This window comes from Chanodichthys erythropterus, chromosome 21, assembly GCF_024489055.1.
Source record: "Chanodichthys erythropterus isolate Z2021 chromosome 21, ASM2448905v1, whole genome shotgun sequence".
NCBI classification, from domain to species: domain Eukaryota; kingdom Metazoa; phylum Chordata; class Actinopteri; order Cypriniformes; family Xenocyprididae; genus Chanodichthys; species Chanodichthys erythropterus.
The window spans coordinates 27,728,584-27,835,231 of record NC_090241.1 but is presented as its reverse complement, the minus strand read 5'-3'; the positions used below and the strand labels follow the sequence as shown (position 1 = coordinate 27,835,231).

At 36.6% G+C, this 106,648-nt stretch overlaps 3 protein-coding genes across 7 annotated transcripts; 1 reads left to right on the top strand and 2 right to left on the bottom strand.

Annotated features, from left to right (window-relative positions):
- The first annotated feature begins 2,265 nt into the window (after positions 1 to 2,265).
- Positions 2,266 to 14,745, top strand: edem1 (ER degradation enhancer, mannosidase alpha-like 1). Its single transcript, XM_067373878.1, has 12 exons — positions 2,266 to 2,856; positions 3,659 to 3,731; positions 4,450 to 4,553; positions 4,876 to 5,047; positions 5,136 to 5,319; positions 5,468 to 5,642; positions 6,042 to 6,162; positions 9,129 to 9,299; positions 9,396 to 9,469; positions 9,555 to 9,651; positions 9,823 to 9,984; positions 11,450 to 14,745. The coding sequence occupies exons 1-12, from the start codon at positions 2,393 to 2,395 to the stop codon at positions 11,537 to 11,539; spliced, it is 1,887 nt and encodes a 628-aa protein (XP_067229979.1). The 5' UTR covers positions 2,266 to 2,392; the 3' UTR covers positions 11,540 to 14,745.
- A 233-nt stretch (positions 14,746 to 14,978) lies between these two features.
- On the bottom strand, positions 14,979 to 20,718 carry gnat1 (guanine nucleotide binding protein (G protein), alpha transducing activity polypeptide 1). 2 transcript variants are annotated; one of them, XM_067374638.1, is made up of 9 exons: positions 20,613 to 20,718; positions 18,829 to 18,871; positions 18,541 to 18,682; positions 16,390 to 16,547; positions 16,133 to 16,261; positions 15,798 to 15,927; positions 15,547 to 15,700; positions 15,133 to 15,344; positions 14,979 to 15,019 (listed from the first exon to the last, which is right to left on the bottom strand). In XM_067374638.1, exons 1-8 carry the CDS (start codon positions 20,716 to 20,718, stop codon positions 15,154 to 15,156), a joined length of 1,053 nt encoding a protein of 350 aa, XP_067230739.1. In that variant the 3' UTR covers positions 14,979 to 15,019; positions 15,133 to 15,153. The 2 variants fall into 2 exon arrangements, with proteins under 2 accessions (XP_067230739.1, XP_067230738.1); XM_067374637.1 differs by lacking the exon at positions 14,979 to 15,019 and having other exon boundaries at positions 15,117 to 15,344.
- A 1,953-nt stretch (positions 20,719 to 22,671) lies between these two features.
- On the bottom strand, positions 22,672 to 76,380 carry sema3fa (sema domain, immunoglobulin domain (Ig), short basic domain, secreted, (semaphorin) 3Fa). 4 transcript variants are annotated; one of them, XM_067374633.1, is made up of 19 exons: positions 76,288 to 76,380; positions 75,338 to 75,507; positions 37,292 to 37,452; positions 37,107 to 37,169; positions 36,849 to 36,968; positions 35,952 to 36,041; positions 34,698 to 34,791; positions 34,423 to 34,542; positions 33,424 to 33,563; positions 32,073 to 32,187; positions 28,210 to 28,279; positions 27,254 to 27,398; positions 26,945 to 27,167; positions 26,534 to 26,622; positions 26,355 to 26,396; positions 25,982 to 26,139; positions 25,399 to 25,466; positions 25,159 to 25,292; positions 22,672 to 24,470 (listed from the first exon to the last, which is right to left on the bottom strand). In XM_067374633.1, the coding sequence occupies exons 2-19, from the start codon at positions 75,465 to 75,467 to the stop codon at positions 24,036 to 24,038; spliced, it is 2,397 nt and encodes a 798-aa protein (XP_067230734.1). In that variant the 5' UTR covers positions 75,468 to 75,507; positions 76,288 to 76,380; the 3' UTR covers positions 22,672 to 24,035. The 4 variants fall into 4 exon arrangements, with proteins under 4 accessions (XP_067230734.1, XP_067230736.1, XP_067230735.1 ...); XM_067374635.1 differs by lacking the exons at positions 75,338 to 75,507; positions 76,288 to 76,380 and adding exons at positions 42,110 to 42,262; positions 44,574 to 44,612; XM_067374634.1 differs by lacking the exon at positions 35,952 to 36,041.
- Between the last annotated feature and the right edge of the window lie 30,268 nt (positions 76,381 to 106,648).

Below are 106,648 nucleotides of genomic sequence, written 5' to 3'. Positions count from 1 at the left end.
AACATTCTTATACTGCTACTATTAATAAAAACTAATTTAAATAAAAAATTCAAAATATAAGTATTTTTTAAAAAACGTTTTTTTTTTTTTTCATTTAGTATTATTATTAGGTCATAGTAGAGGTGGTAATGGTTATATCCTCCTGGGACCCAGGAATAGACTTCTGTCCTCTGTAGTGGACATTATATTTGAGTGATTTTCTCTGACATGTCACAGTTTTAAGTCTGGATGTCCTGTAAAGAGCACATTCAGGGCTTTGCAGAGATACCAGATTTTTAGAGGTTTCCCCATGACAACAACAACTTCTTGGTCTTTAATTATGACTGAAAATGAAAATTAGCACTCTTATGGAAATATGATAATATTTTGTGATTAAATTTAAAATTTATTTAAATCGGATTAATTTTCAAATTGTTTATTATAAATCAACATCTCAGGAAAATGTTATGGGGTTTCAAATCAAAATATGACTTTCTGTTATGAAACAGAACATTGATTTCATACATGTCCACTGTAGAGGACACCAGGACTTAAATCATGTTTATCAGGCATTTTAGGAGACACAACAAGTGAATAGGGAAAGAAATTATATGTCAGTATTCCTATTAATTATTAGATATTATTATGAAAATGTTACCAATTATTGCTCCCATTATTACACTTCTTTTTTCATTGCATGTTGCTCCAAGAATACATTAATATGCAAATTAGATACAGTGTATAGATACATTGTATTGAATGGGAAAACCGATGTATGGCCATTTTACCCTCATATTGCATAAAGTAAAATGGTATATCAATTAATTCCATTATATGTTTCATAACATAGTATGTCATATCTTTATACATAGTTTGGTTAAAAACAATATTGAAGCCTAAAAATTGATTGGTGATTAAAAAAAATTCCATTGTTTTTGCCTATAAATGTAATTTCATGTCATTTTATTTTTTAAACAACTTAGTCCAGGGGCCTGTACCATGATGGTAGATGAACAAACTCAGGGTTATAGGATTAGTTTCGAGTTGACAAAACCAAACCACTCCAATTCGGCTTTGTTGGTACCATGATGCTGATCATCAACTTTCTCTGTCAACTCAGGCTTTGATCCTGAGTCTGTGAAGTGTGTGCACATGAATCTGTGACATCAGTGGTGAACAGCCAATCACATGCCTTGCAACAGAAATAAACTGTGATTCACTTCTCACGAGAGAGCCAGCGAGATTCAATTAACTGAAAATTAAGAATTTAAACGCATTTACACTAATGGAAAATACTTATCTTTGAAAGAGGACAAATAAAAGAAATGATCTTTCTCTATCAGTCCAAGTGAAGTTAGTTTATATGGTTAATAATATATAGCGATAGAGACTCAAACATACAAGCTCACATGTAGTCATATTTAAATAGTATATTTACACCTTATTTATATTAGCCTACATATGATCAATATTCATTGAAACTAAGTGCTTAATAACAACTGTTAAACTAAACTTGCATGTGTGTAATGGATTAATAAAAATATAGATCATATACAAATCATATATAAATTATATTATCATTAAAACCAGACAATTTCATCATTAAATATTTGTTTTTACTATATAATGACCTTTAATTTGGAGGAAGAGAAACTGGGGGAGTGACTTTATTGCGTTGGGTGTGTCAGTGTCACTTAGCTTACACCTGATTGGTCCAATTTCAGTTTGAGATCTCTAACCCTGAACATAACCTGCCCCGGAGCAGGTTAGCCGTGGAGCGTAAGTTACCATGGCGATGAACACCGCTAAAAGTCAAGTCACTTTCATGGTACCTAAAACCCAGGATTGGTGCAAACTAATCTGAAACTTACCTGGCTAGCCAGCTAATCCAGCTTCATGGTACAGGCCCCTGGTGTCCACTACAGAGGACATATCATAACATATGAATAAAATATAATTTTTAAAAACATTTATTTTTTCATTTGTTTCTTATGCTCTAAACAATATAATGACGTGAAAAAAATGCTAAATTAAAAAAAAAAAAAAAATGTTGGGTCCCAGGAGGATATAACAGTTGTTAAAACTAAACATTCAAGATAAGACTGTTTGTACTCCGTCACATCACACATGTGATTTTCTCATTGGCTTAGAAATGCAGGGATGCTTTTATTTTAGCTGCCACGACATCTCCGCTGCTTACTGCTTGTGTGAGAAACGCCTATATCAACTATTCGCCCTCTCCCTAATGACGTTGACGGTGGCTGACCAATCATCGTTGAAGATCAGGGAGGGGCTGGTTTGTTGACAGGAAGTGTGTGAGAACTGAAAGCAGGAGGAAAACTGTTACTTTTGCGCTTCGGTAAGTCGAAACGTCGAAGTAAATTATGACTTTTAAGGCCGACAGCAGGCAAAGATGCAATGGAGGTCAATAGTCGTGGGTCTTCTTGTTTTGAGAGTGCTGCTGAATTGCGCGGTGTGGCTAGTGTTTGGACTGGGACCCAGCTGGGGCTTTGACTTCCCCATTAAATTCACGTTCAACTTGCATAAAATTGAACTTCTCAACGATGGCGAGAGAGCCACCGTCAAAACTAACGCCTGGCCACAGCATATGTACGACCACAGAAACCCTCAAGCAAAGACCTGCTCCAAGATTAATGGGAATTCACCAAAGAAATCCTACCTCAGCTTCTTTCAGGAGGGCAGAGATGAATATGACAGAAAGTACAGCTCCTTCCCTGACGCGCTGAAAGTCAAGATGAGGGGAATGGCGCGAGACATGTTTTATTTCGGATATGATAACTACATGAAGTTTGCCTTTCCAGAGGATGAACTGAACCCTATAGCTTGTGAAGGTCGCGGGCCTGACGTGCTCAACCCGTAAGTTACTGACTAATCCATAGCAACCTTTAAAACGTCTATGTAATGTTTCCTGAAACAACACACACCTTAAAATGTGCTGTAAAATATCATTATCCTTGCTCTTGGATCTTTTGATATCTGTATGACCTATGTATATGAATATATTCATCTACACTTTTCAGAGTTTCTTTATTATCTTTGCTTCCACACATTGTTCTGGTAAAGAATTTCCCTGTGAATCAAATGCACTTCTTCCAAAATATGTTGCTAATCAAGCTTTTTCCTTTAGTCAGTTGATAACAGATGAGTAACAAATAGAAACTTTTTAATCAGCCCCAAGGTCTGTGGGTAGTAGACATTTAAAGGGATAGTTCACCCAAAAATGAAAAGTTTTTTTTTTTTTTGGAAAGTTGTTCCAAACCTGTATGAGTTTCTTTCTTCTGTTGAACACAAAAGATATTTTGAAGAATGTTGGTAAACAGGCAGTTGATGGTTGCCATTGACTTCCATAGTAGGAAAAAAAAATACTATGGATATCAATGGCTACCGTCAACCGTCTGGTTACCAACATTCTTCAAAATATCTTCTTATATAGAAGTAGAAAGAAACTCATACAGGTTTGGAACAACTTGAGGGTGTGTAAATGATGACAATTTTCATTTTTGGGTGAACTATCCCTTTAAGGCATGGAAAAGGAGAAATATCTTTCATATCCGGCACTACAGACTTTTTGGTTTCATGTACACAGTGTATTTGAATAATAACCGCATATCAAAAACTAATGGACCTAAGGATCTATTTGTTTGTGTGTTTCACCTAGGTCAAATATAAACATCAATGATGTCCTTGGAAACTACTCTTTGACCCTCATCGATGCTCTTGATACGCTGTTGGTAAGTCGGCCTCTTAAACAGATGACTTACGGTTAAATCAGTTCTATTTAATCCTCAAGAGTTAGAAATAATTAGTTAACACTGATAATTGCACAAGCCTGCTAATTTTAATTAGTAATTTGTTTGGTTTTCATACTATTAGTAAAGTGTGTTTTGTGATTTAATCTAATTTTGCAACAAAAATCAGCTGAACTGCTCAATAGTATAATCTTCTAAAAATAAAATGATGTGAAACCTTCTGTTTATAGTCCTAAAATCCAGCACAGGGTTCCCTCCCAAAGATGCTGGTTTATGATTTATGAGTAAAATAAGGTCTGTGGTTTGTGTTACTTAAAAAGACATTCACATTTTGTTCTACAACATAAATTACAGTCGTTTTTTTTAAACTGTTGCTAAAGTTTGTTTTGGTCATGTTTCATGAATAAGGCCCATTCTTAATCCTTCACTAAAAGAGGGAGTAGCAGCTTTCTGTGTGTCCCAACAATCAATCTTTTAATTTATCTGCACCTATGATTAACTTTGAGTTATCTATTTAAATAAAAATCCATATCAACAGATGTATGGCCTCATCTTAACAAACTGTCTTGTTCGAGGACTATTAATTACAGATAATCTCAGGAATTCCTCACTTCTGTGTCACCTCAGCTTAATTCAGAAGTCATAAACATTTACTGTACATTGCATAATGTACTCCCATGTTTGTTTTCCATTTCTGCAGGTGCTTGGAAATGTGACCGAGTTCCATCGAGCTGTTAAGCTGGTGATTGAGACGGTCTCTTTTGATAAGGACTCCACTGTTCAAGTCTTTGAGGCCAACATTAGGTGCAGTATTTCCCTCTTTTATTCAGTCTGTAAAATGTCAACACCCTCATGGGACGATTAGTTAATAAAGGAAATCTATTCATTCTCATTCAATCATTGTATGGAAATAAGAAGTGTGAACATTCTCCTTTTTTGTTCTATGGATGAAATAATGTTATAGAGGTTTGTCAGGTTTGTGTAGCGGTTGATCTGTTACTGTTTCCATTCACACTTAAAAAAAAAAAAAAAAAAAAAGTGAAAAATGTGTTCAAAATGGCATCTTTGTTGTTTACCACCTATTTCTGCACAGAGGAAGTAACTGATATATTTGTTCCCTTTTCAGAATCCTTGGCAGTTTGATCTCAGCCCATATTCTTCTGACTGACCCACGGCATCCATTTGGAGACATAGGGCTGAAGGACTATGACAATGAGCTGCTGCACCTTGCACATGACCTAGCTGTTCGACTGCTACCTGCCTTTGAGAACACTAGCACAGGCATCCCCTATCCCAGGGTCAGGCCCACTTACATAGAGCTATTTTAGAAATATGGCCTAATTATTGCTCCATTTGACATTTGTATCTTACCATGTTTTTGTGCAGGTGAATTTAAAGAAAGGTGTCCCTCCTGACAGCATTAATGAGACATGTACGGCAGGGGCGGGCTCTCTGCTCGTGGAGTTTGGCATTCTTAGCCGTCTGATTGGCGACTCTACATTTGAGTGGGTCGCCCGGCGGGCTGTTAAAGCTCTGTGGAACTTGAGAAGCAATGAAACCGGTCTGTTGGGTAAGTGGTTTTAAGTCTGTAGTCCTTCCTTGAACAATAACTACAGACTACAGACCTTTTCTTTTTCTTTTGTTTTGGATCCAGTATCTTTTATTTGTGATCAGGTGTCTCTGTCTGACCAGTGATGATTCTTTTGTCCCTTTTCTAGGGAATGTGGTGAACATTCAGACTGGTCAGTGGGTAGGGAAGCAGAGCGGTCTTGGTGCCGGCATGGATTCCTTCTATGAGTACCTCCTCAAGTCTTACATCTTATTTGGAGAGAAAGAAGATTACAGGATGTTCTCTGCAGCTTACGAGAGCATTCAGAGCCACCTGAGAAGAGGGTGATTATATACATGTGCATGTGTGACCACAGCTGCTTGTGGCTTCAGTTTGAGCTTCAAAAGACCAAAGGAGTTTGCATGTGGGTCTCTAACCACCTGCAGATAAAGTGTGTCACCTGGAATCTGTGGTTGTTTGGCTTGATTTGCAGCCAATGAGTGTATTGCTTGCAAATTAATTCATTATAAACATTCTTGGATGTGAATGCGTCATTCAGATTGGTTAAGGTCTAGACTGACATTTTAAGGTTTTAATTAATTTTATATAGCTACACAGATATGCAGAAGTTCTAGCGTGACACCTCAGGGTGTGCATTAATGATTCCTTATTAAACTATTTTTATGCATTTGTTGACAAATCCTGGTTCTAATTGTGCACTTTTTCTTTTTTACCTTTTACAGAAGAGAGGCGTGTAATGAAGGAGAGGGCGACCCACCTCTTTATGTGAATGTGAACATGTTTAATGGACAGATCATGAACACATGGATTGACTCTCTGCAGGCATTCTTCCCTGGGCTACAGGTCTGAACTGTGTCTTAATTGTCTCCTGCTTCTCTCGTTCAGTCTCTCTGTTGTCTTTATATCATCTAATTACAGTACATTCTAAATACAGTCTAGCCTTAGTTCTTAAGTAATCAAGTAAAAAGTTCTAAAACCTGGCGTTATTACATTATAAAAAGCAATATACATTAACATTCAAAAGTTTGGGGTCATTAAGTTTTTATTCATCTATTTTTAATAATTTTAATCACCAAGGATGCATTATTTGATCCAAAGTGACAGAAATCTTTTGTATTAATGTAAAAGTGTTTACTATTGCAAATATATGCTGTTCTTTTAAACTTTGTATTCATTAAAGAATCCTGAAAAAAAAAAAAAAAAATTAAGTTTCCATAAATATTAAGCAGCTCAGTTTTTAACATTGATAGTTATTTTAAATCATAATAAAATTTCACATTATTATTGTTTTTTACTGTATTTTGATCAAATACATGCAGCCTTGGTGAGACTTCTTTTATAAACATTAAAAAAATTGTACTGAACTTTTTTTCCTGCCGGGACTAAATGTTGTTGCCCAACTGACAAGAGCTGCCATTTCTGTTGCATATTAAAAACATAAAAGAAACAATGGTATATTTTACAAGAGTAGAATATTTACATTTTCCTATAAAAATGAAGTTTTTGCATATTACTGTTGTTAATAAAAGTTAATTTTATTTGCATCTCAATTCAAGCTTAGTGTTTTACTGTCATATTTTCAATAAACAAACATGTAATATTATTAGTAACTGCACTTATTAATGCAAAACAATAATAATTTTATGATTAAATTTAAATTAACTTTTTGATTAAAAATCCCCCCAACTCCACAAAATCAGGTGCTGGTGCCACCATCTGTCGAATGTCTTAGTGGCATGAAGGAAGGCTTTTTAGGAAATTAGTCTGTCTATATACTAGAAGTCAAAGAAAATAGTCTAACCGTAATTTGAAGCGTTGCCTAAAATATGAAGATTAAGGCATTACATTTACAGTAGATTTGTAGAGTACATATGTTACGTCATATTTATAGTCATTTTCTTTTATGGGTAGTTTGCAGTGTTGAGCATTATAACCAATTACACCACACACGTTTCTGTTAAGCTTAGGAATGCATTGTCCAACCAGAGGTGTTGTGATTCGTCAACAAGCAAATGCAATGAGGGTTGCACACGCTCACTGCCTGAATTCTAAATCTGATCTCATGCGAATTCTCTCTTATCATCATAAACAACAAAATGCAGAAAAGATGCAAGTAAGAGATTCATCTTGCAGTATAGACAGTTTCAGAGATTATATGGGGAGTTTTTGGGAAAGTGCATATCTCACAATTAGTCATGGAGGTCATTGACTGCTCCAGAATACTTTGATCACTTTCTTAATGTAATAGCTATATTCCCAATTTGAATAACCATTTTGTTTTTCATGCTATTATAATGACCAATGTTAAATCTTTTTTCTAATCCGTAAAAAGCAATAAACAAATTAATTAATGGTTTTTAGCTTGTTTTGTCTTTAGCCAGAATATGATGTGCTTTTTTCCCCACCAAAAAAAATTTGTCGACTTAATAATTATCAGTACAATTGATCAGAGCAATAATCAGCCATCATGATATTGCAGCTTCACCCCTATAATGATTTTATGTTTTTTTGATGCAGATTCTGTTCCACCTTTGCAGTGTAAAAATGGCTTTAGTTGTTAGTTGAGAAAATTTCATTCATTATGTAATTGAATTTCATTCATAATGTAATTTAATCAATCAAATAGAATAGAGTGCCCCAGGGATGACTCGTTTTTGTAGGCCAACCCGGAAGTTAGCATCGCACGGGTTCCCTCGGTTGAAAGCCTATGCATTTTTCCCATAGACTTTTGGAAAATCGCAGAAAATAAGCTCTGTGTTTAACAAAGGGTTATGACACTTAAACGTTTTGTCTATCAAGATAATCTTTACAAGTTAACACAACATTTATAGATTTTGAAGCCTAAATAAAGTCGTCAGATATAAAAGGCTAACAGTAGGCTATAAACGGACTACAGCACACCATGGTCGTGGATCAGCGTCGTCACCACCAAGCGTCCTCAAACTTTATTTAAAAAACAATTTTATTTACAAACATGCTCGCTGATTATGATCTGTGCTGTTATGAATACTTATCCACTTTTTCATGAGAAATGCTGTCCAAATGTCCCGTTTTTAATGATGACGTCTAAAGTCCCCGCCAAAGGAAGTAGTCCCTTTTAGCAATTTGTAAGCAACCGCCGATTTTAAGACACAGTAAAAGTTTAAAAAATCACAAGTGGGTTATAACTGGTGTGTTTTATGTCATAGATCAAAACGTGAAAGTATTTAGAGGCTTTGTTAACCACCGAACGTATTTCAGGCGATTTAGCAAAGACCCATTCAAAAAACCCATAGACTTTACGGCGTTGGAACCGGAAGTCCTAAAATGCTAACTCGCTTCCGGGTTTTGCCTACAAAAATGCGTCATCCCTGAGGCACTCTATTGTGATTGATTTAAGTAACTGGTTAAATGTAGGTATTTGAACAACACAGTTGCACAGATTAAAGTAGATTTTAATAAGGTAATTATAAAAAATTCCCCCTCAAAAGTAAAAAAAAAAAAAAAAGTACTTATTGTGTCGTTAGCTTAGTATGCATATGCTCCCTATTTATTTATGCCCCTTATGAAGTTTTGTTTCTATTTCCTCTAAAGCAGCTGCCTATGTATAAAAAAAGCAATTGTCTTAGTGATAAACTTTCTGATCTAGTATAGGATCCAGTTGTTCAGAGTTGAACAGTGTTTCAGTTATATCTGTGGATACTTTTTTACTCTAGCGCATACAGAACTGAACTTTGGACTGTTGAACTAAAACTAGACCTGCTGTTAGCCTTTTTTCATTCAGTTCATTAACTAGGGTTTCTAACCAGGGACACATTTCTGTTGCTCAGGTTTTGAATGGAGATGTTGAAAACGCCATTTGCCTTCATGCCTTCTACTATGCAATCTGGAAGCGTTTCGGGGCTCTTCCAGAGAGATACAACTGGCAGCTTCAAGCCCCAGATGTCCTCTTCTACCCTTTAAGACCTGAACTAGTGGAATCAACATACCTGCTCTATCAGGTACAAACTTTTCTAACTGCTGTTTTTAGATTATAACCAGATTTTTAGACTCCGCAGCATTACAGTACAATTAACGATGAACTTGTCTTTCTACAGGCAACCAAGAATCCTTTTTATCTTCATGTTGGGATGGACATTCTTGAAAGCCTCGAAAAAAATACTAAAGTCAGGTATGTGGATTCAAATGTCAGGAAGTATTTTGATTGGGAGACTGGCATGTTCTCAGGACAGATGTTTTGTTTGACTGTTTCTCAGGTGTGGTTATGCCACTCTCCATCACGTGGTGGATAAGTCCAAAGAAGATCGCATGGAGAGTTTCTTCCTCAGCGAAACCTGCAAATACCTTTATTTGGTTAGTTGTCTGCTTCTATATGTTCTCCCTTTTTACATTTTTCTATTCTCACTTATATCTAGTAACTTTATAAACTATAAACATGGTCATTCAACTTTATCAGTCAAACATTGGCAAGTTTCTTGCAGCTGCCATGTCAATCACTAAATTATATTTTACAATAATTTACAGCTCTTTGATGAAGACAACCCACTGCACAAGTCTGAGAATAAGTACATCTTCACTACAGAAGGCCATGTAGTGCCGATAGATCAACGCTTCAGAGAGAAAAGTTGGGAAGAGCAATTCCCATGTGAAGAGCCCAACAAAGAGCCCCCAGCAAACATAAGCAACGTAAGAAATTGGTTTTATACACACTAACAGTCGTCCCATTTATGAATATAAATATGAATATGAGCTTGTCCAGTCAATTGCATGCTCCTTCACACCCTGCCCTTTATGGATATTCACTTAAATGCTGTTTTTTCTCATGCTACAGACAAAAAAACACACACACACACACACACAAAAAAAAAGCAAAGCAGTCACCTCGTTTATAAAGAAAGGGTTCAGTGCTTAGAAGTGAATGATGATTCATTCACTGAAAATAGTTTAACACTGCACTAATAGTGAAAATATGTGAATTAAAGGGGTCATGACATGGATTTTTTAACGTACTTTGAGGTTACTTATGATGTTTTTTGACTAACATATATGCTGAAAATGATTATTTTCCCCCTCATTCTGTCTGAAATGCTCTTTTTTAAGGGGCAGCCCCTTTAGGGCTTGTCAGTAAACGGCCACTGTTATGATTGGCTAACGTCATTGCAAAGAAAACTGTATCAACGCCTATTCACTATTGCATCTGAGTAAGTGTTTTGAAAACATCCATTTAAAGCTAATTTACAGACAAAGCATTATGAAATCATACTTACTCTTTGTGATGCAGCTGCTGTCAGATCCAATTCAGTGTGCTTCTTCATCTTTCAACAAAACTTTCTTTGCAAACTCTCCATTACACCGTGCCTCATTTCCAAAACAAAATGCTCCGAACAAACCTATAATCCTCTGAGATCCGGGACACAATTAAAATAAACTATCCAATTGTTTCCAATGCTGGGATCCTTCTGAAGTCTGTAGAGAGATGCAAATGATCTGTTTATACTGGATGTGTCAAAGTGAATTTTCTTTCACTCTTCCATTTGTCCTGTTGACAACAGACTCAAGATACACATCTGTATAATGTATTCAGTCAGTGTAGACCATGTCAGTGATTATAATGAGTTCTATTTGCTTTTTTACTCGACTCAATGCAACTCTCATCTGGAATAGGCAAATGTCAGTCATTAAGCAGCTGAATGCCAGTGGGTGGGGCCTGTGCTGTGATGATGTGTATATATGTTGATGCCTTGCTCTGGAGGCAGTCATGTGCAAATGTATTTGCCTGTGTGACATCACAGATCCTGTAATATCAAAACAAGCCATTTTTGGAGCTTAATAAATGCATTGTTTGTTATAAAGAGGACATTTTAAGAATTTTGCAGAATGTTTTAATGATTTGATTTGCCATGTCATGACCCCTTTAATTTAGTCTTTTTTTTTTTTATGAATTACAATCCGCCATTACCAGCTTTGTTATCTTTGTTCAGCTTCTTAGGGCACATTTTCAAATCTGAAAATATAAACTTTAAGTTTTTAAGTTTGAAAAACATTAAAATGTTGTTTTTATAGAGTTTAATCTGGTATTTTGTCAGGGACATTATGAAATCTTGAAAGTGGTCATAGAAATAAGAATGACATATTTTCATTTGTCCAATAGTGTGAAAGGATTCCTGAAGAGAGACGTTACGGCCTTCCTCTAAAGAGCATATACATGAGGCAAATAGACCACATGGTGGGGCTGTCCTGACATCAGTACTACCCCCTGGAGGTCTCAACACTTACAAACCCCCTGGAGGGGTTCAATAACTCTCCAATCAGAGAACTTTACAGTCTCTTTTTGCACATGGAGTGGCAAGGTATTTGGTCAACAAATCAACCAGTATGTTTTGTTGTGGTGTTGTATTTTTATTGTATTTTTTTTTGTACACGGAAGTGTCATTCTTAAGCTGGACTGGGTTTGGTTACATTCAGATCCAACCAGCAAAGTCCACAGCATAAAAAAGTACATTCAGGGAAGTTTGACTCTTCAGAATCGTAAAATCCATCACATAACTGTTTTTATTCATAGGGAAAGATCGGCTTCTGCATTGTGCATCAAGTGTTTACACTCAGTGTGTTACACGTTTTCTTCAGTGCCATGTTTAATGAAACTTGACCTAGTATTATAAAGGGCTCTAATGGTTTGAGAGATGGTATGAATGTTTCAGATTTTCTTCTCAAGGAACAAGCTCTCAAATAAGCTTTATACTAGAAAAACAGTTGTTTATCCAGTATACGCCTTTCAGGAACATGCACAACAGATGGGCTTCATTTATTACAAATCAAACTGCATTCTAATGACTTTTTTCACTTTGCAATATTTGTTTCTTCATTGTTCATTTTGCACCTTGGTTTGCAAGGTGTAGAACACTGTGGCCTATTTTTTTTAGTGCATTGCATGATTTCACAATTCCAGCTGTACCCATTCTGTTGTTGCTGTCAGTGTATTGTGTTAAAATTAGAAAGGTCATGTAGCATACACGTTTGGTAGGTTTAAAATCTCCACTCATTTATGTATTTTGACAGAGCAAATCTCATATAATTTGGTACATTTCACACAGCGGGTCGAGGAAGTGCCGTAGATTCTCTCTCGATTAGGTCTGGACATGTAGTAATTAGTCTCCACTCCTCTATTTTGTGTGTAAACAAACAAGCAAACATTTACGTGCATTAAAAATGTAACAAATCTTGGACCAAATATTACATTATTTAACAAAAAAAAAAAAAAGATGTGCCTTTAACAGTTTTCATTTTCATTTTTCTTCAGTCCTCAGGATCAGTAATTTGCCATAATGCAGTCACTCAGAGGTGATATGCATATAATGTGTCGGTAACATTAACCTTTTCTCTTTTAATGCTTAAATGTTGGTGTATATGTTTTCTGAACAAAAGTCAAAAATAAGGGATTCTTAGTATGATCAGCATTCTTAAGAGAGAAGAATTAATTTTGTTTGTATTACAGATTATAATTTCCTTGGGGAACGTATGGAGGATACACTCAGTAATTAGGGGTTGATATTTATTCAGATTTGTTTTTATCAAATACAAGTATTCTAATTAAAGTTGATTAGATTAATGTTGATCTGCTTGTTGATTTTATTGTAATTTAACCTTTAGTCAAAAGAGACGAAGGTGGATGTCTACACTGTGCATTTTATCAAATCAAAATTAAAACCACGACTTGGCGAAACTGTTTGACAGTCTAACATGATTGAGTTGAAACTGCAAAAGGCACAAAATAGCATCTTTTTCACATCAGCGAGTGGTACTGTACAGTCATTCTATTAAGCACAGTTTAAACTATATATTATTAAGTTGTATTGAACCCCCCAATATTTGAATATAAATTTATTTAGAATATTTATAACACTGTAATACGAAACCACTGGAACAGATCCATTAATAAACCTGCAGATACTGCTGTTAAGGGGCACCACATTTTTACAAATAAGTAATATATTTTTTATATAATTAAACAAAAATAAAATGTTTTTATTATATAATTTATATTTATTATTAAAATTATATTTTATTATATTATTATGTCTGTAAATGTGCACATAATTTTCATAATATATGAAATAATAAAAAAAAATCTATATTCATAAAACAAATAATTCTAAATGAAATTAATGTTATGGAAGTTGTATATGCTAGGAAATAACTTAAATTATAAATTAATATTATAATTAAATATAAGTATAAATCAGTAAATTGATGATAAAATGTATATACAGTACTGTGCAAAATTCTTAGGCCACTGTTTTAGCAATGATATAATAACCATATAATTATTTCTCAGTGTCTTTATTAGAATATAACCAGAAGATACAGTAAATTTGTATGCAGTATTAAAAAACAGAAAGAAAAAAACAGCTTTTATATACTAAAGTGGCAAGTATTTAGTGACCTCCCCTGACACTTAAGCAATAGCAGGAACCGGCTCTCTTAAACCTAAATGGGATGGAAAACTTCTAGGCCAAGAAAACTTTAAAAATCAGAAGTTTCTCCGAGTTTCATTTTCGTGAAAATGGAAGAAGTCTTCGAGGTCACACTAAATACTGATTTTTGCTTAAAGAAACAATTTTGTTCATTTTTTTTTTATATTTATTTATTTATTTATTTTTTACATTGTGTACATATTTTCTGTATTTTCTGTTTGTATTGTAATAAAGAGACTAGATAATAAATATGGATGGTCATTAAAACATTGCTAAAACAACAAAGCTGGTGGTGGCTTTTGCACAGTACTGTAAATATAATCAATATGTATTAATAACATACTAATATATTATGTAAGCACACCCGATCATCCTATCATCAACCAGGACACTTAAAGGACAAACACATCAAATTCAATCTTTTCTACAGAAGCTTTATTCAGTCAATTTACATTTACATGGATGTTTATGATTTTGCAGTCAGTTGTGCCCTTTTAATCAATATTTGCTGTTGTAATTTAATCAATTCACTCAAACATTGTTCTTCGTCTCAGAGCTAGCTAACCGCGCTCCTGAGCTAAGCATCTTACTGTAATATTATTACAAGCTATTTTTTCATCCAAGTCATCCATCTTACAATAGAGATTCTGATCATGGGACATAACATGATATAACCCCTCTGTTAATAACAGAACTTTGCATCCCAGTAAAGTTTTCTCAGTCAGCTTAAGTATGAACTTTATACAGTTAGTACCTGCTATAACATATAACTGAAATACTCTGGACTTCATAATGTGCTCTTGCAAAACATTATGCTGAAGTGCATATGCAGGTGTTTCAGAAGTTTCGTTATTTGGTTTGCAGCTGCATGTAGTTGCAAATCTACAGGATAGATCACTGCGGAAAACTAATAGGGCCAAACCCCAAACACCCCTCATAAGAGCCAGGTCTTCAAACAGGGTGATGCTGCATGTGTTGTTATATATGACTTGCTGCTATGAATATGTATTAGGCTCTGATATTTAATTAAATGCAGAGTGTTTAATCAAATGTAGATCCCGACTGCAACAATATCATTTCTTCTAGATGCAATCAATTCAATTCCCTTGTGTGTGTGTGTGTGTGTGAGTGTGGGTGTGGGTGTGGGTGTGGATGTGGATGTGTGCGTTGGAGAATTCCTCATTACCCAGGGAGGAAAACGAGAAGGGGAAATGGGTCAGTATTGGGTTTTGTTGATTTAAGCCACTCTGTAAAAGAAGAATGACATTTTAATTATGCACATATAGAAATTGTATTGATGTTTGATATGCTAGCACAACATAATGCAATACTTATTATATTACTATTGCAACATGTTCACCTCTTTCCACAAATGGCTTGTTTAGAAGAGACCGCAGTCTTTGAGATTTTCTTTGATGATAATGTCTGTTACGGCATCAAACACAAACTTGACGTTCTCTGTGTCTGTGGCACAGGTCATGTGGGAGTAGATTTCTTTGACGTCTCGTCGCAAGTTCAGATCTAAGAACTGCACCTTGATGTAGTTACCAGCATCCTCAAAGGTGTTGGGACCTGAGAGAGGTATGCATTATATTTTTAGCATAGTTTCGCATATCATTTCATAGAAATAGTATCTTAATTTTCACAATTGGTTCTTAATAATTAGAAGTGTTGTTCCATGATTTATCCCCACTGAAAAAGTTCAGTTAATGTCATTTTTAAGAACATGTATGTTAAAGAATCTGGTTATATTGATGCTGTTTCGAGGTCTCACCATCATAATCAGGGAAGCACATGCTCAGATGAGCTTTCTTGATCTTCTCCAAGAAGACATCCTTCTTGTTGAGGAAGAGCACAATGGATGTGGTGGCAAAGTAACGGTGGTTACAGATGCTGTTGAACAGGTGGAGACTCTCATGCATTCGGTTCTTTGGTTGAAAGTACAGGAAAAACAGGGTTTCTGTTACTAAAATGCACCAAAGTAATACTGTTAGCTTCATTCTTGGACCACAAATGGAAATTTACCACTTCATCATCCTCCACCAGCACCATGTCGTATGCGCTCAATGCAGCGATGAAGATGATACAGGTCACACCTTCAAAGCAATGGATCCACTTCTTCCTCTCTGAGCGCTGACCGCCCACATCAAACATCCTGCAGACCAAGAACATCACTTAATATGACATTGCTGTCCATTCTTGTTTAATTGTTCTTAAAACTTTTACATTGTTAAAAATGTTTTTTTCTCTCTTTGATTCTTGAGATGATGATGATGGTCGTTGGGCAGTTTAACTTCATGCCATTGTCATCATTGGGGAGGCTCTTTCTGATGTATTTTAGGTGACTTTGTTTAGTGTACCTGAAGTTGAGGTCCTTTAAGCCGAACTGGGTCTCGATGATACCGGTGGTCTTCACTCTTGATCGCAGGACGTCCTGTTCAGTAGGGACATAGCCAGGTTGGATCAGTCTCTCCAGGTCACTCAGATAGCTTGGAGATAAAGAGAATCAATGCAATATTTTCCTTTACTTAATGTTTCAAAGATAATTTTGATCATGGACATTAAAGCCTTGGTAACTGGTATTTAATGCTTTAAAAGACTAATTAGGGGTCCGTACTATCCGGCAGAGTCGTTGAGCTGGTATTCGGAGGCCCTTTCAAAGCACGCTTGGATACCCGAGTCCTTCCACAACCTCAGGATGATGTCTGACAGCTCCTTGGGCATGGAGCCTTCCTCGATGGTGTCCGCTAAGTGCATCAGCCTCCTTCCATCATCCTGCAGAAAACAGGTAAAAAGTATTGTATCTAAAGGTGTTTAAGCATTAGCTGCTACACAAATGCCTTGAAAGTGAGAGCTCTGTGTTTTTTAAAGGGATAGTTCACCCCTCAAAAAATGAGAATTCTTTCATCATTTCCTCACCCTCATGTTGTTCCAAACCTGTGTGAGTTTCTCTCTTCTGCTGATCACAAAACAAGATATTTTAAAGAATGTTGGTAACCAGAAAGTTGACGGTAGCCTTTGAAGTCTATGGAAGTCAATGGCTGCCGTCAGATACTTGATTACCAACATTCTTTAAAATATCTTCTTTTGTGTTCAGCAAAAGAGAGAAACTCATACAGGTTTGGAACAACATGAGGGTGAGGAAATTTCATTTTTTGGGTGGTGAACTATCCCTTTAAATCCTGTATAATCATTCATGATTTGATAGAAATGAAAGAGACTGTCATGACCTCTCATAATAATTTAATTTCATAAATCCTTCAGTTATTACAAACAATTATGTTTTTTTTTTTTTGTATAATCTGACAACTATACTATCAAATTGCTTTCATTATGGTTTTGATGAAAGAACAATTGGCGGGAGATTTAAAAAAAAACACCTTTAGAGTTATAGTACATTGTGTACTATATAGAGTGAATTCGATTAATGTGGGGCACCTACGCATTTTTACATTTTTATGCAAGTCTGTTACATTTACCATATTCTATATGGTAGATTATATGTTTCTTAATTTATATTAATCATTTGATACAATGCCCTTACAAAAATGTTTTTACATTGCACTTACATTACCTACATGTTATTACATCTGTATTGCATTCATAATTACAATGTTGACCCCTCAAAGCCTTAACCCATTAAACCTAACCAAACCTGTCCCTGACTTTACCCATATCCCGCTACAGTAGAGTTGGTAACACTTTATTTTACAGTCCTGTTTCACATGTACATACTATGTACTTATTGTAGTAATGACACTAACTGGGTAATAACTAGGTACTAACTAACCCTGAAGCTAACCTTAAACCTATAACCTATAGTTACCTTACATTACTCAGTACTTTCGTGGTTAAGTACACTGTGAGTACAGTGCAAGTGCACATACTGTAACAAAGCGTGCAACCGAAGTGTTTTGCAACACAACATGACCTCAATAGAATAGGTGCGGATGCACTATATTTTACAGTATGTGTACGTGTCACTCGTATAGTTTTGAATGGGAGAAAGTGTAACGCGGAATAAGTCCCGCTTTCTAAATAAGAGCCAATCGCCGACTGGTAAAGTCATCGCGTCACTTCAGCGGCCGTTAGAATCACCGGTTTCTATAGAAACAGTCAGACGCGCGCCTCCGAAGAGACGCGCATTTAGGTCTGAGCATGCGCATTAGCTTGATCCAGCCTGAAAAATATATATATATTTTTTTGTCATGATTCGAGCGTTTATAATCTAAATTTATGAGCCGGTTGTTGTTAGATTTCATTGGTGATTTCAGATATAAAATTTAATCGTAAGGTTGGCGAACAGTTTTGGAGAATTTGGTGTTTCCCCATTCAAAGAGATAGGGCATGATGCCCAGGATGCCCGAGAGGCGTTTCAAAGATGGCCGCCGAACGAAATGACTTATCTTAAAGGGACTTTGAACTTACCCAAGAAAGTACTTGGTAGTATAAGGTAACTACACGGGTTAAGGTTAGGTTTAAGGGTAGCTTCAGGGTTAGTACCTAGTTATAACTCAGTTATTGTAATTACCATAATACATTTGTTTTGATGTTAGTACATAGTTAGTACACACTTCTGATATATTTTGCACAAGGTGGATGGGCAATACCACGGTACATTGGAAATACAATGGTATTATTGAAATAACTTAGGTGTAACATAGGATAATCATTCAATACTCTGGTATTACACTCTGATATCACCAACTGTATATTCCATACTGTAACCTTTTATTTCTGTAAATGGCTAATGAATGCTGTAGAGCACCTGTGCAGAAGCATCTCCATAGGAAATGTTGAGTGTGGTCATGGCCCTCACAATGGCCAAGATAGACTGCAGAGTGTTGCTGTAGATGATGATAATGAACTCCATACACTCTTCAACGGAGTAACCATCTTTGTGGATAATTCTGTGATGGAAAATAATCGTCAATTAATTGATGTAGTTATTAATTGATTATGATAGAAAAGAGCACTTAATATGAATCATGATTGAGGATAGTCTCATGTAAACCAATTCATTGTATTTTCATACATTTGTTTTCTCAGCACTTACTTCATCTGTTTGACAATTGTGCTTTTCCCCGACTCACCAGCACCTGAAAGGAAAATGGTAATGGATAATTAATTAAGGTTATTTCATTAATTCATTCATATTATATTATATTATATTATATTATATTATATTATATTATATTATATTATATTATATTATATTATATTAAATTATATTATATTATATACACATATACACATATACACATACACACATACACACTGTGCAGACGTTTGGAGTTAAGATTTTAAAATAAAACATTTAAAATTTAAACAAAATATAAAATAACTTAATATATTTTCAAATGTAATTCATTCCTGTGATGGCAGAGCTGAATTTTCAGCATCATTACTCCAGTCTTCAGTGTCGCATGATCCTTCAGAAATCATTCTGATATGATGATTTTCTGCTCAAGAAACATTTCTTCTCATGTTGTTTAATATTTAATATCTTTGTGGGAATGATGATATATGTTTTCAGGATTCTTGATGAATCGAAAGAAGAGAACAGCGTTTATTTGAAATATAGAAATAGAAATTTTAAACAACATTATACTTTTATATGTCTCATCTGTTCATTTTGATTAATTTAATGTGTCCTTGCTTTCTTTATAAAAATTTGAAAAAAATTATAATAACCTGACCCAAACAAGTTAAAATTCCAGATTGCAATCGTAGACTGTTAAAGTTATGCTATAAGGAGGAGAAATAAACATCATGAGACCAAAGTTATGAGACAAACTCTATTAGTGTTTTGAAAGGATTTCATGGTGAGTATTAATAACATTTCTGAAATGATGTGCTCGATTATGAGCAGACTGATTTGACAGAAGAAATCTCAGCGCTGTATTCTGCCAAAGTGAGTGTGATGAGAATTGGTTTCTGTTTGTTTTAATTTGTCAACATGAAATCAGATTCTCAACCAATCCAGGGACCCCCAATATTAAAAAAGGTAGTTTTTTTTATCAGAATTTTCACTAAAACATTAACATATACAACATTTAAAAATATATATATAAATAAAATAATATAATATTTTCACCAAAACATTAACATATACCACATAATAAATAAATAAATATATTGTACAGTATACTGAACTCTAGGTCTGCAAATACCCGGTTGAAAACCATAGAACATTGAGCCAGTGTTTGAGGGGTAAAACATCAGTGGACCTCAGACTGTAGATGTTTGTTTAGAACAGTCGCACAGTAATATTTGATTTATTTTGGCATGCATAAGTGAATTAATGCTGGAATACATCCTTCTCTCCTCTGTCTTTGTTTATCTTTTGGTGGATTACATTAAGAGGCTTGAGGCTTATTATTCTTGTCCTAAGCCGCTTCAAGCTTGATATGCCATAACCCTGACCCACATCGCTTCACGGACAAAGACACAGGCATTTATGAATGTACACGCATGCCTGAAAAATGTTTTGAGATCATTTAATTTGGATATTGAGATATAGAGACTTTTATAAACTATGCTGTCATTTTTGTGTCTCCAGTTTATTTAGCACTACTTTGGTTTGACTTTCAGTAAGACATCAATTGTATTATCTTATTTCTTCTGTGTAAGCTTTAGATATTTAATATTCCTTTCATATCACAGCAAAGAAATTAATAAAACAAAAAACGTAGTTCAGTCATCGCCTGTTTATTATGACGATTTAAATGGGAAGGCTACACAACGAATCTGCTATGTACCATTTTCCAAATCTAGCAAATTAGCTGTTCTTCATGTTTGGACTTGAACAATCATTTGAGTCCCCTCATGCGTTGTTACCTAGCAGCAGAAGTTTGACGGTCCTGGCATCTTTGTCGGCGTCCTCTTTCAGCTTCTTCTCTAGCTCCTTGGAGTGCTTCTCCTCTGCGCTCGCCCCGGCCCCCATACTGACTCTTGATTAGGGAAAAAAGAAGTCCTTCTGGATAACCACTCGCTTGCACAGAGGCCTCCAGGTGCTGTCAACGATACAGCTCACACCTCGACTGGATCTTGGTGACCTGATGAATTGTTTCGAGTCTTAGAGGGATTTTGGGGATGTCTCTGACCACCTGGGTTGGTGGGGCCAATGAAGAACAAGGACAGAAGGCATTCAAAGCACGGAGAGGTCATCTAACCTCAGATTTAGGGAGAAGGTGCTGCACTCAGCAAAAGGTGCTAAGCTGACCGGTGTCTTCGCGAGCACATTAAAAAGGACTGTGTGACTGGTGTAATGTGAATGTTACATTGTCATCAACCGATGCATGGTATTCAAGAAAAGGCAGAAGAAGACTGAGAACGAAGTAAAAATGGGCCTGCCATTGTGGTTTTCTCTCTCTATATTCCGGTGAAAATATGCTTGACATCATGAAAGCAAATTGCCTCTGTATGGCCTAAATTTTTGGCTTTTCAAAATAGCCAGAAAGATTTATTTATTTTTTTTAAATAAAATGACTGAATGTGAGGAAGTTCTGCAATCTCCGTGAGTAATTCTAATCTCACCTTCCCACTGTAGTCATCAGAATCAGTTTCCATGTAGTGTACACAGAGTGCAGCACAGCGTTTAAAGAGCTTTAGTCTTTTACCTGACAGCTCATTGACCCCAATCTGAAGATTGATACATTTTAATCCACAGGCATCACAGGTGACAGGAACACTTTCTTTGATGTACTTCATTAGTAGCGAATATTCATTTCAATGTGTACCTGGGAAAAAAAAAAAAAAACATTAATGCAAGTAATGTTTAATTATATGATCACGTTTATCATGCTAAACTTTTAGTTTAGCTTATAAACAGTTTAGTTTATCTAAAAAACAAGTGCTAAGAAAGCCTTTCATTGGCTACACTAATATTAGTATTAATGAGTATTAACAATTTATGCAACATTTTTGCCCTTGTGACTTACTTTAATTAACAGGACAATCAACTGTCACATTATTTGATAGATTTATCTTGGTTTAGTTCAAAGAATTTCGACATTTCTGGGTGTTTTTTTTTTCTTTTTTCAACTTTGAGAATTGTCATGTCACAGTGCTACATAAAGATACAGTAACATGTTATTTGTATCATTGTTACATAGTAAGAACTATAAATTATGCATAATTACATGCACCTAACCATACAGTAAGTACATGTAGGTAATTATTACTCAGTACTTAAATGTATAATTGCACTGTAACACAGAAACCTTAAAATAAAGTGTAATCAAAAATGTTCAATTCAGTGATCAGAATTGTTGGTTACATTTTATGTTAAGGTGTCCTTGTTACAATGTAATTATACATTTAATTAACAGCATTTACTTGCTATATAATTAGGTTTATAGTTAGTTGTTTGTAACTATGCATAATTTACTGTTATTACTACGGTAAGTACATGCAACATGTAACAAGAACATTAAAATAAAGTTACTGATTTTTTTTTTTAATTTTTTTTTTTTAAAAACTTGGCACAAGGTTTTCAAATATTTATTTAAAATTGTACTGTATGGTGTGACGACATTTGTGAATTACGTTTGGAAAGAGAGCTTTAGTATTAGTACTAAAGAAAATGCCATTTTCGGGCACAAATCACACTTCATTATCAATTGACATTCATCTTGTGAATGACCCTAAAGTAAAGTTCTCAAATCATAAAATATGCAAATCAGCAGCTTCCTTAATCCACTTTTGGTGAAAAGTGAAGAAGCAATTGCTTTTTTATACACTGTAAACTCATGTCTTTTTCAATCTAACATTAAGCTTGTGAATCAAAGGTTCAGACATAAGTACAGTATATACCCAATAACATTTCTGAAGAAAGACCAACCTATATTTGTTATAAAATATATAACTTTAATTAGTCAACGACAATGATGGAAAAGAAAACAAATAAAAATACATTACTATAACATTAACTGTTTATAACATCTAATTCTGGATCTTTTTCACATTAGATTTAAAAAAAAAAAAAAAAAGACAAAACAATGGAACAAACCACAGTGATGAATGTCTTACAAATGAAAGAAAAAAAAAACATTTACAACAACCATTTCACACAGCCTGTTTGCTGTGTGTTTTGAGAAAACACAACGGAGGTGATACACACACACACACACACACACACACATAAGGTAATTGTGCTTGATTCCATCACTAGTTCAACAAAGTCCTCTGTCTTCAGAAAACAGTCTCTCTCTTACTCTCGATTCATATCAAAGACCATACAGCAACACGGCAACATATCCAGAATTTGACTACATATCTGTACAGTACAAATACAGTTCATGCAAACGCAAACAAGTTTAGTTCCAAATGATGTAACACTTCCAAATGATCACCTATTAATTGTTTCTTTTCTTTTTTTTTTTTTCTTTTTTTTTTTTACATAAAATGTCTGGAGAGTTTTATATTTAAGATTCGCTTTAAAAAAACAGAAACAAAAAAAAAAAAAAATTTTTAAACAATTCTGCTCTACAAAGAGATGGACAGGTTTTGAACCCCCAGCTTTTTGAGATTCTTTGCGTGCAATAGTACATATTTATATAAATGAAAAGAACAAAACAAAAAGTGATGTACATACTGTACAGGAGGCTGTAATTAATAATAAACCAAATATATAACACACAGAAACGACTTTATATTTAACACACATTAGCATAGCAACATATGGAAGATCAAGAAGATTAAAAGATGAGTGTTTTTCAAAGTCTTTTGGGAGGTCACAGAATACCAAATATACGTCGAAATTCCTTTATCCGTACATCTGCAGAATGAGAACACGTGCCCAGCTAAAAGAGTCAACGGACGCAGTTCCAGCATAGCTCTGGTATCAAAACATCAAACGCAGTCAAACTGTCCATCGGGAGTTTCAAATGTCCAACTATGCGGTTAGTGGTATATACACAAAGTTTTATGATAACAGTCGTACTATGTTTTATGGTGTGACTACCATTGTAATAAATATATTGGAAGGGAAGTACAATGATAACAAAATATTTGCACAGATCTATACACAAAACTTTTTTTTGCTCTATTTCCATACAAAGATATCCACAGAATCTAACTATGTACAGCCTACAATAAATACTATGCATTTTCAAAAACGTACTGCTTATTTTCTCCTCGGCCATAATGGTTGCGGGTATACGTTGAATATTTTGTGTGTAATGGCAGTCGGAGACCTTGAGGTCCACCTCGAGTCTGGCAGGGAAATCTCCGTTTGGATGGAGTGGGATGTTTTCCCTCTCATGTCTCAGCCATGCTTCTCTGCTCCTGGTGGTGTCTCCTGTTCCGCGGCTTCCGTAGGTCCTTCTGTATTTCCTTGAGGTCCTTCTTCTTGTGTGTGTTGGCTAGGGGGTCGTCCCCCATCTGCCAGTAGTCCTGGCAGTACTGGTTAATGAGGCCCATCTCTGGTTGGCTGAGGATGGTCAGCAGGTCTTTGTACTGCTCTGCGCTGGGCGTCCAGGCGCTGGATTGGAGAGGCGGCGCAGGGGGAGCGCTGGATTCGGTCTGGATGGTGTTGACGGTGCGGGCAGAAAGAACCACTAGCTGAAGTTTGACCAGCGTGTGCTTGAAGTTCTTCTCGGTGGAGGTGCACTGGTACACCCCTCCGTCAGACAGCTGGAGAGAGCGCAGGAGGAGACCTTGCTCCGTGCGAACAACGCGCCCGTCGGAACGGATCTGAAATACGTGGGTTGAACAAAGATTTTAGGTTCAAATCTATATTCATGAGAATTCTCTCAATTCATCACGTCAATTGTGAATTTGACTACATATCTGTGCAGTACAAATACAGTTCATGCAAATGCAAACAAACCCCCTAAAGTTAGTTCGGAATGATTTTACGCTTCCAAATGATCATCTATTGAATGTTTGGAGGTGCTTGCTTAGACACTTACAAAATGTGAAAACATTTTTTTAATTTTGTGATTGGTCAAATTCTATCAATTAGTATGAGGTCATAAAATATATATTTAAAAAAATGTGTTAATTACGATTAATTTTGTTTACATTTTTTATATATTTGTTTTGTAAGGAGTATATATTTTTTAATTAATTTTAGAAATAATTTTTTCTTTAATTTTGTTGTAATTAGTGTAGGCTGTAATTAGTATTATGAGGTCATAATTCCATTTTTTTTTTATTAGTTTTAGAAATAATTTTGTTTTAATGTTGATTGTTTACACTGCACATAGCAACATAACTGCTTATATACGCACAGAAACTAAATGATTTTTGACAAAATTATATAAATTGATTATATTAATTTAGCAAATAAGATCTCAATAAATAAAAGCATAATTAAAATGCAATAAAGGCATGACTAAAATTCACAAACAGTTATAACAAGGCATTATGTCACACATACCTCTCTCCTTCTATCACTGTTCTCTTTCTGGAAATGCCACTTGATTGACACATGAGGAGATCTGGCCTGGCACTCCAGGAAGGCTGTGCTTCCCTCTACTCCATACTGTACTGACTCCAACGTGTTCTTATTAGCTGGCGGGAATTAAAACAAAATAACCAAAATCAAAAGAATTCTTTTACTTCTTCTAAAGTAGTTTTACTCATCAATATCTAATTGTGTATTTTTTCAGTTCCTCACCATTGGAATTGTAGCCCCTGCATTGTCTTATAGGGTTGCCATACTTCACATCTTGCCTCCGACTCCGCCTACAAGAATTAAATGAGGATATGAATTCAAAGAAATCCTGTAACTTATGATGAGTTCAAGACCTTCTGGGAAGTTTGTATTTATGTCACTTTCATCAGAGCAGGATGACGGTGTGTATCTTCTCCTAATTAAGGTTTTTGAACTCTACTACTAGAAAATGTAAAACAAATATTGTGCATCAGGTGTGTTTTGCTTCTTTATGTTTTCAATTCATTTATGAAGCCACTGTAACATTTATCATTACATACAATATTGTTATTTTACAATCCTTTCAATGTGCTGCTAAATACTTATAAGCACCACCACTACATTTCTCACTGACACGCCCCCAACTTGTAAAGTTAAAGAAAATCCTGAGCTTCCCCCTCATATTTATGACTTTGTGGTGGCGTTCATGTGCGTTCAACTCATAAATACGATCTTTCTATTCTACATGACTTAAATGCATCATTATATTGACTCGTATTTTACATACAGTGATGTGATGATAGACATTTACACATGCAGCTCTTACCTTTTTTGGTTTGCAGAATAGCGAGAGCAGGACTTTCCATCCCAGGCACAGTACGGGTCTCTGGCCAAGCAGCAGTCGGCACACGCCTCTCCGTACACATCACACCTGTGCAGAGCCAGATGAGTGACACCCACCACTGAACTCACATACAGCTGTTGCTACACACACAGAAAGACAGGAAAATGGTGTTACTCTCATTCAAAATACATGATGTAGTGATTCCTAGAATCCCAGAATGACGGATATTCCTCATTTGTAACTCACTTTGAATAAAGGATCTGCTACTTTTACTATTAATATTTCAGAATTAGTTTTCTTTAAGTTTTGAATTCTTTAAGTTTTGAATTCTAAATGAATTTGTTGTGCAACTTACCCGTTTTGGGGAAATCTTCATAGTAGTGATTGGAGTTGGAACCTGCAATATGAAAATAATTATCATTTTTTATTGAATATATTAGCGTACACACACACACCATTATACTGTATAAAGTATAATAACAAAAACAAACATAAATACAAAACACAAAGTGAAATGGAAAAATGGGATCTTACTCTAAAGACTTCCACCTCCTCCAGAACAAGCTCTTCAGTCTGTAAATCATCTCTAGGCAGGACAATCACTTTCTGAATTGTTCCTCTATCTGTAAATGACCAAAAGAGAGGAGTCAGAAATACTTAAAAACATAATACTCTTTAGAGTCTGACTAAAGAATACAAATCTTTTTGATTTTCTGAAGAACTATCGAAAACAGAAGGTGGCAATGACTGTTCACTGCTGCATTTCTAGATCTAGAGCTTCCGTGTACAAAAGTGTTAATATTAACAGTGTCACAGATTTGGTTGTCAAAGATTTAATTTTCAGTGTGCTCTCCAACTTTTAGACTCCACTGAATGAACACTGTTTATGTACAAAATAAATATAACTCAATAAGCCATCTATGTATAGATGGGTAATAAGTTCACCTGTTCCTAAGAAAAGAACTTCATAGTTGCCATCAGCTGCAGCCACTTGGTCCACTGTGATGGTGGTGAACTCATAATCCACATTGGTACGAACCACTAGGGGGCGCTTATGGACTGGATAAACAGCATTGAACATGGTCGGATGGTTGCGCATGAAGTTGATAACCTCATCTGGGTAATCTTTAGTAGACTTCATGTTGGGGGTAAACGTCCCTCCTGGACACTATGATTAGAGGGATGACATAAAATGTATTTCAGCTTCTTAGATCTTCAAACATGAATGATTATTATGCTAAATGTTACACTTACTGTTCCTGGTCGGGGGTAAGGGATTTTACCCTGGTAGGCAACCCATTGGTAGTTTGGCCCTTCCTTGTGAGCAAAAGGGCCATTAAAGACCATGCGGACATCAGCCATTGAATACACACACACTGCTGAACCTTTAAATACAGACCTAGAGATGCAGAAAGAAAAAGAGATTGATGCGTTGAGACAAAGACAGAAGGACCAAATCACACAGGTCTTGAAAGTGCAAAATTAGAAGTATTTTCCATAGTCAAAATAGTTTTTAACCCCACTGTATGTCAGGTGTAAAAATGAGTTGGGAATGCACAAATTAGCACAAATACAGACAGACAGAAAGAGAGAGAACAAGAGACAGAGGGACAGACAGAGCTGTGAAATCACTAGCAGTTGATGGAGAGAGTTTACACTATTATCACCAAGAATGGTGCTTTTGGGTTTAAAGAGCTCAGACAGAGCCTGAGGGCTTCGCTGATTTAATCTACAGCTAGACTGTGAATTGTTATAATACACACACAGCCTTGTGTATTTACACTGGATGATTAGCATGTGAACCTCATCTAAAATGTTGAGAGCTCCCTCTGAGGCCAGTTGTATAATATTTTAGCGTGTACGAATATCCTCTCCTGACCGCATCTGATAGTGGTGGCATTATGTAGATAAGTCCTTATGAGAATATCACATCTCAGATTCACAGAAAAGCTCCTTCCTTTGTGCTGTTAGAAGACTTGTACTACCGTCTGTCAAGCCTGCCAAACACTTGTTATTCAGTATGTTAGAAACAGTCTTCAGCAGTGGAGAAATGGGGGTGTTGCCCCGTGGGCAACTGGAGTGTGAATATGAAAGCAAATCTATTCAAGCTCCCTTGCCAATCTGATAAGCGGCCTGATTAGTAAGAGGCATTGAGGAGAAGTGAGGATTGGATCTCATATTTTGGGAGAGACTGTTGTGAACTTACGCACCCAGACACAGAGAAGACGCCGTAGATGACGGGATTCTTGGTGTCTTGAGTTTTCTGGATGTACACGTCCCCTGAAAGGAAGATTGAATTTCTTTAGTTCCTGGTTTGAAATACAAATGAGCTAATTCACATATTTCTACTTTGGTGGTTAGTGAGACAGTGAGCGGGTAATGGGACACGATTGCGTCTTGATAGCACAGATTCCTTTGTTGCATAGGAACCTTGAAACATTTAGCATCTGGCCTATTTTATTATTATTTAAAAGTGCTGTCGGCATTGTTTCTGGAATATCTGTCAGGTAGTAAGGACATTATGTTATAATCACTGAAATAGATGCAGCTATAGGCTATAGGAAAACAGCAAAAAAAGAGATAAGGAAGTGGCTCGCCCTTTTCACAGTCACTCATAAAATTTAGCCAGTCAGAGAATACTTTGATATTGCTGATATTTGATTAGCTGACAAGTATTTGAGGGTAGAGTTTTGGGTGTGTGGTACAGAGATGGTGGATGCAGTAGATGAGGTCTAATGTAGTGGCTATCGGATTACAGAAATGAGCAAAATGGCTAAAAATTGCTTTCAGCACCTTTTTAAATTTAAAAACTGCTTTGGCAGCTTTGGTATTTGCCTTCCTCACTTTTTTTCTTTTTCTTTTTCCATACAAAAGGAGAGAAAAACTGTCACAAACTCCTATCTGGTTGCACAAGGGCTTGTGGGATATATTAGCGCACACTGAAAATTCACTGGAAATTGCATTTCATTGAATTTTGCCTTCTTACGCAAAACTGAGAAACTTCGCACTTACTCGCAAAACTAATAATATGAGGTGAGAGGAAAAACTATATAACTATTATTAAGAGTTATTAAGAATTATTATGCAGAGTTTTTGCAAACAAATGCAAATTTTCATGGTCAAATGCAATAAGAACGCATATGTATTGTATTGTACTTTTTCCACATATCTATTTTTTTTCATCTCCCCTTAGGGGTTTCCCTTAGTTTTCAATGTACTATTATTTGGGACACTAATTGCTATTTTTAAAGGGATAGTTCACCCAATTCGATTAGTGAGGTCTGATCGCGCTCTGACAACGACAGTGATGTCTCGCGCATATACTTCAACGAGTGCTAGACATTACTGTCATTGTCAGAGCGTGTTCAGACCTCACCAAGCGAATGCTGAACGCAGTTGGACATAGTGGTGTATTAGAGGTAAAAAATGATATAAATACTGTTCGGTTTCTCGCACAAACTGATCATTTCGCGTCTTAGGACATCAATGTGTCGTCATGAGCCGCAGGGTTTAATTTGGATTTGTCTATGCAAGTTTTATTTACTCTTATAGTAGAAGTTCCCATCCACTAGCATTATTTGACTGACAGATGGCAACGGTTGGAGTTAAAAATCATCATTTGTGTTCTACTGAATAAAGTCACCTACATCTTGAATGCGCTTGGGGTAAGCAGATAAACACCCAAAAATGAAAAGTTGATGAACTATCCCTTTAAGCTTTATTTGTTTAAGCATATATGGTAAAGTAACAATGGCTAAACCAATGTCACAAGTTTGAGGGCGGAACTTCTTGTTTTTCCTAAACAATGAAAGATTGGCAAATTGTTTGGGAAACCTGTTTGAAAACAGTCATTTTTTGTAGCTCAATCAAGCACCACCAGTAACACTGAAATTATTTCGAAATCTTAATGTTCGACAAGTGCACAAAAAGCCAGATGTCTGAGTGTATGTGCCAAGTCAATCAAATCCATCTCAGTCCAATTACATCACACAAAACCCTTCGTATTGTGAGGACAATCCTTCTCTCTCACTGTTCCCCTCTGTCTTTGTGGTTAATTTGTATCAGAACAAGCTGGAGAATTTCGGAGATTGAGACAAAGGACCAGTGATAATATACTAGCCAAAACGAGAAAGATGGAAAAAGGCCATTGGGAGAAACAGTGTAATGGGCAGAGTGGGGTAGTTTTTTAGGGGTTCACCGTAAGATCGGTTTCTTGAGGGACATTGTAACAGGGATGGGAGACAGAGGTGCACAGAAGAAGAGTGCAAAAAAGGGCACAAGGAAAGAAAACCAAAGGAGACCCAGATAGTTTAAGACATAAGGAGGGCGAGTGGTAAAAGAATAGACAGATGTCCCATCTAAAACAGAAAGAAGATGACCTCAGATGGATAGTCACGCTAAACGGACTAAGTAATCAAGCGCTGAGGGAAAACCCTACACTACAGCGAACAAATCTCGCTCTAGCCAAGCCACAAAAAACAACCCATAAAACCTCACTGCCTCTCTGAGGATAAGGGAAAACATCCAGTCAAAAACTCCACTGGCAAGTTCATTCCTCAAACACAGTGACAGAGGGAGGGTGAATGACCAACCAGAATGAGAAAGAGAGGGCAGAGACGGGGAAAGGAGTCCTGAGGGTACCTTGTGCGCTATGTTACGGGAGCTGTGAAATGAAGCGCATAGAACGTCCGCTTACTCAATTTATGCACGTTGCAAAAGCAATAAAATTCCAGCATTCATTTGCCTCTGAAGAGTGGCTGAGGCTGTTACAGCTGGTTTATCAGCCAATCCTCTTCAGTCCTGTCAATCAAACTCTCCCACAACGGGAAAGACTCCATTTTGTGTAAGCCTGTTAAGATGCAGCTTACACGTATGCGTTACCTAACACATGTGCACATAAATGCGCAATCATGTACGTAGCATGATGTCAAACCACAAAAATAAGACATTTTTATAATATATAGTCAGTTATAGGGCAAATTTTTAAAAGCTCAATTTGTCATTTAAAGCTCTACAGAAACTACTCAGAACCGCTTGTGACTTTATATTTCTCACAGGCCCTTGTGGCACTTCACGCTAAAGCACAAGTGCTACATGCTGCACATACAGGAAAGAGAGGAAATTACTTTTTCCAAGTTATACCCTCTGGAGAGACATATCCATTGAACCATCAGACACGAACGGTTTCCACAAATGAGCTATATCATGCCCTATCCTGAAATAAGAGGCCTCTTATTTCAACAAGTATACCGTGAAAATGAACAGAACAGAACTGAATATAATGTGCCTTAGGTGAACACCTCATTTTATATATGGAGTCAATCAAATGTAAAAGCTGTTAGAAACAAAACAGCATCAAATGTCCTCTAGGTAACAAAAAGTATCATGGTTTTTTTTTTGGACACATACCATGACAATATGTTTTATTGGATATTGTACCATGGTGTTCTTGGAAGTGCCATGTGGTAGCTTTTAAAAATCACGGTACAAATATTTCAAAGTCCCACAGTATTACCATCTGGTCCATGTACCATGGTACCACCACAGTACAGTACTTTTTGTAAGGGTCGGTATCGTGGAATACATTAAAGTACCATGGTATTACACTTACAAAAAAGTACCACAGTATTACCATGGTATTTTAGATATGAACCTAAATGTACATAAATTATTTTGCCATGTTATATTTATAATATTTAAGAGTACCATGGTTTAATCGGATTATACAAATGTTTTTCCATGGTACCACCACAGTAAGCTGTTTTTTTGTTGTTGTTTTTTTACAAGGAAAGGAAATTTAAAGACAATGCAACTATTTTTAATTGTCCTTTTGGACTGCTAGTGTTTAATTAAAATGTTCCTGTTAGAAATATCAGTCAAATTCAAGCAGTCCAAGGGGACAATTCAAAAGTGCGCTTTGAAAAAAAAACCTTTTTTATTGATGTTACAACATTAAACCAGATTTGCTTTTGTCAGCATCATGATCTGAAGTCATCTAAAAAAGATCAACTATCAATATTCAACATCAGTCTCAGGAAATGATCCAGAAACTCGGCTAAAAAAAAAGACTTACGGAGCTCATCAAAATGTGTCTCAATGCCATCAGAGCCGGTCACAGAGCAGATGAGCCGAGCCTTCAGGAAAGTACTCCACTTATTCACCAGACAGCAGTGTCCTCCATCATCATTCTGTAGAGGAATTGAGGTCATGTTAGCCATGAAGAATCACTGTTAGACACCACACAGATTCTAGCTGTAAAGTTTGATTTGATGGACACCTTGACAGTCTGTATCTGTGAAATGGAGACATTTCTTTACATCAGTATCTGTCCCTCTCTCAGGGCTATTTCTGTGGTTTTGCATTAACTGGCTGTGACTGGGTTGTAAACATTGGCTTTGAGCACTGCTCAGCCCCATCTGCTGTGGACAGCAGCCAACTTCAATAATGAGACGCGGCGATGCCCAGTGACCAGCCGCCAGCAGCTACCCACTCATTACAAACATGCTTCTTTGATTCACATTAAAACAGCAAAAAATAACCAAGAAACAAGCGGTTGCTCATGTAGGAGGCATTGGACAATGATGGATCCAAGGACACTGAGGATCTGCCAATCAACAGTTCAGTCCTGTAGGACATGAATTCTTTAGCATCATGTTCAGCATAGGAACACCCAATTATTGAAAAATCTATTATAAAATGTATAAGAATACTGAATGGGACAACGTCAATTTATTCACCTTCATGTTGTTCCAAACTCACGTGACTTATTTTTTTCTGTGGAACATAAACATACCATTTTTAAAAAAAAATTACTTTTGCAGTTACAATAAATGTGGAGTCTTCTGAAGCTTTGTGTGAGAAAGACCGAAACTTAAAAATGAAAAAATATGATCTTGACAGCCACCCTAGTTCTTTTTTGGTGTGTTGAGAGATGTAGCAATTTCCAAAGTAAATGAATCATACTTGAGTCAGTTATTTACAATGAATCAGTTCACAAAAACCATTCTAACAGATTTGTTCTTGAAAAAGACTAATCCTGTTCTTGAGTTAAACTCACGACCCAATGATTCGGATGCAGAGGTTAGCAACTCACTGGAAGTGTGATTATCAAAGAAAAATTATTTAAATTTTAGTCTGTTATTCACACAAAGCTATTACGTATTATGGCAATGTGACATGTTGTACGGCCACTTTTATGATGCTTTTATAGTTCTTTTTTAAAAGTTGAAAGCTCCAGTTCTCATTCTTTGTAACTGCATGGAAAAGTGCAAGTACACTCTTTAAAATTCTCTTCAGTGTATAATGGAAGAAAGGAAGTTATGCAGGTTTGGAACAACTTGAAGTTGACTAAGTGAATTATTCCTTTAAGGATTTGTAGATATTTTGCACTGGAATATAAGGCAAATGTTACGAAAATGTCGCACCAAACAAATTCTGCCAATCCTGGACTGAGCCATGGGAGTCTGACCCATCTCAGAGGCCTTCTCACGGAAGAAGAAATACAGCTTGTCGTCATTCTTTTCTGCACTATCAGGGATGAGCTGAGCATGGACGAATGTTGGATCTGAAGGAAAAGAAAAAGAGGGTTAGGAAGGGAAAAAAAAATAAAAAAAAATCAGCAAGAGATATAAATCATAGTTGGAGCAAAAAGCAAAGAGGAAAAAAAGGAGAGCAAAGGGATAATATTAAATAACATTCACTAGAAAAGTGCAACTAATGCAGTGTTTGATGACCTCTCTCACGGTTATTCTACCCTCTCATTCACTATACTGAACAGTCTGAAAGAACCTCTGTGAAGCCTGTGATGATTATTACACTAGACACTAGTCACCAAAAAAGGCAAAACTACAGAATCTGAGCCAAGGAGTCACATGTAATACAATGGAAACCCAGTGTAATTCAAGATTAGTGTACTATTAGTCAACTATTAATGAAAAATATTAGATGAAAGGTAGCTGTAATAAAAACAAACAAACATTTAGTTAACTGCAATAAAAAGAAGAACATTGTCAGTTGTTGTGAATAAAACTCAGAATTAATTATTTTGAGTATGGAGCTGTATAGTGTAGTGTGCTTAATCACAGGCAGATGGAACAATCTGTGTTTTTATGTATGAAAAATAAACTATATAGAGCATAAATAAATACATCATTTTCTAAACATAAAAAAATAACTAGCACATTTTTACAGCAATAATACAGTCAGGAATTATAATGAAGGTCAAGGATTGAGTTTAACTAAGCAGTAATTGCTTGAGGGAAATTGTTTTTTTTTTTTTTTTACAGATTTTTATTTAATATGAGGTTAGTGTGCAGGAGGTAGGATGAAGGGTCAGTGTTGAATATTCATATCTGGCACTTGCTCCACTAAACAAAATAACTTTTTCTTGGTGGAACGCCATGGTTCAAAAATTTTGTGCGTACCGTGGAGCCAGCGGGAGTTATACTGGTCGGTCCTCATGGCTGTGTGTTTGCCCAATGTGCGAAAGATGGCCGAGTCTGTTCCCATAAAATCGATGTAGACGCCGGCGTACAGCTGGCCATCTGCCAAAACAGAGTGAGCATAAGGGAGATAAAGAGAGGTAGACAGATGAACTTGAGAAAAATGAGCTCATTCAAGTCTGAAACAAAAGAAATGATGCTTTGTATATTATCTAAAAGTATGGAAAAGAAGTATGACGACAATGAGAGGCACGTACTTATCAAAGCTGAGACGCTGTTTAATTTGGGGTCGTAGGGGCATTTCCCTTTCCCAGAATCTACTTTACCAGGCTCCAGTCGGAAAATGTATTCCTGGAATGGGAGAGCAAGAAGGTTTCATTAATGAGAGCACAATAGATCACATTAGATGAGCAGTATTGATTCTCTTTCAAATGTTTAAGAGTGTGTGAAGGTATAGCCAGGAAGTGAAATGCACACAGGGTTAAATGGAAAATTAACTAGTTGGGGCTGTAATAAAACTGAAATATGTTTAGGTAACCTATTGTGTGTGTGTTTTTTAAATGTTGGCGTCTTACATATTGTCTAATGCCAACACCAATATCTTGCCATTTGACAAAAGGGAGCTGGTGTGAAACTGCCCAGAAGAAAGAAATTAATGCCATAATTCAAAGTTTCCAAGGTTCTTGGTAGTTGCCAAAGAAAATGAACCATTTCTCACAATCAGCTTCTCAACATATGAATATAAAAAGGTCTATATGGCTTTTTCAGGTTAGTGACAATTATTAAATTCTGGTATTTAGGAAAACAAGATCTGGCTTCATGCTAAAAGTCCACTCCACTCCATGCAGTTTGCATGCTAGCTACGGTCAAACAGATGCAAAATACAGAACAGTATTTTTAAAAAAGTATGGTAAACTGCTGTGTTTGCACCAAATATGTACAGCAAAATCTGGAAACATCTAACATGAATTAACACAGTAATTAAAATCTAAGCAGAGAAGGACATCTAAAGAGTGTACAACATGCTGCTAAAAATATATCAGCAATTCAGCAAATTCAAGTCTCAACGAAAGACTTGTTTTGGATAATATACAAATATTTTTTTGGATCCTTTATACTTTCCAAGATTTACACGCAAACCACAAATGTAATATAAGCCACCGATAAATTCTGTGCTGACTAACCACTTTCGAGCATGATGGAGTGTGGGTGTGGGAGTAATCTCTGCACGTTCTGCTAGATTTCTACGCCAAAGGCAGGCTTTGGACAAGTGTAGGCAAACTTGAGAAAGACAAGCTTTAAAGACAACAGTTCCTCTGCTGTTTCTCTCAACGCCTATGAAAGCCAGCTGCTGAAAATGCAAATACAGTGAGAACAGAACCTTTCCTTAAACTTCTAAGTAAAAGACACCCAATTATCTTTTAACCTAAGAGCATCTTAAGAAAAAAAAAAGTCCAAAATAAAGTTCAAAAAAGGACCTCAATCCCATTCAGGAAGAGTTCATTTCCCACCTTGGGTGCATATGGTTCTGGTGAGGCACTAGGGTCTGCAGCACGACTGGTTCGGCCTCCCGCACGAGGCATCTGATCTTGGAGCAAACCCTATAAAACAAGGGGTGTGCCTCAATAAAGTCCTGTTTCTATGAATTCAATTAGGGCCCAAGAGATCATCCCAGACTGTGTCCAAATGAGGAAGATGCTGAGATGCTAGAAAGATGGCTGCAGTTTGGTGTATCCATAGAGGACAAAGAAGATGAGCAGATGTTAAGTTGTGTTTAAGACATGCACATGCTGGGAAATCTTGTGAGCACATAAACTGCCCTTTGCATGCATATGAAAGAAACAGACATGCATATTTGAGAACCCCATTAAATGTGAACAAATGCAGCAGGATACTGAAACCACAAGTGAAAATGCTATTTTTTGTAATTTTTCATGAAAAAGGGGTTCACATGATCACATGATCATGGTCACAAATTTGCTTATAAGAGCATGTGGCTTGTCCATTTAAATTGTCTTTAAAATCTTTATTTCCAGTTTAAATTGAAAAAAAAAGAAAAGAAAAGAAAAGATTGTCATCGTGATTTCAGACTTTTTTACACCACAGTATGTATAAACAAATTTCTGGATAATTTTCCTGTGGACAGTGGTTAATGATGGGACGTGGTCATGGGAAAGAAGGGAGGTGAAATTAGGACTATATTTAAATGCTATTACCCTCCTAAACACTAGGAAGAGTTTTTAAGTAGCAGTGTCAAAAGACATGCAGGTGGTAAAGATTATTAAGACTTTGTTCCAGGGTGGGGAAACATTCCTCTCTAATGACATAATACCTTTTGACTAAGGTAGCCAATAGTTTGAACCCTTGACCTTCAAATGGTAGCAGGTGACCTGTGAATGATAGTTTACCTGTGCCCTTTGACCTCTGTCCACATAGGTACAGATGGGGTTATACGCTCCCGTTCCACACACATACAGGTGAGTCCTGTTCCATGGCTCGATTAGACGGATGAAATTACCACACTCGCCCTGTTGACACAGAACAGAATGATAACAGTCATGCTGTCATCGTGAAACGATACTTCCAGATGCATTCTGACTACTTGCACGCTCATGTTGGAATAGCTAGAAGTTTAGGATTTACAAAGATTGTGGTACATTTCTTACATTGATGTCTTTCCCTGAGAGGACACACTCAGTCCTCCTCTGAGGAGCCACAGGCCAGTGAATCTGAGGAGAAAGACATGTGATAAATAAACAGTCATCCTAATCCAGGTTCAAGTTTACTACTGCCAAGCTTCGTTTATAGTTTTGTTTGTTGCAATTTGTCAGGGGTAACTGAGCAATCTTACAATGAGGGGCTCTTTGTTGATGTCGTTCAGGTCTAGAGATAAGATGTAGTCCTTGCTGCCCACGTACATGCGATCATGGTCCTCGTCCATACGAAGGATTCTGTAGTCCGTCGAGTTGAGCAGGAAGGCAAAGTGATGGGCAGTTCCAGTAGACTTCAGCTCTAAAAAAGAAAAAAGGAAAAAAAGTCATTTATTTATTCAGCCAAAGCTTTTTTTCAAAGTGACACACACATGAGGAAAAACAAAAGTAACTTTTTCAACTTGGAAACAGAAAGATGTATTTAGTAATAAAAACATTTTATATAGTTATGGAAATCCTGAAGTGTTATTTCTGCCACTAGCAGCACAAAATGTAATGGCAAAAATAATGACTGTTTCAAACAAGTTTCCACATCTGCATTTGGCTCAACCAGTTGCATAAGTTTGGGGTGGGACTACCTATTAATTTGACCAATGTTGCTATGTTGCAATCTCTTGGTTATGGGCACTTAAACTGCACAACTATACAGAAACTCATCCAAGATGAGACTTAAAACCACAATTCTAAGTTTAGGAGGCCAGAGCTTTTTCATTAGCCCACCGGAACTGTTGATCATAGTGTTTTATTGCCCATTTGTTATTTAAAGTAATTCATATGGAACAGCTGGACTTGTCAGTGCAATAAGTGAAATGCAACTCTGTAGGATTATGAACACTGAATATAATAAGGAAAACAAAATAACAAAAACATCCTGAAAACTTATCAACACCTCAGAAGATTGATTAAATATAAGCAACTTTCTACTAGATGCATGTCTATGTTCCAAATCTACAAACTCTAAAAGGGCTCACATATAATCAATCCAAACACAGTAAGTGTTGCCAAGTCACAGTAGTTCCTCAATAAAACAGCATCTGTACAGCTGTATGGATATGACCAGGTCTCTCTGCAGTCTCTGCTGAGCTGGCTGGAGGGTTTCCCTGAGGTTCAATGCCCTGGATACATTCCTAGGTCCTTTGTTATTATTATTGTTTCAGCCCTGTTTTTACAGGGTGGATTTCTTGGGAATTTCTCGTGGGGCCTCCCTGAGTCTTATATTTAAATACTACTACTAATACTGGGGTGTCATGCTTTATTTTCCTCTACCTCCAACAAGCTTCATTCCCTTTTTGGAAACTGAGTACAGTATGTGGTCTGAGACCTCCATGCATTGCAGCAATACTGGATATTTAACTATGAATGCTCATTTTTGTATTCAGATTAACTTTGCTGTAATATAACACACACTTATAGTTGACAGTCACAAAAAACTAATAATGTAATAACACTGTTAAATGCAATCTTTAGCAAATCTCAAAATGAATATCCATTTTCCATAATACTGTGATGCCTAAATTCATTTGTAGCATTTAAAATGTTTTATCTGCATCAACCAGAATTTTTAATATCAATGCATCCCACCCCATCATGAACCAATATAGGTTATAGTTCATTGAGTCCACCAGGCAGTCCCTTTGGATGCCCATAGAGGACTGTGTTTTATGTTCTACTATTGCAGAGGTGGAAGGAAACCTTTGGAAACCTTCACTATTGAAGGAAACCTTTGGAGAATGGAATGCCACGACTTAACACAACATATTGGCTTCTGTCTCGGATAAGGTCTACCTGAGAATCGACTGCAAAATGTTGGATGGTGGAATAATGCATTGCAGATAGTTGGCAAAGCATACACAACAAAGATTGTCCAAGCAAAATTTTAATTTCAAATCTTACTGTAACAATTCCCCATTGTATTGTGAAACAGATCTGTGCTGAAAGTCTTGACAAAAAAAACATGCTTACACTTAGCAGCCCAAGGTCAAATTTGCAACTTCATAATAAAAAGAGACACCAGACCATGTAACACCATCACCACAGTTTAAAAAGACATCATTTCTGATTGCTCAAGGCCTAATGGATGGAAAAGTGCCATCAAAATCTTTCAAAATGCACAAAAGAGTCTGCAATATAACCGCAAGAACATGATGTCTTACACTTTTAAAATAGGATAAATACAGCCTCGGTTTACTTTCTTGTCTCGGTAATTGTTTGTGGTTTGTTAAGCAATGATTATTCATGAAATTTTGCTTTAGAAAGAATCATAAGGTCAAACAATACATATAAATAAAACAGAATATAATTTTGTCAGCAAACGCCCTTAATTTTAGACTTTAGTCAAAAATTACATAAAAATATCTCAGATTTTACTTTCCCTAAAACATATGTTTTGGATTATAAAAAGGAATTGGACTTAATCATCACAGGATTTTTTTTTTTTTTTTTTTTTAATTTTTATTTATATTTTAACAAAAAAAAAAAAAAGTTATTCTACAACAAGATTCAAACATCAAGCTCTGCAGAATGTTTCACTGGGAAGTTTGGGAATCAAGTGGAATGTGCAAGCCACAGAGAAGCACTCGTCTCTGCAAAGTACCAGTATATGAGCGTTCTATCAGAAGACACAATCTACTCTGCTCTTATACAAAGAGGTTTAGCACGAGGACACAGACAACATAAAATCTCATTTACTTGTGTGGGCATTCCTGGCACATAGCTAGAATTCCTCATCTCTTTCATTGCAGGGTTCTAATTAAGCACAAGGGCAGGTCCACCAAGTTCCGACAAGTTCTCAGCCATGTCTCTGTCTTTGTCACTAATAATGCAGTTTAGTAACAATCTTTATAAATTATAGCAATGATAAGTGAACATTTTTCCATGACATAAGTGTTTATATTTTTATTGAGAGCAAGTTATGTACTGCCACACTATAACACAATGTCTTTAACATTTTACACCTGAAGCTGTGTCGTAAGCCAGATTCGAACTGGCTTGCGTTAGAGCCGAGTTCTTACTGCTAGGCCATAGCTCCAAACGTTTATTTCTATATTTTATTTTTTTCTTTTAGCAAAGTTTTAGTTTTTGTAACTGTTTTATAACCTGCTTTAATTGTAAAAATGAATTATTTTAACGTTGGTATGAAACAGAAGTTTCGATAGCCTTTTCTTCCCTTTTTGTGACTTTTGTATATATCCAGCTGAAACAGCTTCTCAAACAAGAAAAAGAGATGTCACTGCATGAGGGAGGGGAAGTTATTTTGATTAAAGATTACATGAATTAAATGGATAAATAATTTTGTAACCAATACTAAAATATTCCATAAAAAAAAAACAAGAACTGTCCATTTTGATTTCATGGTGACTTTAAGAGAGGGTATAAGAGCAAAGACACTTAAAGGACATCTGGACACTGGAGCAACTAGTTTTATTACTATGAGGACTGCAGTGAGATGTCTAAACTTAATCTTACACACACACATTTAACTTTATCTTTGAAGACTGATCTTTATTCTTTACCTTCAGCTGTCTAGCCTAAATGATCACTTGAAGATTAGGTCTTATCTCTTGGATTCAAAGGGCTGTCACTTGACAGCTCACATGGATTTGAGTGACCATTTAAAGGACGGTGGACCAAATATGATGGAGAGAGAGACCTTACCTGCACTGCCTGCTATCATTGAGTTATGTGTGATTCAGTCTAACCGAATGAAAACTTTCCTCTCACGTTCGGCATGGGTATGAGGCATTGATTTTAACAGCCCTCATCCCTGACAGAGGATTACTGCATCATCCTTATCTTCTGAGAAGACAGGACAGGGTGATTAAAGGATTTCATCAAACCACACAAGATAAAAATGTCTTTTTTTCTCTCTCATCTGTCCATCAAAATCTCATGACAAATAAGGGCAAAATAAACAGACAAACTTTTAACTTGCCGAGTGCCACCTATGGTAGAAGTACCCAACTACTCGGCTTAAGAGGCCATGAGGGACACATTCAAACACATGTACACAGTGGCCTTGAATAGTATTTAGACACTTAATCTACACTTCAAATACATGTATTTCATTACAAATATCAAACCAAGTGGCAACTAACTTCACTTTTCACTGTAAATAACGGTTAAATAAAGCCTGACCACCAAACCCATTTTACCTTTCTTTCTCACTATCAACCTACTATGCAATACTTTTATAAGCTCTCATTGTAAATTAATAGTTTCAATTCACTGAATGTTTTGCACACAAAACTAAAAATGCATTGCCTAATTTTCACACATCTTTGGGGGATCATTTTAATAAATATACAGTGTCCTCAAAAGGTATTTGGTTACTTTTGGACATTTAAATTACATATCAAACCCAGTGCATCTGCTAAGAAATAATTATATATATATATATATATATATATATATATATATATATATATATATATATATATTTTTTTTTTATTGGAACTTACTTCACTTATCTGAGCCACTTTTTAAATAGTAGAAAAAAAAAAGTTTTTACAACTGAAAAAGTGTCCAAGATTTTTGTCTTCATTATGAACAATACATTTATAGTTTATTTTTGAATTGCCTTCAATTCGTGAAATGTTTTGATTGAAGTCTATTTGTCCTATATTCCTTTAAAATAAAATTAAACATACTGATATATAATTCAAATACATGTAATAAAAAATAAATAAATAGATAAAAATTTCATTGTGGCTTAAGTGTCCAAATTCTTTTAGAGCCACTGTACATTCATAAGTCACTGGCAGTCTGTTGAGTACCATAGGCCTATGGGGAAATGCTTCACAAATGAGGAGGAGAACATATAAAGCACAAAGAAAGAGTGAATACAGGAGAACAGTGATGAATTAAAAGAACACAGCAGGAATAAGAGGACCAAAATAGCACAGATGAAGAAAGAGAGGAGATGGGGGGGGGGGGGGCATCTCTTTGGTTGGGAGTCTCACCTCAGGGAGTGATGGGAGCCACTGTTTACTTTGGCCCACAGTTTCAGCGAGAGTGAAGGTCATAGATCACGCTCACAGACACAGGCACACACTCAACGACAAATCGAGCACCGCGTGTTACCCTGACCCATGTGATCCTACAGTGAATTGTTTCTGAAAACGATATGAAAAACTTTTCATTTCTCCATTCTCACTAACAGCAGCCTAACAGCAGAAACATGGTAATAATTAACAGGCCACGGCTCCATTTGGTGCGATGACCCAAAGTCCTTGCTATAGTTTAAAGAGCTTATTAAAGATGTCAGAATGTGTTTTCACAAGATCCCAGCCCATAATACACTATAGTTAGGCCTATTTATTTTACATCACAATTTGATGTGACAGCCTATTATGTATGGTATGTCTGTCTGGTAAGCGCTGACCTTTTTCATTTCGCCTTGTGTATAGAACACAGCCAAAAACAACACCTCATATCTTCTTGATTCATATCGATTAATGTGCTTGAAGAATCATGTTTAACCTTGGCGAACAGTTAAACAAACTTTAGCAATCCTTCTCAGGTGTTAAGCATAAAGAAATGTGGGAAATGATGAGCAAAACAATCCTAGCTTGTCAGTGTTATGGAGAAACTTAAAAGTAGCTACAGAAGGTTGCAAGTGATGTTTGCGATCAACCTAATTAACATGCTACACAGCATGCCAAATATATGTGAGGCAAGTCCATTCATAGCAAATTTTTCTAAGTTCTCGTGACCAAAAAAACTTTTTCTTAAGCATGCATCCAACATTGCCCTGCCTGATGAACCTGATTAGCTTTCACTCTACAGTCAAACACGCAAACGCGTTAGAAGACCTTGAGGTGTTTATCTCACCATCTTCTGATATCACCGGGATGGTTCGTCTTAAATGAGGTTGTCAACAAACAGACACAGATAAGCGCAGCTCCTCTTCCTGTTTAACGTTATCATATTGGTCAATCAGATGGTTGCGGCAAATCTTTTCAAATAAGCATTCCAACGAGAAACGCCATCAGAGATCTGTTGTTTCCTTCTCTCCTTTAATCTTTTTCCTTTTTAATGTGTTTCAACACCAGATCCGTTCTCCCTCCTGCATTTCACACCATCATGGTAGCAACAATGCGAAAGCCATAAAAATATCAAAACTATCTTTGAAACAAGAATAATTTATTTGAAACAAATAGATAATATACATTATTAAGACCTTTTTTTTTCAGAGAATATATTTGGAATTTAAAATTTATTGGAGTTTATTTGTTAGTGCATTAGAGCATTTTTTTGAGCATAACCCTTACTAAATTTAGTGAGGTTTGTGAAAAAAGCTAGGAACATTTCAAATTATTATAGAATTAATTGAATTTGTTTTGAATTTAATCATGACGTATTATCATACAAATTTTGCTTTTTTAAAGGTGTTTTAATATTTTTACTGGGGGGAAAAAAAAAATCAAGCATACTGATTGAAAAAAAAGTAGAGCATTAAACAGATTTCATCAGCCTGGTCTTGCCTTTTGCCACTTTGGTTCCTCTCTCTTTCTTCGTGAGTCTGTCTACACACGATTATTATGATTCTTCTCACACAATCTCTCATTTCACACTCTCACTTACATTTTTTTTTATCTTTTGCTTATTTTCCTGGGTCAGGTGAGAGTGTTAAATAAAGGACAAGAATAGAAATAAAGCATTATGTAAATTTGCTTTTGTTGTGAACAGATCTGGTCATAAGACATTTTTGTAGAAACCGTGATACATTTTTTTTCAGAATTCTTTGATCAATATAAAGTTAAAAAGAACAGCATTTATTTGAAACTGATTTTTTTTTTAACAATGGAAACATCTTTACTGTCACTTTTGAGCAATTTAATGCATCCTAGCTCAACTCTTTCCCTGCCATTGATGAAATTTTCCATCATTTATGACACAACGCTTCCCCGCTAGTGACAGAATTTTCTGGGAATCCATGTTTTCACTGTTATACAGTAAAAGTGCTACAACACATCTTCTGAAAGAGTACTCCATATGCAAAAATGTGTAAAGAAGCAGAAACAAGTGATCAAAGCATTGATTATGCACATGTAAGCTATCGTCAAACAATCAACAGCATATAAATCAAAACTGCCTAACATTACCAAATGAAAAGTGCAAACTTTGGAGGTGTTGATGGACTTGATCTACTCAATCTGTTTTGATCATCGTTCTGAAGGTGATCCGGAAGAAGTCTTTGACAAAAATGCGATTTTCTCAGCTTTTTGTTCAAAATTTTGCTTTTTAAATAAAACTTACCCACATTCAAGAGTTGATAAAAAAAAAAAAAGAATGCTTGAAGCTAGAATTAAATTTAAAATTTGAAATGAGTCTCATATATGCCCACTGCTAACAACATCCCTCTTTGAAAAGAATGACCAATTCAGAAAGTATCTTTTACACAGCTGTACACAAGGACCTTACTTTTGTCTTGGTCTTCTCCTGACCTGTTCTGGAATTAGTAACACTCGAGTTGAAGTAACATGTAAAAGGCTGTGACATTCAATCTTCTATCCTGATTTCAACACACTCACGCAATATTGCGTATGTCTGTCACAAGAGATGCATGAGACCTCACGGAACAAGAGAATGTCATCTGGATAAGTGAAATACTGGTTACCAAATCAAAAATTCTCAGAAGCTTTGTTCCTTATAGCAGGGTCTGGTCCTAATCTCAGGAATCTTGAGAAACATGTTCAACAATACTACAAGAATGAAAGCACTTTCTGTTTGTTCAATATCCTCTCATTTTAAATGAACCTGCTGGGGTGTGAAAATCAGTCTTTTCACAACTCCATTGTGCTTTAGTTTGGTGCCCATCTCTTGGACACCACAAAACCATTCAACAAACAATGGCTACGCTGGTTAGCTAGATCTGGGTCAAGGGGTCACAAAGGTTATCATACACACTGGCATTAACTAAAACTCCAGCCAAAGGCCTCTGGGTCATTAAAGGTGGGGTCAGTGGGTTGCCTACTGGAAACTCAACACACATCCACTTGACCTCTGTTGCTTGGAAACAAGGGAGAGGTCATCCCGGGAGTGAATAGTCACAGCGGCCCGTAACCAAGCAGAAGACCTTAACGGCATGTGACAGGCGAGAAACAAGCATCTGAAAGCGGCAGCCGCTGTTCGCCTGCTGATTAAGAGTGTGTGAGAGAGCCTGTAAGCTTTGATTTGGCCGTTGCGGTCCACTCATTCATTGAGTGCCTTTCGTCCCTGTCTTTGCCTTGTTTGTGAAAGCTGTAAAAACCAGTGACAGGCAACAGTCTTAAAGAGATGGTTCATGCACAAATGAAAAAGTCGGTCTGCATATCTTAATGTTGCTTTAAACTCATTTACCCTTTTGCACATTCAAACCAAGTATGTGTTCATGAGAAGCTGGAGTGCAATTTCTTGTTCTCTTTATATGGTGTCAAGTGTGCTTTGCTTCTTTATCATGATTTAAATGGGTACAAGGCAAAATTTACAAAGAATAACTATCACTTTCATTCTATAGAATAAAAGAAGCCTGGCTATATTTATATCTAAATATCTCCTCTAGAAATCAAACCGGTTTGGAATGACAATGAATATAAGTTAATAATTCATTTTCATTTTTGTGTAAACTATTCCTTTAAAAATATTCATTATTCACTTTGTGTGAAAAAGGGATCTTAGTTTTACAAGAAAAACGTTTACAAAGCTTTAAGGGTACTGCCTCAGTGACAAGCTGTTGTATCTTTAAAGGTACAATTTATCAAATTTTTACAGTGTGATGAAATATTATCTTTAGCTTAGAAGTTTCAAAATATGCATTTCAAGAAATACTCTATATGGGATGCACAGATACCATTTTTTAAGGACAGAGTACGAGTACCAATATTTTTTTTCTGGTACTCTCCGATACCGATAGCCTGGCAAGTCCAGGCAAGTCTTCTACAAGATATATCAGTCTGGTCAGTCCACCCTCCGTTGCGCCTCGAGTCAACTCCAAACCGTACCGTGCAAACAGATTTGTTTATTTCAGTGACGCAAACAGCGTCACTCTAGTGCGGCGAAAGTCCCTTCAATATCAACAAAGATTGTGCACACGAGACCCGAGAGTTTGTTCTATTCAGCCGTGAATTCAGTTTTAAATGACCAAAAACACATTAATTATTTACTTTTCACTGTTGACACTCTTGTCGCTTTGCTAACATCATATCCGCCCTTCTCTGATTGGTTTACACCGCTTCCTGTTTGCTCGGATTTGCTCCGCCCTAGAAATCGAATTGATTCAATGGCGACCAAACTCATCCGCTGGTACAGCGGTGAGGCTGGATTTTCCAGGCAACGATATCGATGCCTATGCATTTATTAATTTCTTTTTTTCAACACAGTGAATGAATGTTGTACAGCTTCTTTATTATTACTCCAATGAAAAAAGTAATAAGTAGGGGTGTCACGATTCTCCAAATCCTCGATTCGATTACATTTTCGATTCTAAGGTCACGGTTCGATTCGATTCTCGATTTTTACATTTATTTTTTTTAAAGCACAGGTTGCTATGCCATTTTTCAGACTAGACTTTTATGCAATATAATCACCGTAGCTATGAGATGCGTTCTACTTGGGATTGGAGTTTTCCACCACCGAATAAGGTCACATGTCTGCGGCTATGAATACTCCTAACGCCTGTTTCACACTGCAAGCGTGAGCGTCGCGTGCGCAGTGCATGAGCGTAACTACACCGTCACTGCAGCTGCCGAGACGCGCGAGTATTCACAATGGAAGCGTTTGTACAGCGTCACAGCAGTGGCTCGAATCTGCATAGTGAGAATTTCTTTACAAAGACAGCTATAAATTTGTTTTTATAAGTTGGTCATTTATAAACTTGATAGTCTTGAAAGTTTGTTAACATGGGGAAGTGTACAACATTTTCATATAAACGTAAATAAATAAAAATAAATAAAAGCCTCATGTTATCCATTGCTGCACATGAATGAGGTGAGCTTTGTGTTTGACATCATCCTCCGCGTGCACATGTTTACAAGACGGCAAACTCGTATGGTACACGCACATAAGTGCAAACTGTTTTTTTTTTTTTTTTTGTCGACAACGCGAACGTTGTCAACATAACTCACTGGAAATCCAAAATACTTCCACACCAGCGACTTCAGTGACTTCATCACATCAGCATCACAATGCCAGCATACAGATCCAATTTATGTGCTTGTCACAAACTTAAAGAACAAAAATTTCACAGTGTCCAATAACCCTCAAAGGGTATAATTACCAATTTATATAATTGTTGTTATATAAAAAGAAATTTACAAACAATACATCAAATAATATAGAGATACAAATTAAATAGAATGTTTGTAACCAAACAGATCTTGCCCCCATTGACTACCATAGTAGGAAAAAGAATACTATGGTAGTCAATGGGGGGCGAGGTCTGTTTGGTTACAAACATTCTTCCAAATAACTTCATTTGTGTACAGCAGAACAAAGAAATTTAAACAGTTTTGGAACCGCTTGAAGGGAAGTAAATGATGACAGAGTTTTCATTTTTGGGTGAACTATCCCTTTAATGTTGAGAACAGATTTGCAGCTTACTATTTTTGTGGAAATATTCTTTCAGGATGAACAGAAAGTTTAAAATGAATGATAATTAATTTGAAATAAAAGCATTTATAACATTATAAATATAAATATAACATTATATTTACTGTCACTTTTGATCAATTTAATGCATCCTTGCTAAATAAAAGTATTAATTTATTTCAAGAGAAAAAAAATAAATAAAATTTCTGAACCCAAACTTTGAACAAGAGTGTAGGTGTGTGTTAAGATGTGGGTTGTGTAAATTTACACCCTTACTAATTGTCAGTGTAGTGCGACATAATTTAAAGGACATAACATTCTCAAAACTAATTTCTAGTATAAAGGCACTGATGCTCCAGTGCACCCTGCCATGCTTTTTCAAAAGCAGAGACTTTCAAAGACACAGCATGAGATGCATCACAATGCCACCATACAGTGTAATAAAATAACCAATATGCATCAATGTCTCTCATCGTTTCTCAAGCACACACACACACACACACACACACACACACACACACACACACACACACACACACACGTGTGTGCAAATTGAAACACATTAACATATGTAGCTCAGTCTCATGGGAGAGAGACCATAAGAATTGGAAAAGCGTACCCACCCCCCATATAGGAGGTGTCAATCAAAATGCATATTAACCACTTAAGGCACTCAGAAGCCTGTGAGAAAAAAAAAAAAAAAAAACTGTGTGGAATGACTCTATTTAATAAGGCCTGATGCCGGTGGCAGCAAGCCATCTTAAAGACAATGAATTAGATGATAAGGCAGAAATATGTAAATATACATGTGGAAAGGAATAAAATATAAATGTTTATGCATACACACTGAACATTTTATTGTGTTTTTTTCGTTTTATAGATGTGCATGTGTGTGCAACTGTTAAATTCTTCTGCATCTAATCAACATATTTATGTCCTTGATATTTATTTCCTTGACTTGGTAAATACCACATATTAGTCAAACATGTTGATGCCAACTTCATGGAAACAGTTCCTAAAATGAACCGTATTGCACTTAAATGAATAATTTGTCTTTTACCCAAAAGACCCACAAATATTGAAAACATTATTACACAATACACAATATTAGCAGAGCTGCAATACCACTCAATTACGAATGATGATACAAGTTCCTTTATATATCCGTAATAAGCAATGCAATGACCTTTGGCAGGGTGAAAAATGGCAATCAACCTCTAGACACTGACAATAAGTATATGGAGAAAAACTAACCCCAAACAACTCAATTTCAATAAAGAAAGTATTTCAATAAAAAAAGAAATGCACAGTCATTGCACACTGAAAAACATTCCCTGATTAAGAGAGCAGTCTCTAGCTTTTATCTTCTGCATAAATACATAATACCCCCTGCTATGCTAAGCTGATTGACAGCTTGACAAGCCAATGGATTACTGCCTCTTTGCAGTTCATGGTGACAGACAAGCTAACCCCGCCCACTAAAGCCAACCATGAGGTTTAGGGCTAAAGCCTCCTTTTTCATTTGATGGACAAGTGGGTAGTCCTTTCCAGTGACCCCATGACCTCTGAGCCCTGACAACAAAGATCATGTGATTTGCACAGAGAGATGGCATTGAACTTCTCTTTAGTTCTGCTCTTCCTTTGTTACATTAAGCGCCCCCATCCAACACCAGCTCTTCTAAAGGCACTTTAGCTGACAATATCCAGCAGAAACAGAAGGAACAGATGAAAGAAACAGAATAGCGAATGTCTCAAAGTGGCTAAATTCCTATTATTAGCATGATGGAGATTAACATGAAAAGGGTGAGAGAATAAAGTGCATTTAAAATCACAGCCAGTGAATAGAAAAAGTTAACAAGCTTCAGTGCAGCATAAAAAACATCCTATTTATTTTATTTGCTGGTTTGACATCTGCAACAGATAGTCCCAGAGGTTAGATGTGTCCCCATAAAAATGGATCACCTTACATGTTTTAATAAGACCAATCATTTAATCTATGTTACAGGCAATTAACTCCAAACCAGCCATGAAATTATCTAATGGGATTGTCTCTTGTATGGATAACTAATTGAATTCACAAGCCAAATGAAACAAGCTAGTGATAAATGACCTGTGAAGGAAAACTAGAAAAAAAAGAAATGATAGGGATAAATAAGGTGTGCTTTCATTGGCAAAGTCAACGATCAGTCTTCAGGAGATATGATGTGGGAAATCATAGAGCAAAGTCTCAACATGAGGACTTAACTGGGGCATTTTGATAAGAAATTTCACATACACTGGTCTTTCTTCTTGAGTTTGGTTTCTCAGGACTCAGGACTGTTTGTTGAGAAACATCTGTACTGAACAGCTAACTGCTGCAGCTATTCAGACAATCATTTAGCTAGGCTAGAGTGTTAAACTGTCAATTACTGGCTTAATCAATCGATTAAACAGATAAAGATGCCAAACTGCAAATTAATCTTGTCCAGCATGCAGACATTTCACATTTTCTCAGCTATTTTGGAAATGAGTTTAAATGTGGTCAAATGTGTTAAACAGATCTAAGAGTACTACACTACTCAAATTTATCCAAAAGCCTTAATAAACAAACTAGGGAATGTGTATAACTAATAACGGATGTTCAAAATCTGAAGCAATCTGCAGAGTTTCTGTGTCTGTGCAGATTCTGTGTGGGCTTGAGTTTGTCCAACACTCTCCCTTCAAACAATGTGCAGATTGAATGCTAACAAACAACAAAAAAATTTAAATACATGGCATGCACTAAGTGCAATATATGAAAATTGTTAGTATTTATTCATCCTCTATACTTGTATGACTTAAAGGGATAGTTTACCCAAAATAGAAAATGCTGTCATCATTTAGGCACCCTTAAGTTGTTCCAAACCTGTATGAGTTACTAACACAAAAGAAGATATTTTGTCAGTAACCAAACAGTTGATGATCCCCATTGACTTCCATTTTATTTATTTTTTCCATACTATGGAAATCAATGGAGCCCACCAACTGTTCTTCAAAATATCTTTTTTTTGTGTTCAGCAGAAGAAAGAAATTCATACAGGTTTGGAACTTGAGGGTGAGTAAATGATGACAGAATTTACATTTTTGGATGAACTATCCCTTTCTTTAACTTCTTTTGTGTTCCACAGGATAAATAATTTACAATGAAATTCAGTGGGGTCTAATGTTGCTTTGGAAACATTCCTCAAAAAATCATTTATTTTTTCTTTTTTCTTTTTGCATGTTCCGTAGCAGAAAGAAAGTCATACCAGTTTGGAACGACATGAGGGTGAGTAAATGATGACTGGTCAAATGCACGGACAGCAATGGCATTTGTTGTCAACCATTAAGTTACTTTAAGTTAACCTCCCAACAAACACACACACACACACACACACACACACACACAAACAGAGAAGTAGCTTGGAGAGCAGTAAATATGTTTTCACTTGATTCTCTCTGTAACAAAATCAGCAGGCAGCACAGACATCACGCTCAAAAATCGCAGAAACAGATGTTAGCCGACTCTAGACAGACACCTAACACATTCCTCCTGGCGTCTCTCCAGCATGCACCTCTCTTATCCTATTATGCTCTTTTTCCCAATACATCCCATCTACATTTCCATCTTGTTATCGAGTCAATGCATTCTCAGCTTACAGAAGACTATGAATTGGGACGGTTTGAACATTCGGACATATGCACAAAATCTTTCTTGCTCTCCTATTTCACATCTGTTTATGTCTTTTTTCCAGCAAAAGGTATGGTTTGGTGTATCTATTCTGCAAAGTCTCCAATGGGACCAGGTCGATAGACTCAAGATTCAAGCTGTAAATCACAGCTATAAAAAGGAAGAAAAAAATCATCTGGCCCATGTGCTATTTTTCGAACTATCGAGGGATGATAATACTCAAGCTTGAGGTTTTAACCTAAATGTGTCTGTAAGAGTGATGATTTTGACTTTATAGCTTTACTGTTTCTATGATGTGAGGCTCTAAAAGTCTTCAGAGGTGAAAATATGATCCAATATCCTGTCCAAGTACTGAACTGAATCAAACCGCAATTAATGAAATTTCTTGTCAGGCTCCATCCCAAAAGACTGGCTACTTCCTCTTGCAGACATATTTGACATGCTTCTCAGAATACTTTACTTTCATCTGCTTTCTAACGCTTATGTGGTAATGTTAAACTAATCCGATGAGAACTTTTTAAATCAGAGGTCTCAAAGTGAGCCAGGTTTGTACAGTACGACCCCTCACGTGTTAATAGTTTATAATTCAAAACAGCCCGCAAACCATTTCTCTATGTCTGCATTGGCCTTTAATGTTATTTCAAAGTTTTCTTAAAGTATTGTTAAACAGTAGCATTATATATATATATATATATATATATATATATATATATATATATATATATATATATATATATATATATATATATATATATATATATATATATATATATTTTTATATATATATATATTTTTTTTTTTTTTATTTATTTTTTTTTTTACACACAAAGTTGAATTTACACGTCCATCAAATTGTACATGGTATATCTCTACCAAATAATACAATTCAAGATGATAAAACATTTGTATTTGCAGAGTTTGAGAGCACTGCTTTAAATAGCTAAACAACAAGGATCAGAATTGAATTATTTAATTGTTCACACATTGTGTTGTTTTAAATCCTAATACAGTCCTTATCAGTCTATTATTGTCTTGTTTTAAAAAAGGTAACCCGCTTATCAACATCAATTTACATCCACATAAGATAAGAGCTGGAGTCTGGAGTCAAGAGTCAGAGAGTCAAGAGTATTCCCTTCTTGTGTAAGAAGCAAAGGTACAATCTTTTTTTCATTAAAAGTGAATTTCCTGAGTAATTGTAGCCAGCAATATTTCACTACAGCAATATCAGCATGTCAGTCAAAGTTTCATCAGGATTTCTGGATTTTTTTTTTGTGAACGTGCACCTGTGCGTAGACAGGAACTGACCTCATCCCAAGACATCACTGGTGATTCATTGGTGAGGTGTGTGTAAAGTTCATACCGACACAGATTGAGGTGAAATACATAATTACATCAAAATATGAGCATTTGAATTGGGTTAGGACAGCACAAAAACTGTGGTGGTACCATTTTCATAAACATGCCATGGTACTCCAAGGAACTACTGATGTATACAAAAATATACCAATTACATAGATTTATAAATTAAATAAATTGATTTCCATATGGGTGACAGAAAAAAAGAGAGGAATGAGAAGAAGAGGAGAAGAGAAAGAGAAAGACAGACAGAGACTGCGGCCAAGTCTAGAAAAGCCAGTGCAGCCTTAGGGGTGTCTACATTCACAGCCCTTTACTTCTAAGTACAAAAATAGAGGAAGAATGGAAAACGGCATCATAATCTCTTTGACCTCCTAAACAAACTTTGCCTTTAATGAGCATGAGATCACTTCATCACACAACAACATGAGCAGACAGCTTGCTGCCACCACAGACAACACCAACAATTCCATTCTCATCTCAGACACTCTCAAACACACATACACAATCTACACACACCGTGTTAAGGCATTCGAGACTCCAGCTGAATTTGGCTCAGAACCACAAGCACATCTTTCCCACCCGTCTAACTCTCCAGCCCACATTTGCCATTCCTCTGAAGTGACGAGGAACATCTGGAGGAAAAACTTACCTGAGAGATGCACAGACACGCACAGATGCATGATCTCACTGAATTAAACATAAGAGTAGATTGCCAGTGTGCTTCCAATGATTATGATTGTTAGCTCTTATCTACCCTATAATTAAATTGTCAGGTATGTAATTCACTTTAACTTGTATATACTTTTGAAAACACTACATCAACATTTAACAAGCACAGTGAAATCAGGTTTCCAATTCTGTCTCATTATGTAAATGGTCACAAGACCAGTAAACAGCAATATGATTCTAGCAGCATTTCCCCCCCAAATATTCCCTACAAAACAAGTATAGTGGAGGTACCATAGTACAGTACTGGTATCAGATGACAATTCCATGGTACTTTGATATATACCGATTAACATATTCATCTAACATATTGATATTTACATGGTACTTCAAGGAATATAAAAAAAAAAAAAAAAAATCAAGGTATGTCATGGTACTAATGTTTCTACTAAAATCCCTTCTACTGAAATAAAAATAAAAGCGAATGAGACAACTTGACACAGAAGTCAATTAATTAGAATAGATGATATGTTCTTGAGAGAATCTGATGGGAAAATCAATTACACTGAAAAAAATGATTTTTTTGATGCTGTTCACTTTATTTAAACAACTTATTTTGATTCAACACCATTGTATTAGGTTTCTGGTTCAAATTCAATTGCTTCATGTTAAATGAAGTTGAAACAATCACTTTTTGACTTAACTTAATGTTTTTATATTAAAATAACGTGTTTCAATCAAGTAAACCCAACCAGGACTCAATCAAACAGGATTTTCACTTCCCATCATGCTTTGCAAAGGGGATGAACTAGGAGTGTAAATGTTGAAATAAAGTGTTATTTTAAGCAGTTTTTTGAAGATGAGAAAATGAAAAGACCTTTTAATATGTTTACTGTTCTATTATGTTGTTGGTATTTAAAAGTTTCTGTTAATTAATAGTTTTAGGGTTACCATTGTGGTGAATTGTTGCACTTGTGCTTGGGTTGAGGAACATGCTAACAAACTTTCAAATTACTTTAATAAGAAAGTAATCACTGTGGTAGTGCTCTGGGTTGCATTTCCCAAAAGCATTGTAAGTCTATGTTGATTGTAAAACCATTGCCACCAATGAACTTATGATCAATTTAGGCTTTACAATGTTTTTGGTTAAGGCAATTTAGGATGAATCCAGTATCACATCTAGATTTCTAACACAGAACATCACAAAAGTTAAGTAAATCACAAAATTAAATTGTAAAAATCAATGTATATGAAAACAATTTATTTTTTATTTATTGATTGATTTATTGATTTTTATTTATTTTATTTTAAATGACCACAATTGATTCTAGTTAATTTAACATGGTTGATTCTATTGGATTTTACTTGTCTCAATCATGTGGAACCACTGTCCATGATTGAATTGAATAAATTTTACATTTTACACAGATTCTTCCTTAGTAAGTTCTTTTGTCACAACTCAAGGATTTTGCATAGAGTAAAAATAAACCTTTAATGTTAATAAAAACTAAGTTGGTTGTGTGGAAACACTGTCTATAATTGACTTGAGTTAGTTTAAAGTGTCAATTTTTTGAGTGTATGGTAAAAAGGTTTTAATTTTTTAACACTCAAAAGCTATTTGAATTAATGTAATTAAATCATGGAAAGGATTTCCGTGTGAATAAATGGCTTTCTTTCAGCATTAAGCACTTTTGTTAGGCTAACTTAAATTGCATAGATTGGATCAACTTAAGTAAATGAGTTGGTCCAAAACATTGCAAATTAGTTGGGCTGACACTATTAAATTAAGCTGTGCCCAACCATAGAAAATAAGTTGAATCAATCTTAATAAATTAAGTTTAAATTAAATTTAAATTAAGATTAATCGCGATTAATCGTTTGCAAAATAAAAGTCTGTGTTTACGTAATATACATGTGTGTGTTCTGTGTATAGTAATTATGTATATATAAATACACACACATACAGGTGTGTGTTCTGTGTATAGTAATTATGTATATATAAATACACACACATACAGGTATAAAGTTTAGAAATATATGCATGTATTATAAATATATATATATTTATATATATTTTATATTACATAAAAAAATAAATATTTAATATATAAATATAACATTTTTCTTAAATATATACATGAATGTGTGTATATTTATATATACATAATTATTATACACAGAACACACACACACATATAATACGTGTAAACAGACTTTTATATTGCAAACGATTAATCGCGATTAATCGTTGCAGCCCTAAAATTAAGTTAACCCAACTTAAGTACATTAAATTGGAATAACAGAATTGCATAATGCTGAAATAAAGCAACTTAATCATCTGGAAATCCTTTCCTTGATTTTTTTATGTTTGTTCAAAGAGTTATTTTTTGGAGTGTATGAGTGAGTTAATGAATCATTCGAATCACTGATTCATTCAGGTGACTGGCTTTATGAGTGAGTCAATTAATCATTTAATCAACCAATTTGTTAAACACTGATCCTATGTGTTGTTTGGAGACACGGAATGGTTCTGCTGCTACCTTGTTTTAAGATTTTTGCGATAACAGCAATGTTAAGTTATTAACATCTTGTATATGAAACTGTTCGGAGCAGAGTTTCTAATTATATTATTACTTTTCTAATGAAGTTCAATAAGCAAAGAGTATGTGGAAATGGTGAAGCCTTTTTTCAGGATTCTTTGATAAATAGAAAGTTCAAAAGCACAGCATTTAGGACAAACAATTGCTGTCTCATTCTCTTCTCTGTCCTTCTCTGTCCTCTAACATGATGGAGAAATGCCAGCCAGTCAACGATTGACACATTTTTCCTTTTACCACCCCATAACCCCTGTTGTGAATTCACAATTTGTTACCTCCATCCAGTGGCGTCCCTGTTCTGTGATTGGCTTGCTCTCAGACTGTTTCCTCTGTCATGATGCTTTGGTGTGTCAGTACAGGTCATTGTCTGAGTATAAGTACTGCCGTGATATTAAAGTCCATGCCTGACTGACAGATGGTAATAAATGGTGGCAGTCTAAAACAACATGAAGGGAGAGGCGCCCTTGACCTCACACCCCCCCTAAGGTCAAGCATGTCTGGTAACCTCGAGGATGTAACTCCCACACCCAGCCCACATCTGGAGAGAGAACCACTCTGTTACTTTGTGTGTGTGTGTGTGCGTGCTGGGGAATGTAACAACTCATCTTCTCACTGTTGTCAGCGCAGAATGAAACGGTTGTATCTGTTGTCACTCCCATGGCAATACTTACAAATAAGACCTTCCCTATTTGGTTAGATTAAAGGGTGAATTTTGAAATTTCTAAGAACTTGATGCACAAAAACATAGCTATCAAATAACAGGTGAAATGTGCCATAACGCAGTGACAGGTAACAAAAGGAATGCTGCCATGGCAACCAAACTAGCAGACACACAAGGGAAATGCATTGTCTTTGCTGATGGAAAGAAAATGGTGTATGCACACAGACACACAGGCATGCATGCATTGTAATAAGCACACACACTTTTTTGTGGGGGGAAATTATTAGTAAATCCCACCCTTTTCCTCTCCTCTTCGTGCCCACTGTGGCTTTTAAGAGGAACAATCTGAACTTAAAAGGACGGTTGACCCAAAAATGAAAACAAAATCATTATTTATTCACCCTCATGTCATTATGAATCTGGAGCCATGTTCACACAGCAGTGGAATACGGTTGTCAGTCCTGTATTTGAGTCATTAATACCCAACATTCACACTCAGTTCAGTTATTTACAGGAGCGAAAACTGCATTCTATAACCAAACTCACACCCAGAAACCACAAAACCACATTCTTGGAAAACCCACAACCTAATGCAATTGGACTGGACAATTAGTTGTCCGTAACATCATACAGTGAGAGAGAGAGAGAGCTGCTCAAACACGTGTCTACCATGTTTTACAGGTTTTTATTTATGGTTTCTGTAACTTACAGTGACGGAGATATGAGCTGTATGTCATCTGAAGGTTTTAGATCTGGTCACTGTTCTCCACCGGAGCTGCTCCCAACAGTTTTGTATTCAACACATGCATGACTCCACTCTCTGCCCAGATATAAAAGCTGCTGTCGGTTAATGAAGATTTGATGGATGAACTTACGGCTCAGTTGGACTATTGTCGTGTCAAAAGTGATAAGACTTTTCAGCTTTATGGACATCACCATCTTTAATATTACTTTGGTCACTGTCACTATGGATAATGGGCTAGGCTCCCATTGCACGTTCATACAGACAGTATTCGAGACGCTGTTCCTAATTTGCTGTGTGAACAGGACATTTCGAGACGCACACCTGTAAGTAAATGCAGTCCCAAAAACTGACAGTGTGAACATAGCCTTATGATGACATTTTTTCATGCAACACACAAAAAAAGCATCATAAAAGTGTCCATACAACCTATTTCGAGGTGATTTTTTTTGTCTGGAGTAGCAAATCAGCATATTAGAATGATTTTTGAAGGATCGCATGACACTGAAGACTGGAGTAACGATGCTGAAATTTCAGCTTTGCCATCACAGGAATTAATTAAATTTTAAAATATATTAAAATAGAAGACCTTTTTTTTTTTAAATGTAATATTTCACAATATTACTATTACTTACTGCATTTTTGATCAAATAAATCAGCCTTGTTAAGCATAATAGATTTTCAAAAACATTAAAAAAAAATCTTACAGACCCCAAAATTTTGAATGATAGTGTACAACTTTAATTTTTGGGATTTTAAGATTTCATTAATGTTGCTGTTGACCACACTTGTCTTTGCATGTATCTCACATTGTTAAAAAGCATCTCAGACTGCACAGACGGTGTCACAGGGGTCCAGGTCTAGGGTTCAGCAAAGCTGCCTGCTGACAAAACCTATTGTAACCTCTCATTAAGCAGACCTGCATGATGGTGTGTCTTACTGAATCAACTCACAGTGGACCACAGTTCTCTTTCTTCTTTTTCAGCGAAAAACTATAATAGGATGAGACAACATGGATACTTTGAGCAATTAAGGTCTGGGAGAAGACAGAGACCCGCTCTCACCAAAATGGTCATTATGTCGCTACCTTTTACTGTAATTTACCGCATCGCAGAGCAAGACGAGCATTTGTGATTAAAAAGGATACAATTTTAATTTTTTTTTTTTTAAATTGACTGATCGTTTTGGTAGATAAGACCCTTTTTCCTCGGCTGGGATCGTGTAGAGCCCTTTGAAGCTGCACTGAAACTGCAATGTTTTCCTCAAAAACCTTAATTTCTTTTCAACTGAAGAAAAAAAGACAAACATCTTGGATGACATGGGGGTGAATAAATTATCAGGAAAATTTAATTCTGAAGTGAACTAATGCTTTATTGAAAAAATGTAAATCATTTTAACCTGTATTTTTACAACATTTATCAATTATAAATAGGGTTTCAGCCTCACTGTAAGTTGAACGCCGCTTGAACTTTCCTATTTTAAGTCTAAAGAGTGATGGGAAATTTTAAAGGAGCAAAGTCAGGAAACATACATCAGGTTATTTTCATTCTGTCTGACACATTTCCATCTGTCCTCACAAAACACAATCAGCATGGGAGAGCTATAAGGCACACTATCACACACACAGCTTACAAACAGAGCATCTTTGTCTTACATCAGTGGAGAACACCAACCCTGCCTGTTTCTCAAAGTGACAAGTGAGAAGATTTGCCTCTTTTTCCCCAAAGCTGCTCTCCAACAGCAATAGAAAAATGTTTTGATTCTCTGCATGAGTTTCTGCATTAGGTTACAGAAACCCCTGTGTTACACTCCAGAAAGAAACACATCAAACTGGCTGACAGTGCAACCATTTATCCAGACCGGATAACCTTCGGTTCTGAGGTGGTTTTATAACAAGACAGCCATATACACTCCTGACGCTTTTAAATGCCTTTGAAGCTAACACTGTATTAGAGATGAGGAGCTGCAGACAGATAGAAAATAGAACATGAGGGGAGTGATAGTGTCAGAAACGAGTGAATGTGAATGCTGATTAGCAATGAGAAAAGTAATGATAAAACACACAGGCTGAAGATGAGTGTTACAAGACAAGCATGAGTGTGTGAGTGCTGTGAATATGGCTGTGTTTTACAAGAAGAGATAAGAAAAAAAAAAAAAAACTGATGACAGACAAAATATCTCTGTGCCTCAAGAGAAAGATGGGCCTTTTAAAGACAAAAACAGAAAACATTATGTATTTTGTAGCCACATGGAAAGAAAACTGAGATGAAAAATGTATTGTTCAGATGTTGTTGAGTTGTTTCCTTTACATAATCAACTAAGTCTCAAATGTTTTTCCCAAAATTCCAAATTCCTTGAAATCAAATTTTTTTTAAGAATACTGCAGTATTGTGACGTGGGACAACCTGTCACTCACATGAGATCACAGTAATCACAACAAACCACAACAATCCAACCATCCAATCAATTCCTAATGAACAAAAATCAAGTCCCGCCCTACATTTTTTCTTGTTTGAGAAGCTGTCAAATATACGTCACAATAGAAGAAAAAAAAGTTTTATATTGAAATCTCTTTTGACTGCAGACTTTGATATAATAGCAAATTTGAGCACAGTTTGAGATTTCAAGACATCTTCTGAAACTACATGATGTGAGATTACATCTGTTTCTAGAAACAACCAAGTAAAAGTCACTTTCATTTAATCTCATTGCTGTCTACAAGAAACAAGTGAGATACTGAAGATTTCATTTGTGGTTTTTCTTTCCTATAGGAAGGCGACCAGCAGCTGGTTCTAAAGTGCATCACAAATGAATCATTTGTAAAGCAAAAACACATCAGCACTCTTATGTGGCTTAACATGCAGATAATCATTGAAATACTTAAATTCATTTGCTCAGGTCTTAGGTAATTAAGCCGTACAACTGATTTGTCATAAACCACAAAAAGGCCAAACATGGCATCCGTAGCTCATAAACCACAAAAAGGCCAAACATGGCATCTGTAGCGGCTATCTTTCTCTCCTGACATCCAACATAACATGACATATTTTAAAAATGAGTATGCGTCTCCTTGCATAGAGGATGGTTTTCTCAAATTGAATGTCTCTCTGCCACATACACACCCACAACTAACCAAATGAGTGACTCATCTGAGGAGATGTGACCCAGACCTCACTCAAAATGAATGTCTGCACTCTCTCGTCTCATGGGAGCACTTCCACACTCCTTCAGGGGGTGACATGTTAGACACCACCCCTGGGAGCGGAGAAAATGAAAATACAGCACAGAAAAAAAGAAGCTAAAGGAAGAGAACCAAGAGAGAGTAATGAAATAGAGAATTGGGAATTGATGGAGAACAGCACAATATACAAGAAGAAAGAAAAAAAGAACTAATAGGATGGAGACATAGACAAGCAGAGTGATTTAAGGTAGCAGTACCATGGTAGATTGAGAATAGAACTCGCCTGGTACTTTTGATATACTGTATGGCTTGACAATATATTAAATACTTTCAATATATTCAAAGTATGTTAAAATTGCCACTTTTTGGGGTTGAGCAAAAACGCGCCATTTCAGTGTGCGCCCTTTAAATGTAAATGAGTTGCTGCGCTCGGCCTAAGAGGACAGAGCTTAAATTGTTCTCCCTATATGGCTCTGGTTCTCCCCCGTCAGGATTCAGTCAGGACGCACAATAATGTCAGAAACTGCGAATATATGCTGCATGGAGATTGAACTAAACTATACCTGTTCTATTACGGTTATAACTTATATTGTCTTCTTGTTTATATCCACTATATTAGTACAAGCCAGTTTACAGATGAGTTTTATGACATTTATTGTACTTCACACAAAATATGAAGCGTCTGTCTTCACTCTAGAAAATCACTGTAAGAGCTTAATAAAACAGTGCAAGTTTGCATTAAAATATCATCCATAAACTCTCTCTCTCCCTTGCATTATCATCAAGATACACAGCGAAGTACACAGAAACACTTGTTACAACTAACAGTAAACAAATATATATATTATGCCTTTTCAGGTGATCTGGTAATCTTTATATCCGTAAATCAACTCCATTGAACTGAATAAAGTGCCCTCAGCTTTATTACTGCCGTATTCAGTATCACTCTGGAAACAGTATGTTTTGTATTGTCCCTTTGTATTGACATTCTTCACAAAGCAGTCCGGTGTGAAATTATTCGCACAGACATAAACAAATTTTGGTAGAGTTGAGGGAGCATTTTCTTCAAAAACAAAATGAATCCACCTCGTCTTCAGCAGCTCAGATTTAGGGAGTAAATGGAGAGAGCTATGTGGATTAATCCATCCAGCTACATAACACCTAAAACGTTTGGGAGACGTTGCAGTGACGGACTGTGAACTCACTGTGAACTCGCTCAAGGCAGTTCTATGTTAAAACGGCAGTGTCTGTCAACATTCGTGGGCGGGGCCTGTGGCTTTTCTGACGTCACATTGCCAGGGATCTGGAAACGACTTGTTCTGAGACACTGCTTATGATTTATTGGGATTTAAAAAAAGGAGTGGTTGGATTTTTATCATTATAGGGTGGTTGTGTACACACTGCCATGTCCAAACACCATGCAAAAGTGAATTTTGCATAATAGGCATATTAACAGCAAAGCAAAAATGCTGAAGTTGGGAGGTGATTTATTAAATACCATGATTTAGTTCTTTGAACTGTGTGTTTTAATAAATCAGTTAATTTATTAATTTGCATAAAATTGCTCAAAAACGTTTGCTGCATTTTAGCTCAAAATATTCTGTATATAAGTAAGGCAGTTTATTAATCTATATTATTATATTGTTTTAATCTACCATTTTACTTCATTGCTTAATACAACAATGATGATGGACAAAATGAGGATTCCTCTGAAGAAATTCAATTCAGATTTGAAGGTCACTTCAGAGTATATTTACAAATATCATGATCTGTGTTGAATCTTGCCAGATGATTGAAAAATATATCGCCGAACCCTACATATGCAGCGGTACTGAATGATTACCATATTCATGTACAGTGTTGTTATTAAGTTGGCTTGAAAAAGCCAACTTACTGATCTACTACTTAAGCTTATTAATGGTGCTTGCCAAAGGCAAAGCTCCATTCTTATTCTTCTGCATACTTATTATTCTTCTTCTTCTTCTTCTGGACACAATTTCTGCGCGCTACTCCTCCCGCAGTTTTTGTCATAGACCCATGAATGAGGTGTCAAATCGACCGGCTCATTGAGGACAGGTGTGCTATGACTTTTATAAGCGATCGGGTGTACGATGTTCGTCCGGCGGGCGAAAAAGTAGCGAAAAAAATCCCATAGACTTTGCATTGGGACAAACTTTGATGAGTAATAGCTCCTAACGAGAATTTCATAGAAACATGTGGGTTACCACGTTTGAAGAGCCTGATAGGCTCTCTCAGACCATACCTCAAAATGGGGTGTAAGTTGTACCCCTGGGGCGCAAGAGCTGCCCAAAGTTGCCCCATAGACATACTATGGTGAAGCCGTGCCCATGAACCAGGAAGTACTGTGTTTTTCCTACTATGGGAAATTACATAGGGATTTTGTATTGAACATAACTCTGGATCACAATGTCATAGAGACAAGGGGGTGGGCCCATTTTACTCAGGCAACCAATCAGTCTCTCAGGATCATTGTGAAGCTATCAAGCCACGCCCTAGCAACCATATAGAGCACCATAGCAACAAGTTCCATTGACTTCCATTGAAAAAGGTCAAATGAATATCTTTGGATAGAAGTGTCGTACAAACAAGAGGGTGGGCTCATTTGACTGGAGGCAGCAAACCGCCAATCACAAATCACCTTAAAGACATCATAGCCACGCCTTAGCAACCATTTAAAGCACCCTAGCAACCCAAAGCATAGGCAGATATCTTCAAATCTGAATATCATAGAGGCATGGGGGTTGGTTTATATCATTTATACTGGCAAGCAGCCTTTGGTTTATCATTACTAGCAGCTGCCAAGCCACTCCCTAGCAACCAAACAGAGTACCCTAGCAACCGTTTTGCAAGATCTATATCTCTGCATCAGAACATCATAAAGACATGGGGTTGGTTTATATTGTCAAGCAGCCTTTGAGTATCATCATTGGTAGCTGCCAAGCCACTCCTTAGCAACCAAACAGAGTACCCTAGCAACCGTTTAGCAAGATCTATATCTCTGCATCAGAGCATCATAGAGACATGGCGGTTGGCTCTTTTGACTCATGCTAGCAAACTGAACTTCCAACATGCTACACATGCTAGCAGTGAATAGCTACATGCTAATAGTGATTAGCTTAGGGTTTAAACATGACACAAACTAGTAAAAATGTGTTACATCATGCTGGTAACATGCTAATTGTGTTAGCATCATGCTAGTAGCATGCTAATCATGTTAGCATCATGCTAAAGAAACATGCTAATTATGTTAGCATCTTGTTAAAAACATGCTAAAGAACATGGTAATCATGCAAGATCATGCCAAGATTATGCCAATCATGTTAAGCATGTTGATTAGCATTATGCTAACATGATTAGCATCTTTCTAAAAACATGCTAAGAAAGCATGCTTAAGGGTGTTAGCATTATGCTAAGAACAAATGCTAATCATGTTAAGATGTTAAAGATAATGCTAACATGATTAGCATCTTTCTAAAAACATGCTAAAGAAAGATGCCAAGGGTGTTAAGATAATGCTAAGAACATGCTAATCATGTTAGCATCTTGATAAAAACATCCTAGCAGGACGGTAATTATGTTAGCATCATGCTAATCAAGAGTGCCGAGTTTTGCCACTGCAAGCACCATTCACATTTTCTTCAGGAAATGTACATTCTAGTATTGTAAATACTATTCACCTGAACAAAACTTTGGCGCGTAACTCGTCCCGCACCGTTTGTCGTAGACCCACGAATGAGGTGTCAAATCGACCGGCTTATTGAGGAGAGGTGTGCTATGACTTTTCTAAGCGATCGGGTGTACGATGTTCGCACAGCGTACGAAAAAACGGCTGAAAAAACTCCCATAGACTTAACATGGGGGCCAAATCTGTGAGATCATATCTTTGGTTTAGAAGGTCATAGAGACTTGGGGCTGGGCTTTTTTGACTCGTCCTATCAAGCAGCCAATAACTATTGACTTCATAGCCTCACCCTAGCAACCAGGTGCCGAATTTTGCCACTGCAAGCACCATTCACATTTTCTTCAGGAAATGTACATTCTAGTTATTATTATTATTCTTCTTAGACTAAATTTCTAAATGCATCTCCTCCTAGACTGTTCAAGCTACAACCACCAAACTCGGACTAGACCTTCAGACTATTCTGACTTAGTGTGCTATATCTTTTCAGACTGATCAGACTTACGGTTTTCCTAAAAAAGCTGATTAAAACTTGGAAAAATCCCATTGACTTTCATTGACGGAATGTTCAAATGAGCCAAGACTATTCAAACTCCAACTGTCAAAATTCAAATTTTGACAGTTGGAGAGGCCCATCAGACTCTATTAGATGCCATTCTATGTACTATTTCTAATCCATTGAGACTCATTCAAATTTCCATTCTATCTAATATCTATCTATCTATCTATCTATCTATCTATTTCTCTTTCTAATCTATCTATCTATCTATCTATCTATCTATCTATCTATCTATCTATCTATTTCTCTTTCTAATCTATCTATCTATCTATCTATCTATCTCTCTTTTTAATCTATCTATCTATCTATTTCTCTTTCTAATCTATCTATCTATCTATCTATCTATCTATCTATCTATCTATTTCTCTTTCTAATCTGTCTATCTATCTATCTATTTCTCTTTCTAATCAATCCATCTATCTATCTATCTATCTATCTATCTATCAAACTAAATCTATCTATCTATCTATCTATCTATCTATCTATCTATCTATCTATCTATTTCTCTTTTTAATCTATCTATCTCTATCTATCTATCAAACGAAATCTATCTATCTATCTATCTATCTATCTATCTATCTATCTATCTATCTATCTATCCCTTCTCATCTATCTATCAATCTATCTTTCTTCTCATCTATCACTTTTCATTTATCTATCTATCTATCACTTCTCATCTATCTCTCTTCTCATCTATCTCTCTTCTCATCTATCTATCACTTCTCATCTATCTCTCTTCTCATCTATCACTTCTCATCTATCTCTCTATCTATCTATCTATCTATCTATCTATCTATCTATTTCTCTTTCTAATCTATCTATCTATCTATCTATCTATCAAACTAAATATATCTATCTATCTATCTATTTCTATTTCTAATCTATCTATCTATCTATCTATCTATCTATCTATCTATCTATCCCTTCTCATCTATCTATCAATCTATCTTTCTTCTCATCTATCACTTCTCATCTATCACTTCTCATCTATCTCTCTTCTCATCTATCACTTCTCATCTATCTCTCTATCTATCTATCTATCTATGATCAACTCTCATAGCAACCACCCAAACCAACCTAGCAACCACCCAGAACACCATGGCAACTGCATAGCAACCACACAAATCACCCTGGCATCATCCTAGCAACCAGCCTGGATAGAATAGCAACCACATAGCAACACCATGGCAACCACCCCGAGTACCCTAGCAACCGCATAGCAACACCCTAGCAACCACCCCGAGTACCCTAGCAACCGCATAGCAACACCCTAGCAACCACCCCGAGTACCCTAGCAACAGCATAGCAACACCTTAGCAACCACCCCGAGTACCCTAGCAACACCTTAGCAACCACCCCGAGTACCCTAGCAACACCCTAACAACCACCCCGAGTACCCTAGCAACCGCATAGCAACACCCTAGCAACCACCCGAGTACCCTAGTAACCGCATAGCAACACCTTAGCAACCACCCCGAGTACCATAGCAACCGCATAGCAACACCCTAGCAACCACCCCGAGTACCCTAGCAACCGCATAGCAACACCTTAGCAACAACCCCGAGTACCCTAGCAACACCTTAGCAACCACCCCAAGTACCCTAGCAACCGCATAGCAACACCCTAGCAACCACCCGAGTACCATAGCAACCGCATAGCAACACCTTAGCAACCACCCCGAGTACCATAGCAACCGCATAGCAACACCCTAGCAACCACCCCGAGTACCCTAGCAACCGCATAGCAACACCCTAGTAACCGCATAGCAACACCTTAGCAACCACCCCGAGTACCATAGCAACCGCATAGCAACACCCTAGCAACCACCCCGAGTACCCTAGCAACCGCATAGCAACACCTTAGCAACAACCCCGAGTACCCTAGCAACAGCTTAGCAAACACCCCGAGTACCCTAGCAACCGCATAGCAACACCCTAGCAACCACCGGAGTACCATAGCAACCGCATAGCAACACCTTAGCAACCACCCCGAGTACCATAGCAACCGCATAGCAACACCCTAGCAACCACCCCGAGTACCCTAGCAACCGCATAGCAACACCCTAGCAACCGCATAGCAACACCTTAGCAACCACCCCGAGTACCCTAGCAACTGCATAGCAACACCATAGCAACCAAACAGAGTGCCCTAGCAACCAATTTGCAAAATCTATATCTCTGCATCAGAACATCGTACAGACATGGGGGTTGGTTTATATTGTCAAGCAGCCTTTTGGAGTATCATCACTGGTAGCTGCCAAGTCACTCCCTAGCAACCAAACAGTACCCTAGTAACCATTTTGCAAAATCTGTATCTCTGCATCAGAACATCTTCCAGACATGGGGGTTGGTTTATATTGTCAAGCAGCCTTTGGAGTATCATCGCTGGTAGCTGCCAAGCCACTCCCTAGCAACCAAACAGAGTACCCTAGCAACCGTTTTGCAAAATCTATATCTCTGCATCAGTACATCGTAGAGACATGGCGGTTGGCTCTTTTGACTCATGCTAGCAATCTGGACTTCAACATGCTAGCAGTGAATAGCTACATGCTAATAGTGATTAGCTAAGTGCTAAAGTGGGCTAAGAACATGCTAATAACTCTATAAAAACTCCATAGTATCCATCTGTGACAATTACCAATCTATCTATCTATCTAATAAAACTTAAACTTTCAAACTTCAAACTTTTAAAACTTCTTCAAACTTTCTGGCTATGCTTTTTCAAGCCAACTTAAAGTTTGTCCTCAAACTTTTTTATCTAGTTGTTAACTAAAACTATTTATAAAATATATTTATAATAAAACTATTAAAAACGTTTTCAATAATTGAAATAAAGCTGAAAAAATAAAAATATATAAATGTTAGATTAAAAAAAAATGTAAACAAAAAGAACATGTGAAAATTAGAAAAAATAGAACTGAAATAAAGTATTAAAATTACTAAAACAAATACAAAAAGCTAAATAGAAACATTTAAAAAAAAAAACTAAAAAAATGACAAAATTACTAAAACTAAAATGAAAACTGAAAATATAAAAATAGCTCATTAAATATATTAATAAATACTGTAAACAGTAAATAAATAATGTTAGATTAACACTGTTTATGTTCCATAGTATTTACATGGGACTCCAAGGTACTTCAAAGAATGGTACATGGTACCATGTCCAAAAATCTACAGTATTGCTACATGTCCAAAAGACATACTAAAGCGAGTGTGACAGTGTGACAGATGGCAGTATTGGGAGAATATCATGGTACCTCAAATAATACCAAGGTACACGTACAGGTATAAAAACGTGATAGTAACAAGGTACTTTGTAGTATTTTAGTTAGTGACAAACAGAGGAAGACAGAGAAGATAAAGTAAGAGAGGAGAAGGGGTGTAGGAGTGCAGGGTCTCTATATTTAGCCCTGCTGCTGTCACCTCCACTCTCCTCTCGCTGTGACAGTTTAGATCCAGCGCCGCAGCACAGGATGCTGGGATGCACCGCCACCTTGACAAAAACGACAGCGTCTGCTGCACCCTGGCATCACAAACAAATGTGTTTGGTCTAAAATAAGACAACAAAATGTAGAATAATCAGGATATTCAGAAGAAAAATTATTATCTGCAAGACTTAGACACCATAATTCAGTTAATATAGCACACCCCTGGCAATAACAAAAACAACAAAGAACACAGAACAAAGAACAGGCCTCCCTTTCTGAGCCCACGCCTGTCTAAGTCCCATGCACCCTTTTCTAAGTGATTCTTCTGAAACCGAAACTCAATGTAGGGTCAAGAGGTTAAGTTTATTACTCTGCCAAGAGCTCCATTAGAGAAAGCCTCATGGGAACAGCTCAGAATAATGCATTTTTGATGATTCCCATTGCTTTTGGTTTTTAATACCGTTCTGATATGTCGCTGCGGTTTTGCTTATAAAGTGAGAGCTTGAATGAACCTGCATGTTTCAGCTAAAAACAGAAAACCTTAGTGTTACCTGAAGACAAACACATTTTTTAGGTTGATCAGGAGAACACTGATATAAAACACAGATGAGAAAGACTGAGGGTCGGGCCAAAAGTAAAGATGGATGAACTCAGCTCACGCAATCCAAATACTTTCCCATCAACGCCACAGGTGAGCTGGATGCTGAAGTAATGTTGGTAACTGAATGGGGCTATAGTCTCTATGCTGCTGTTAGTGTCTCTCTTGTGTGGGATTGAGAGAGACAGTGTCTCACCTTCTGTCTGAGCAGTTCTCCTAGGCATATCTTGGCAGGTTGAAGGAGGTTCATCTTTCAGAGAGACAGTGATTGCTCCGGGGCTCTCTCTCTCTCACACACACACACACTCTTTCTCATTCTCTCTGTATCTGTGTGTGCATTGTCAGAGGGAAGCACTTAGTGAAGTCTCTAGTGTCGCAATTGACCCAGTTAGAACCCAGGTAAAGACAACATGAAGGATAAACCTAATCATGTCATGAGTGGAAAGTATTGAATGTAGAATAAGTGTTATAGTATAAGGTTATATTTACTAGAAAGATCTTTCTTTTTCTTTCTTTCTTTCTTTCTTTCTTTCTTTCTTTTCTTTCTTTCTGATAGCCAAGATAGCCCACAAAGTTTAAATACCGTCTGGCTAGTGAGCTTCCCAAAACAGTCTTTTGTGGCTGTTTGAACACATTCGACCACATGAGCGTCTACACTACGAAAGCAATCCAGTGGAATGCAACCACTACCTATGGAAGTGGTCGAAAGTGGACAAGCTTAAAACGTTTTCACTTGTATTTAATGTCGTACACTTGTGATCCGATTGAAAACACATCTTAAAGATGCAGTGAGTAAATTTTAGTGGCATTTAGCGGTGAGGTTGCGAATTGCAACTAAAGGTGCACACCCCTCGCACCCCTAGAGTGTTTGTCCATTTAGGGCTGCTGTAGAAACATGCCGGCGACATAATGGCGACTTGACATGGAGGGGGGACCCGTGGTGTATGTGATAGAAATGGCTCATTCTAAGGTCATAAAAACATAACGGTTCATTATGTAAGGTCTTTATGTACCACTGAAAACATAATTATGTATATTATATTGCATTTCTGTCAATAGATCCGCCCAAATTTTACACATTGCATCTTTAATACCAGGTGTAAACAGAGCCTTTCTTCCTAATGCTCAGTTAAAGTCCAAATCCAAGTCCAAATTAAACCCTGCGGCTCGTGACGACACATTGATGTCTAAACGACCGGTTTGTGCGAGAAACTGAACAGTATTTATATCATCTAACTCTAAAACACCACTATGTCTAACTGCCATTCACATCCGGTTGGTGAGGTCTGAACGCACTCTGACAACGGCAGTGATGTCTCGCACTCATTGAAGCAAAGCGCGAGACATCACTTCTGTCATCAGAATGCGTTTTTTGACCTCACTAACCGGTTGCTGAACGCAGTTGGACATAGTGGTGTTTTAGAGGTAAAAAATGATATAAATACTGTTCGGTTTCTCGTACAAACCGATCGTGTCTTAGGACATCAATGTGTCGTCACGAGCCTCAGGGTTTAATTTGGATTTGTCTGTGCGTGGTTTTTTGACTCTTATAGATGGAGTTCCCATTATACGACTGACAGACGGCAACAGTTGGAGTTAAAAATCATCATTTGTGTTCTACTGAAGAAACAAAGTCACCTACATCTTGGATGCCTTGGGGGTAAGCAGATAAACATCAAATTTTAATTTGTGGGTGAACTATCCCTTTAAGCTTTATTGATAGATTGTTTATACATTATCTTAGGAAGCTTGTTTCCATCACGGAATAAAAAAATTAAGGTAATTGCGACTTCTTAATCACACAATTCTGACTTTATTTTCTTGCAATTGTGAGATATAAACTCGAAAGATATAACTTAAAAATTTCAAGTTATATGTGTCACAATTCTGACTTTTATTCTGGCAATTACGAGTTTATATCTCACAATTCTGAGAAAAAAGTTATAACTAGTCAGCAATATATAAACTCACAATTGTGAGAAAAATATTAACAAGTCAGAGTTATCTTGTGATTTAATTATTCTTGAATTATTCTTTATTCCATTGCAGAAACAAGCTTCCATAATTATCTAATCAGCCATAACTTGAAAAATATCTGTGCACAACAATTTTTACTTTTCTTTCTTGTTCCCTATATTTGCTGTAATTGATGACAGATCATTCCTTGTCCTTTTCATCAGATTGTCTTCTGGCAACATTTAAGGCAAAACTCATTTAAATAAAAAATACTAAAGGAGAATTGTTAAAAGTTAATAGAGAAAATGTTCTACAGCATTTAAAGATAAGCCACTAAAACAATGGATATTCTGAAATAAAGAGAAAGCCAGTGAATTCAAAAATGTTATGACAGTTAATTGCAACACGTTCCAGCAATACATAATGATCTTGGAAGCTGTAACGGACAATGCTTTCAGTAGCCGTTATCAAGATAATGTTCTCACTGCATCGTTGTAATGGTCTAATTGGGTGTTTGGATAAATTTGTAGGCTATAGCGTTTTTTTCTGTTTTTTCAGGCATGGCCAATTATGTATCCAGGTGTTTCTCAGATATAATGAAAAGAACAGCAAGAACTAGAGTTAAATGCTTTTAAATAGAGCTGAAGATTAGCATTACAAGCATTAATAGCAAGACGTTGTTCACTCTTTCCCACACAGCGAGGACAGATCACCCTGACAATGACCTGCTTCTGTTTTTTTGGGGTCACAACCTCAGCCTCTGGCACCCTCAAATAGGCTGTTATTAGGGCTTGTTTGAAGATAAAAAAAGCCTCCAGCACAGACTAACGCACACACACACAAATTGTGCCCAAGTCAAAGTATATATTTAAACCTCTAATAATTTTCAAAATGCTCACGATGCTGGAAGCAGGTGCAGTAGCATGTGCATATAACTTTTTAGGTATTAGGTTTTTGCTAGAACTGGTAAGTCTATCACTAAATATATTATAAAGGAAAAATGCAGATGGGCCATGTTTGATTTACTACAATTCATCACCAACTGCATGACAAAACCATGATATTTTATGACACTTCAAAACATAAAGCAACTAAGCGAGTTCACAGGAAGGTACGTAAATATACCTTTGATGTTTTTCTGCCAGTACACTCAGTGACATAGCTGAAACTCACACATACATATACACACATATACACTCTAACTAGTGTCTAACATGGCCGAAATTCGCAGTTTGCACTGGTACTGATATATTTTAACCTTTAAAAATGTGTTATTATTTAATATTCTTGATTTCTTACTAGAGCCCTGGAGTGTGACATCATGAACATCAACATCATAAAAAAAAAAAAAACTCATTTTGATGAAAAACTCATAAAAAAAAAAAAAAAAAAAAAAATTCTGGGTCATGGATCTATATGGGGTGGATAGGGTTTATAAGCATTTGCATTAAATGATAACTCCTAAAGCTCTCAAACCAGAGCTTTTACTGCCTCTCATTAGAAAACCACACAGACTATCACCTACAACAGATACAGGAGACTGTTTAGTGTTTTTAAAAGAATGCTACCCAAGTGTTAACTTGAACAGCAAAGGAAAATGAAGCAGACTACTTGAAATGCCTGGTATAATTGTGATAATTTATGCATTGCCATCAGCCCCACCTTGTAGTTTTGATGCACCTTGAGATACTTACTTTAAAATGTTCTCTGTCTGAGAACATTTGTCTAAATTGAGCAATAAGCACTCTGCCCCTCAGAGAATCTACTAATGGAATTTAAATTAAAACAATGTGCACAAACAACACCCGTGGCACCATTTTCAAACACACATGCACACTCACAAAATACCAATTCACACACATCATTCCTTCTTGAATCATCCCTGAGCTCTCCTAACCACTGAAAAGTGATATAATATGCATAAACATGCCCATAAATCCACAGTCATGTCCAAAAACTAGGAGTTATGTGAGGGCGCATTTGCAAAGAAATGAACTTCGGTTGTCATGTAACTCTTCGTAAGTCTTCTGGGCTACCTTTTAGCATGTAAATCCCAGACTTGCAGAGATACATGGGAAAGAAGGGATTTAAAAAGAAGTGTGTGCATGTAAAAGAGAAGGGCAAAAGTAATATATCATAGTCACTCCCATAAAACAGCGAAAAGATGAGAAGAGCCATAGAAAAGAGTCTGAACTTTTAATAAGTCATGTCTGCAGAGCCCGAGACCTCGAACTTCACAGATGATTGGGCTTCCAGGGACGTTTTTGTGGTCTGGACTGTCTGTAATGCGTAAGGGCACAAGAAGACACCAGTATCTGCTCTCTTAAGTCACCGACCCTGCTAACAGCAGCCAAGTCCTCCCTCGGAGCCGAAAACTGACTCTGTCTGGCAGAGTTCCCTGCCTTCCCTCCCTACATGCTCATACTGGAGAATAAGAATAAGAAAGAAGGAGATCTCTGTGAACCGCAGTAAATGTGTGTGTGGGTGCATTTACGTGTGTGCTCAAGCTTGCGTTTATGTATGAGGGACGGACTTGTGAATTATACCTGAATCCCCCCAGGGAGGATTGCATAAAAGGTATTAATTTCTTTCATTACGGCATTTTCCTTAAACCGGACTTCTAGCTAAATTGAATCATCACGCTCCCTGCATGAAATTAAATATTCTCTAAACAAATACTACAGTATATCAAACACTTTAGCATTCAAACAACATATTACAACACAGATTCAGGACTATGAATCATCTATCTATCTATCTATCCATCTATCCATCTATCCATCTATCTATCCTACCTTAAGATCTACCTTTCAAACTTCAAGTCTTTTTCAACTTTGTTCATAACTTTCAAACCAAGCATTTTTCAAGCCAACATTCATATTTGTCTTTAAAAACTTTGCTTTTCGAGATAAAATTAGTTATTTTAATTTCTTTGAATTTCAATTCATTTTATTTCTACCTCCTTACATTCAAACTGCAATTGTACCCTGTTTAGTTTGTTTCAAGAATGAAATGGAATTTAAAAGGCATTTTCAATGCGATCATGAATGGTGCACTACCTTTTTACAACAGTGAACAGCTGATGACCTCATTGCTCAAATAGTCACATTTAAGCAACTGAGAGGGATATAAAACAGGACTTCTTGTGTGTATCAAAGAGTGCAGGCACAGAGGCTGGCAATTACGACGACAGCCTGGATTTTGGTTAGCCATCATAATGATTTTCTAATGACACATCCCAAGTACAAAACCAAAACAAGATCCTACTAAGCTTGAAGCTGTTTGTGGGAGAGAACAGAATTTTTAGTGAGTATAAGTCCTAAACAAATCTAGCCGTCTTCACAAGACGTTCACTCTCAGGGAAGGAACATGATTTAAGTGTTTAGTCAAAGCTTTTGAACAAACCATTCCATAGGGCTTCCACTACGTCTTACATAAAGCAGACTAGATCTTTAATTTCATCTTTAGTTGCACTATGGTATTTTGATAATCTCCAGAAAACTTATATATCTTTCTTTTCTTTTTTTTTCATATTGTAAGTTGGAATATCCTTTCTTGTGCATGCATGTAGTATGTCTCCAGTGTATTTTTTGGCAGTCGAGAGTGGTCAGTGTCAATGTTGACTGACAGAAGTACACTAAGATTAGACATAAAGGTCCTGGGAAACCAACCACACTGATATCATATACTGCATCAGTATTCCAATTTGGAGGGAAGACTGTAAACATATAGTTTAAGCTTAAAGCAAATATTACCTTTCAATTGCAATTCCTGAGAATAAAATTACACTGTTATAAGAAATCATGGATGCGTAGTCCTGGAAAATGGGCTGCTACCAAGAACATGGATATTCAGAAAAAAGCAATCCCATGGGAAATACTGTTTCAGAACTAAAAACTAATTGCATTGCTTAGCCAACCAAGAGCCGTGCACTAACCCCAACAAACCCAACATGAAATCCAATTCCCCCAGCAAGGGTTAAACTCACAGTTGCACAAATTCTGAATTCAGGTCCTTTCTGTTAGACATACTCAATCCCTAAGAGTGTTCGAAAAACCAATTAAAGAAACACAATAACGGGCAACAGAAAGGAAAATTAGTTCAGGCAGCAGACTGTGAAAACTCCTTGAATTAGAAAGGTGAAACAGACATGTAACCTAAGAAGAGAAGTAGCTTGCTCAGCACAAAACTGAAGAGATTCCCACAAAGCACAATTAAAAAACCTTATTGCCTAATATGACAGTAGAATAGAAGCACATTAAAAATGCACTGAAAGTTAACATTATGATACTCGGGTTTCCTGGAAACACTGAGGACAAAAATAATAACGCATATTTCCCATGTAATCTATATCATATCAATTGCAGTTGTTTGTTTATTTATTTCTATCAGGAAAGCAGTGGATGTAATCTCCAGCAGGGGCTGTAAGCATCCACAGAGCAACAGTGTAAGACACAGCCAAGACAACAGAAATGCATCTTACCTTTGAAGGACAGGAAGACTCGCGGAACAGAGGCGGGTGGCAGGGAAGACAAAGGGTTGCTGTGGACCGAGACAGCTGAGAACACAGAGACCAGAAGGGTCCCCAGCACCAAAGTCCCGACTCCCTGCATGATCACTTTATCCAAAGACCCACAAGAGATTTATTCGGTCCTGCATGAGAAGGGAGGGAGGAAGGGGGTGAGGATCAACATTAGACAGATATAAATGAGCTGAAAGAGATCGTCATATATTCATGATTTCAATTTCACATTTCTTCTCATTTAATGGAAGCAAATTGTTTATAGAGATAAGTTTGAGTTATTTTTTTAATGGATATTTACAGGTTTCTACTCAATTGGTTATCGGTTCCTTAATTATGAGTCTACTGATAAATGGTAAGATATTGTTCCATATTCCTTGTGGAAACCTTTCACTTTGTAATAATTGACCTAGTAAAATATTCATAATGCACATCATGGTTTTTATTGTTGTAGTGTAATGGCCATTTAATTAACTGTCAAAAAGCAGAAGTAAAAGAATAATAATAATAATAATAATATATATTTTTAATTACTTTCAATAAATAATCAGTTAAATATCAGTCTTAAAAACTACAGTGGTTGATCTTTGTCACAACTAATGCTTTTTCCCCTCATTCCAATCAAATCAAATAGCCTATCCATCAGCATATGACTTGCAAATGAACTTCAGTTATCAATAGCAGTGTCATATCCATTTTCAGCAAAAACATGTCTCTTTCAAAATATTTTTCCATCGGATTTCAGTAGCATGTAATGGACTGATCCTCTTACAAATAATGTAGCCTATAAAAACATTTGGATAAGTGTGCTGCTGATCTTCTGTACAAACAAGTATTATGATGATATATGTGACGTAAAGCATAAAATACCTGTAAATCGTAAAATAAACTGAAATGAACATAGAACTCACCTACAAAACGCCCGTCGCAAATGGTCCTGTGTGTCCCACTGTAAAAATCATTTACAATCCAGCGGAAAGAAAACGTACAGAAACAAAAACAATTCGTCCAGTCAAAAGTAACCGCGTACACGTGTCCACAAAGTAGTTGCTCCTTTAAACTAATATATGTGACTGATTCCGTGTCAGTTCAAATGGAGTGCGCGTATCCCCTCTCGACCGGAGTTTTTAAACCCGTCTCGTGTATTTTTGTCCACGCAGAAGCAGCAGCAGCAGCAGCGCGCGCGCTTCAGGTCCACTGACTGTCTGCTGCTGAAGTAGTCTGGCAGGTGGATGGAGCGCTGTTACTCCCCCTGGGCGGAGACTTACCTTAAAAGTAACACCCATTTATGTTTTGAACGCAATTAAGCATTGCAAATGCATGCGGCGAGACCAAAACAAAATAACGAGACATGTTAGTAATGGGGGCGCAAGGCTTATCTTCACTAAATCACACGCAAACATGCGAACGACTCTCGCGTGCGCTCGCCTCGCGCTCTCACTCTCTATCACCCTGGGCGACGCCCACGCGCTACACGCGTTCACAACAGTAGCACACAGTTATTTGGAGATAAAAGATAACAATTTCAATGCATTGTTCTTAAAAGAAAGGAAGTAATGTGTATATAATTAGGCCAATATCATCTATATTATTTTAAAAATATGATACAACACACCTAGCTATGGAAAACATTCCTTCTCTGCTAGTAAAGTGCATGATGAACAAAAAAAAAAAAAGAAAAAACTTTTTAGTGAATACTGATGGACAGACAATATTTGTAGAAATTACAGTATGTTGCCATGTTAACTCAAGATTGTTCAAACTTTACGTTTCCTTTAAACTTTTACTGAAAGAAACACGTTTTTACCTTTTACAAAAGTTTACAAGCTTTCTGTTGTATAATATAAGTTCAGAGATTCTCATTAGCAACATAAATCTGCAACATTTTAAACATAATAAGATCAACTTATCTCAAAATCATGCACTTTAATTGATAACCTCATGGATCAAGGACATTTTACAGTGCATGTCAACAAACAGATGTGTTTGTTGCTGTTCAGTGCTGTGAAAGAGTCGAGGGCTCAATCCACAATAGCTTTCTCTGTTTTGCTGAGAATCAGTAAATGCAATGGTGTGTTTCACAATTTGATTTCATGCCATTATAGAATAAATTCCACAAAGTATGAAATCTGCCTTGAGGAGACAGGAGTGAGAATGGCATGTTAGTGCAGAACACATGATTATGAGATTTGCTGAGACGTAAAAACGGCAGTACAGAATAATGATTTTTGTAGATTTGTTCATTTTAATGCATTATGCATTCTCAGTCAAGCCCCTCACACAAGCATAGTATAACCTTGGGGTCATAGTGCAATGTGGACTTTGCATGCATGCCTGTGTCTCAGTATTTATGCAAAAATGCATAACCTGATGTTTCACGAAGTTTGCACAAAACAGTCATTGCCTAACCACAGAAATGCCAGTAAGGGCTATTCATCAAATAAATGGATGAATTGCAAAAAAATACATCCAAACCACAATACACAAACCTTGAATGCTCAGTGAGAGATTTGTGAATTACATTTCATTTATTTTCTTTTACAGTTTTTGTGCTTTAGTGTGTGTGTGGTTCAGGTATTCCCTATATTAAGGATAGTAATATACCAGAAATTTTTGTGGGGAAATTTTGTGGGAAAACAGCTACTAAATGTTAAACCTACCCATACCACCAAACCTGTCCCTAATCTCAATAGCAGCAAAAGTGTTTTGCAACTTAATATGAACCCAATAAGTACACTGTAGCCAACAAGGCCACTTAATATAAAGTGGGACCGGCCTGTTTGAGGGTCAAAACTTGGTTTTAGGGATAAGGTTATAATTAGGTTAAAGGTAGGTTTAGGGTAAGGTTTCAGGTTAGGCACTTAGTTGTGATGGGTATGGTTAGGGTAAGGAGCTAGACATTGCAGCCTTTCAATGAATGTCCTCACAAAGATAGATGTACAAGAATGTGTGTGTGCATTTTTGTGATTTATGAGGACACAAATTTGTATAATGACATGGGTATTACACTGGTATTGTGACGTAAACATGAAATATGAGGACATTTCATGAGTTCTCATATTTAAAATAGCTTTGAAAACATACTAAACAATGTTTTATTAAAAATGTAAAAATGCACAATGTTTTCTGTGATGGGTAGTGTAGGGGGATAGAATGTATAGTTTGTACAGTATAAAAACCATAATGCCTACAGAATGTCCTCACTTTGATAGCAGAACAAACCTGTGTGCATGTGTGTGTGTTAATAGAAAAATTTGTATGCAGTCTGTCTCTATTGGGGTTTTGAATGGCATAATTTATTAAAAGCAACATTTGTCTCTATAACTATGCCATTTACAGCACTTATTCTTGTTATACTTGATACAATCTCCAAATGGGTCTATAAAAAGCATGAAAAAAAAAATTCATTACCTTTATTAGATTACATGCTAGAACATGCAACATTCCATGTGATGTTTTCATTAGCAAAATAAGGGGAAACTAAATGACAACGAGCCTATTATGATAGTAAAAATAAACTGCTCTTTAAAACAATAAAATATACGGGCTAGAGTTCAAATCAGTCACATAGTTTTTCTGTGATAACGGATGAATCTCTCCAAGATTTCTCTTTGAAATTGGAATGTGTATGCAAGCTCTCTCTCTGTCTGTCTGGTGAGGCACTGAAGAAGCACAGATGAAGATAGGCAGATAAGGGAGAGATTTCTTCCTTTCAACACCTGACTGTCTTCTAACGAAGCATGTCATTCTGTGCGAGTGTGTGTTTGAGCACTAAAGGAAACAGACAGAAAGTCTGAAGACTCGATAGCCTAAATGACTCACTGGGCCTGGATTTCAAAAGCCTCTGCAATGAAGATCAAATGTAGCACACAACAGTATCCTTGAATACGAGACAATTAAACAAAAATGATTAAGCTGAGTACTGTAAGTGAGAGTTTAAGTCTATAAGTGGCTGGTTGCAGTTGGCTCAAGTAGACAGATAACAGGTGTGATCCAGGACGACAATGACACAGAGACACGGAATGGCCTTGATTTTCACACACCAAGCCAAGGCAATTACCACTCACAGCTCAGTAAAGCATCTCATTATGTCTGCATCAGCAGTCAGTCAAAGCACAGGCTCATGCATGTGAGTATATTCCAATCTATTTCAAAAGATAGAAAGGAGATAGCGATACACACCTGATGAGTGGATTAAGTATGATTTATGTGTGGTCTGCTCGTAAAGGTTTAGTGTAATCAACCCAAAACCCAAAACATTTGCTTAGTATTCAAAACTGGCCACTCAAGTTCATATAATTTTCCATTGTATCCATCTATATGCAAATATTTCCATGTAATTTATAGCTGCAGGCCTGTAACCTTAACATGTACTCTATGGTTATCACTACTTTTTAATTATCTGAATGCTTTTTGCGGTTCTTTGTGACGCCTCATAATCTCATTTATGATTATTATCAAATACACGATTGTACAACCAGACGCTGGGTAATTTAGATCAAATCTAAATGACATACAAAACGAGACAGATGTCTTGGGATTTTTATGGAGTGTGTTAGAATCAGATATGACCGTATGGAATATTGTGAGTGGGATCCACGGCCTCTTCCGACATTATCTTTGATAATAGTTAAAAACGTCTGGGGAAATGGATGGATCCTGTGAAGGGCATTATAGTAGAATGGAAAAACACTTAGCACTTAAAATCAAGGAAAAGAGGGATTGGAGGAAATGACATAATTCTTTTGTAGTTACTTCAAAGATGGAGGTCAAGGGAAAATTGTCTACATCCTATTATTTTTCTTCAGAGGTGGGGATGTATTTCCGCTATGACAAAGACAATCCCTGCATCCAAATATGCCTACTTCCATACGATATAGTAGGCGAAAAACAGTCGAGTTTGAGTTGAGTAGTTTGTCAGAATTCACAGTATTCATAAAACAGTAGGTGAAAAGTACCCAGATGACCTACTATTTACAGCAAGATTCTGAAGTGCGCATCCACACTTTACTATCTCATGATGCCAAAGGATGGATTTGTGGATGGAAGTAAAGCGACCAACTGATGCCATAGGTCACATGGCGGTGACAACACGGCAGATGTAGTAGCTTCATTCATATTACACACATTCATAGTATGTAGCGTATAGAACATACTATTTTAACGATCCTGAAGTAAGTTACAAAAACCAAATGTATTGAATGTAGTGCCTACTATACAGTATGCGATGCTAATGATTGGTGGGGGAAAAAAATACAGTTATATTGAAAGAGGTCCTATTTTGCCTTTTTACAAAGTCTTGAATTTGTTTTGGGGTCTACTAGAATAGGTTTTCATGCTTGAATGTTCAAAAAAACAAACAAACAAACAAACAAACAAAAAAACATTAAGCTACTTTTTTTACATATTTTACATTGTTGCAGCACCTCTATTTCCAATCTCTCAGTAAAGTTCTGGGGTGCATTTCACAAAGCCAAATATGTCCACCAACACAATTCAATGGAATTTGCCACCATAGTTGGCAACTGATGCTTAGATGTTTAGTTCCCTTTCTGTCAATCACTTTAACATTGTTGACTGACAAATGGGGTCTTCACTTGGGAGCCCCAATCGAGATCCCATATGTCAGTCGACATAACATCTTCATTCCCTCCATCAGGGAACGAGGGTTATGACAGTAACCAAGATGTTCCGGTCTCTTTGAAGCCCCTCATTCCGAAAAATGAAATGTGCTCTAATTGGTCTGCTGGGCCAGTGTGCTGTGAATGGTCAACCGCTTCAAGCGTGCTTCGGAAATGCCAAGCCCCTTACCATAATGAGGAATGTTGCGACGTGTATGTTCCCGGGAAAAAAATCAAGACTACAAGGCGCTTCGGGGAGTGAACATCGTGCTTTGGAAATTTGCAGACATTTTTCATGCTCAATCAGCAACATAACATACAAAAGATAGTTGTAAAAAAAAAAAAAAAAAAAAAAAAAAAGCATAATAGGACCTCTTTTAAATTAAAATATCTTATTAAAATTAAATAAAAGTAACACACACAAAACCCTATTTTACAGCTAATAGAGTTGATTCATGCATGGACACAAAAAGACTATATACACAAACACACTTGATCATGTTCATAAATGTCTGTGCTTTGTTTTGCCTAATTTCTTTCAAGGCATGCCTGCAGCAATAAGCATGATAGCTCACACACAACCACAAACACACACACACACACAGGTCAGATCAGCTCTGGTGCATGTAATGACTGATCATGTACTCTCCCCTCAGTCACGGCACAGGATTTGCTACCTTTTACCTTTGAGATAACACATTAAAAATGCACAGCCTCCGCCACCACTCTAAGGACTCTAGCCTACTGTTCATTAGCATTTAAATGGGAAAGAGATAGCCGTGTTTGCCTGCAAGTCATATACCTACAGCAAAGGAGAGACTTCAGTGGACTTCCTATAAAATTCTACACCTCTTCTGAATCTATCCCTCCATACAACTGAAAACAACTATAATAGCTGCTGCTTTTATCTCCAGCTGGATTCAAAACAAATTAAGCCGTTGTGTTTTGCGAACAGTTTAGATTAGTTCAGCAACACTGTTTCCAAAGCAGTTCACTGAACATCAATGCTGGCTATTTAATTTACATTTGCATATTCATGAAAGCAGATATGGTTTGTTACCTTCTCAGTGTTTCTACTAGAAATTTACATTTTAACCAGTTAGTTCTGAATGCTTGTTCAATTGTTCATGAAATTGTTAATTGATTTTATTTAATTAACGTAAGCATGTTTTGTTGCATACAAACTGTTGAAATGACTCAAAATTATTAAAAATAAAATCTAAATTATTTTATTGGTAATCAGCAGCATTACCACAGAAAGACTTTTCAAATAATTTTGAATAATTGTTATTTTCCAAACATTATTTTTGTTGAGTTCTTACCAGAAAAAAAGAGCATGCTTGTTTTGTTGGTTAACAGCACCAAACCAGCATTAACCATCATGAATCTATTCTTTTTAGCAGGCTAGCATTATCAAATCTGTTTTGAGTTATGGAAAGACAGGCTGCTTTGCCTAAAAGATCAATCTGTCAATCTTTGGAACAAGTAGCTTAAAAGATGATAGTCCTCTTGTGCTTGATCCTTTCCAGATCCTGAATTGATGCAACTAACACAATGTTGCTTTAAAAGAGAGAGAGAAAAAGTTTAACTAAAGGCTTATGCATGTTTCCGCCTTGTCACCTCAGAAAAACGGTCATATTTTAATAATGTTTTGTCTGTGGTTTGCATGCTGGCTTTTGATATAAGTGACCTACTATCTCTTACAGTAAATACAGTAACAACAGACTGAGTGCCCCAGGTTTCCTTGTTCCCAGGGCTGAAACTAAGCTTAACTGTAGTGGTCACATATGGATCTAATCATGGCTGTTACAAACTGAGGTGTCCCACGAATAACAACAATGGTTTCATTTTCAAATGGCCCCCCGTCTGAAAGAGCCTCTTTCCTCACAACCCGCGGCCAGCAAGGTTGTGTAACCATCATCCTGTCAGAGTTGGCTGAATAAAACCCACCTCAAACTCTTACTTGCCGCTCCAGAAAACCACAGACGGCCCCTATTTGGATGACTAGCCTGGTGAACGCTGCGGAGACATGCTCCAAATCTGAACTATGTACTGAATATACAAAATTCAATGCTCTAGTGACCAAGGAAATGGGCTGAAGACATGAAGGATTCAACTGAAGTGGAGGTGATGGTTTCAGAACAAGAAAAATATGGTTGTGTGGGTCTTTTTAGGGGATGAAAAAAGAATGATCCAAGAACTGGACTTACAAGATCTAATTCACTTGGGATTAGATGAATACAATGAGAAATGCAGGAGGAAAATGCAGGAACTACTGATGTGGGTCACCGCAGCCTTAAGATACATTATTGCAGTCTGCTGGATACAAAAGAGTTGAACTATCTTGTCTTTGTATGAACTGTCTATGTACGCTACAACTATCTTTTTATTTGCTTTCATGTCATTCCAAAACCATATGACATTGTTTCTCTCATGTAACACAAAAGGAGCAATTTCAACAGTTGTGCTACTTAATTTTGATTTCACTTTTTTAACTTTAGTCAGAGTGTAATGTTGCTGTTAGAGCATAAAGAACATCTGCATAGTTACGATGCTCAAAGTTCAAAGATATTTTATTTTAAAGAATTTGCTGTTTAAGGACTACAACAAACAGCGGGTAGAGACTACAATAAGCTTCTTCCCGGGTTAGTGACATCACTAACGCTAAAATTTACATAAACCCTGCCCCCGAGAACATTAAATAAAGGGGTGAGGCCATGTTGGGCTGCTTTAGAGAGGAGGAAGAGTTGTTTTAGTAGAGTGCCGTTACCATGCTGTCATTTTACGTTCACAAACGAGGGTCAATTCAATGCTGGATTTGCACAAAAGATTATCATGAAGGCACATGCTAGTCGATGAATTGAATCCACTCCACAGCAACTACATAAATGTATCCACTAACCGTTCAGAAACATCCAGTTGCATTCTAAAAGTTCTTCCTGAGTCTCTCCATCAGTGTCCGACTCCAGTTTAAACAAAGTAAAGCTGAACATAGTTAATGAAAATTGTCATTTTGGCTGCGTGAGATTCTCCAGCTTTGTTGTTGTTGAGCATCTGATGCGCAAGCTGTTAAAGCTCCACCCTCTTATGGAAAGTGGGCCGGGAGCAGCAGCTCATTTGCATTTAAAGGGACACACACAAAATCTGTGTGGTATTTTGAGCTGAAAATTCACAGACACATTCTGGGGACACAAGAGACTTATATTACTTGTAAAAGGGGCATTATAGGTTTAATATTTTTGTGGCAATCATGATAAAATAATTGTGAAAAATTAAGAAATGTATGAATAGGCTGTTTAATGACTCATCAGTGCAGTAGTCTATGGTCAGAGATGCTGACATACTCGCATTTGCACAGTTGCCTTGATTTAGGGCAGCAAGAGCAACTAAAGCCCTGAATCACTGAGCTACATCTGAACATGTTTAAATCCCCCTGAATTAATAACAGTTAATCCTTCTTCCTGTTGTGGACATAAGGATAAGCATGTCATATATGTCATAAAAGCTCAGAATAAAGTAGGTTGTCATGCAATTTTCTTTGCACTCCTTTGACCAATTGATCCAATTTGTGCATTTAATATTTTTTTCTTTTTTTGGTGGGAGGTGGGGGGGCATTTCTCTTTTCTTCTCTTCTGCAATTTTACTTCTGATCTATCCGTGTACTATTCTGTGTAGTTTGCTCATATGTGATTTTTTTGTGTGTGTGTGTTTTTCACATTTGCACCTCACTTTGGATAAAAGCATATGCTAAATAAATACCGTAAATGTTTCAGGGGTGACATGTAAACAAATATACAATATTTGAAGACAAAAAGATGCTCTCATTCCCCTCTTGGTTCTTCAATGCATGTTCAGGTATAATCAAAGAAGCAAGTTTGCATGACACTGATGTGTAAATATCAGCATGATATCCACAGCACAAGGGTGACATTCAAAATAAAATGTCATGCGTCAAAGCTTTTAAAGTGACTTAAGTAGGAGCATCTCAATCCCTGAAAGAAAATGTGAGTAGATAAGAATGGCAGCAGTGTTAGATGACATTGTAATTTAATGTGATAACCAGCATAGCCACACATTCACACATCTGCTCCAGGAATTCCCAATAGGATGTATGTTTTCAAGAGACATGCTATATCTTACCCAGATGTCAGTGCGCAGTAGGAGGTATCTGGTGCATGTGCAAGCTCACTGTGGTTCGGATTAAACGCCAAAAAACACAACATGTGGCTCTGATCTTACAGTGATGTCACAGCTGCCCTTTTATTAATCCTTGAGGAATGTTTGTGATTGGTTGCAGTGTGCTCCACATCATTAACCTCCTTAAGTAACAAAACCCAAGCCTGACTTTCCACTGCTATGGATCTATATAAACCTCACTGCAAGGCCTGTCAAAGAAATGTATGTTATAGCAGCAATATTTCTTGTTTAAAAGCCAAATAACACTGGGTTGTTTCCCTTACAGATTAAATCTGCTGAACTTGATCCCCCTTACTTTGAATAAGAAGCTGCTTTGCCATCTTCCCCCCAAATGTTAAATATAAAATATATCAATAATATATATATCAATATATCAATTCAAATGTTACCAGGACATCATTTATAGTCTGATCAGCTCTGAAACCATTTATAGTACAATTTACATACTTGGAAAGTTCATGTATTGTAAAAGTATTCTTGAATTATTTAAAAAGAACTGAAAAGTAAGTACTAACAATAATTTAAATGTAATCAAAAGCACCTTTTTGAGAGAACCAAAGCAATGGAAGCCATCAGAATGTTTACTGCTAAAATTTCATATATGAGATATAAAAGATTTTAAGTTCTAGATTTCTGTAACAAAATGATAAAAATATATCAATAACGACATAATATGCTATGAAACAATATAATAAAATATGAAGCATGTTTACCTTTCCCCAGACATATAGAGACCATACCCTCCAATTAAATGTGTAACCTCTGCACTAGCATGCATATTGTATGTGTGTCCTTTTCACAAGGCATATTATAATATAATCTTCAAAAAAGCAAATTCAGCAGGAACAAAATGATTCGAATGGTTAACCTGGAGACCTCTTTCCAAAATGAGTCAATTAAAACCTCCATACCTGAGCAACATTTCTGCTGCATGAGCTGAAAAGTTCAAGCGCTGTAACCTCATGTGACCTCTTGCTCATTACTCTCACTGATAAGTAGGGGGAAGCTTGGCAGCAATGCCACTTTGAATCATAAATATTTAGTTATAATGATCATTCTAATTTTAACTGAGTTTGCATCTTAAATTAAATACGTCCACCAGCACAGAGTCACAAGACAGTGTTTGCATAAAGCACAGGTAAGACGCTACTGGGGGGGCGAGAAACACTCTCAACTTGACATGCTAATTTTCAATCAGACAAATGAGGTACTAATGAGACATGGCATTTTACACTGATGAGCATTTGACTGATGAGGTGACGTTATTATAAACACACACAAAACTAATCATTGTTCATAAATCCTGCCCACTAATATAACAATTCATAGTCAATGTTTAATACTACCATTAAAAAGTTGAGGGTCAGTAATATTATTTTAAAATACAAGGTAATTTGTCAAAAGTGACAGTTATGCTGTTACATTAAAAAAATAAATAAATAAAATAAAAGCTGTTCTTTTGAACATCAAAGAATCATAAAAAAAAGTATCATGGTTTTCACAAATAAGCAACTGTTTCAACATTGACAATAATAAGAAATGTTTCTTGAGCACCAAATCAGCATATTAGAATGATTTCTGAATGATCATGTGACACTGAAGACAATGATTCCATCACAGGAATAAATTAAAATTTTTAAATATATTAAAACAGAAAACATTTATTTTAATCAGTAATAACAGTTGTTATTGTATTTTTGATCAAATAAATGCAGCCTTGGTGAACCTAAGAAATGCAAAAACATTACAGATTTGACCAATCCCAAACTTTTGAATGGTAGTGTGTATAATATATATATATATATACAGCTATGGAAAAAATTAAGAGACCACTCCAAGTTCAGAAATCAATGTTAAGTGGTCTCTTAATTTTTTCCATAGCTGTATATAATATATATATATATCCCAAACTTTTGAATGGTAGTGTGTATAATATATATCTTCTTTTGTGCTCAAAAGAAAAAAGTCAGTCAAACAGGTTTAAAATAACATGGGTGAAGTATCTCTTTAAACATGACTGCGTATGACTGAATACACTCATATGGTCTTTATTTGTGATAACCATCATGGTATGGAGCTCATTAAAATAGGTGTGGAGGTCAGGCTATGATAGACAGCAAGATGTCAATCACAAATTCAAATTCAAACTAGGTATACCATCCACCTCCCACAGGTCAAAAAGAATTTGAATTTGTTTTCCTTTGATCAAAAATGGTTTTCTTATATCTGAACACCAAAAACTCAACTAAGAGTTCAGTTCAAGCACTGTGCTGCAAAACTGACATGGTTCTCTCAAAGCAGAAAGTGCTCTTCAGTGTTTTACAGCTAGAAGTTTAATTTACACCTTTAATTTGGCATTAGCTGATGCGTGAGGTGCATTTCTCGCTTCACACGTTCTCAATGTTCATGCTTGTCTTACCTTCCTACTCACCTTCAAACACTCGCCTCTCTCTCTCTCTGAATTGGAATGTTAACTTGATAATGCTGCAAAAAAAAACTAAAATTTAAAGATATAGTTCAGCCAAAAATGAAAATTCTGTCATCATTTATTCACCCTCATGGCATTCCAAAAGAGTGTCCTTCTTTCTTCTGTGGAACATAAACGAATATTTTGAGAAACTTTTTTTTTCCCATACAATGGAAGTCAACTAGCTACAAATGTTGTTTGGAATACCAGACATTCTTCGCAATAACTTTTTTAAATAAAGCTATGCAGGTTTGAAATGACATGAGGGTGAGTAAATGATAGAATTTAAATTTTTGGCTGGATTATCCCTTCAAGATAGTTTCAAGTTCTGAAAAACTACAAAGTAGAATACTGCCAAATTTATTCAATTAGCCTTTATTTAGGATTTAGTCCTTGATAAAAACAAAACAAACAACATTAAAATAAGTAAAAAAAAATATATTATATACTAATAGTCCTTGAGTGCATGAGATTAATGCAATTGGAGTTAAAGTTAAAAAATAATGACCTCAATTTTCAAAAAGAATCTTGAGCATGGGCCACCTAGGATCACATGGTCAAATATTGCCTTGTTGCGTCTCATTTCACTTTAAGTGTTGCCAGTTGTGTTTATTAAAAATAAACAAATTAAAAATATTTGAGAAATACACTATATTGCCAAAAGTTTAATGACATCCCATTCTTAATCCATAGGGTTTAATATAGAGTTGGCCCACCCTTTGCAGCTATAACAGCTTCAACTCTTCTAGAAAGGCTGTCCACAAGGTTTAGGAGTGTGCTTATTGAAATTTTGACCATTCTTTTAGAAGCGCATTTGTGAGGTCAGGCACTGATGTTGGATGAGAAGGCCTGGCTCGCAGTCTCCACTCTAATTCATCCCCAAGGTGTTCTATGGGGCTGAGGTCAGGACTCTGTGCAGGCCAGTCAAGTTCCTCCACACCAAACTCACTCATCCATGTCTTTATGGACCTTGCTTTATGCACTGGTGCGCAGTTGTGTTGGAACAGGAAGGGGCCAAAGTTGAGAGCATGAAATTGTCCAAAATGTCTTGGTATGCTGAAACATTAAGAGTTCCTTTCAATGGAACTAAAGGGTCAAGCCCAACCTCGGAAAAACAACCCCACACCATAACTTTACACTTGGCACAATGCAGTCAGGCAAGTACCGTTCTCCTGGCAACCACCAAACTTGACTTGTCCATCAGATTGCCAGACAGGGAAGCGTGATTCATCACTCAAGAGAACATGTCTACACTGCTCTAGAGTCCAGTGGCGGCGTGCTTTACACCACTGCATCCGACGCTTTGCATTGCATTCAGTAATGTAAGGCTTCGATGTAGCTGCTCGGCCATGGAAACCCATTCCATGAAGCTCTCTAAGCACTGTTCTTGAGCTAATCTGAAGGCCACACAGAGTTTTGAGGTCTGTAGCTATTAACTTTGCAGAAAGTTGATGACTTCTGCATACTGTGTGCCTCAGCATGCGCTGACCCCGCCCCATTTTATGTGGCCTACCACTTCGTGGCTGAGTTGCTGTTATTCCCAATTGCTTCTACTTTGTTATAATACCACTAACAGTTGACTGTGGAATATTTAGTAGTGAGGAAATTTCACGAATGGACTTATTGCACAGGTGGCAACATATCACGGTACCACACTTTACTTCACTGAGCTCCTAAGAGCGACCCATTCTTTCACAAATGTTTGTAGAAGCAGTTTGGAGCTCAAATTTATACATCTGTGGCCATGGAAGTGATTGGAACACCTGAATTCAATAATTTGGAGGGGTGTCCCAATACTTTTGGCAATATAGTGTATTAGTATTAAGTTTCAATATTAAGTTTCAAAATGAATCTTGAAGAGGCGCCACCTAGGATCACATAATCATAAATGGCAAAATTATTTAAAGTAACCATCATATGTATCCTATGCTAATGGCTTTTCAGAAGAAACCTTTGTGAAGGGATTCAGTAGCCCATTTTTGAGTGACACCTCCTTCTCATAGTGCCTGTATCACCCATGAAGATGGGCTATAAACCAATACTATAATCACCACAGACATTGAGGGTGATGTATCCCATTCGATAATAGGATTTTTGCCCATATTAAATAAGTTATTGCATATGGTCCCCCCAATCCTGAATATGTTTTTTTAGCCTTAGTTCAGACTCTCCTGATAACTTATATGAGCATGTACAGGAACAAAAAACACAAGACTATCTTAACTATTCTCTGTATGTTCTTAATTTTCTTTCTTTAGAATTATTCTGTTTGATCGTGGCACTGAGCCATTTGCTCTAGTCTGTGCAGTGCAAAGCCTTCGTATACCTCTTTAACTATTGTGTGTATGTATATATGTGTGTGTGTGTGTGTGTGTGTGTGTGTGTGTGTGTGTGTGTGTGTGTGTGTGTGCATGTCAGATACCTCTGCTCAGGGCCTGGGGGATTTTATTCTGTCAGGTCTTAAATAGCACTATGGGAAATATGAAACACTGATAGGACCTGGCTATGAACTGAAGCTGATAAAAGACGTTTAGAAGTGTGTGTGTGTGTGTGTGTGTGTGTGTGTGTGTGTGTGTGTGTGTGTGTGTGTGTGTGTGTGTGTGTGTGTGTGTGTGTGTGTGTGTGTGTGTGTGTGTGTGTGTGTGTGTGTGTGTTAAATGAGAGAGGGTTGTGAGTAAAGTAAGGTTTGTTTTATCCACATCAAACAAGCTTTTATCTGTAAAAGACACCATAATTACAATTCAGTGAAATAACTGCCATGATTAAGACTAATTCATTTACAGCCTGAAGTAATTAAGTGCAAATACTGAGTTTGAGCTTAAAGACCATGATAAAAAAAAAGAAGAAAAAAAAGATGAATAAAAATATTTGTGCTCATTCCACATGCACTATGTAGCTTGCGGTTATTTTTCCACCGACTTCAAACTGCAAAGAGGAACATGCAGCGCCGAAGTGTTGATTAAAACTGATTCTCCAACATGAAAATGAGTCACTCATGAAGAAATCAAAGAACTATCGATGTCTCTCTCCCTCTTTCTCTATGTTTCTCTGTCAGTCAGAGGTTGGTGCTCCTCTAATCAGCTGTCATCAGTGTAAATGTGAGCCGACTGCTCTTGGCCACTGAGGACATCAGGCAGCTCTCTGCTGTCAACTCCCATTAGCCCTCACTAGCGTCATAGCAGACTTCTGCCCCATTAGCAGCATGGCAATATACATTATACATACCATAGCCTAAAAAAGGTGTTATGAAACATTTGTCTGGCCAGGAATACAGCCATCTGACCATCTGCGACATGGATGGTTGAGAAACAAAGCACAGATGTGGGATCTTAAAAGTAGGAACATCCTCCCAACATTTCAATGAGTGTGTTTACATGTATGATCTTATACCGATTATGCTTAATATCCCAACAACATAAGGTCATGTAAACATCTTAAACTTTTTTTTATCAGGTAAAAGCCATAAATAGTTTAAATCCATTTCCGGATTGTTGTCCACTTCCCCAAAATCACTCTCCTTTACAGACATTCAGATGGCTTTATTCAACATGTGCACATCTTGTGTGCATATGTGTTTGTTTTTATGTCAAAACCAGAGAAAAACCATGTCAATTTCAAAATTAATTTTGACTTATGTTGACAGGTTTTCATAATGAGCTGATTCTTGATACTTGTAAACACAATCAATGTTATAATTAAAGGCTTAATTTCATACATAGTTTACAGTCAAAACCATATGGAACAGGCAGATATTTTCCCCAGATTTTCTGTGTTGGCTTAAAAAATCTGCATGCAAATGGATATAAAAAATTGTGGTGAATAAAATGTGTTAAATGGAGCTGAGACAACTACACTTGTTGATCGATCAATCAATTTAGCAAATAAGTGGCAAAGTGTGTGAAAGCAATATAAATGGTTGTTCGAGATCTGCAAAAAACTTCCTAGTAAAAGTTGGTTACACTTTATTTTAAGGTGCATAATTTATACAAAATTTACTATAATACGTTATTACTATATGAGGAACTTATTAGTTATTAGGAACTTCATCACCTTAAAATAGAGTGTTACCAAGTTTTGTAACATTACCAACAACATAAAGTATAGGGACAATAATGGATGGCGGTCGCCACTACTATAGATAACAGTTCATAAACAGCTAATTGCAGTGAACCTAAAATATAATCCTGTGATATATTTGTTTTTATTTTAGCTCAGATTATTTCACTGAGATTTTTGACAATTTGAGCCCAGCTGATGGCAGATGACTGATTGCTCCTCAGAGGAAAACTACCCTGCTGTCGTGATGGAGCCACAGCCACCACATCAGCCTTGGTGCCCTAATCTGCACTATACGGGAAAGTGTGAGGGGATTGATTGGGCAGTGGGGCATCTCGCCCTTTGGCTTTATATCTGAGGAGTTTAGCATGTGACCAACTGCAGAGGGGGGTCCTTTCAATATTAATGCAGCACCAGAAGGTTTAAACCTCAGCCTGAGAGGGAGTTGACAGGTCTGTGCCGATGGCTGGTATTGAACATATGTGCACCTGCATGTGTTAATGCCTGTGACCCAACTGGGACCAGTTAACACGATTTTATCCACAGCAGCAAAGCACATTCTGAACATAAAGCAGCATTATAACAGCTTGTGGAAAATGACTTTGGATAGTTTGACAATATAAAATGGCAAATCTTTGTAATCTTTCATCCATGGGGGAAAAAAAAAACTGACCTGCTGAATTCAATAACTAAAAATATCAACAGTTACAAAACAACAACAACAATAGTTACGTAATCAGATTACGTTTTTTTTTTTCCAAGTAAAACATTCATTGACTGACACCGCTCTCCATGTTGAGAGAAGGAGTAAGTGCAGAGGTATTATGTGCGCTGTGTGAAGATGATGGTTACTGTAGATCATTCTAAACTAAATGTGAGCATGCATTTACTCATTTCATTAGCACAAAAACAAATGGAACAATTAAGTGACCCTACAATGTCTAACTTATTATAGAGTGACAAAAATGATGTGCGTTATAACTCTATTCGGGACAGAATCTGCATAAAAAAAGCTCACTAATGACTAAAACACAATCCCGTACATTCTAGCCCTATATTAAAAAGTGTTTATTTTGTTTCAATTGAGGATTGCCTACTTGGCTTTACACAAAGTTTTTTTCCACACAAGCAAAGCCACTTTTCCACCATCGGGCCAAATGGTTCTAAGAATGGTAAGGAAATGGTTTCAGATATATTTCCACTTGAACTTGGTTCAGCACAGCATGATTACAAACCGTTCTCGGCCCGGAATTCATTCTACCATGCTGGTAGACGTCACCAGTCAGGATTGGTCATTTGACTGTTGCCTGGCAGTCAGTTTCTCTGTAGCTGTCCAAGCATGCTATTTAAGCAAAATAACACAATTTAATAATAATAGTAAAATTAAAAGAAATATCTGATCATCCTCCATAACAGGGGTCGCTATTTACATCTTATACAGTCTGTAAACTTCAGCGTTACCAAGGGGGTTCTTCAGATTGGCACAGAATGGAACGGTTAAGCAATGAGAATGGTTTGACCCGATGGTGGAAAAGTGGCACAAGAGCACATCTTTGAATAGCGTAAGGATATGTTTGCAGCGATGAATGGCAGGAATGGTAGTGCGTAAATTCCTTATATGGAGATAAGGGTTTGGGTGTGAATTATGCTAATAACTAACCACATATGCTCCTTTATTTAGAATAATCTGGACAAACCATAAAGCAAATTTATACAAATTTACATGTGAGAATTACCCATAAAATTTGCATAAGTGCACGTAAAAACCAAATAACTGACCAAATAGCTCCTGATAAACAATATGAGGGAATATTATTTCAGAAATGTGCCTATTTTCATTTTTGTTTTCAACAGCTGTTTCTGATCCTTTCAAATATGTGAATTCTTTTGAGTTTTGACCTCTGCTAAACCATGTTTATGAGATTGTAGTGTCCATCAGGGTCTGCCATGCTTGTTAAGACTGGTCACACTGAACAAAACGAGCTTTGCCACACTACAGACCCCACACACACAAACACACATACAAAAGCTGTTATTGCTTAGCACAGCTTGCAGACTTTCAATTATTCCCATTACTAAGTGCTTTTATGGTTTTAATGTGCTGACTACCCACTGATGTGGCCAATGGACATTAAGGATAAGCATTGGTTTATTCATAGCTGAATGTTTAAATGTGGGCATGATATTTTTTTCTGTCATTACGGCTTTACCTTGTAAAGACACCATCGATCATCAGTTCATACATGACTGCCACATAAAGGGTATCATAACTAAATGTAACCAACGTGAGGTTTCCCTGAATACATGAAACCCCAATGAGAACTTCTTGTCTTGTATTCACAGCTCAAAGAAAAGAAGGGCTGAAGAGATGAAGAGAAGGGCAAGTCTCACCTGTCTGTGATGAATTATTCATTGAAACAGCCAAGAGTGAGTGTTATGGTAAAGGAAATGCTTCAGGCTTGCTTAAGGTGACGTCCAACATGTTCCATCTGTGATAATCTGTCACAGACATTCAGAACATGAGCACAAGTACAATTAACACACACACACAAAGAAATACACATATACAAACACACTCCATCTCACACTCTCTAAGCAGCATCTCAGAGAATTGTGTTACCATAGAGACAGAGGGATGAGTATTTTAATGAAGAGTGCATGATGGGTGAAGAGTAAATACTGGTTAACGGACCCATTCAAGACCTCAATTTCAAAAGACTCCTGCTTTCAAAATTTATTTGGCATTATTAATGTCTGAGATTTATTATTAACATAGTTCTTCTAGCACACATTGTAGTATTGAGCTAAAATAGTAATACAGAAACATTAAGGATCCAACTATTAATTATTTAATCATTTAAATAATTTAATATCCATATGCAAATTAATAATAATTTACCTAACATTTTGTCATAATTTACTCACCCGCATGTCATTTGAAATCCGTATGACTTGTATGTCCAAGCTGCTGTTTTCTATACATTCTATACAAGTGAATTGTGATCACAACTGTAAAAAAAAAAAAAAAAAAAAAAAAAAAAGATTTTTGTGAACATCTTAATTTCATCCATTCCTCACACAATCATATGTCTTCAAAATATAGTCAATATGTAATATAGAAAAAAAATTATTATGCTTTTTTTGTCCTTTTTTGGAGTTTGACAGCCCCTGGTTCCAATTTACCTTTCATTGTACAGAAAAGAGCAGTGTGAACATTTTTCAAAACATCTTTTGTTTCACAGACAAAAGAAAGGATGAGTAAATAATGAAAGAGCTTTAATTTTTGGGGTGGACTGTCCCTTTAAGAGATGTGCTTGATAATTTATTTAAATTTCAGTGAGAAATTGCATCAGAGTTCGGCCTGTTTTAAATAAGAAGCTGAAAATCTCTATAAATTCAAAGAGTCTTTCCCAGAAGTCATTGGAAAAACAGTCAGGTATTGAATGTCCTCTAAAATAGGATCTGTGTAGCCCTGAAATGTTTCCAACAGTAAGTACAGCAGCCTTGGCCAGTTATGATGCCAGAACACCCCTAAAAATAAAGATAATCACAGTCCTGACTCACAGAAAACTTTCACACTCAGGCCATGGTCCAATCACTGTCACCCAGCAGTGGCCTTGCGGATCATATTGCAAAAATTGCTTGGACAGTTGATGATTGTTCTGTATCTGCTACTAATATATGATAAGTAATTTCTTTTTTTAAAGTCTCAAGTGTGGGCAAAAAGTTGCTGCTATGACCAACTTGTTAGACAAAAATGTCTCCTGTCTAAATAACTATCAGTCAAAATTATAGGATAGCAAGGGAGAAATTAATGATTGGAATAGAACTAAAGCAAAATGCTTGACAGTCAGAACATAGCAATCTGTCTGCTATATTTATATCTATTTCACACCACCGCTGAAACAGCATGAATAACAATGTTTGCAATAATATCCTCTGAGGCCAATTTACACAGTAGATCTCTATAAAATTATTTTGAGCTCGATCTGTCTCAATCTGGACAAAAAAAAAAGTGAGCTTGCATAATGGGTCCAATCTTGCTGAATAAACTTCCGAATGTTTGGCACAAGAGGATTCATGGTCCATCAACTCTCACATGTCCAGATGACCTTAAGAACATCCATCTGGTCAGGAACTATTCAAAACGTCTCCTCACCTTCCTCTAAGGATCATGTGTGCTCTATAGGCCACATGTTTTTCTTCTAACACATACACGCACACACACAGACAGCTCTACGCCACTTCACTGAATTTACTTGGAGCTTCAAGTGATAAGGTGATTTAGAATTTTGCAAGTAAAAAAAGTGTTTTTAACAACATGGACCTGATTTTGTGCAGGCAGAGAGTTTATGTAAACCTTAACGGTTGGCAGACTGTCAAGCTATTCCAACCCTCAGTCATCCTAGTTCTTGGATTCATCAATGCTCCAGAGTACATTCTTGTTGAAGGTGAAGGTATTTACAGCCTGGGAAACAATGGGCATGACTGTCAGTCTCAAATAATACTGAAATTTGAGAATTTGAGAGCAACAAGACTGTGTCATCACAAAATTCTCACCTGCCATCCTCATAGTTTTGTTATTTTGATGGGTTTCCTATTGCACTCAAACCCTTTATCACCTTCTCCTTCTCACTGGGCTCGGTTTCCTTTGGATTTTTGCCTCTACGAGCCTCAGACCTCTGCTTCGATGTCCCTGCCTCTAAAAACAGAATATGAGAGGTGAAAAGGAATGCTAATTCAAACTGCAGTCTTAAAGAATAGTTTACCTAAAAAATGCAAATTTGAATATTCAAGTTTCTCATGTTATCAGTCACATAACACGAAATTGGTCACATCAAATTTACAAAGTTATTGAGCTGACAGCAAACGGCACATTTTTCAGCCAAAAATGACTTAAATAAAGTTTCTGGGTTAAGTATCTGTTCATCAAACCAAGATAGAAGTAATAGTAGTCTATGGCTGTCAAAAGACTTGGAATTATTATTATTTTATACTTTTATTTGTTTAAATATTGAGCTTGACAGCCTGGATTCCTTTTCACTTTCATAGTAGGGTGAACTATTTCTTTAAATTGTGGAATATCACAGACAAAGACCCAAATAAAGTATTGAGATACATTAGTAGAGATTTAAGAATTCAAAAAGCAGAAACGTTTTATATTTCTTTGTAAAACCATATTTCTTTCTCACAAGAGTTCTTCCCGAAATATAACATTAGACCACATCTGCTAAAATATTTGAGGCTGATGCTTCTAAATGCTGGATGTTACTCCATACAGACTAAACACACCATATGATTTGAAAGCGAGCAGCAAACGAGCTTCCTTTTCATAGCCACTTGGTTGTCCACTCATTTCCTCCACCATATGGAGAACTTCCTTTCACCAAACTACATCGGCTAGCAAATATTAGTGGTGCGAAGGTCTGTCAATGGCTTCCACTGACCACAAAGGATGTGCCCCCTGATCTTTGCCCCTGCACTGTCAATCATAGTGTCTGGTTTGTGTTTCCATGGTTGCTCAAGTTGATGCGTGACCCCGGAAGGATTAATGAGAAAACAGGGTTTGGTTTCAACCTTAAGGGAATCAGTTTCTGCTTAAAAGTGCATCTTTTGTTGGTGGACTTTGTTCCCCATTGGCAAAGTAAGGTTGAAGAGTACAAAGTGAGACTGATTAGATGAGACAGGAGAGATGAGACAGAAATATGATCATTGCCTACACTTGGAGGGAAACACGGGTTTAAGTGCTTTTAAATCCCAAGCACATGTGTGGTAGAAGACATCATGTCACAACGGGACCTCAGTCAGAATCAATCAACTTCACTGACTTTTCTCATGACATGCACACACACCAAGAGACATAGATCATATATCTTTGATTCCCAAAGAACCTCATCTCGACTTTAGTTATGCTGTCTCTTCATAAGCTAGGCCATGTAACTTAATTTAAGATGATCAATGATACATAATCAAGTGTTATTTATTTGTTATCTTTATTAGCATGTTAACAGATGGAAACCGTACACTACAGCGGCTACATCTTTCATGCTAGACATGCTGTTTCGATTCTCTTTGATGTCCCTTTAGTGACTCTCACTCATGAAGATTTGATTTCATTGACCTCTGCAGTCTTACAGTTCATGTCCACCAGTCTTCAAAAGAGCGACAACTTCACAGCACTTGACCGCAACCTCTATCTTGTTATGCCGTTTGAGGCACATCCAGAGCAGAGGAGTCAAAAGTCAAGTACAGCCAAAAATAATCTGTTTATGGGAATCTCAAAGATGTGCACAATGTTTATGCCCATAGCTAAACTCTTTGAAATTCCTATGAGCTAACGACATAACACAGTACAACTTCATAGAGGAAGGCAGTAGATGTGGCAACATCTACTGTTAGCAAATGGCTACACTACCTCATGTATTTGATATTCATTTACAAAAAAATTATATAATTGTATTATATATTGTATCTCTAAAAAATAAAAAGAAATAAAATGGATTAGCATTTTTGCATCAAAAATTTTGATCAGTTTTATTCTCTATAATCTGAATAATAAAACTCTCTTTATTTATTAAGTATTACTTAGTTTGCATTACAGAAATGAGAATGGGATTTTTCACATTACTGTAATAAAAATGGGGGGGGGGGGGGTGCAAAAACAAAGTTATAATAGTTCTAAAATTAGGCTTACATTTTCTTTACACAAGTAAAGAATTTATTTAGTATTTAAATGTTTATTTACAGTATGTTTAATACCAGTTTTTATTTTGAATTTGGGGTGAAAGACGACCCGAATATGTTCTTAAGCATCCCATGCATTATTCCAAAAATTCTGCATGTTCTTAAAATGCAGACTATGATACTTAAAGGTGCCATCGAACATTTTTTTACAAGATGTAATATAAGTCTAAGGTGTCCCCTGAATGTGTCTGCGAAGTTTCAGCTTAAAATACCCCATAGATTTTTTTTAATTAATTTTTTTAACTGCCTATTTTGGGGCATCATTAGAAATGCGCCGATTCAGGTTGCGGATCCTTTAAATCGCGCGCTCCCCACCCCCTCCCGAGCTCTCGAGTCTATCATTGCATAAACAAAGTTTACACAGCTAATATAACCCTCAAATGGATCTTTACAAAGTGTTCGTCATGCATACTGCATGCATGCGTCGGATTATGTGAGTATTGTATTTATTTGGATGTTTACATTTGATTCTGAATCATTTTGAGGCTGTGCTCCGTGGCTAACAGCTAATGCTACACTGTTGAAGAGATTTATAAAGAATGAAGTTGTGTTTATGCATTATACAGACCGCAAGTGTTTAATAATGAAAATAACGACAGTCTTGTCTCCGTGAATACAGTAAGAAACGATGGTAACTTTAACCACATTTAACAGTACATTAGCAACATGCTAACAAAACATTTAGAAAGGCAGTTTACAAATATCACTAAAAATATCATGTAATCATGGATCATGTCAGTTATTATTGCTCCATCTGCCATTTTTCACTGTTGTTCTTGCTTGCTTACCTAGTCTGATGATTCAGCTGTGCACATCCAGACGTTAATACTGGCTGCCCTTGTGTAATGCCTTGAACATGAGCTGGCATATGCAAATATTGGGGGCGTACACCCCGACTGTTATGTAACAGTAGGTGTTATGTTGAGATTCGCCTGTTCTTCGGAGGTCTTTTAATAAAAATGAGATTTATATAAGAAGGAGGAAACAATGGAGTTTGAGACTCACTGTATGTCATTTCCATGTACTCAACTCTTTTTATTCAACTATGCCAAGATAAATTCAATTTTTAATTCTACGGCACCTTTAAGATGTGCATTCAAGCATTTACTCCACTATATACCTCACACCAATCTCAAAGTCAGTACCTCTGTCCCGTTGTGCTGACAATCAGTACAATCTTCACGCCTTCCCATCTAAAATCTTATTTTCCACCAAATGGGTCTCACATGTTTCTGCTGATCTTTGACACTGCCCTGCCTTCGGTTGTGATTGCATTGGCCTCCGATGCTTGTTTGCGTAAGGTCTCAAGTTTGGATTCTTGCTGTACCTACCAAGAGGGGAGAGAGAAACAATGAGAGAAGTTTGCAAATAGAATGGATTTGTTGCTCTCTGGGGAGGACAAGGTAGACATCCACTGATCACAACTGACATCACCTTTCACGGAGGAACAAGATTGTTTGCTGCAGGGTTAAATGGAATTCTTAAACAAACGTCCAGACCAATCTGAAACCCCAGAGAGCAATGTGAGGGTCATGAGTTAGACCCCTTGACATATTCACAGTACTGATGGATCATGTAAACAAACTAGATACAAGTTGACTGAATTTGATGAGCTTTAATTGTAGTGCAAAATGCAGTGCCAGTTTCCATATCCAGAGGGTGATAGCCATTTTCTAAAATGGACTGACACCATTTTCATAAAAGCTGAAAAGCTATAATACCACATTCTACATTTAGACTTAGCTTTTTGTTAATCTAAACACCAAAACCACCCTCTGGTGCCACTTTCTGGTGCCACTACATTTTTACTAGCCACATAAACCTGAGGGGCCAAAAGCAACAGCTCAAAGTTTGTCCTTCCTCCCCAGTGGGCTTTAAACTGGCTCCTCACACTGATTTTTAGGGCCAGAGGAAATGGGTTTCAGCAAAACAGCACATCCAAAGGGAAGTGATTAATCGCCAAAGTCTCTTCCACAGTACGTCCTGCTGAGCTGCAATCCTTCGAGAGGCTCCGTCACTCCTGAGAGGTAAGCAGCACACCATTAAAATCACTACAGGAATCTCGCCTGTATATAATGGCCTATGTTTAAAAGTTTAAAAAGTTTTTCCACCTAAATAAAAGATAATGTCAGTCACAAGATGTTTTTGCCCTATATTATTGATGTTTTTGACCACATCGATATCAAATTTTTGCTTTCAAGTATGCAGCAGATGGTTGAATCTAACAAAACCTATGAACATGATTATGCCTAGGTCATAAAATACAATAAAAAAAATTTAAGAAGAAATGATTAATGTACATTATTTGTTGTACTGACTTATGCTGATTTAAAGGGGTCATGAATTGAGAAATCAACTTTTTGAACCTTGAGCTTTTGATATATAAAAGAGGTCATCTATAAGAACATCCTGTAAGTTTCAGAAGTGAAAACTTTCTTGTTAGTCAAATAACATCTTTTATTGAACAACTGATCCTGGAATGTGCCTATGTACAGTTGAAACACTGCCTCCACAGAAGAAATCAATGCCTACTTTATCATTGCAACGTTAGTCCCACCCACTGTCGTGTTAGTGAGATGGAGAAGGTGCTTACTGCAGAGCAAATCGGTGGAGCTCTAGCGAGGGCGAGCTAACGTCCAGCGAGGAGGAGCAAATGTACAACCACAACCTAATCCTACCCTAACCCTACCCACAACTCTATCTCTCCACCCCACTGGACGTCCAGAGAGGAGGAGCTGGCCATCATAGACTCATAGACTTGCAGTGAATACCACTTGGTGAGATGAGGAGGAGAGAAGAGCGTTACAACAGGACTAAAAATAACACTACCTTTCAAAGGATCTTAATGCTAGGATTATGATTATTTTCAACAATGTGAATGTCTCAGTTGAGCATTAATTATTTGTATTCGGTACATTTCACTGTAGATTCTTTGGAAAATCAATTGCATTTCAGCACAGGCTTTGCAAACAGACTTTTATGATATGGACTCAACAGTAATGCAACAACATGCAAGTAACTGTGTTAATTCATTTACAGTCAGATGTTCTTTGTCTATGTGTCAGTAAATCAAACTAGTGACTAAACGGTCAACTGTTATTTAAACGGTGATTAAATTATATATATAAAGCGATCAAAGAATGTTCCCTTTACAATCGCTGGAGCTGTCAATCAAACAGCGCAAGTTTTTCAGTGAATGAGTTCTGGACAACGAATCTCTTAGTTCTACCACGTTTGCACTGTTAGTTATGATGAAAGCATTTGTTAGTGTGCAGAAATTGAGTTGCAATGATGATATCACTGCTTTCATGTGCTCAACAAGATGTCTGTGATCGAATATAATGTTCATCACTGCAACCTTTTATGCCACAATCTAAATATAATGCCATAGATCTAAATGTAATGCTATAATCAACACTTTTCACAATTAGTTAACCTTGAGAGCTGTAATAGTAAAAACATGCTAAAAGTTTTCCAGAGAGTTAAACATGTAATACTTAGCTATTTCATTTGCAAAGATGTTAGCCAATCACAGCAGTGGGCGTTTAAACTGAAGTCTCACAGCAGACACACCCCTTAAAACAGAGCGTTCAAAGAGGACTAAAATCAGGGTAGGAAAAATGTCTTTTATTTGTAAATTATGACAATTTTTGATGTAAAAAGCATACTAACATTATAAGTGCACCCCAGGAAACATTATAAAACAATAAAACAGCGACAATTATACAAAGTAAAATGACTAGATGCATTAAAATACTGATAATAATTTCTTTCTTTTGATTTTGAGGCAAAATATGACTCATTTTTCCAGGATGGTGCAAGCTAAAATAACTGTAATATGTTAAGAACATAAAGCTCAGTTCATGAGCTCCGATGACAGAGCAAGTGGAAGACAAATGTTACTATAACATTTACACAAGTTATTTGTAACCCCCATCATCTTCCCCCACACAGAGAAACACAAGCAAAGGGATACTGTAGATGATAGATCTGCCCGTTATTACATGTACAGCCATTCTCCATCAAGACTAATCCTGTCAATGACAAGATAATACTCTTGCTTTCAGCCCCATGAGTGAAGATTCAGATATTACTTTTTAATCAAATCACGGCCTTATACACGACAGGCGGTAAATCTGACTTCAACAATAATGTCCTGTTTCAGGAAAGATGTATTGAAAATCATCTGTGTGCTTCTTGCTGCACTACAAATGCCCAAACTGTGTATGTGAACGAAGTTTAAAAGGAAGAAATACAAACTGGCTGCTGTCCACCAACCAAACCTCCTCCGATTTCCCCGAAGTATGTTCGACTGTGTACACATTCGGTTTGTTTTGCAATGCATTAAGCACATAAATTTTGAAACTAAAATGGAGAATTATAGACTAATAACCTAAAAACATATATCATATTATAATGGATGATTGCAGGCTAATAATCCAAAAACATGACAAGCAGAAAAATTAGCATTTGTGCTGTACCCTATAAAAACACTACTATGCATTTACACAAAACGTAGTCACGCCATCTCAATTTGATTGTGGAATGTTTGCTTAAACTGTCAATTTTTTTTGGACACTGACATGTTGACAGAGCAGCCCAAAATGTTTTGACACGATCCAAATACCTACATAGAAAAATAAATACATACATCGCCCCAGTATCTCATTCTCTTTGTGTTTAAACAGCATTAGTATATGCAGTGTCTTCTCCGGGTCACTGAAGGCATGTCTGTATTGACCTTGGCTGTCAGTATGTCTCTCACCTTGTGTTGATAAGGGAATAAAAGTGTGTGAACTGAGGGATGTCACAAGGGAAATTCTGTGATAATTACTGTTTGGGGGTAATACGGCCCAGCTTTAATTCCATTTCACATCAAATAACAAGCAAGTGAAGCGTAGGTGGTGGATGGGAGCAGACAGCGTGTTTGCCACGGTGAAGGTCTCCCCGCGGTCCCCTGCTGCCAGGAAGGACATGTGCGGTGTGATTAGAGGGGTCTGATTGGGTATAACTGAGAGCAGAAACCAATCAGCAGCTCATCAGGTTCTTTGTCCATCTCAGTCTGTCAGTTTCTCTCTCTGTCTCTCTGTCCATCACCTTTTTCCATTCCTGTGCAGATTATACTTCTCAGCAATGAGGTCCTAACACTTATTACATTTTGCTGTGTCGCTCATCATATACCTTTATTTTTGTGCTATGGACATTAATGATACCTAAATAGTTTATTTTGCTGATGAAATGGGTGGTTCTAATTTATTTAGCATTCTGCTTTAAAAATTTTTACAAAAAAAGAAAAAATCTCACAGACGATGGAGTGATCTGAGATGTAAAATGTTCTTTTAATATACTGTCTCTGTATTTAAAAAATGTATTTAGTTTCCACTTATAACAAGTGGTAACTAAATACATACAGAGATAGTATGTTAAAGGTGCAATTGAACATTTTTTTACAAGATGTAATAGAAGTCTAAGGTGTCCCCTGAATGTGTCTGTGAAGTTGCAGCTCAAAATATCCCATAGATTTTTTTTAAATTAATTTTATAACTGCCTATTTTGAGGCATAATTAGAAATGCGCCGATTCAGGCTGCGGCCCCTTTAATTGCTCGCACTCTCCGCCCCCTCCCAAGCTCTCGACTCTTATCATTGCATAAACAAAGTTCACACAGCTAATATAACCCTCAAAATGGATCTTTACAAAGTGTTCGTCATGCAGCATGTCTAATCGCGTAAGTATGGTATTCATTTGATTCTGAATGAGTTTGATGGAGCTCCGTGGCTAATGGCTAATGCTACACTGTTGGGGAGATTTATAAAGAATGTGAAAGTTGTGTTTATGCATTATACAGACTTCAAGTGTTAAATAATGAAAATAGCGATGGCTCTTGTCTCTGTGAATACAGTAAGAAACGATGGTAACTTTAACCACATTTAACAATACATTAGCAACATGCTAACGAAACATTTAGAGACACAATTTAAAAATATCACTAAAAATATCATGTTATCATGGATCATGTCAGTTATTAACGCTCCATCTGCCATTTTTCGCTGTTGTTCTTGCTTGCTTACCTAGTCTGATTATTCAGCAGTGCAGATCCAGACGTTAATACTGGCTGCCCTTGTCTAATGCCTCGATCATGGGCTGGCATATGCAAATATTGGGGGTGTACATATTAATGATCCCGACTGTTACGTAACAGTCGGTGTTATGTTGAGATTCGCCTGTTCTTCGGAGGTCTTTTAAACAAATGAGATTTATATAAGAAGGAGGAAACAATGGAGTTTGAGACTCACTGTATGTCATTTCCATGTACTGAACTCTTGTTATTTAACTATGTCGAGGTAAATTCAATTTTCAATTCAATGGCACCTTTAAAAGCACATTTTAGTTAATATTTAATGGTGTCTCAAAATAGCACAGTTGAGTACACTTAGATGTTCTTAAGATTATTTTAAGAAGTACTAAAGAATAATTTTTAGTATAATAAAGTACAAAATTAGTGTGCAAAAACAGAGCACTTTAAGTACATTTTAGAAGTGTACTTTTTTTTTCACCTGGGTTAGCGGTTGTGGAGTAATTACTTATTCAAAATAAGTGCTTTCTCAAGTATGCGATTTTGGATGCAGCCTCCAATATTAGTTAAATACTTGTTCAGGTGTGTTTGATTAGGGTTGGAGCTAGAACTGCAGGAAAGTGGACCTGAGGGCCAGAGCTGAAAACCCCTAATTTAGGGTATATATAAGTCAGTAGCGTTCCCTTCTGATACAAATATATATATAAATAGACAAGGCCACAAAAACATGTTCAGTTGCTTAAACACAAGTAAAACCTGATCACCCTCTATGTAAAACCTACGATCTCAAGTTTTTCGTGAAGATTAACTCCAGAATAATATGTGGACTTCCCCTTCAAATTAATAGGTTTGGCTTGGCCCTTTAATTCCAGAGAAGACAAATCTTAATGTACCCTCATACAATACTATTCTAGACAATTGTGTGCTTCCAACATTGTGGCAACAGTTTTGTTCCAGCATAACAATGTCCCTGTGCACAAAGCAAGGTCCATAAAAAGTGGTTTACCAAGTCTGGTGTGGACTGGCCAACACAAAATCCACAACTGAAACACACCAATGAACACAGATAAGATGAACTGAAATTTAAACTCAGAGCCAGGCCACACTGCCCAACATCACTGCCGTTATGTTCAAACATCTAGTGGAAAAATCATAGTAGTGTGGAAGTTATTAATCAAAATGGTTTTCATGTCCATACAACATAAATGTGTTGAGAAATGTCATCTGAGCTATTATAATGCCATTGTTTCAATACTGCTCCTTAATAATAATGAGATTAAAATAATAGAGTAAAAAAAGAACATTAAATATATGAATTGGTCAGCTATTTCTCAAAGTTCTAAAGTATATATTTTCAGAAGCATTGTGTAATTATTTTCATTTTATATGTCATCTGTAATCTACTGTGTCACCACTGGCGATTCGTCAGGGGAGGCAAGGGAGTCACAGCCTACCCAAAATTTTGAGGTGAAAATGGGAGAAGGACGATTTATTATTTATAAAATCCCCAGTTATACATTTCATTTCATGTCTCAAAATGTGCATTTCTTAATTTTGTAATTTCACCACTGTAACACCATAAAATATTAGGCCTGCTGAAGTCGGAACCAACTCTGTTCTAAGCTGTGATAAGGCGAGGCTGAGGGGATAGAGAAGGCATAAATTCATAAACGGAGACTTTTGCCTCCATTGGTTAAAAAATTTAAAAAATGTTGCCAATCACTATCAGGTATTTCACTTTCAGCATTAGTGTGTTAAGAAAAAAATACATCACAGAGAAGGCTAGCCTCCCTTGGAATATCAACCAATCAACATAGAGACGTAAATTACCTGATATTAGTTTGAACTGCTACCAATGATAATTGGTACATTATCATCTCTACCTTAATTATGGATAGTAGAGATATTTAATATTTGCCAACAAACTTAACAGGCTACCATTCAAACAGCAGCTACAAATTAAAAGTAAAGGAAGATCCCACATATAAGTTGGATATAGACTGCAGCAATCAGCATCACTAAACATGCTCTTTAAAAACAGACATGTAAATAGTGAAACATTTCATAAAATGCAGCTGGAAACGGACACAAAAATCACATGTTAATGTTTAG

Bases quoted from the DNA above. Each gene is read 5' to 3' on its own strand.
- gnat1 (XM_067374638.1), bottom strand. From the start codon at position 20,718: ATGGGGGCCGGGGCGAGCGCAGAGGAGAAGCACTCCAAGGAGCTAGAG. The intron at 18,872-20,612 runs GTAACAACGCAT...TTTTCCTTTCAG, and splicing joins CGTCAAACTTCTGCTGCTAG to GTGCTGGTGAGTCGGGGAAA. The intron at 15,345-15,546 runs GTGAGACCTCGA...TACCTCTCTCAG, and splicing joins GTGCTTCCCTGATTATGATG to GTCCCAACACCTTTGAGGAT.
- sema3fa (XM_067374633.1), bottom strand. From the start codon at position 75,467: ATGCAGGGAGTCGGGACTTTGGTGCTGGGGACCCTTCTGGTCTCTGTG. The intron at 27,168-27,253 runs GTAAGTGTAACA...CTCTAATCATAG, and splicing joins CTTACCCCCGACCAGGAACA to TGTCCAGGAGGGACGTTTAC. The intron at 25,293-25,398 runs GTGAGGAACTGA...AATTCCCGCCAG, and splicing joins CAGGGGCTACAATTCCAATG to CTAATAAGAACACGTTGGAG.
- edem1 (XM_067373878.1), top strand. From the start codon at position 2,393: ATGCAATGGAGGTCAATAGTCGTGGGTCTTCTTGTTTTGAGAGTGCTG. The intron at 6,163-9,128 runs GTCTGAACTGTG...TCTGTTGCTCAG, and splicing joins CATTCTTCCCTGGGCTACAG to GTTTTGAATGGAGATGTTGA. The intron at 9,300-9,395 runs GTACAAACTTTT...GTCTTTCTACAG, and splicing joins CAACATACCTGCTCTATCAG to GCAACCAAGAATCCTTTTTA.